The sequence below is a fragment of the Raphanus sativus genome, chromosome 1 (assembly GCF_000801105.2).
Source record: "Raphanus sativus cultivar WK10039 chromosome 1, ASM80110v3, whole genome shotgun sequence".
NCBI classification, from domain to species: domain Eukaryota; kingdom Viridiplantae; phylum Streptophyta; class Magnoliopsida; order Brassicales; family Brassicaceae; genus Raphanus; species Raphanus sativus.
Window position 1 is genome coordinate 12,022,071 of NC_079511.1, and position 134,421 is coordinate 12,156,491.

Here is a 134,421-nt window from a genome sequence, read left to right on the forward strand (position 1 = left end):
AAATAGATCTTTAAAGTAATATATTATTTTCATCTTTATGATTTAGTTTATTAACTAACTAAAAAAAGGGTTTCCTAACATTAAAATAAATATGATAATACTATATACTTTTATTTTACCTATAAAAATTAAACGGAATGAGAATCGTCTAGACAAAGTATTATTCTTTGTGTTTGTATTTGATGTGGTGCTAACTGAAATCACAAAAAAAAGTAGAGAAAATGATTTATATATGAACTACGGATATGGTTCTAAAATTTCGTGTGGCCACTAGCAGCCAGAAATCAATACTTCATAGTAGCAACATTTGGTTGAAACGACCACACGGATATGAGTTATTATTTTCGACTCATTTAAATGCCTAAGAAATGATCTATCCATGGGCTGTACCTCCACCCGGGAGTTAGACTTGTGTCATCATTGACCTGGATTTAACCTCTTTCTCTCCTCACTGTCAACACATCTTCCTCACTCTCATCTTCATCTTCTTTAGCAAAAAAAAAACATTTGGCTGAAAAAAAAAACGTTTGGCTATTATTAGTCTCTTTTTTTTATCTTTTCCCCCTTTATGTGTATTACACGTCCATTTGTTGATTAATGTTGAAGGATGAAGGAAAGTGGGAGGGTACTTTTTGGAAGACAAGGAAGGAACATACAATTATTTTCTTTTCTTTCTTTTTTGTTGTGAATTTCAGAATATATATTTGTTTCTTGAAGGGAAACAAAGTATAGTTTAAAGATTTAGAAAATCTATTTTCTTTTCAAAATATCAATTATAATATTTTATATCCATATTACCACTAACATATTACACTAAAAATGCAAAAAAAAAAGCAGCGTTACATCTTCATTGTTATCCAATTCATCTTTCTTCATTTTTACACTAACCCTCTTTCAGTATCTTTTATTTCTTGTCTAATTACAACTCATAAAATAAGTGTTGCACTACTTAGACAGTTTCGACACTAGTACGAATATCTTACAGTCAAAAACAAAGCTCTCGTCATTTCATAAAATCACCAACTCTCGTAATTGGTATACAAGTTCTTTAGTAAATACAGTGTCTAATCGGGTAATATGAAATCTTTAACAAACTTGTCTAATCTCTCCTTGAATCAAATACAGTGTCTAATCTCTCCTTGAATAAATTCTAACGAGTAGATTTTGTTTAGACCCAAGTAGACCCAACACTATTTTTGAACTCGGGGTAACTCAAAACCAATAATCACAAGTCACAACTGTTAGAATACAAAAGTAGAAAATCCGATAATATATACTTTTATAACTGGATTTTATACTCAGAGTGGATTCATTGAACTTCTACTTCTAAGCATATATGTAAAAGCATATCAATCTAATTTTCATTTCTTATTGCATTAGTCTGGAATTTAACTCATTTTTCTCTTCAAGTTTTGTCTTGTACCTGGAGTAATTAATTCACGCCGTCATGCCCGATTTGATATCAATTTAAATAATAAATATATATTATCTCAGTCTATGAGATATTAAGATGTAACTGTGTTGATGACAGATCCGATGAACTGGCCAACATTCGCGTCGGAATTTTTTTTTTTTTTCAGAATCTACAAAAGACTTTGAAGTTATGAGTCTTACTCATATTTTTGGACCAGAAATATTCTAGTAGACTTATTAGTGAAGGAAACGAAGAACATAAATCACATTTTTTATATAGATCAGATCGAAGATGTTTTCTGGAGAATATGTTCGTCTGACTACAGCTTGGTCTAGTTAAATGAATAGCTGGCAAAAGAAAATGTAATTGTGTTGTGCAAATTGGTTTGAAGTTTGAAGTAGTCCACCTAAAGAGCAATAATTGCAGTGCTCGTAACTTTGACCTATTTTGTCCTATTATTGTGCTTGATTGTATTTTCTTTGTCATGTTTAAATAGGCTATAGACTTATACAAGTTTTCGACAAAAAGATATATTTCAAAATGTATAATAGTATATTTAAGCAAATATTATTATTTGGTTTTAAAGCATTTTCTAATAGTGTCTGGGTTTATTTTTACTTTCTAATCTAAATGTATATATCCTAATTTTTGTCTTTAGAACATCTCCAATCCATAACACTATTTTAGTGTTAAAACCACACTATTTTAATGTACTTTTAACACTAAAAATTAATTATTCTCCAGCCACAACACCAAATTTTACACTAAAAATTATTTTTATAATATTATATATATTTATCTTTTTTATTTAATTAAATGTTTTATTAATAAATAAGTGAATATATTTTAGTAGAGTGAATAGTATCACACCAAATTTAGTGTAAAATTATAGTGTTCCACCAAAATGATGTGATTTTAGTGTTCCACCAAAATGATGTGATTTTGGAGTTTGGTTGGAGATAGTTTTGGTGTAAAAACTACACTAAAATGGTGTTTTTGAATTCCATTGGAGATGGCCTTAAGTATGTTATAAAATATTAACCTTTGATAGATGTAACCTGCAGTGTACAAGATCATTGGATAAGCCAGGACCTTGTTATCCTTGGCATTTACAATTATTCTCCGAAAATTGAACAAAAACCAGCAACTGCAACATTTCTTCACTCTAGGTTTTTTTTTTTGAACTTTGCAGTCTAGGTTTTTGCAAGGAGGTTTGTCTTTGTGATAACCGTACGTACTAAGTAAAATATTTCAACCTAACGTACTATATATTTAGAACTAAGTATTGAACCCCAAGTCTTATTTTATCTACAGCTTTTTAGCTCATCGTTGACTTTCGAACTGATGATATATACTTTTTGAGTGTGTATTGAAGACTTTCGCTACAGCCAACGTTTGATCCTTTAACTTCTACCGTTTCTAATGAAAGTGCTTAGAAATTAGAATCCCGTTGACGTATATCCAAAAAAATACCTTTCATGTTAACAATTTCCGTTACTTGAACAACGAATCCGAATCCGAATATATGTATATATATTCAGAGTTTTCTCATTTTGCTAATAATTTCAAGAGTTTTTTTAATAAATTCGGCGATCAAAATTAACCGACTAATCCTACAAAACTGCATATTCTTATTATTTAAGGCTGTTCGAGTGACCAGCGGAGATCGACCAGGATTCTAAAATAGTAGAATTAGGATGAATAGTAAAGTTAACAAATATTTAATAGCTGATGGTTGCTCTTATATCTTTGGGCATTCTCTGCCTCTCTCCAAAACTTTTTGGACGATCTATATATTTGTGGAAAGAAATATGCCAACTGTGGTTCAGAAAAAAACTTATGCCAACTTTAACTAGTGTCGCTCTTGCATCTTTCATATTTGTACAGCTTTATAGATCAAAGTATTTTAAGTGAAGCTTATTTTAAGTGAAGCTTTACAAAAAACTGTAATGCTTTTTGCGATGAACAAAATCAACATGATTCTTTTTAAACTCCGCGATTTCTAACTTAAAATCAATTGAAAATGAATAAATTACATCGTGTCACATATATATGTAAAGACCATGCTGTGAATTAAAGATCCACATATTTACTTTTCAGATAACAATAGAAAAAGTATGATAAGGAAACTTTTGAAAACATATAAGTTAATAAATAATTGATCTACACTAGCACAAACATATTGGCTGTTAATCGTTGATACGTACACATTATAAAAACCGTTGCCAGTAGTCAGTAGATATTAGATAACATCGATGCATAAAATTAATGAGAAGTGGTAGAGAGAGTATATGCAATATATTGTAGATTTATAAAGAAAGCCTAAATCAAAGGAATTGACGGAACATGCCTAATTGTATGGCATAGCGTATTTGAATGAAATTTGTTTAAGAGAAAATTATCATCTACTCCAACATTTCCCACGCATCTTCTTCTGTTCACATCTGTTTCCTCGTTACCATAAGACTTATTCATTAACCTAATCCATAGCTTCCATGTTATTTATATTTTCTTGACTGAATTAAGTTGATGCATGTTATTTTATGCTGTAATTTTTCATCATAAATTGTTAACTAGTCAATTGATCAATTTATAATTTATACACGTAACGATCTCTCATATGCACTTGGATCTGCATCACCAAGATGATAAATTTTATCATATAGTATATCCGAGAGATTTAACATCCTTCTCTCTCTTAATCTTGATTGCAATAAGTCAAACTTGAGATTACTTTAATTACAATGTGGAGTCCAAGTAACTATCGCACATAAAGAGGTCTCCTAATTAATTGATGAGCATATTATGCATATGAAATTTGAAGAGTTGTGTAATTCATAGCAGTGCTATCGCTCCCAAATGTTAAAAATAACTTGTAAGTGAATTAATGGAAGTAAACGAATTGTTAAACAAATTCCATAGCCGAATAATCTGTTTACTGAAGCTTATATATATATATATGCATGTGAGTTTATAAAGGGATCAACCCGTTCCTAAATAAAATCTAAGAACCAATAATAGCATCAGTTGAGTTTAATAAAGGACAAGTGAGTATATCTTTTGGCAGACATATGCAAATCTTGTGAATATCGTTGGATTAATAATTATTCAACGGATCATAAAGAAAGAGCTTGATTGGTGGACTAAACAACATATAAACAAATGTGATTATAGTAAAATAACATATAAAATATTAGGAAAGCCTGCACAGGTAATATTGACCAACAATAGCTTCATTCTAACTAGACAAGCCCATGTGTGTTGTAGGACCGCCCAAATATATTTTCCAATAAAATTTTCGTCATGTCCTAATTTATTATATAACCATTTCCTCTTCCTTCTCCTCATACCACTGAACCAACCTTCAAGAACAGAGAAGAAGCGATTTCCATCAATAAATAAATAAAAAGTCTCTCTTCATTTTTTTCATTGAACTCATCATTGCAACACAAACATAAGCTTTGTTTGTGTCTGCTTTCAGACAAAAAGAAAGAATGATACCAAGTTACGACCCAAATGATACAGAAGCTGGTCTCAAGCTTCTAGAGGATATAACCACAAATGCTGACGCAATTCAAGAACAAGTTCTCCACCAAATACTCTCTCAAAACTCTGGAACTCAATATCTCCAAGCATTTCTTGATGGAGAATCCGACAAGAATCAACAAAGTTTCAAGAACAAAGTCCCTGTGGTAAATTACGACGACATAAAGCCTTTCATTCAACGAATCGCAGATGGAGAATCCTCTGATATCGTCTCCTCTCAACCCATTACAGAGCTCCTCACTAGGTAAATATTGTTAATATATATATAGCTGATTTGTTTACAAAAAAAAATATATATATAGCTGATTAAAATTCGACCATATATTACAAAAAATATTTTCCTTACGTTTTAGTATATTTTGGGGTCTATATTGGGTGCAGCTCGGGGACTTCTGCAGGAAAGCCGAAGTTGATGCCTTCCACAGCTGAGGAACTTGAAAGGAAGACATTTTTCTACAGCATGCTTGTGCCTGTCATGAACAAGTAATAAATGTGTTACTATTATTTTATATTTTTGGCGTGAAAAGGAATAACTGAGTATTTATACGTTAATTTACATAATTTTTTTAAAAATACATCATACAAAGGTAAATAACTTTTATGATATCGTATATTTTTTAAACAGTATTGTAATCTGGCTAATGTATCGTAAATAATCAACCTTTTTCAATAATCCGTGGAAAATAATATAAACTAGATTTTGACCCGCCCTTAAAAAGGGCGGGTATATTTTTTGTTGAAAAAATTATTTATGTAATAAAAACTATGATTTTTGATAAATTATATATTTTAAAATTTTATGACTTATTTTTGTTATTTTAAATATGACTAAATATTTGAAGACTCTAGATAATTCTAATCAGTAATATGATTTTATTTATTGAACCCGAAGTTCAACTTATTTTACACTGATTTTTTTTAATTTAAATAAAATATTTTATATCTTCCACCCTCTCTGTATTGAAAAATTTATTTGTGCATTTCAAAATATTTTCTTTAATTTCATTAAATTTAGTTTATGTGATTTAGTTTTTATTTTCAATGAAACTATTTTTTAAAAGTTGAGATAATTCAGACCCGTATTATGATTTTGTTGATTTAATCATTTGTTATTTCAACTTGATTTTATTTTGAGGTTTCATTTATTAAATGCTTTCAAATAATTAATAACGTGAAAGATTTTCTAGAAAAATATGGCGTAAATATTTAAGAAACAAAAAATTTTAAAATGGTAAGAACTGAATTATTAAATACTATTTAATATAATTGCAAAATAATGACTTTTTATTGGTTGCAAATACTGACGGAAAAAGTACATACAATATTTGTAATGAATTGGAAAAGTTAAGACCATATTCATAAGAAGTATTATGCTTTAATAGTATAGATGCTCATGCCTAACTGATTTTATAAATTGATAAAAAGACTGTTTATTTTGTAAAATAATTATACTAAATGAAAAATTAAGTGACAATAAATGTAACACATTTCTATTTTTATTTAAGTTATTATTTTATTCATAAAAACATGGCTTTGAATAATTTTTTTTTGATTACGTTATTTTCCACCGGTTGAAACGAAAATAATTTTATTTATTGAACCCGCAGTTAAACTTATTTTACACTGATTTTTTTTAATTTAAATAAAATATTTTATATCTTCAACACTCTCTGTATTGAAAAAAATTATTTGTGCGTTTTAAAACATTTCCTATAATTTTATTAAATTTAGTTTATGTGTTTTAGTTATTATTACAAATTTAACTATTTTTAAGAAGTTGAGATAATCTAGACCCGTATTATGATTTTGTTGATTTAATCATTTGTTATTTCAACTTGATTTTATTTTAAAGTTTCATTTAATAAATGCTTTCAAATAATTAATAACGTGAAAGATTTTTGGAAAGTTTTGGCGTAAATATTTAAGAAACGATTTTTTTAAAAAATGGTAAGAACTGAATTATTAAATACTCTTTAATCTAATTGCAAAATAATGACTTTTTATTGGTTGCAAATACTGCAGGCGAAAAGGTTCATACAATATTGGTAATTAATTGGAAAAGTCAGGACCATATTCATAAGAAGTATTATGCTTTAATAGTATAGATGTTCATGCCTAACTGATTTTATAAACTGATAAAAGACTGTTTATTTAGTAAAATAATTATATTAAATGAAAAATTAAGTGACAATAAATGTAACATATTTTTATTTTTTTTATTTAAGTTATTATTTTATTCATAAAACATGGCTTTGAATAATGTTTTTGATTACGTTATTTTCCACCGTTGAAACTAAAATATTTTTTTTACTAAATCAAACATTTAACCATATATAAAACTTAGTTATTTACATTTTTGATTTTATAATTGGCACAAAATCTATATTGATTAACTAATAAATAAAAATATGCACTATTATTGTTATGGTAATATAATTAATGATGTGTATTAACGCTAAGGTAATATAATTAATAAAATTATTAAGCTAATAAAATATGGAAATACAATTAATGTAATACTACTATTCATGTTTCCAAACAACTTTCATTTAGAATACTATACTTGTTTCCAAACATCTTCAAAATGTACTTCAACTTTAATAATATAGATATATATAATTTTTCTTCTTTAGTCTTCTTTTTTACTTCAAATTTGTCTTCTTTAGTCAAACTAATAAAACAGTAAAAGAGAAATACTTTGTTAATTTATTGTGTTACATATATAACTGCAGATATGTAAATGGCTTAGATGAAGGTAAAGGAATGTATCTTCTATTCATAAAACCAGAGATCAAGACTCCTTCAGGTCTTATGGCTCGTCCTGTGTTGACTAGTTACTATAAAAGTCAACATTTCAGAAACAGACCATTCAACAAGTATAACGTCTATACTAGCCCTGACCAGACGATTCTCTGTCAAGACAGCAAGCAGAGCATGTACTGTCAGCTTCTTTGCGGTTTAGTCCAACGAGCTCATGTCCTAAGAGTTGGAGCCGTCTTTGCCTCTGCCTTTCTTCGAGCGGTCAAGTTCTTGGAAGATCATTACAAGGAGCTTTGCGCAGACATTAGAACCGGTACAGTAACTAACTGGATCACTGAACCAGCATGCAGAGACTCGGTTTTGTCGATCCTTCAAAGACCTAATCAAGAATTGGCTGATGAAATTGAGTCTGAGTGTGCTGAGAAGTCGTGGGAAGGAATCTTGAGGAGACTATGGCCTAAGGCCAAGTATGTTGAGGTGATTGTCACGGGTTCAATGGCTCAGTACATTCCAACACTCGAATTTTATAGCGGTGGTTTACCGTTGGTTTCAACCATGTATGCTTCCTCTGAGTGTTACTTTGGTATCAACCTTAACCCGTTGTGTGATCCTTCGGATGTTTCGTATACGCTTCTACCTAACATGGCCTACTTCGAGTTCTTGCCCGTCGATGACAAATCTCACGAAGAGATTCACTTTGCATCGCATTCTAACACCGACGATGATGATACCCTCAAGGAAGATCTTATTGTCGATCTTGTTAATGTTGAAGTTGACCGATACTACGAAATTGTCATTACTACGTTCACAGGTTAGTTAGTACATTGTTATACATGATCTGAGATGGGTTATAAAGATTTTTAAATTACTAAAGAATATATTTTTTTGACAATTTGGGGGCCATGAGATCTATTTATAATAACTTAAAAAAATTAGTGGCACCTTAAAAATTTTTAGGTCTAATCTTAGAAACTTGTTGCACAAGTAACGTATTGGTTCTGTTTTCTTGATAGGTTTATACAGATACAGAGTAGGAGATATTCTAAAAGTGACAGGTTTCTACAACAAAGCACCTCAGTTCCGTTTTGTGCAGCGAAGAAACGTTGTATTAAGCATCGATACCGACAAAACTAGCGAGGAAGATCTACTAAACGCAGTGACACAAGCTAAACTCAACCATCTTCAAAAACCTTCAAGCCTCTTGCTCACGGAGTACACTAGCTATGCGGATACGTCCTCGATCCCAGGGCATTACGTGCTCTTCTGGGAGCTAAAGCCACGTCACAATAACGAGCCACCAGAGCTAGAGGACAAGACAATGGAGTTATGTTGCTCTGAGGTTGAGGATTGTTTGGATTACGTGTACAGGAGATGCAGGAACAAAGATAAATCGATAGGGCCATTGGAGATAAGGGTTGTAAGTTTGGGGACTTTTGATTTGTTGATGGATTTTTGTGTCTCACAAGGATCTTCCGTAAATCAGTACAAGACTCCAAGATGTGTTAAATCTGGAGGAGCCCTTGAGATTCTTGACTCCAGAGTTATTGGGAGGTTCTTCAGTCAAAGAGTTCCTCGGTGGGAACCACTTGGTTTAGATTCTTAGCTTTTTTCAACTTTTTTTTTTAATATACAACTAAAGTCTTGATTTTAAGATTTTAAGTAAGATCTCGTTTATTAAGTTCCTAGTTGGTGTTTATTTAATTAAACGCTGATGCTCTTTTGTCTCTTTTGTAACAAACTTTCTGCAAAGTCCTCTCATTTTATGAATGGTGTCTCTCTTTTCTAATGATTTATTATTTCCCCTCTCTTAAGTTTCATTTCTTTTATTTTTCAAAGAAAAAAAAAGTTTCATTTCTTTTATGATGTTTTAAATAAAAATATGGATATTGATATGAAAAAATATATTTTACAGTACTAAAGTCGTACCAAACCTTTACATAAAGTCTAATCTTTGGGAGGGAGAGGGGGGAGAGGGAAGAAGTCTCGTCTTTTTTTATTCATCAACCTTTCATAAATTAACGATTACAAGTCGGAAACATAGACATTAGGGCGTACAAAAAAACAAATGTGATTGATGTAGTTGGTGCTATAAAAATGTTCGATGGTAAATGCAAAGATAGTTTGTTTAAATTACAAAGATAACAAATAAAAATGAAAAATCTCAATAATATAAAAGAAATTGACAATAGTTGTCATAGGAATTCAAATTACACTGAACATAAATGAACAAAATCTTTTCTTTTGTCAAACGAACAAAATCTAAAAAAGAAAGGGAAATGAAATGAAATAGCATTTCAAAAAAAAACTTTCGTAATTCTCTTTTAACAACATTTTACTTTTGTCAAAAAAAAGACATTTTACTTTTGTATTGATAACGATGAAAACTAAAATGAGGGAGATTGAAATAATTGGATAGAGAGGTGACGTATGGATGCACATGAAGATAGTGATGGCTTAATTTGCCAGCCAACTCACAGCCGCATCATTATTCATTGAGATCCACATTTCTTTCTTACATCATATATTTTTTGTTCATAATCTCAACTCTCTCGTCAACGGTTTCACCTTCTTTTCCCCTTTCTAAATCTTGAAAACAAGTTATATAAAGCATAGTGTTACAAAAAGAAAGTTATATAGAGCATTGTTGGTTGTACAGATAATAAGTTTTGAAGAAATAAAACCACAAAACGAGTTTTGTTAAAAAAAAACAACTGATTCAATATAAATTGATTTATTCAGAATAGTGGTTTTATATGTAAAACTTTCGGGCCAAATTTCTTTCATGTTGACATTAAAAATACTTGGATATGTTTTTAGCACAAAATAGGTTAAGTGTTATTAGTAAACCATGTGCTTCAATGTTCTAACAACAATAAAAGATGTGTGGTCTTATAAAATTCTTTATTCGAACAATTCACAACCAATAATTTGTTATTCTCAAAATTTAATATCTCAGCGAAATAATTAAATATGCAAACTATCTGACTGAGTTTCAAAAAAAAAAAAATATCTGACTACTTGGTAGGACTCTACTAGTTTAACCCATTACATCAAATGGCTTATTCGTTGTTGCTACCGAACATATATATTCGTAGCATTAGAAATTAGAAAAATACCATGTGATAGCAGTAAGCCAATAACATACTTTTTTGTTCCAAAATAACATATAAATGAAAATTTCATATATAATATTAATTAAAATTTAAAATAAATAAATTTTGTATTTAAGTTTGAGTTTAATGATTGAAGTGTCGGATTTGGTATTTAGGAGATAAAAGTTGAATATGTGTTTAGGATATAATATCATTTTACCTTTTAATTAATGTTTTTACTTTTTAATTAATGCTATTTTGAGGATTTTCGTTATATGCTATTTTCATAATTTAGTTTTATTTTGGAGGAAGTTGACAACATTTCAATTTAGTTTTATTTTGAAAGAAGCTCACAACATTTCAAATTTAAATTTACATTTGAAACATCAATTTGGGTAAAAAAAGATTTGCCAAAAACTGAGGTTAAAATACAAACAGTGAATCTGTTCATGATAGATTATGGTTAAGTATGTTGAGGGGAATGAGTGAGACGAGATCCAATCCAAGGAATAAGAATCGTGTTAACTGTCAAGTCACACAAGGAGTAGAAATAGTCTCAACACTTTCAGAAAATCAACTACAAGATGGAAGTCTAGTGATAAATGGATTTTGAATTGCTAAGAGCATCTCCAACCCATAACACTATTTTTGTGTCAAAACCACACTATTTTAGTGTAATTTTAGCACTAAAAAAGAGTTCTTCTCCAACTAAAACACCAAACTTCATACTAAAAATTATTTTATAATATTATATGTATTTATTTATCATTTTCATTTATTTATTTGTAAGTTTTACTAATAAAATAAGTGAATAGTGTTTTAGTGGAGTGAATAGTGTTTTAGTGTGGTGAATAGTGTCACACCAAATTTGGTGTGAAATTATAGTGTTGCACCCAAATAGTGTAATTTTTGCAGTTTTATTGGAGATGGTTTTGGTGTAAAAACTACACCAAAATAGTGTTTTCCAGTCCTATTGGAGATGGCCTAAGGCCAAGTGCAACGGGACGGGATAACGTTATAATAGCGTGTGATTCGACGTTTTCTCTTTCCAACTGAACGGTAAAAGGAACAGTAAATCTTTTTTTTTTCAAAACTGTTTTTTTTTGTCAAACTAAAACTATTTATTTAAATAATTGTCTACCTAAAATTGATTATATTTGATTTATATTACTATTTCATAAGTGGATCAGATAATATAATAAAAATATATAACAATGATTTATTATAAATGTTACATAATATATATTAATTTGAAATAGAAATATTTTTTTATTATATTTTTAATATTAGTTAATAGCTTTTAGTCATAAAATAATTTGTGTTTATAAAGAAAAAAAAAAAAGAAAAATATTTTTTTTTGAAAAAGGCATAAAACAAAACAAAACAAACAAAAAGATTTTTAATTAATAATAAATATAATAAAAAAATTATTTTAGTGTAAAATTTGATGTTGTGGTTGGAGAGTCAAAAAAAATTTGGTGCTGAAATTATACCAAAATAGTGTAATTTTGACATTAAAATAGTATTATGGGTTGGAGATGCCCTAAGTAATCTAAGTTCAAAAATAGCCCATTACATTTTATTTTGTGGTCATGCAAATATGAATACATCTTACAACTCATTTAAATATTTAGAGTGAAAATTTATCCGTGAGGCATACCACCCTTTTAGAGATTATGCTATGCTATAGATTTGGAATACACTCTACACGTCGCCGTATATATGTACGAAAAGGCTGTTTGTAAACCAGTATTCTTTTTTTTTTTTTTTTTTTTGAAACTGTTGTAAACCAGTAAACCAGTATTCTTCTTTTCACGATATGGTGTAATGCTCGGCCACGGCAGAGTACACGTTTACCAAATATGATATTAGATAGGATTGTTCGAGGAACAATCCTTAGGTTCACCCCTGGGGTGAACTTTTTAATTTCATCTCACATTTATTAACCAATCAAATCACTACGTAGGATTAATGACAAAAAATATTAAATTTATTTTAAAAAACCTAAAAAATCTTTTAAATGTCAATTTTAACAAAATTAATACCACAAACTAAACCTTAAATCCAAACCGTAACCCTAAACCCAAACCATATACTCTAAACCCTTAATCCAAACCCAAGTCCTAAACCCAAACCCTAAGCCCTAAACCCAAACTCTATATTCTAAAATTAAACGCTAAATTCTAAACCCAAACTATAAATTTTAAATCCAAGGGTTTGAGTTTAGGATTTATAGTTTGGTTTTAGGGTATAGAGTTTGATTTTAGGGTATAGAGTTTGAGTTTAGTGTCTGGGTTTAGGATATAGAATTTTATTTTAGGGTATAGAGTCTAGAGTTCAGGATATAGGATCTGAGTTTAGGGTTTAGGATTTAGGTTTAGGGTATAGAGTTTGGATTTATAGTTACGGTTTGGATTTAGAATTTAGTTTGCGGTATTAATTTTAAATTTTTAGCTTTTAAAAAATGTATTTAATATTTTCTGTCATTAATCCTACGTGACGATTTGATTGGTTAATAGATGTGAGGTGAATTTAAAAAGTTTACCCCATGAATGAACTTAAGTATTGTTCTTGTTTCAGCCTCGTCCCTCCACGGCATTTTGAGTTTAACACTAACAATTTTACTAATAACTTTGTGCCTATACAATGACATATAATTTTGTAAGATTATGTGGCTTTAGACAATTCCCACAAGGCCACAATCAAATCCCACTAGTTGCTATTGGCGTAGAGCATTGAACGGATTGCTTCTCTAAAGCGAGGTTTGTTTTCTTTATCGAATATGTATGTCAAACATAACTTAAAGCTATTTCTGCATGTGTCCATTTCATCGTTGAAATAGCCAATATAACACCAAAACTAACACACAATTAAACACCAAAGTACAAGTTATTAATCTAATATATACTTTAAACAAAAATGTAACATTAGTAAAAGTTAAGTTCAAAAAATACATAAGTAAAAGTTCTTGACAATGGTCTACGAAAGAGAATTTAATCTAATTAAAATAAATATGTTTGAACCGAATCGGTTACTCTAACTGAAAAAAAAACAAACACGAGAATCTCTTATCCGTAGCCAATGTTTGTTTGTAACTATCCGTATACATAAATTTTTGAATCCTAAAAAAAAAAAAACATGGATCGAACATCCATATCGAGTTGAAACAGGTAAATAATGTGTAACCTCTCATTCCAATTCATCACCAGAACTGGAAATGATGAATATATTTAATGCATGGTTAATGTAGGATGTGAGTAACCGACACGGCTTGTATCTAACGGATATGTGTTCTGGTTGGTATTTGAGTAAATAGGTAAAAGAGACAGATCAGTGACCCAAAGAATTAAAGCAAAAGAAAAAAGGGAACACACTTTACTGTTCACTTAAGAGAACACGATGAGTTTCCTCTCAACTGTCCTGTCATGTTGCTTTACGTATCGTATCGCCTTCCAGAGAAAGACACTGTCGTTTTCTTCTAGCTACCAACACAGACCCTTCTAACCCCATCTAATCATGTTTGTTTATTATATTTGATTAAACAAACTGTTTATTTTGAAGTAACTCTGGAAAATATATACATGTATTGTCAACTTAATGCATGCATTGATAAGCGAATCTATCCATAATAGTTTTTTTCGTTTAACATCTATCCATAATAGTTTTGATTAGACACAAAGAAAGTAAAAAAAAACGAGTAAAATAGTTTGTGAGATACCGACCTTACTCAGCTTGCACTCCTTGTCTCCTACCATACCTAGATGTTACGCATCTACAGTTGTCTATTTAGAATTAGTTCATAATGTTTACCTCCACATTCCTAACTCGTTTACAGAAAGAAAAAAGAAACATTTACAAGGTAACCAACACTATAGACAATAATTTGGGTATAGTTCACACCGCATATATAGAATCTTACAAATTAGTTTAAGAAGATGAATATGACGTGTTCTTTGGGAAGTGTGATAAATGCTTAATGAGGATCTTATAATTGTAAACAAGCAAAATAAATATAGTGTCATATTCATTAAAGAGCTGAATAACCAAATCCATAAAGAGTGACTAACCAAAACATCAGATCTATTATAGTTCCTAGAAATCAAAGAAAAGTGACTAAATATGAAAGTAGAAGATAAACCAGCGATGCCCAAGAAAGTTTTAAAAAGCTCTGTTGGTCCTCGTTTCCGGTAGATTACTCCGATGAGTACTTGAGAGTCTGAGTGTGTCCAGATGTGAGTGATGTTGAGAGACCCTTAAAAGTGATTTTACAAAGATAAAAAAGTTTTGGTAAGTGTTTTTGAGATCATACTAAGTTAGTGAGTTAGCGTATTAAACGACGAAAAACATAAGTTTGGATAGTGTAAATCTTTTAATAGCAAACTAGACCATTACCCGCACGACCGAGCGGGTATTTATTTTATTTTTATTATTTTGTTTATACTAAATGATACATTTTGAATAGTTAATTGTATTTTTTTGTCACGGATTGTATTACTTTGATTAGTTATTGTGTTAGGGTTAATAATTTATTGTCACGGATATTTGGTATTTATATGAATGGTACACAAATGGGTAGTTATTTGATTTTTTATACATTAATATATGGATGTTGATTCTCACATTTATTTTATTTATATAGTTTTGCGTATATATAGACATTTATAAGTAAAATTTAATAGAAAAAGCGAAAAGTAATAACTTTTATAATATACAAATTGTTATTGAGATTTGTATTAAAAATATACCAATCAAGAGTTTATCATCAAGCTTTCCTTTTGAAAGCTCTGAAAATCAGTTAGAGATAAGAAACTACTTTCATCACGGTGGTCAGAACCCTTGAAAACCGTTTTATCGGTAATATTCATCTTATACTGATGACTACATGGTTTATATTTTCCACCGGATTTGGAAACCTTAAAGTTCTCGATCACAAGCCACTCTCCAATCGGCAGGTTACGTTGTGTCCGAAACATTTGATCTCTTAGGCACGATCTATATATTTTACAACCCTGAAAACAATTTTTTTTATTACAAACTAAGTACATCTTGGGAATGACAATTAGCCGTATGAATTACTTGTTGTTTCATCAACTAAAACCATTTCAAGGGTTTCGTCAGCATATGGGAGGAGTTTGTTTCCACGAGTGTAACACCTTAATTTGCACACGCCAATTGTTTTTAAAAGGTTTGACCTTGGAAAGCAAAGAATTTTTTTGTTTGAAGACATGATTGTGTGGTACTGATGAAAGGTTATTGTGAATAAGGATGTGGGTGAGACAATATATATATAGAAGATATGAAACCTTAAGGAATTTGCACTCGAATTCTTTGTGTATCAAAAATATTCTGATTAGCTAGAATATTGGAAATAAGTTAATAGATGATGATATTATGTTTCCAAATTTCCAAAATCACTGAGTCAGTTATGGCTAGATTTTGTGTGTTTTAAATATTACAGTAAAAGTTGATTGGTCGGCAATCTAAAGAGGCAGTGATTTTATGCTAGAAAGTTTTTTTAATTAAATTTATTTTTGGTAAGTATATAAGGACAAATTTTCCAAATTAATGAGTTAATTTTGATAGATTTTGTGTTTTAAATATCGCAATAAATTTAGTTTGGTCCGCAAGTTAAGGGGCCAGTGATTTTATGGTAACAAATCTTTTCAAATTAACTATAGAGTTGCTGTGTATATAAAGCTAATATTTCGAAATGAATGAGTCAGTTTTTGATAGATTTTTTGTTTTAAATAATCACAGTAATTAAATTTAATCTTGATTGAACCGCAAGTTAAGAGATCATAAATATTCATATAACAAAATTTTATATATGTTGGCAAAATAATATAAAATTTGGAACGAAAATAATAAAAAATATTAATATTGTTGGAGCATAGAATTTGGTAATCTGTAGGGTTTTTTCATCTTGAATGCTAGGTTCGTTGATTCATCCACGATCAATCTAATTATTTCTTGATAGGATGCATCGAAATTACAACTTCCATTTATTTATTTTTACTTATGATCACAGGTTTGGCATGTAATGGGTTCAATAATTAATAAGACAAAGGTATAATAAGCCCAAAACAAACCTACGAATTTAATGTCATGTGATGGAATGGTTGACCGAAAATTTTGGGTGTAAAAATGGCAAGACATCATCCTTAATTATAGCTTTATTTATTACACCAATGACATAACATTGTAAATATAACGAAAAACTCAGGGCAATTTCAATTTTGTACTTCTCTTTTAATAGTATAGATTTATTACACCAATGGCATAACATTGTAAATATAATGAAAAACTCAGGGCAATTTTAATTTTGTACTTCTCTTTTAATAGTATAGATAGATAGATGTTAGAAAATAGCAAATATATAAAATTAATTAATATATGTTTGAATAATTAAAGCAAATGTGCGCTATAAATATCTCAAATATCTATTATTTCTTTATATCTTGTATTTACGTGTGTGATCAATGTAAATAGAGGTCAGAACAAGGCCACGAGTGTAAGAGCGAACAAAGAGGAAAAAAGGAAATTAAAACGTTAGGGGGGGAGACTAAGAAAAGAAAATGAAAAGAAGAGACAAAAGAGAAAGAGACCCACAAAAAGAAAGACACACGATTAGAGAGATGCAGCATTTGACACGAGACCTGCCTTTCTCGTCCGCACGCAATTTGGGGCTCGTCCTCATATTTTTTGTGGTGGGCTCTCTCTTTTAAACACTTGCTCTCCCTCAGTTTTGGTCGGATTCGCTTCATCTATCTCTCTCTTATCCAGCGATTTCTTGTCTCTATTTCCATTTGCAATGAAACAAATCCATCATGTTTTTGTAAACAACAAACAAATCCATCACTGATAAGAGATTTTACAAAGGTCATCTAACATAGATCATTTACTGGTCGTTTTTTGTTTCACTTTGGTTAATTTGTTAGTGAAAGTAGAAAAGGTCGTATGTGTTGTATTTTTTTTTTTTGATCAACTGTCGTATGTGTTATATATAGCTGTATACTAGTCACATTTTTGTCAAACTTAGGAATGTACACACTTTGGTCAAACTTAGACATGATGCATTTTGGGATAATTTGTAGTCATTATTACGAATAAATGTAAAAACGCCTAGAAGATTGCGACAGAAAGCAACAAGACTGAGAGAGAGAGAGAGTGTATGTGGCACCACATTATAGTAGTCTTAAGAGTGGACCATATTTAGTCTTACTCTGTACACAGCTTTTAACACCCCACTCGTGTGTCCTGTCTTTTAATCGCTTGTCTCCGAATCAATTTCAACGACAAAACCTTTGTTCCCTTCCCTAATTTCACGCTGTTTGTATAGCTAAACTTAACATCTCATTGTTTGGTATTTTCATTTCTTTAATCCGAAAACCCTAAAAAAATGGCAATCATTGTAGGCCATCATCAAAGTGCATTAATACATATGTCTGGACTACCAACATATATTAGTTTTATGGCACGATCATGCGGCTTAACTAAGATATGTCTCGACCATGGTCCTCTTCCTCCAATAGCATGGCCACCTCACTACCGCAGTGAAAATGCAAAGTTACAAGTATGGATATCGCGGTCGAAAGCTCATGGAAAGCCTGACACGGTTCTGACTGGATGGCAGGCTATATAGGTCCTATGTTTTGCAAAATCAGGATTGAACTCCGTTTAGGTCTTAAATACCCACTTTTCTTTCTTTGTAAATTGTAATTTTCGAGAAAGCCACGGCCGAATAGTGCCCGGGCGACCAAGAACAGGACCACCATACCACATCCTCAAAATCAAGGCTTAGTCAGGACCAGCCAATCAATGCCAGGTCAAAAAGGGCTGGCGAGGTTATCAGGCCCATAGAAATAGGCCCATGGACAGAATGACATATCTCAACAAAGGGACGACAAGACCTTAATATTGATAATGAAATAAAGGCCAAGTCAGAGTCCGACTGGGCTGGACAGGTCCATTACAACAGCCCATGTCAAGCAGGAAATCTATCAATGCTCATAAGATGTACACTGTTTATATTTTCTAATAAGTCTTACCCAGAGTTATCTTGCTTGAGTTTTGCAACTACAGCTTTTTTCTCATCTTCCGGAAGAGCCATGAACATGAAAACAGATTTATCCCCAATATCATCCTTCAACAGCCAACAAACCAGACCACAGATGATTAGTGATAAAGCATTATGATACTTGAAGGAGATTAGCTAGACCTCTTTTTTCGAAGCTTGTAATATTCAAATTTTTAGTGAACATTAATTGTACCTTAATAGGCTGAGTGAATTTCCTTCCAGCAAATACTACAAAGAGTGCCATCCATGTTCCTAGCAACACCAGTTTCGCCTCATCATTCATCAGGCCACTCTGCAAAATAAACGTACCAGATTATAAGCTAAGTTGGCCTTATAAATATTTCTTATTTCGTCTCAGACAGAACATGGCCTAACCAAGATTCAAGGATATGATAGTAAGGTATTTAAAACAGGAAAGATACTTTACCAAATGCCCGAGAAGCACTGAGGGTATGATGAATGTAAGAAGACCAGCTTCTAGCTTACCGTAACAGAGCCCTGCAGCAAATCAAGAACATTAGCATAACTACAAATATTAAACCTTATACATCGAGCATCATCCTCAACTACCTTCTTTGAAAACGAGCCCAGTGAGGGAAGCGAAAAGAGGACCAACAAACCAAACAGCAGTTGGATGATCAACGACATAATGAACCAAGCTATCACTGGCTGGTATAGCAAGGGCAGCGTAAGTGGCAAAGGAACCAACAACACCAAGTGCCCATAAAGCCTGAAGAGTCCTCTTGATCTCCGTTACATATATATGAATAAGAAACAGAGAAAGCCCCAAACCACCAGCACCAACAAGGTAGAACAAGTCCTGGTTTTGCTTGATTGTTTCACTCAGCCATGAGTTCTCCGGTAGAAAGGCTGCAGAAGAAGCGGCTACAAAGGAAGCAGCAGCAGTTACAAGTCCTGATCTGTACAGAACAACCTGAAGAGAAACAGAATTGGTCTTTAAAACTACCATAAAGGATTCAACTTGCCATGTTGCAATCATCAAATATTAAAGTCAAAGTTGAGAAGAACCGAACCTCTTTGACATCGGACTGTTCGACGGTCCAGGGACCGTAAACGCCTTTGTAAACGGTTCCTCCTTGAGAGCTGTTGCTCACTGCCCTGATACTAAGCTTTTCTTTTCTCAGCTTCACGATCGTTGTTAGATTCGCCGATGATTTGTTGAAATTAGGCGGTGGTGTTATGAGTGTGGTTGATAACAAACGCGAGGCCATAGTGTCTCAGCGAATTGATTATAGAAGAGACGGAACTCACTTCTGTCGTAAGTAAGTGCGCAGATTCATCAGATGACGCAGAAAACGTTGTCGTTTGGGCTGTGACGTGGCTCAGTTGTTCTGGACCGAAGTAGTATCTGTGGTTAATAATCGTTTCATCTACTACTTTAACTATACTGTGATAGATTGACCAAGCGTAACAAAAAGAATTTCGTCCATGATACATTTTCTTAGACGTCACAGATTCGATCTTCGTAAATCTCTCAATAGATCTCATGATTTACTTCTCTCTCAACAAAAATTTTTTTGTCCATGATATTCATTATGACATTCAAAATCGCCTTCGATTGAAAAATCAAAGAAACGCGGTTCAAATACCAAATGATGGAACGAAAAACAACGATAAACAACTTGAGGCATGCCAGCTCAACCAAAAAATTCTAGGAAATATTTGCCTGAATCAAAGCAATACAAGTATAGAAAATAATATTCTCCCAAAAACAAAAGCCTTTTTATTAATCAATTCAAGTCTAAATATAACTTTAGAATCTAAAAGACTATATATAAGAAAACCATAAAAACTTTAAAACATTAAAAATAATTATCTAAATAATTAATAAAGTAAATAATAAGAAATTTGGAATATTTTCAAATATTTATATGCATCATCTAATATGATTAACATATATATATGATAATTAATAGTTTTGAATAATAAATATTTGGTAATAATTTTTCTATCATTCATCAATTTTGTTTAATCTATATTATTAAAAACTTAAAAAAATATTATAGAATAAAAATAGATTTTTATATGTTATATTTTGAATTTTTAAAACGACTATAAACTAATAAAACTGTTAAAAGTATTACAATGAAAATTTTGTGAACAATTGTTTTACTTTTTGTTATAAAAAGATACAAATGATCATAAAAACATATAAAAACATATGAATATGAAGTATTATTTAAGATATATTCATATGATTATATTTTATTATATCGTTTAAATTAAACTATGTGAAATATAATTTTTATATTTTATATTTCACATAGTTTAATTTAAACATCAAATATTAAAACCCAAGATTGTATAACTTAGAAAGAGTATTTATGGTTTCAAATGAGTAAGTAAAAAAACATGTATCTCCAAATTTTGCATCTCTCTAGTTGCTCCATGTTCTCTCTATAAGTATTCACTAATTAAAGAAACAGTTATGTAGCCGGTGATTTTTATTTTACAAAGTTTCAAACTCACGGTTGATTTTCACTTCTGCTTTGTCGGACACTCGGCAATCTTTTGCTGTATTTTCCCTAAACTAAAATCAAGAGAGCTCTTCATGTTTCATCTATCTTTTTCAAATTTTAATTTCGGTTTTAATTAAGTTTTTATTCTAGACCGGATTTGTCCTTTGGAATCTATTTCTTGTTTCATGTCAGACACCGATTGTTGATGATTGGTTAACCTTTGCTTAAGGTTATGCTCAGAATCCTTTTAGAAGGAAATCGGTGAATCATATCTATAGGTTAAAGCTTCCAAATTGGAACGAAAATGAAGATGATGGATTTTTTTCAACGATGTTAGGGGAAATTCAGCAGAGTTTGGCATTCTATGAACGGTCCAACAAAGGATCGAAGTTTTTTTCGCTTAAGCAATCCCAAAATAAACAAGCAGAGGTAAGGTTTCCAAAACGTCAACATCCTCGAAAGATGAAAGAGTCATGTAGCGGGGGCAAATTAAAGAAGATGGAGGTACTGCAGAAAAGGATGAAAATTTTGTTGAAGGTTTCATCGGAATCTTGGCCGGAGAAAGAGTTGAAGAATCATCTGATTAACCAAAAATCTAAACGAAAATATATTGTTCATTTTTATTAGTTATTTTGTTCATCTTATCTTTTTTATAAAAGAATATGTTAGTTAAATCGTCATTTGGAAACATTTCAAAAAAAACCAAAACTTTATATTTTTTTTATCTTAACTTTTAGGAGGTGTAATCAATATATTATTTGAGATGTTTAAAACAATATGATTTTTAATGAGATTTATATGATTTTGGGTGAATTATGAAAGTTACTGTGGTTTTAGTCAGACTACTTCAAAATTTTATCTAAAATATAAGATTTTTTATTTTGATATTTTAAATAATAAATTCCATCAAAACATTTTCAAATCACTACAATTTCTTAAAAATACACTGGTTTAAACTCTTCTATTATTAGTAGATTTTAAAGTACATTTCAAATCACAAGTTCAACATACTATGTTTAAAGTATATTTTTAAAATAATGAATTTATTATTTTAATATAACCACTTTAAATACCACTTTCAATATATCCCTAAATATACGTTGATAATTTTTTTTTTATATGATAGCGTGGATAAAGTCACTTGAGAATAATAATACGCCCATTGTTGAATCTATGCTAGTATAGACCCGTTTAGCTCAAAAATGTATAGATATTTAGATTTTAATCGTGCGAGGACTTAGCCAAACTTTAAAAAAAATCCTCAATTTTTAAAGTTTTATCAAAGTATAAAAAGAAGAGAGCACTGACAACAATAATTAATGACCTTAGATTTTAAAATCAACTGAGCCATAACCAAACCTAAACGTAATTAAATTTAACTATTGTGGTGGGTTTGATTTCTTCAATTTTTTTTGAATGAACAATAACGTGACCACACATCAGATATTAAACTGATAAGAACATGTTATTACACTTGATCTTAGCCACAAGGCCGTGAAAGGTATAATTTTCATGGATCGCCTTCTTCTTATTTCATTTCCCTTGATTTGATTTCGGTACATATTACTCAAACATCAAACCTAAACTTGAGTTTATGCATTTATAAACCTATTCATATATATATGTCGTTTACTAGATGTCCTAATTAAGCTTTATCAACTGTTGACGTTCAAGTAACACTCTTAAACTCTTCTTTGTTGTAAAATCGATCGTACGTATAAACGAAATAATAATAGACGAAATATCATACGCTGCATCTGTAGTTTACTTTCTTTCGTTGATAAAGAGCATGCTCAAGTTCATGCTACTAATCATAAAAGCATTGCGATGGTCATATGAAAACGCCAAAATAAAATAAAGAAAACAAGAACAACTAGTTTTCTAAAGCAAAGTTTCTATCATATTTGTATAAATTGCTTCCTTTTTAGTCCTCGTGAAATCATGTAAATAATTAAATATCGAATAAAGCATGATGAAAATACATGAAAATAATCATTAGGATCGGAAGGCTTGCAATCATGAGTATTGCAAAGCATGTGATTAGCCCATCATTAGATCAAGTGGTACATACATTCATAAGACAACTCGATCTATTGGAACTAAATTCTAGATCTGAAATCTTAAACTCTAACTTCCATTTTCAACCAGTTAGATGATATACCATCTGTTAACCACGTTTTAGTCAAAGAAGGTAAATATAACCCAAAAACTTAGCCGGGAAACTCACCAGGGAGAAAAGAACAGTTTACGTTGGTGACCATCGCTTGTATGCAAGGTGGACTGGTTGTCATGATGAATTTAATTCAGTTTGATGGAATTATGATTTTACGTGTGTAGATGTAACACATCTATGATACTAAATAGTCTTAGTGCAAGTGATATGCATGTAGAACTGAAATCCCATAGTTACATAGAGAAAGATAATCCAATTTAGGATGCAAACCCAAAAAAAAAAGAACAGAAACGATTTAGGATGATAAGTTAACGAGCTTTCTGACTATGAGTTGATTGGAAAAAAGTTCTACTATCAGTCTATAATTGAAAACCAAAACATGGTACACAAGTGATCATAAGTAGGCGCAAAGAATCTCACGTTACCAAAAAATAATAGCATGCTTAAAGGTGAAGAGAAAAATGAGAAAAAAAAAGAAGATCAAAAAACAAAGAGAAAAAGAAATCTTCATTGCAGATTGGCTCATAATCTTACATGATTTACATGGGCCAATCCTAAAAGCCACAAACTCATTTCACTTTTAATCATATGATTAGATGGTGATGATATCTGATTTTGCACTTCCATGTGACCAACTTTTTCTATCTTAAAATAAACTAGAGGATCCACATAGTGATAGTGACCTCATCTATTTAAACACACATTTTTATTGCTCCATATATATGACCAAACACAACACTTCAAATTATCTCCTAGTCTCCCTATCATTTCACATTTTGAGCGTAAGCAAAATATACAACTTAAATATGGATGTCAATGGTAATTTAAATGTGAGTTCTTCCTTTAGATCAAAAAAGAGTCATAGGAAAAATCAGCAACAACCGCAGCCGCAACCACACCAACAGAATGAAGAAATAAAGTATGTAGGAGTGAGGCGGAGGCCGTGGGGAAGATATGCAGCTGAAATAAGAAACCCTACAACAAAAGAGAGGTATTGGCTAGGTACTTTTGACACGGCCGAGGAGGCTGCATTGGCCTATGATAGAGCCGCACGGTCCATAAGAGGCTTGACTGCTCGGACCAACTTTGTCTACTCCGATATGCCTCATGGCTCTTCAGTAACTTCCTTCATCTCTCCTGATGAATCCCAACGTTTCATTTCCGAGTTATTCAACCCTCCGTGTCAGCCAGAAGCTCCTGACTATAGCGCGAACAACAATCTTTATTCATTAACCAACAACCAAAACCAAAACTCTAATGAGTTCTCATACAATGGGTGGCCACATGAGTCTGAGTGTGGTTATCAATCTATAAACACTAATGATGAGCGTTGTGATCATGAGCTTCCACCTCTTCCTCCAAGTTCTTGTTTTGGAGCTGAACTTATAATTCCAGAGACCGATAGTTATTGGAATGTGGCAAATGCTAGCATGGATTATTCCTTTGAACTTGATGCCTTTTTGGATCAAAACAGTCTTGTTGAGAGTGGAACTGAAGGGTTTGACTCTTCAGCCTCCAAATTATTCTACCAATAATAGCGAGATGTCGAAGTTTGTGACTGTCTTGGTTGATCCCCTTTTGTTTTCTTTACGATCCATTTTGCCTCCATTATGGACTGGACTGAAAGATTTCAAGTCTTTCTCTCTCTCTCTATTGTTGTGTTTTTTTTTAATAAATAAAAAATCAGAGACTGTTTTTTTTTGGTAATTGTGGCTTATCAAATGCAAGATTTTCTTGATCGCTTGTTAATTCAAGTTCGTGACTGCGAGGAAAATAGCATTATTACTTCAAAGGCTCTTTTCCATTTCGGTCTATACCTTTATTTAACTGTGGCAGTGAATTGATGGTAAAGAGTAAAGAGCGTAGTTCCAGTATGTGTATTATTCACATTTCGAACTTGCAACCTTTGAGAAATACTTTGTGGAGAAGAACATGCACTAACTAACCTTAACTTTCAACTTTAATGATTACATCACACCTTTAATGACAATGGCTCAATTCAAATTTAATGACTTAATGATTTTGCCATTTAGAGCTACTCTTCATGAAATCAGTGGTTTCTTTCATCAGTTATCGATCACTAATTTTATCTGAAAATACACGTCTACTTTCTTTTTGTTTTTTTTTGAGCAATCACACTTCTATTTATATTTGGTCGTTTGGTATGCAATTGCTATTTCACTTGATGACACACATTTTTCGGAGCATCCCTATTAGTGAATTTCATGGGAAGGTTCACAAAACAAATTTTTTTTTTTTTACTGTTTGATTTTTTTAATAAAAAAATTAATAATAGAATCAACCGCGGGCCGTCACGAATCATGGAATCCGTGGAATAGTGATGATACAGGATCAGTGGGAAGAACTCGCGAGAAAGATTCAACAAAGACAGCTTATTTTAATATTTTTTTGGGAATTATGTGATTTCCACTTAACATCCCTTAATGGAGATGCTCTCAGGTACCACGCCTAATTAATGAAATGTCATATATTGGTGCATCCTGCTAAATAAGTAAATATAGATATTCTTCCCATTTTTACAGATTTAGTTCATACATATGATGAATTGCCAGAGAAATGGCCTCAGTTTTCATAATAAGTGGCCCTACTATAAGTCTTAATTTTCATATGTACTCTATTTTACTCCGTACATTGGTTAGCTAGCTATTGTCTGAAAGCTTGTCCGACTAATCAATAACAAAAATGTGTTTATTGGCCAAAAAAAATCTAAACTACAACAAAAAAAAAATACTAGAGTTGGATTGCGCAGGTTTTTCTCCGTTAATTTCATGTACACTATTTTTTCCTCTTTTATTTATATATTATGTAGTAATTCAGGTCTTGCGCGGAATGAAATAACTGATAAGATTATTTATTTTAAATTATAATAAGAGATATGTCATATATTTTTTTCAATGGATGAGCATTCAAATATATATTCGGATTTTGTTGATACAATTTAAAAATAAATATTTCAAACTCAAATGATAATATTCTAAAGTCTACAAAAGATAAAATCATAGATGCTAAAATATAACTTTTTGAAATGTAACACGAGAAAATATGTTGTAAAAATAAAATTGGAATAACATTTTAAAGTTTAACTTAGTAACAAAAATATAAAAAATTGATATCACATCCTCCAAAATATCATATATCAATAAAATATACTAGAATAATATGATAGATGTTTTATATTTAAAATCTACTAAAAATAGAGCTAAATTACTTAAACTAAATAACATATCTACTTACAAAATTTTGCAATATACTAAAATAAAATATATATTTAAACACAATATGGAAATATAAATAACTAAATATATTTTTTAAAATTTATGGTATGTAAACTGTAAAATATATATATATATTTTATTGAAAAATATTCTCTATATAAATATTTCATACTATGAATTTATTATATCGAACTTAAAATATATTAGTATATAATAATACATGAAAATTTATAAAATAATTTTTCTTTTGAAACACTATAAAATAAATTATTATATATTAATAGTATCGAATAAAAAACATAATTGATAAAATTACAGAGTTACATATAACAGTAAAATATAAATTATATTTTAAATTTTGCAATAATAATTATATATTTGTAAAATGAAAAGTTATCCACTGTAAACGAATACTCTTTTATTCTCTGACTGATTAAACTCTAGTTGTAGATAGTATCTGATCGAAAGAAACTGAAAGCATTAAAGAAGCAAAGTTTCACCGCTAAAGCCTACTATCATGTTTAATAAAATATTTTTGACTTATCGTTTGTTTTTTTTTTGACTACTGACTATCATATTTTTTTTATAACCCAAAAGGATTAAATCCGGATTTATTAAAGACACAGACTTAATCCCTAGGTAGAGATACAGCCAAGGACGGATCCATGTGTAGTGTTGTGGGGTCACTTGACACCAAAAAACAATATAAACTAGAATTTTAAACTATGTACAATAGTTGCTTCTGGCATTTTTGGTTAAAACAAATAGTACATGAACTTCCAAACCCGTGTTCAATCTCCCCCAATGACCTTTATTTTTATTATTTTTATATTTATGAACCTACATAGAAAACTTTCTGGGTTCGCCGTTGGATACAGCCTACGGATAGATCTTTTTCTAGATATTCAAATGAACCGAAAGCAATAACTCATATCCGTGTGGCCGGTGGAGTTTGAACCCAAATTTGCCGTATTGAATTTTTAATTTCTTCAAGCGCCACTAGACCACCACCACCAGTAAATAACTATCATGTTTAATAATTGTTTTACGTCATTACTATCCTTCATAATATTAATGTTCAAACATTTGGTTTTGTGTTTTCAAATTATTTTTGGTATTCTTCATGCATTTATTGGTTTTAATAAAGTGGTAAAAATTGTTAAAAGAGATGAAGATCACCTTCTTACTTTACTTCGTGACGCAGAATTTTGAAATGTAGCTACAATCTCATGGTATTATAGATTTTCCTGATGTTTCAATGGATGAAAATAAAACAAAAAAAACAGAAAAATAAAAATGATTAATAACATTAAAATAAAATATTAATATTTTAAATATTAAATTTTATATACTAATAAGTATTCATAAAATAATTATATTTGTAAGTGAAATTAAACACCTAGTAAACAACTAAACATAATCAAGCCAGAAAATGAGAAAATTATAAATCATGTGCATATTATACTGATATTTTTTAACCTGTTATTTATAAACCTTTTTAGTAATTTATGTCAAATTATCAATAGTTGTCTTTGCTGTGAATACATATATCAAGGAATAATAGGTAAAACAAATTCGAAAATAGTTTTTTTTTAATAATACCATAAGCATATCTCTCAAAACAATTTTATTTTTTACGATGAAATTTTATAAACTTTAAATTTAAATATGTGTTTGTAAATGAAGAATTTCAATTTTAGCTTTATTTTTTCATTTACACTAGATTCCTTATTATTATAAAATATAATTCTTGTTATTATAAAATTTAATATGAACTAAAATATATAACAACAGAACATAAAATTGAAATATTAGATAATATTTATTAATAAAATATTACATTATAATATAAAATTACATAAAATACATTTTTTTGAAACACACATAAAATACATAGTTGTTCATTACATTACTTCATAATGTTTTCATAGAAAATTTTAAATAAAATATAGTATTATTCATTGTGAAATGTTGTTTTGCATAATAGTTTTCTTCAGTGTTATAAATATATTTTGTATAAGATACAAGTTTATAAGGACTAAGATGGATAACTATAAAAGCTAACAATATTCTTTTGAAATAGAAATAATTAAAACAACTTAAAAATATAAAACTTAAATATGAAGTTTAAACCATAGAGCTTTTAAATGATTTTTTAAAAAAAACTTTTAATAGTATATAAAAGTTCGTATTCGAATTTATGGAATTATTTTTGAAATGCTCTAAGATTTGTTTTTAGGTTCCTAATTTTAATTTTCTTTAAAGAAAATATGATCTGAAATAACATTTCGTACTAGATTAATTTGAATATTAGATATAAAAAGTAAAAACCAACTATTTTACGTTATCATTAGGCTAGTAACGCTTTTTAATTTATAAAATAGTAAAAAAAACTGTAAAAATGGTAAATCTTTGCGAAAGTTTACTTGGAATAAAGAAAGTATCTCGCTGACAGAAAAAAAAGTATTTCACTATTATTAGCTAGAGAAAAGTTCACCAGTAGCGTTTCAGTATCACTTTACAACAAACTTTATGATTTGCAATGAATAAAAGCATATCATTACCCAACGAAATATTACGTATGTAATGAGTGTTAATGTGTTATATTAATGAGTTTTTTTAGAAACAAACAAAAAAATGGAGATCACAATTTTTAGAATTCCAAAGAAAAAGAAGAAAAGTCTTTATGAAGATAGGCAGGATCATGGAGTCAATGCATCTCAATCCTCCCCCATCTCTTCTTCTTCACACATTCTAGAATATAATCGGTGGTATTATCCTATTCCTTTCTTGATATATGTTTTTGATACAGTAAACCTAATACATTCACCATTGCGCAGGGTCAGACTACCAACGGGCTTGGGAGAAGGTAAGAAAGATTCATTCTTTACCTCTTATTGGGCTTGAGGCAGAGACTCTCGCGTCTTGGATCCTGTGGAGCATCTAGATCGCAAGAAATCAATTTAGATTCCAAAACAGAGACTTTTCATCGGAAGAGACAATATCAAAAGCCCTCACTGAGGCACGCGAATGAAAGTTTGCTCAATTGGCACCGGAACCCTCAATAGCGAAGCCCTTGATCAGATCGGAACCAAGTCCTAACCGTGATGGTTTAACCAGAATCTTCACAGATGCAGCGTGGAACTCTACGACTGGACATGCAGGACTTGGTTGGATTTTTGATGATCTGGTTTCCTCACCACAACAATCGACGACAGCGGACAACGTTGCGTCTCCTTTCTTGGCGGAAGCATTAGCAGTTCAAGCTGCTATAACCTCTGCTCTCTCTCGCGGCATCGAAACTATTCATATTCTCTCGGACTCTCAGACTTTGATCTCCACAATCAACCTTCGATCCATGAACCTAGAGATATTTGGCGTTCTTCAAGACATCTACTACCTATCTTCCACATTTAAGACCATTAAGTTCTCTTTTGTTTCTCGTTCAAAAAATTCCAGGGCTGATACTCTAGCAAAACAGGCCCTTTGGACTAGAACCTCTTTTATTATTTAAGCTAATGAAAAACCCAGTTTGAACAAAAAAAAAAACCTAATAAACTATTTGAACATGTTAGGGATGTCATCGTTGCAAACTTGAAGGCTACATAACATTACATTTTCACTATTATAATATTATTAGCTAAGAGTTGATAAAAAAAAAAATATATTATTAGCTAAGAGAAAAGAGAAATTGTCTTTGGGTGACTTTCTTTGACTCCTCTTTTGTCTCTTTTTCACACTTTTTCTTCGCGAAATCAGAAAACGAGACTGACACAAAACTCCTCGTGCTTCTCTATACATCTCACCCTTTTCCCCATATATTTCTCATTCAAATATACTGTATTTCTCATACAAAGGTTGATCACAATAGTAACTATGACCACGATTTTTTTTTCTGTTTCGCTTTTCCCTTTTCTTAACTTTCTCCATTTCTTCGTGACAAAAAAAAAATAGGGATTCTTTTGTTTCTAAGGATATTTTTCCAAAAAGGAATCGTATAAAAACAATTGATTTACATAACAAAATGTAAACTTAGTAAAAAAATCAATAAACCAAGTTGACAAAAAAGGAGTTTTCAATAAACCAAGTTGCAAAGAAAAAAAGAGAGAGAAAACTCCTTGTTTTACTGTCTGGCAAAACAGAATTCAGAAAGTTTATCCATCGGATATTCGAACTTGATTATTTGAATGGCTCTTCAACATTACTAACGTTTGTGCAAAAAGAAAAAAAAATCTTAAAAGTATTTGGCCTTTAGTGGCAATTTAGTAGTTATAAACAGATTGTTTAGAATCTTAATTTTTTTGGCAGTGGCAATTTAGTAGTTATAAACAGATTGTTTAGAATCTTAATTTTTTTGGCAACAGTGTTTAGATATTGATTAGTTGATTCAATTATAATAAGAAAACTGCAGAATTCCACAATTTTGGAATCAATATATATCATTTGGTTAATTTTCTTTCTCATATTCTTTACATAATTTCAAACAATTTTTTTCTATGTATCAACACAATCAGCTAATTTCTCTAATAAAACAAAATTCAATCAGCTAATTTCTCTAATAAAACAAAATTAAGCTAATTTCCTCAGAATAGATTTTTTGGTTTTGGACTTGAATTTGGATTGAAGCTTACGCTTGGCACATGAATTATCAGTTTGAGAAGAATCTTTACATGATCTCTTCTTCATAACAGGAAACTTCCTTCTCCTCTTCTTCTTCTCCACCGTCGCCTTCGCCTCTGTTATCGTCTCTAGCTTTGGCTTCCATTTTCTCAGACTAACCAACTGAATATAATCTTTCTTCAGTTTCACCGTCGTGCAAACTCTCCCTTCTCCTTCCCCTTCCTCATCCTTTTCTTGTTCTCTGTTTTTTCTACCTTCCATCATCAACTCCGACATGAACTCTTCAGACACACGTATCCTCAGCTTCTCTCCCGTTCCTCCCTTCTGTATAAGAAACGGCTGCTGCTGAGTCCCGGCTGATTTTCTGACCAACCCGACTCCGTTTTGAGAAGATTTCAAGGCGGCGATGGTGAGGAACGAGAGGCTGTTCATAAAGAAATCAGACGGAAGGAGGAAGTAGTTGAGCCCGAGCTTGAGCGTGTCGGTTTCGGACAGAACAGGTGTCCTCTGTCCGATGTAGAGCGAGTCCGATCTGCAGATTTTGTGCTTTGGGAAGTCTCTTGTGAGCTCTGAGACCACCACTGGACGGTCGTAGACTTGTAAAGAACCGTCGGATCTCACGAGCTTGATCTTTCGTTGGTTTCCTCCTTCGCCGCGGTCGCTGATGGATCGGTTTGGTCGGGGATGGAGACAGAGCCACCCTGATGGAGCTCTGTGTAGCTTTACGAGTAGACTCGCGAGCTTCGCGATATTATCATGACCCATTTAGTAATTAACTGAGTGTTGTTTTTTTTTTGTAAACAAGAAAAGGAGAACTCTTCCCTTCTCTGTTACGAGAAAAAGGTTGTGAAGAACGTTGCTGCGGAGGAGAGAGAGAGAGAAAGAATCTTTGTAGTTTCGGTGTGAACAAATGAGACGAAGTTTTGCTTTGTATATTTATACACTATTTTACATTACGGGACATATTGTTTATACAGATAATATTTACATACAAAATGATTAGAATATATAAATGCTATATAAGTTCCTTTCAATTGATTTAGTTTATAAAACATGTTATTCTTATATACTTCATTTTCAACTTACCCTTTTTAATATATTTTCATTTCTTTACACCAAAAAAATATATTTTCATTTCAATGTTATTTTTATTTTAAAGGGTTTTCAATTAAATTTAAATGCTTACTAAAAATGTTCCTTATTCCGAAAATATTCTTTCAAAGAATAAATTATAGTAAATGATAAATATATACCTAGCATTGTAAACCAATAATGTGAATAATTGGACACATGTGCTTAACGTACGTACCTTTATGTTTCCTTTTTTTGTTTAAAAATCCAAGTTGTGATAATTAGATTTAAGGATGTCTTATGTTTGGTCTGAGTTGTAGTGTTAAATGTGTTTAAGAAGCGATTAGTTTAATGATTAAATATGAGTCTATGACCATGTTGAACATGCGTGACGGCATCATGTAAAACTCTATAATACAAATATATAAAATTAATTGGGTGAGAAAGAAGACTTGGACCGGTGGAAGAGCAAGCATCGACTGTTCTTTTTAGACATTTCAATCTTGGTTTTAAGGTGTACTTCAACTTCAATGGATTATGGATTATATGACATTATGATATTCTTCATAAGTATTTTATAGTTACACATTTCAGAAAATTAAACAATAGTCATTTAATCAACTTCTTAACTTATGTTTTACCGGTTCTCTACTTTGCTACCTAGTTGAGAAATGACTATCGATGGATTTACAAGATACAAATCCTTATTTTTTGGCTGTCCAAATTAGTCTTGGAGATATTATTGATAAGAAAAATTGTATATTGACCTCATGTTTAGAGATAGATCATTTACATCCGCAAAACTGATTATTAATGATATTTGACTAACTGGTACAAGTCTGAAAAAGACATGAAACTATTCAAGAAACCAAAGGTATATGATAGATTGATATATTTGATTGATCGTGCTACATATACAAATTTCAGCGAATAAATGTTATATCATTATTTTCTTTAGAAAATGTGAAGTTACACAACCGCTATCTCTTTCTTGACCATATTTTAAAACTCGTTTAACGTCTAAGTAGCAACTCGTAACTCGTAAGTGAAGTAGCCACCTCTCGTTTGGGTCTAACTTTGACCCACCAATCGGTGCACGTAACCACGTTGCCTTACTTTGACTCGATTCTTCCTTACTTTATTTAGTTTGAATACTCCCGCCTTCCTTTTCACCCTCTTTTTGTTTTGCATGCTTTCCTCATTTTGCCTTTTATTTCGAAATTCATGATGAACTTTTGTAGTAGTAATATAAAACACTATAGACTTTGATTAGCGTGAGAAAAAAGTGTTTCAAAAAATAGACTTTGATTAGCGTTACTTGTATATTTTCACCGGATATCATTTCCACGGGTGGATATTTTATCCGTTAAATTTTATTTGCTTCGTTGTTTGTCTTGTTTTGATTCGGAAAATCTGGATATTCATAAATATTTAAAGCAAATCAAATGCTACAAATCAATATCCGTTAATGAAACAAATCATAAATACTAAAAAATTTAGAGACGGATAACTTTTATACAAATTAAATATAAAGTTTTAAATGTTTGATATTATATAATTATTATTTGACATATAATTTATTAAATTTTACTTTAAAATCACTTTGGTTAGTCACTAAATGTACTTTAGTTTAGGCATTTGTCACTAAGTTGTATAACTTGGTCACTAATTCAGATTAGTCACCAAATTTACTTAACTTAAGCCATTGTCACCAAATAGACTTAGCTTTGTCATCAGCTTAGTAAAAGGCTTTCTCCATCATTTTACTCAGCCCATGAGCTTGCAAATATGATGGATTTTTTCGAAATAAAGTACAACATTTACTTCAGACTAGATTATATTTTTTACTTACTCCAATAGGCTTGTAAAATTCTATTCACATATACTCGTTTTTTGCTCAGCCCAATTGGCTTGTAAAAAAATAGTTCCAATAATCTCTCATATGAATAGAAATAATCTAAACTCATGTAGATTCGACTGACTCGACTGCTAGACCTAAACTATAACTAGACAGACGAACTTTTCGAGAGTATAAAAGAAAAAATTAATTGTATATGATGTAGTAGCATTTTGCAACCTTGAACTACTCACTGTTAGTATCTGTTAGATTTACTTTTCAGGTGGTGAATATGATGTCTTGAACCCCCCGAAAGGTAAAGCCGACATATACTAACAATGAGTAATTTAAGGTTGGAAAATGCTACTACATCATAAACAGTTAGTTTTTCGCTTATACTCTCGTAAAGTCCGTCTGTCTAGTCTCTAGTTAAGTTTAGTCAGTCGAGTCAAGTCAAGTCTGTATAAGTTTTTTCGAGTCTTACATATGTTTAAATATTTCTATTATTGTGGGGGATTGTAGGAGCTAATTTTACAAGCTTTTTGGTCCGAGGAAAAATTAAGTATGTGAATAGAATTTTACAAATCTATTGAACTGAGTAAAAAAAATCTAATATAATATGAAATAAATGTTTCACTTTATACGGAGAAAGTCTATCATATTTGCAAGTCCATGGGCTGAATAAAATTATGGAAAAGCTTTTTATGAAGTTGATGACTAAGCTATAAGTCTATTTGGTGATAAATGACTTAAGGTAAGTAAACTTGGTGACTAATCAAATTTAGTGATCAATCTATGCAACTTAGTGACAAGTGGCTATTACTAAAGTTCACTTAGTGTCTAACTATGATGACTTAGTAACAAATGTCAAAAGCTTAAGAAAACTTAATAACACATGTCAAGTTGCGTTATGACTAAATTTTGAGAATCTCTCTTATAATAGATATTTTACCTCTCTATTAAGAACACACACTCATACACTTGAGAACTCAGAAATTCATACATAAGCTTCCAATACAAAGTTTCAGCAATATCTCAAGGCTTTCAAAGTAAGTTTCGAGAGTATAGCGTGGTAGTTAATTCACAGATTTCGAGTGAAACAAAACAGTCTCACGTGGTTTTATCTTAAGATTCAAAATCGTAGAAAAACCATTTCACCTACGGCGATTTATTGAATTAAAAAAAGTGATCAAATCACCTACGACTGTTCTCAAATGTTTTTTTTTGTTTCTGTACTCTCTCTTTTATCAGTGACTAATTCAAAAATTAATAAAGCTCCTCAAAAGTAATCCTGTGTCGGCCAGTAGATATAACCCATCAAATATCCAGATATTGCAAAACTGACTATGTTCATTCAATTAATAGAACAATCAAAATGCTAAACCTTAAATTTTGGGGACTAGTCATAGTTTATATGCTAACAACTTTGATAAGAAATCCAGACGACGTACGTAGTTTGTTGGTCAGCAAATAATAAGACGACAAGTAGATATGGCTTTGAGTAAGTTTAATTAATCTTGATGTCCATTTGCTAACTTCTAAAAAGTTGGTCGCTTCTTAAAAATGTACTACAATTTAATATAGGATCTTGTAGATGTATTGGATACACCTAACGCAAGTTAACAAACCGCACAACCCCACCATTTAGATTTGATTTCATGAAGTAAATGTCACTAAACTCCAAATCTCGTACCAAACGACACGTTTGATTATAATTCTCAATACACTGAACCTCTATGATAAGAGTTTAAATGAAACACTTAACTGATTCATCAATTTGCAGTTCAAGTGAGGTTTATATATCATGGCGAATCTTAAAGCACATATGCTCTTGAACGAAGATTCTTCACCGTCCTCCAAAACAACAGAGACATTTTCAAGCGAACAACAACGATTATCTTTTTCTTTTTGAACAAATACAACGATTATCATACAAGACGAAGCCCCAATGATTTTGGCCCAAAAACAAAGATCGACCAAACCCAGCTAATATCACTATCCACCTGTTTGGCTCATCAACGTGAGGAAACGGTGCCATAACCGTATATTTTGCGGAAGAGCTTTTTAAAACTTCAAATATAGAATTTATGAAACTTTAAAATAGAAAGTGTTTTTGAAAATGCTCTAAGTAAACAGTTTTGCTAAAACTGAGTGCAGTCCGTAGAGTAATCGTTTTTAACATTTCTTTTCCTTTTCTTATGTCAAGTAATGAGGAAAAGGGGTTCAAAACTCACAGAAACTAGGGCTGAGATAGATCGAATATCCGGGGTATTTTGTATTTAGATCCGAATTTTTTCCGGCGGATCCATATTTTTACTATCTTTATTTAGATCTGGAGTACTCCAATATCCGGGTGTCGGATATCTTTTTAAAATTGTAATATCCGGCGGATATCAAGATCCAGACTTACTTGTATCCTTAAAACAAATAAAAAATAATATTAAAATATATAAAATATTAAAATAATTAAAAAAAAAATTATATATAATATTTTTAGTTATATATATGTTTACTATTACAAAATTATTATATATTAGTATAAAATAAAAATATAATAGATAAAATTAGTTTCTTATATATATATTCCTATTTCTGAAATAATTATCAATAAAAATTACGGATCCGGATATCCGGATTAAAAATCACGATATATGATATATGGATTCGGATTCAGTTTGGACGGATTCAACATTTTACTATCCGAATTCGGATCCAACCCCTCCGGATATCCAGATTTTCGGAACAGATTCGGACCGGATCTCGGATCGAATCCGAATCTCGGATAATAAGTCTCAGGCCTAACGGAAACCCATAGAATAAATTAGAGAGTTTGTATCATAATTATTTGTGGTCTCTTTTCCGGTTTTTCCAAGTCGGTCTATTATATCGTGCGAACTACGGAATTATATATATATATATACACACAAACACATATATGTATGTATATATATATATATATATTTATATCGAACCCTAAGTAGAAGCGATTCAAGTGAAAAGGAAAATATAATCGTGAAGAAAGAATGATTAAAAAGAGAAGACTACTAGAGCGACCCAGAGAGGACGAATCACAACCAAGCGATATTCCTCATGAGCTAACCATGGAGATACTCTCAAGGTTTTCTGTGAAATCAATCGTGAGATTTGGATGTGTCTCGAAGCTATGGTCCTCTCTAACCAGACTTCCCGGTTTTAATAACTTGTTCATGTCTTCAAGGAAGCCGCGTCTTCTGGTCACCTTCTCAACAGGATTGAAGCAATATGGTATATTGTTTCCTCAACACCAGAACCCTGACGGGTCTTATCCTCCGTTCTACAGTTTTCATATTAACAACATTAATGAGCCGACATATGCTCTTTCCAAGAGCGTTTGGGGATTGATTTTACTACCCGGATTCAAAATTTGGAACCCAACCGTGAGGAGGTTTTCAGCCTTACCACATCCCAATGAACACATCCCGACTGAAAATTGTAAGTCTTTTTTAGGATACGATCCGTTGGAGGGTAAACACAAAGTTCTCTGTATATTACATTCCGAGGACGTAAGGGTCCTTACCCTGGGAGCTCAAGAATCATGGAGAATATTAACCAAAGGTATCCCTAAGCATCATCCGAGAGGATATGGCCGATGCTTCAATGGAATTTTGTATTATAAAGCTTGTCTTCTTGATGATGATAAGAATATTATAATGAGCTTTGATGTCAAGTCCGAAAGTTTCAGTCCGATAAAACATCCTAAGGATCTTTCTTTTGATATGATACCTTATAAGGGAAGGCTAGCCTTGGTTACTTATGAATATAACTTAAGTAAAGTTGATATCTACATTTTGGAGGATGCAGATGGACACGAATGGACACGTCAAAGCTTTCTTAACATAATTTGTAAAAGCAAATTAAGGGGGAATCCTGTGGTTTTCAAGGGTATTACTGATGATGGTGAGCTTGTTTTTACACCATCTACGTTGTCGGAATCGTACTGTATTCTATATTTCGATCCTAGTAAAAATAGTACTAGAGAAGCCTTGTTTGAAGGAGTTATGGGTGAGACTAGGCGTTGTTGTGGAATTGCTACCAAATATATGCACATTATCGATGTTTTCCCAAATCACATCGATAGTCTTGTATCTTTGTAAAGCAGTTTATTCTATCGCTTAATGCTATGTATATTTCATTGGGTTCCCTTTCATTGACGATGATTTTTTATCAACATTATATTATGGGCTTATTTGTTTTCTTATGATTTTTGTTTGATCATTCCTTCCTACTCACTAATGTACCCTACTAAAAGGAGCCAAACTCTTAGCTTTGAAAAAGAGAACATCACTAGGAAACACATGGAAAAAATCATATATGAACGACAGAACCATGTGGAATTCTATTTTTAAACATCACAAGTTTATTTGTAAATCTTACATTGGGAGCTCAAGAATCATGAAGAGTAATAACCAAAGGTAGCCTCAGGCATTGCTCGTGTCCATCATGAGAATTGATGCCCGACTGAAGGCTAACCTTAGTTGTTACTTATTATAAATCAATTTTAATTAAATTTTTATTAAAAACAAAATAAGAAAATTATATGCTAATTTTATAAGTATAGTATAGTCTATACTATATTAAAATAGAAGTAATAAATGAATTACATATTAAAATTATACTAGATTTTGATCCGCGCTTCGAAAGCGCGGATTTCGTTTGGTTATAAACAGAGTTTGATATGAATTAATATTCTAGAGTTTTATATATTATTATGTTATAAAGTCGTATTAAATCGAATAAGGATTTTTTAAAAAATATTATATAATATATGAATTATTTTATTTGAATTTTGTATGTACACTCTTATGTAATTTTCACTTAGGCATATGCATTTTCTTGTATCCAAAAAACTGAACCGAAATCAACATGAAAATATAGGTTCAGGTCGAAATCGAGTAAACTATATACTGGTTTTGGTTTTATAATTATATTATATTTTTCTCACTAAATAAAAATAAAAATTTTATATAGTTTTCGAATTATACATTTTGAATACAAACTTTTTATAAAAAAAATCAAAATTTCTTTTTTCGAACATTTGTGAAATTTTCAAATTTTTAAAAAACTTATTTGAAATTTGACATTCTTTTTAAAGTATTTTTAAAAATTTTATTTTCAATTTAAGTATTTATTTATTTATTATTAAATTCCTAAACAACATATTTTAAACTTCTCAACTATATATTTAATTTACAAATGAATGATAGAAAATAAATAATATAAGTAGAAATCTAGAAAATTATGATCAAATTTTATAAGTTAATGTATATGTTTTCTTAATCCATATAACTTTTTAAATCTATAAACTTTTAAAATTTATAAACTCTACACAAATTTATCTTCCAATAATCATCCCTAAGTTTACGAGTACGTGGTCATCTGGCACGAGATCATAATTTATTTATCTTCCAATAATCATCCCTATTTCTTTGTAACTTTTTCTGTATTTTTTTCTTATATGTTAAAAAAATCTAATTTATATGTTTGTGTATAATATTTTAAAAATTATTAGTAAGAGGTTTTGAGAATTTTATTGAATTTTTGATGTTGCATAACTATACACTTGTGTCATAGCCATTTCACACATTAATTTTGTATTTTATTCCTAAACAGCAATTTTTAAAAAATAACAAAGTATAGTATAATTTTTTTTACTAATAAAATTGTAATTAAATAGATAAAATTATATTTTCACTAAATTTTCATGATTTAATTTCATATATAATAAAATATATAATGTTATTATTACACATAATAATTCGTCATGCAATTAGAAGTGAGTTTTGTAAATTTTGACCCAATGTAAGAGGTGGATAATTAATAAATTTATTTGATATAAATTTTAATTTTTTTCTTGTGTATCTACATTTAAATGTTACAAAGATATTTGTAAAATTATTGTAAACATAAGTTTCTAATGGAAATAATTTTGATTACTGATGATATGCACTCTATTTGATAGAAATTTAAAATATGTAATCAAATATGAACAAACTAAAGCTACATTTTTCTTGCATTTATTAACATTTTGAGTTATTAACGTAATTAGTAAAAAATATTTGTACCCACAAAATGGTTCGAAATTGACCCGAAAATCAGGATTGTGGATCTAAGTAGTCATGTCTTATATTTTCAATGAGTTATAAAGTGCTATATCCGAAAAACTAATATCAAATCAGACCCGCATCAAAAACCGAATAAGTATACAAACATATAAATTTATATTAGTTATAAGTATACTTATAATAATATTAATATTGAAATTAAAATTACAAAATCAAATATATTAGTTATTTGGGTCTCTGAAATATTCTTAAAATCATTAAGTATTTAAATCAGTGCATAGCTATTCTATTAAAACAACAACATAACGTACTGATTTATGTGTAGTCCAACTATTTTAATACAATTATTAAAGCTCTTTATTAATCATTAAAATAATATTATACAAAGAAAATACAAATATGATTAAAAACACAAATATAAAATTAAATTTCTAAAAAAAAAGATAGAACAAAAAATATATCCATCTTTTTAAAGACAGATCAGTAACCATTTAAAATATATATATCAAACATATTTGATCTAGACAAGTTTATTAAAACCTATTAAGAAATTAAATAATACTGGACTTTTTTAATTGAACATATGGATGAACTATAAGGAACGTATCATATCACATTCTTTGTAAAGTATATACACGTTGTATTGTAGTTTAACATTTTGTTTTTGGCGAAATATGTTACAGTTTATAGTCCAACATGTCTTATATTTTTTACATGGTCAAATGTATTATATAAACGTGGATTTTGATTAGTTAAGATAGGAGTAGTGGATCCTACAATATAGAAATAAAAGTAAAAGTTATGGTTGGTTTAAATAATACGGACATAACATCTATTAATTGGATATAGTTATGTAAAAATCAGTTTTTTTTTTAAATTGGACATAACCCCATATCAATTGGACATGTCGAAGAATTAATAGTATTGATGATTTCCATTTGTTATAAAGCACTCGGCACTATTTTGGTTCACGGTCTATCGTATATCCTGAAGTCTACGGTATTATTATTATATATAATATATAATTATATATACTGAACCCTAAGTAGAAACGATTCAAGTCATAGGGGAGCATAGTTGGAATTGAAGAATGAGGGTTTTCAAGAAAAAAGCATTGTTGAGCAATCATCAGCCATGGATAAACAAGAGAAAACGAAAGAGATCATCCAGACATGACAGATCACAAACAAAACATATTCCTATTGATCTAGCCTTGGATATACTCTCAAGACTCCCTGCTGAATCAGTCGTGAGATTTGGATGTGTCTCGAGGCTATGGTCTTCTTTAACCAAACTTCCAAGTTTTATCAACTCGTTCGCGTCTAGGTCATCTTCAAGGCGGCCGCGTCTTCTGGTCACCTTCTCAGTAGATTCCAAGCAATATGGTATATGGTTTCCTCAACACCAAAATCCTGATCACGGGTCTTATCCTCCGTTCTACACTTTTCATATTACAGAACCTTATTTTTTGAGGAGCTGTGCTATATCCAAGAGCGTTGAGGGATTGATTTTAATATCAGGTCTTGATGGATTAGTAATTTGGAATCCTACCTTGAGACGGTTTTCAACCTTACCACGTCCCAACGTTGGGACGATCAACAAACAAAAATTTTACATCTCTTATTTAGGATATGATCCGTTGGAGTGTAAACACAAAGTTCTCAGCACAGAATATGACGAATATTCCGAGGAGGTGCGAGAGCTCAAGAATCATGGAGAATAGTAACCAATGGTATCCCTATGCATCGTCCGATACCCATAGGCGTTGGGCGATGTTTCAATGGAGTTTTGTATTATGAAGCTCGTCTTCTTGGTGATGATCAGAATATAGTAATGAGCTTTGATGTTAAATCTGAAAGTTTCAGACCGATAAAGTATCCGGATGCTTTTATTGGTTTGCGGTTATCTATAATACCTTGTGAGGGAAGGCTAGCCTTGGTTACTTATAGCATAGGCTTAAGTAATGTTAATCTCTACATTTTGAAGGATGTAGATGGACATGAATGGACGCATCAAAACTTTCCTCACATACGTTGTAAAAGCAAATGGAGGAACCTTTTGAGTTTCCAGGGTACTACTGATGATGGTGAGCTTATTTTTGCACCAAATACACTGTCAGACTCGTATTATATTCTATATTTCGATCCGAGGAGAAATAGTATTAGAGAAGCCGTGTTTGAAGGAATTGTGGGCGAGATTAGACGACGTTTTGGAATTGCTACCAGGGTTTTGTACGTTAATGATGTTTTCCCAAATCACATAGAGAGTCTCGTGTCTTTGTAAAGCAGTGCATTCACTCGCTCAATGCTCTTCCTATTTTTTTGTTATGTTCCCTTTTGATTGACAATTATTTATTATGATAGTATATAGATACTTTGAATGTGGATCGAGTTCTAATTCTTCATGGTTCATTATGTTTGTGCTTTTGTTCAAAATGGTAAAACAAAAAAACTCCTAAAGATGAATAGTCTTTAGTAATGATATTTTGCTTGTGAGTCCCATGAACCGGCTTATCAGTTCTGGTATGCATTCTCAATGCCGCAGCTCCAACAGTCAACAAAACAACAGCATTGATGGTCAAAAGAGTGAACTTGTGGTAACCATGAAATATGAGAAGATGGCTATGAAAGCTAACTGCGAAACAATGATGATAGCAGCTGTTGAAACTACGAGATAAGCTATACGTATGCAAGTAGTTATCAAAGCCAAATAGAATTCCTATCTGAATAGCCGCCATAAATTTTGCACAAAAAAAAAAGAATAGCCACCACAATTAAGACACACGTGTTATATATTGGCTTAGCACAAAGCCCATGAATAAGTTAGGACCAACTATCCCATTGTACTCAATCGTCTAGAAACGCACCTTCACAAAATACGATCATCCTTACTTAGAGATCTTCACCATAAATCATCACCGTAGATCGCCTTAGACAACATACTCTCTTCAGAAGAGATCCCTTCTAGATGACCTCAAATCCTGCTAAAGAGACCTCGTTTGGACGATCCTGTTTAGATGACATATTTAGTTCTTGTAATCCAGAGTTACTTTGTATACTTGATTATCAATACGAAAATCTCCAAACCATTTAGATATTAAATACTCTATTTCTTGCTGATTAACTATGTGATCAACAACGCGGTCTAATGCGAAAGAAATGTGTTTCTCGCTTCCATTGTTACTTATGTGCCGGTTAAGGTAAATAGAAGAAGAGAGGAAAATAGACAATTGAAAAGTAGAGTGCCAAATCATGTTGCCACCATTGTTGAAGTAAAGACGCAAGATGATATTGATAACAGTTTCCTATGGCTAGGATTGTGCAGTTTATGATCACAAGAGCCTAGACATCCTTGTCTTCTTGATTCTTCGAAACAAAATGGATGGTTCTGGTTTATGTGAGTTCGAAGCTTTATGTATGTAACATATTACACATGACGTACAAAAGCAATTTTTGAATAAATTTAACATTATATTCAAAAAATGAAAAGAAGCTTTATGTATTGATTTATTTTACACTAGTGTTAACCCCGTGCTTTGCACGGATCAAAATGACTGTTTTAAAACTATAGATATATTATTGAAATTATTTTATGTTTAAAATTTGATATATATACCAACACATAAAAATATAGTTAAAAGTACTATATTTTCTTCATAATTTTTATTTGCATTTTCTTGTAAATAAATCTATTCTATTAATTCTTCGGCATGACCAGTTGATATCATGTTGAGTCCAACAATTATTTTTAACCATAACTACCTTTTGATATGATAACTGCATCAATATAACGAAAATACATACCATTCAAATATAACTACCGTTTGTAAGCGAACTTTATAACCATCAAATTCGCCTAATAACCACCACGTGATCTGTGTTCAAAAAAAACAAAAAAAAACCACCACGTGATCAAACTATTTTAATACAATGATTAAAACCTCCTATTAATTATTTAAGAGAAATGTTATACAATGAAAAACACAAATATGACTAAAACATATAAATATAAAAATTAAATTTCTAAAAGAATATAAAACAAAAAAAATATAAAAGGGCGGGTCCAAATGTAGAAATCTATTTAAAACCCGTTAAACTAAAATCTGTAGAATATCGGATCATGATCATAATTTTAATTTTAATTTTAGTTGTTTAGTTTTAGTTTTAACTTTATTTTTTAAAGAAACATAATTTTTATGTTTGTGTGTTTGTATAATCATATTCTGTATGATATGAATTTAATAGAATAGATAAGTTTGGTAAGTATGTACATGTATCATATGGTAAGGCTTGGTCTTTTTGTCAATATTCGGTCCAAATTATTTGTTTTTTTATTTGAACATAAAAACAGGAACATAGGGAAGTTACGAACGGTTAACAATATTCGAAGCCCAAATTATCGTTTCATATGCCGAGGGAAGTTATGAACGGTTAACAATGCTCTAGATATAATTATATTATATTTTATGCAGTTATTTTTTTAAGTTAGACCCAACCTTTTTGTAATGCCCCGACTGCCCACGGCTAATGGGCCACCCACACTTGCTCTCTCGGCCCGTGGGCCCCATCTCATCCGAAGGTCGGTCGTTAATTTTCCAAGGCTCGAAATTACTGTTTACTGACCCTGCAATCACCACCCGACCTTTCCCCGTGTTTTGGCCTCACTTACACGGTATCGCGAATCACTTCCCGATAGGTCACCCATCCTTTCACTACTCCAGCCCAAGCACGCTTAACTCTGGAGTTCTAAACGGATGTGTGACGGAAAAGGTAAGTCAACTTTGGTGATATAGGTAGCCAAATCAATTCTCTTAAGCCTTTTCACATATCACAACTCGGGATGTTACAATTCACCCCCTCTCAAAGAACACAACGTCCTCGTTGCGCCCCACGACAGGTCTCAAGACGCCTCTCAGGTCAGAACTGAGACGGCTAACCAGCTCTGATACCACTTGTAATGCCCCGACTGCCCACGGCTAATGGGCCACCCACACTTGCTCTCTCGGCCCGTGGGCCCCATCCCATCCGAAGGTCGGTCGTTAATTTTCCAAGGCTCGAAATTACTGTTTACTGACCCTGCAATCACCACCCGACCTTTCCCCGTGTTTTGGCCTCACTTACACGGTATCGCGAATCACTTCCCGATAGGTCACCCATCCTTTCACTACTCCAGCCCAAGCACGCTTAACTCTGGAGTTCTAAACGGATGTGTGATGGAAAAGGTAAGTCAACTTTGGTGATATAGGTAGCCAAATCAATTATCTTAAGCCTTTTCACATATCACAACTCGGGATGTTACACTTTTATTAATTGGTCATAGAGGAGAATTAATAGAATAGATACATTTAAAATATACTTTTGAATCGAATAACCTATTTAAAACCCGTTAAACTAAATGAGGTTTAAAATTTTATAAAATTGAAAATAAAAATTTTCAAATAGTTTCAAAAAGTATTTTCAAATTTCAAAAAAAAAACAATTCGAAAAAGTTTGAAATTTTCTTTTTAATAAGTTTGAATTTGAGAACATATAATCTGAAACTATAAAAAATAATTTTTAATTTATTATTTGTATTTATATATTTAGGGTATAAGAGGCTTTTACCTATTAAATAAAATATTTTGGCCATTTTTATGATCTTTTTGTAACAAAAACTTAAAAATGTTATATTTAGGAAAATTGCCCAATTTAAAATTATCTAAATTATTTGATATTTTATTCAAACAGTCCGATTTAAAAAGTTGGTATAGTTATTTATTTATTTATTTGTAAACATAGTTATTAATACTACGTGATATTTTTTTACTTTTATGCATCCCGAAATTATAGGAAGTAAAGGGGAAGGGAGGTTACAAATATCCTTATGCATTCCGATATTTGTTAATTAGTGGCAGTTAATTATTTGAAAATGTGGGCTATAAATAAGTGGACACAACTTTTATCAATTGGTCATGCTGAAAAATTAATAGAATATATATGATTACAAAGAAAATACAAATATAGTCACAAAAAAAACAAATATGAGAATTAAATTAAAACAAAAATACACCCGCCCTTTAAAGGGCGGATCAAAATCTAGTCTTCCATTAAGTTATTAATTTTTTATTTGTATTTTAAAGGGATAATACTTTGCAAAAATAATACTGATATTCTGTTGTTTTAAAATATTTCTGCAAACTTTTTCTTATCATATATTTCTGCAAACTCACGAGTGTACTCCCAATTTCTTTTTTGTAACAATTGAAATAGTAAATAGATAACATAAATTTCCTAAAGAGAAGTAACAAAACAGATATTAAAATCAATTTATAAGCACAAAGAAGTAGAGAAATACCTTGTTTTCTTCGTTGTTGATAAACTTTTATACCCCCATTCTGTTTGGAGCTATGAAACAGAAGTACTCAAGGGTCATTTTAAATCTGAATTATTTTACTGTTTGGGCTCTATACATATGGTAAGTATGGTGGAGTTTGAGCCTTTGAGGAGACTGAGAGAAATTGACAAAAAGGAAGACCAATAAAAGTTAGAAGTTCTTTACTGTTTTGAACTTTTGATCGTTATAAAAGGATTCACAGCCACAATATTGAAACTGTGGAAAGTTAGAGAAGAAGTTATATTTAGAGGAAAACAGTTAGATAAGAAAACGTGGAATGAAAATTTTGAGAAAATTTAGGGTCTAAGTTTTATTGGTCATGTGACTTGAGCTTTAGTATATAGGGGATATCAAATATTTTTTTACATTTACACTGTAAAACTATTGGTTTAATCATACATAATAAAAACGTACACGACCTTCAAGCAATAACGGAGACACTAACTGGAAGTGGATGCAGTTCTGTCTCCTGCAACTGAGCCTTATCGATAATTCTCTTGCCAGATTTAAACTCGCCGTAAAAGTAAGAGACAAACCCCCACAGAGAGAGAAGGAGAGCAACACCTTTCTCAGCTTGAAACTTCTCTTGAAAACACACGACGGCCAAAACTTCCGTGACCGGAAGAAGAGCACTGATGAGAACACCAGAAGCTAGAGAAGACGCACAGAACACAACCCCTATGGCTCCTAAGAATAATCCTTGATATACTATCCCTGTCATCACAACCAACGTGTAGTAAAACGCAGATCCTCCTATCTTGAACTCTCTTGCTTCTCTTGGTATAACCTACGAAACATACATATCAAAAAAGTGTTGCACGATGATTAATTTGAATATATAGCTTTTTGACACTATGTTTCCGGCTAATGCTAGGATAGCCGAATCACTTGTTATCAGACTATCAGGTAAACTATTTGGGCTGAATATCAGATGACTTCCCACATAACTATTTTAATTGTTATTTTAGATTTATACACATATTAAAAAATATTTAATTTTATATATTTTATATAAAAACATCATTATCTATACAAATAAATACATTTCAATTAATAAAAAAATAAACCGGAGAATATAAAAATAAATTTACTCTACAATTAAAATGAAACCTGAGTGAGTATTATTTTGTTTTAAATGAGGCTTGAACGCTGGAAAAGTGTTTTAGCACATTCTCATGCACTTACCACTTGACCATAGCCATGCGGGCTTGAATATATAGTTTAGCAACAACAAAAGAAACATATAAATTTTTTACAAAGAAAAAAAGAAACATATAAATCAGATTCTATGTTTACCTTGAAGTCGCCTTCTACAAGCATCCCAACGATACAGAAGCAAGAAGCAGCGACGCACATGACCAACTGCATCTCCAACACAAGTGTGAAAGTGATTTCTTGTCGAACTTTCTTGTAAGTAAGCTCAACGAACGGTAATATAAAAGCGTAAAGAACAGCTGCAGTGAGAGTCACCAAGAACCCAACCACATACTCCTCGTGGCTCACGTCAGCCGGCCTGTCTCCGTCGCCGCCACGTAAGGCCAGGATTCCCGTCCCGGCCGTTAACAAAACGACGGCGTTTATGGAGAAAGGAGTGAACGTTTGCTTGACCATGAAGAAAGAGAAGATCGCATTGAACCCTAACTGAGTTCCGACAATGAGTGATGTTGTGGAAACTGGCAGATAAGCTAGCCCATACGCGAAACAGTAGTTGTCAAGTCCTACGAGCAACCCTATGACGATAGATGCGATGAACATTGGAGTTTCCATGAGGACAATCTCTGTTTTTTCTATGTTTCCAGAGTTGTTGCGGTTTCTGCGGCGGAGGAAGGAGATAACGAGAGGGATGAGGATGACTGGGAAACCTGCCGTTGAGAGAAAGCTCATGAACCAGATTCGTTCTCCGCCATTGTTGTAGTAGAGACGAGTTAACAAAGGACCTCCACATGTTCCAATAGCCAAGATCATGCAGACTAAGACAAGCAGACCGTTCTTCATCTTCTTGCTAACTTTTCTTGTCTCAAAAGTTAATGGTCAAAGAGACATTACATGTGTTTTATGTGATTTGTTTGCTTTTAGTTTTGAATCGGGTGAAGCATTGTTGTGATTTGTTTGCTTTTAGTTTTGAATCGGGTGAAGCATTGTTACATAGAAGCGCCTTTGCGGCTTCAAAACGCTATATGCATGGTCCTTCATCGTGATAAAAACAAGACGTGTTCAACACGTTTTTCTCTACACACATTAAGTATGACAAAAAAAAATTTCTATAACACTGAAAACTAAACTCGGATGGTCTCTGAGACAATTTTTAACTTTCTTCAAAAATTGGGAAACTATAATTTATAATCCAAGTACAAAATGTCCGTGTAAATATTATATACATTAAAAATTGATTTTTTTTTTAATCCTTATAATCAATAAAGAAACAACAAAAAAAAAGGGAACATTACTGTGTGGTAAAATTTGAACGTGTAAAGTTGGTGATGAGAGGAGGCTTTTTGTTTTCTTTCAGTCTTTATCTAAATCTGGTCATAGTGCAGGCAGGTTAGCTTTCCTGTTACCTCTTGAACTAGACCGTCTGCCTCTTCCACGCCTTCTAGGCGGCCTTGTGCTGCCCCCTCTTCCACTTGAGACTTTTTTAGGCAAGTCGCTGCTTATTAAAACAGGTGTAGCTGGCAGTGGAGGCGGCGGCGATGGTGGTGATGGTGGTGGAGGAGAAAGATTAGGCGCTGGAGGTTTTCGCCTTGCGATTCTCTCTTGTTCTGCTCGATGATATTTCTGAATTTTGATTGTTATATAAAAGTCAAGATTGTTTTTATTACTTATATAAAAAAAAAAAGAAAGAAGAGATCAATCACCTGAACTACAAAGTTGCGTCGCTCGCAGTCAAGGAACATGCTTACTGTCCAGTTTGTTTTAGCTGCAATCTTGTCTCTCACAGTTGAGAAACTGATTTGATCTCTAGAAGTGAATCGGTCTACTTCGTTGAACCAAAGACAAGTGAAGAGGTTGCTGATGGGGACATGCTCTCTTAAAATGACACAGCCCTCAGGGACGTCTGTATACCAAAAAGTGTGTATACATTAAACTTTGAAAAAATTCAGATTCTTAGAAAAAGTGAGAGCCAAAGAGAGACGTACCGCTTGTGATTGGGAGCTTTGCAACGGAGTAAGGGGTTAACCCTTCATTCTTGTAGAACTCCACCTGAAAGTCTATAGAGGCGTTGTCATATTTACCAGCTGCTTTATTTGCTTCAGCCTCCACGAAGACATCAAACCGTCTATAATGTTTAGAGATTGCAAATGTAGCATTTTTTCTCCACAAGAACCTAATGCAAAAGAGAGGTTAGTCTCAGATTTCTGCGGGCGGGCCAGCTATAAAATCACCAGACCTAAGGTCTTCTAGAGTCAAAAGTGTGAACTTTTAAAACAACTGAACATGTTAATACTGGAATACTAAGCACAACATGCTACCTGCTTCACGAAAATCTATCTTAAAAAGGGTAAACAAGCAGATTTCTACCATAAGTACTCTCACTACTATGTCTAAAGGAATACTGTTATTTGTAACTGCAGGAAGCTGCATAGCCAGCCATAAATAGAATAGTGGAAACACTATATACATCATATTACTAAGGATTTGATCTCAAAAGGAAAAAAAAAAATATGATAGGCCTTACCTCTCAAGAATTTGATATGGATCAACGACAAGCTCAAGTTTTCCATCAATCCATAAAGAATAGCGAGCATTTGGAAACATCCTATGGACAAGAAGCTTCGGCACCTACAAAGATAACAAGGTATCAGCATATATGTCGCTTTTATAAGTTGGTGTATTAGTTTCGAGCAACTTAATGTATACTTTGGTCCATCAAAAGACAAGAGATGTGATGTACCTTTCCATTGCGCCTTCCATCTAAATAAGGGAGATTATGCACAACAACAACTCTCCATATCCCTACTGTCTTGTTGCCGTTAAGGCCACGTTCTCTCTTCAAAATTGATTCAGTTCCTTCATCAACAAACATGTAGAAGCAAACTGTTTCCTCCGAATGTTTACTGATATTTTTGGGGGCTTTTACATCATCAAAAGCATCTGGAAAGAGAAAACATTCTTCTTCATCAGAAACACACACAAAAATCGGCAACACCACAAGGGCGACTGATTAACAAATAAGAAGGAAGCAGTACCAAACACAGCTGAGGCAACAACAATCCCACGGCACTGCCTCATTTCAAGAAGATCAGCCTCATCAATGTCAAAACCTGTATTCCGACCAGGTTGAGGTCCTTTAACAAACCTGATAGACAAATCATAGTTGATTTACTAAGATGATGAGACCCCCAAAAAAAAAAACCAGAAAGATAACAAACTTACCCACAATGAACGCTCATTGTTTCTTTAACATCAAAAGAATGATTCCTCTGTTTCAAAGTAGGATAACCACCAAAATCAGACCCTCCAAACTCTGTCTCTCTACTTAGCTGTTCTTCATGTATATACGTTAAGTTGTTAAGAAGAGGGGAAAAGGAGGGAGCACTTGGCATCAAGGCAACTGCTTCTTCGACTGGAAGGTAACATACCGGGCATGCTGAAAAAAACAAAAACCAAAAACGGTGTTTACAAAACTGTCTCTAGCATGGTAAAAAAAAAAAAAGAGAAGAGAAAAGAAGACATACGGCGAGGTCCAGTTCGTTTTCTGTCGGAAGGAGGGGGAGGTAAGGTGAAAGTGTGACAAGGATGTCCTTGAGGAAGCGTATAGCCAAGAAAATGTATAGGAGGCGGAGGAGGAGGAGGAGGAGGAGGAGAGAGTATAACATTTGTGTCTATAGAAGAAGATATATTCTGAATTTGATCTTCATTAGTAGGTAACAAGATTGAATGATTTACAACGGAAGTGCCATTGAAGTGAAGACTCGGAGGAACTTGAACTTCCCGACCATCTTCACCTGATCCACAATTAACCTTAAAATCAATATCCCACCTAACTACATTCCTCAACTAAACACCACTTGTCAATTCTTAAGGCAAAAACATACTCGGTCTTGTCTCTAAGATTCCGACCAAACACAGAATCAAAACACACCTTTGCCGGCGTAAAGGACGCGGAGAAAGACGACGGCGGAGATCAAGAAGAGGAGCAACATGCCGACCTTCTTACGACCAGCGAATTTGCAGATCCAATGTACCCTCTCCTTGTGCATCATCATCTTATTAGATGCCTTGGTACGAGTCGTCGTCGTAGGCAAAACGACGGCGTAGAGACTCGTCTTGTCCATCAAGGAACCATAGCTACTCGATCGAACCCCCAATCCACTCATCTCTTCCTCCTTAACTCATTCTATCGAAAACTCTCAATTCGTATGTATGGTTTCAGATCAAGAGAGCTCAGCTTTTTTACTCTTAAAGTTTTGCAATCTGATCTAACCCAAAAAAAAAAAAAAAATTCCAGCTCAGACAGATTCGAATCCAACTGTGCGAAGGTGTGACACGGATGGATCAATGAGAGTTACTGTCGGAGGATTTAAATCAAAACAATCGGGAAGGGTTTGTGATTGGTGGATAGGGTTTTGATTCCTTAATAAGTTTGTTTTTTCCAAAATCAGGATCCCAGCAACACACAAAGGCCTATACACACACACACAAACAAAAATCAATACATTATTCCGCGTCAAATTAATAAAAAAAAGGCATATTGATAATTCTTCTTCTTTTATCCAAGTTTTGTCTTAATTATGCTTATAATTTTTTTTGTCGGAATTATGTTTAATGCATTAAGATAATGATCCCTTATAACTTTATCTTAAAACAACAATTAAAAAATAAGATTGTATTTCATCTATTTCAAATTTTCAATAGACGATGGTTAAAGTTTTTCACACACCATTAAAGATTAATATCTTTTATTATTTTCTTATAAAAAATATTAATATCTTTTATTCTGTTTCTCACGTTTTATATAAAATAAAATTAACCACAGTTAACTCAACCAATGCAAATTATACTGCATACTATAAATAGTCATGAACACTTTTAAACTTTTACATAAAACTTTGAAATTTTACTTATTTCAAAAAATAAATTCTTAAAACATCACTTAAAGTAAAACGAAAAATTATATTTGTACTACAATATATAGGAAAGATTTTGATTATAAAAAAAAAGTTTACTATAAGTCTTTATTTGAAATCTAAACTATATTGAACAAAATAGAGGACTTTTTTTTGGTCAAAGAACAATAGAGGACTTAGGGGGAATTGTTATTGCTAGGTGGGCGTGGAAATAACATCTGATATAAAGTATTTATTTGGGTATTATTATAATGATCATCCAAACACTCATGTAAGCGTCATTGCAGAGTTGTGACAACTAAGTTTTTAAATAAAGTTTGAAATATTTATTTAAACACTCACATTAGCCATCCATGAATCTTGTCATTATTAGTATCACCCAATCTTTTAAATCCGACAAAAACATTAAACCGGACAATTTATCAGGTCATCATATTATTAGATCAACGACCACAAATTAATAAAAATATTTAGTTTTAATATATGAATATATATTAACTTTAAAAATATAATAGAAAAATCACATTTCTTACAAAATATAGAAATATTTAAATTTGGTTTCTTTATTTTTATTTTGTTTTATATATAAATAATTTAACATTTTGTAAAAAATTATGAGTTAGGCATATAATAAACATAGCAAAACTTAAATATCTAATGAGAATAATCTGTTCAATAACCATAACTGATAAAGTAACAATGATGTTCCCGCGAGTGGTTTTCCATGCTTCTGGTGAACAAACTCAAGAGATGATTGGAAATATTGTGGTACTAATGAAAGATCAACTTGCTTCGTCTCTGAAAGATTTTCAAATTCCTGATAAGAATACAACCGAGAGAGGTTTGAGTTTTCTTTATCATAAATCCCAGTATGATATGAATGAGAGCATTAGCAAACGAGAGATGCACCAGGACGACAGAGTGTAGATTTGGACAGCTCTCAAGAAAGTTTGGTAACATATCAAACGAAGTGTTTCGGAAGCAAGCATGCAAGCGAGATTAGAACTGTGGTAGCTGTTCCATCTCGCAGTAAACACAAATAACCTGAGCAACAAGAAATAAAAAGAAAACATGGGTTCACTGAGAAATGTGACAAAAGAAACTATACAAAAGCTTAATGCTATTGAATCAGCCTTGTATATACCTCTAGAGTCTCTGCATAGATTGTCATATCGCCGACTGTAGATAACCCGGTGAAAAATTTACAAGCATTGTTATCTTGGAAGAATCATCTGGTTCCAACGACTCGCCATATTCAACATTAAGGTTAACGTCAATTATCTACCTTTGCAGAGAGACCAATAACTATGGTATTATGAAGCTGTCAGATCGGTAATCACTGAAATTCATGCAGTCAAGTTTTGGAACATCGATTGCCAAAGCATCATTTATATCATCATCGATACATTCGCAAGGGTCGGCCTCTATTTTGAACCTTTTCAATGACTTGGAAAGCACACACACAGCTGTTAGACCATCACTAGGCTCACAGATTATGTTTAACTCTTCAAGAAAGGACAGCTTGATACTAAAGTCTTGAGAGTTGGATCACCATGGAACTTGACCATCTCAAGACGCATAATCTTGACACAAGGCAACGAAACAGATTCAGGATGATCCATGAATACAGAGACAGAGGCATCTCAACCAAGTAGTCCTGATAGTCCTCCTCGTTACCAACTCTACGTTGCAGCATCTATCCAAGTCTTGAAACGAGGTAGCTCCAGCTCGTATACCTCATGGATCAACTTGAGTCTATTCAAATGCTGCTCGTTTTCAGAACCTAGAAACCTATCCACGAAACTCACAAAGTCATCATCCTCTCGGAAGTCGTTGGAATCTAAATCCAACGCATGGACTTGTAACCACAGGTTTCTCGAACGCTTTGATAATATGCTTGTGCAAACCGATTGCTTCATAGAAAGTTCATAGAGTATCTAACATAGGAATGAATCGGGCAAGTTGCTTATTAAATCTGAGCTCCTTCGTTTCTTTTTAACAGAGGTTTTTTCCTGAATTTTAGAGAGAATAAGTTTGAGATTTTGCATGTAATTTTTTTTAAAAAAATCTCATAAATCTACAACCTAAATCGGAGATTGGAGAGTTAGTAGAAAGACGATTCAAAGTTCGTAGAAGAAGTTTGATTTTCATCGACGCACGCGACAAATAAAAACCGGTTCGATTTTAAAAACTTTTAGGCCATGTTCGTTTAGCTATCGCGCGACCTGGGATTTGCGACATGCGACCAGTCGCAGGTCGTAGACTGTTATTCGTTTTACTGTCACGTAACATGCGACATGCGATTGGTCGCAGGTTGTTGTTCGTTTTGATGTCGTGCCAGTAGTAGGTTTCGATTCAAGTCGCCCGAAAAACAGCGACTAAAAAATTAAGAAAATTTTGATCGCGCACATAAACAAACATAATTTTCGTCGCAGGTCACGGGTCGCAGATTGCACGACGTATAAACGAAAATAATCTTACTGGTAAGCCGCAGGTCGCGCGACACGTAAACGAACATGGCCTTAATCTATTTGCGAGTTTGATTTTCGGTTTGGTTTAACATGATGATGACAGAAACCGTTTCGGTTTAGCATGATCTCGGGTTCTAATTGTCTCTTTCCTTCGGAAATAAACCAGATTTCTTTGTTTCTGTGGAAGGAAGAAAGAAAAAGATGGAGGAGAAGAAGAAGCAAAAATCAGAGATTTCGTCAACGGAAGCTGTTCTTCTCGGAGCTCTAGCTCCAGGCGTCAATGTCTGTACTTGCCCCTTTTTGTGTAGATGCTCTGTTTCTTTTTTTATAAAAACCCTAGTTGGATCTGATCTGTTTTATTACAGGCTCCAACATGGAACACTCTGAGATTCGCGTTTCTTCTGCTGGGTCTCTGTCTCACTTTCATGCTCTCCATAGCTTTCACCAGTGGCCAATCCATGTTACTTGTTCACGTTGGCTTCCTCATTCTAATCGCATCTTCTCTCTTTGTCCTCCTCAATTGGTATGTCAATGATCCCAATACTTTCTCATTTGTCTCTGTGTCTATCTTATCAACCCTTTTGACTTGTTTTTATTTTAGGATTCAAACATTGGTCTGTGTGTTGACAGCTTAAGTTGTTCTGTTTCTTGGTTTCTAGTAACTACTTGTGCAACTTGGTCGGGTTTTCAGTTGTCTAGTTTTGTATGTGCTTTGAAAAGATCATTATCTTTTGTTGTGTACCAAGTTGTTCCTCTGAGGGTTTATGAGATTCTAGAGAATGATGTAGTGCCCCTTCTGTTCTGCAGGTTTCTTGCTCAGACAGGGTTAGTACCAGTTGAGACACAGATGCAGGAGTTGAACTTGGCACCTACCACTGATAAAAGCAATTGATCAAGGACGACGCTATGTTTTTTAGTTGCTCAGGCCTAGTAGACACAAAGTATCAGTTCCAATACCAAGGATTTGATTTGGTGCAACCAGAAAAATCCTGTTTCTGTTAATAGTATACAATCAGCTTTTGCTTTCCTCAAACTCTTTTCTTAGTTCCCCTCTTCTTGTTTCATTTTCTTTCTTTGGCTTGATGGAGGATGCAGAAGAAGCACAAACAGCAAGGGTTTGGTTTGATCAATTCTCCAACATTAGCTCCTTTTCTTTGTTTTTTTAATTCCCATACTAAGTTTGTTCCTCCCATGTAAGAAGATTATTATTTACAATGCATTCAAGGGTAATTTAACTCAGATTCATCCCTCAGTTAAGAAACCAATGAACTTGAAAAAACTTTTGATGTTCACTTTGTTTGTTACTTTATGTACAACCAAACTTTTTTGTTGATGTGTTTTCATTCTCTTGCAAAATTGAACAACAAATACAAGGAAATAAGAACGATATCTATAGGTTGTTACTACTTGTAACAGTTTCCTTTTAACTCACTTGTGCATCTCTAGTTGTTCATATATGCAGGAGAAGGTTCTCTTAACCTCTGACCATTCTCATTGAGCTCTTTCTCTCTCAGGTACCTAAGAAACGGTCCAGGGTCATCACTGAAGCCATAACCCTCTTTTGTGCTTTCTTGACCGTTGCGCAACTTCTGTCCTCTAGGTTCATGGTCCTCCATGTAGAGCTGAGGATAAACCATTGAGTTTTCTGAAGAGGTCATTGATTGATCATTTGGTGTCCCGTACCTAGCTAAGAGACTGAACTTGGGTGATCCATGATCCAAGAAGTTTCTCAAATTGTTTGTCCCCTGAGCCTGGTAAGAATTGGCTGGTCTAAGATTCTGACTTTCTCTGTATCGACGTAACCATTCAGAAGAAGAAACCCCAACAAATGGTGGGTTTGTGAATGACTTCATGAAACCAGGGGGTTCCATATATCTTGTCTGGTCATAGAAGCTCTCTGCTTTGTTATGAAACCAAGAAGCGTCTTCAGGTAGTAATGGAGCAGACGGAATAGGAGGTGAATACGAAGAAGCAGGATGCTCAGTGATGCTGCTACTAACTGAGAGACTATCAAAGGATGTCACAGGACCTGTTTCATCAATAGGGCTCAAACCATTTGGTTTACTTTTCTCTTTACTCTTGTCAACTACCCACGCGCTCAGCGATGGAGGTCTTTCTGAGACTGTGCCTTCTTCTATGTGAGGATCTGTATTCTTAAGACCTTGCATGAAGCTGAAACTTCCAGAGTTAGTATCCTCTGGGCTATGGTTCACAATGAGTGATGAGGTACGTCTTAGGCTTTCATCAGGTGAAGTTGTTGTTTGATTTCCTGAACTTGTGTCATCAGAGCTGAGTGGCTTCGCAGCAATGCCAGAAGAAGAGATTGGAGCAGATTGACACCTTACGAGCGGCTTGAGAAGAATGACTTCTTCCTCTTCTGCAGGCACAGATCTTTCGTTCCCACAAGGGATGATCTCAACCTTTCCTATAGTAACACGTTTTCTGTGAGAGAGCTCTTCTTTGCATTGTCTTTCACCTGAAGTTGTGTAGAAACGAGTGCCTTGCTTGTCAAAGTATAACCACCTCTGTCTATTTGTGATCTCAATAGTGGAATTGACAATCCGTTGAAGACGAAGCTCTTTCCCTCTTTCAAAACTCTCTCTTAGTTCCTTATGAGTTGAGAAATCTAGAAGTAGATGTATATGAGCCAGAGGAGACAAGGACCTCAGTTCATGATCTTCCCAAAGAGCTACCATCACTTCAGCAGAACAGTTTTGTCCTTTCACCTTTAAACGGTTCAAGAAATCAACAAGTTTGCTAAAGAAGTAAGATATAGCAATCTCGCTCTTCTCCTCAAGTCTGCAACCTTCTTCTTCTGCCTTGTGAAGCAGAAACGGCAAGTAGTCTAGAAATACAAGTAGAGAAGGTAAGAGAGTGCAAGAATCCAAGGGACTAGTCTTCAAACACCTCTCAACAACTCGCCCCATGATGATGAACACCATTGTTAATGCTAAGTTTGTTAGCTTTACTTCCTCTTCCGCCTTGTCTGGTTCATTAAACTCGGCTAAGTTGTGGAAGATGTAGACGAAAACCGCAACAAGTTGGAGGATTCTATAAGGTCCCTTTCTAGCCGAGTCCATAACTTGATAAGACTCCAACATGGCTTCTAGGTTTCTATCATCTGCTGCAAACGCTTCATCCAACTCTCTCATAGTTGATGCAAATGTGCAACCAAACTCATCGAAACTGAAACAAGCCGTACAGAGAGTCATCAAGATCTTGAGTTGAAAGAACAGTGAATGTAGAACACTTCACTGAAACGTTAAACTGACCTGGATTTAAGGACGAAGAAGCTTATTGTTCGAACAACAAGTGGCCATAAGTCAGTTCCAGACTCTGACTCTCCTTTTACTTTTGAGAAATCAAAGTTTTTTACAGTGACATTTCTCTCTGATGGGTTTAAGAAGTTAAACTCTGCATCAGTAGATAGAGACTGCAAAGGAGAAGACCTGTTCTGCAGTAGTTAAAAACATGTATTTTGAGCAACAGCAGGCAAACACAATCTCTGGTTGCAACTAGTAGAGAGAGAGTATGAGTGAATCAATTACCTTCTCAAACAACAAAATAAAATTGTTGGAAGCACCAGGAAAAGGTTCTTTCACAGCTAAGCTTCTCACACAGTGGTAAAGAGCCAAGAACTCATCACCAACATAAGTGGCCAATACAGCTAGCTACACAACAAATGCAAGAAGAAAACAATCTCTTAACAAAATGGGGCTAATAAAGAGTAATGGAAGAAGAGTAAAGTTACCTGGTTATGAGGATTGCCACTATCAGGCCAAGACTTTGCAGCTTCAAGATAGTATGTAGCTGCAGTTGACCAATCGCAATGTCCATGTGCTTTCAGATACTGTTCTTTATACCTTTCGAGATCTCCAAGACAGATATAGAAACGATGGCATAAGAATCTGCTTTTTCCTCTAGATTCCTCAGAGAGTCCCTTGTAGTCATATCCTCTGACTTTTGAAATCAGATTCCTGTAAAACTCTGCAGCTCTCAACAGAAACAGCTTGAATGCTTTGATATGAGTGTTTGACTTGGCAGGATCATCTGCTTTGAGGCCTTTTCGAAACTCATCTATGTGTTTGTAGTGAAGCTTCCAAAGACAGAACTCTGCTTCTTGAAGCTCTTCTTGCTGGAGATTGCTTTTGAAGATGTGCTCGTAGGTCGAACCTGCTTTCGTGTATAGCTCTGAAACATCTGGATGCAGTATACCTTTTGTATGGATTAATGTCCATAGCTGTTTCTCAATGTTGTTCACCTGAGAAAGACATCATTAGTAAGATTCTTTCAAGCAAAAGAAAAGCATCAAGATAGTTTTTTTTTTTTGAGCTTTACCTCTACAAGAAAACTACTTTTGGAGGCTTCCATCTTCTTTGGAATCAGACAAAGATCTCAGAGATGTGTTTGACAAGTGACAAGAGAGCACAAAAGCATCCTGAGAAAGATTAAGAAAAAATTACAAAGATTAAGAATCAGACAGTATGGAGATTACAAAGCAAACTTCATATAAGAGTGTTTGGTCTGCAAGAAAACACTTTTAATCAAACAACCTCAACTGGGTAAGCTCAAAGTCACAAGCTTTGAGAGAGTCTTAATGAAACACAGAAGATAAAGATCTCATAAAACAGTTATAGTGACAAAAGCATCAAGAGAGAAGAACACACATCAGATGTTGTTTAAGAGATATCAACATCAGAAAAGCAGAGTAGAGTAGAGAGGGGAAGAAGAAAATCGGTGGAGAGACTGAATCTTTAGATGGAAAACGATGACACTAAGAAGAAGAGGTTACCAGAACAAACTTGAACGTACGGACGTTTAGACAGGAACAGCTTAAAGGCAGAAGAAGCCAAGCTAAGAGAGAGAGAGAAAGGATTTTTGGCAAGATAGATTGGTCAGTTGTGAAACGGACAAAGTAGAAAGGTAGCTGATGATGATAATGATGATGCTGCTGAATTGATGATGATGATGAGGATGATGGAAATGCAGAGGTGGATACATATCTAATCCATTAGTCTACTTGTTCTTCTAAGTGCCCCCCCCCCTAACATTTTTTTAGTCTACTTGTTCTCCTACTAAAAGATTTTTCTTGAATTATTTTCTTAACCATGCTAATTAATTTTCAATTGATTAGGTTAACAGGAGTTACGGAACAAATCAAAGTTACACACTTTTGTAGATTCCTTGACGTTAAAGCCAAACTTTCTTGTATTTTTAATATATGTTGTCATGACTTTAGTTAAAAACTTAAGATGAGACTCGATCTACAGGATAAGCGACTAAGGTAAAAATGGGACCACCAAATATTTTAGACCATCAATTTTTATTTTGTTATGATAATATTACTAATTGTACAATCTTTTATACAGAAATTATTTCATACAAAAAATATTGCTTATAGACGGTTTATTTTTGTCATAATTTATAAAACGTTTTAGCTTAAAGTACAAAACCTAAAAAATATTAATTATATTTTTACATTGGAAACACTATTTGGAATTTATAAAAACAATTCAAATATTTTTTATAATACTGCAGAATGGAAATGATTATAAATATCAAAATAATTATTTTTGCATAGAAGTTGTAAACAATTTAATAAATTAAGACAAAATATCTTAAACATCTACTATTATACAATAAAACTTTAACTAGTTATTTATAAGCATTACTAAAAATATTATTCAAGATTTTTAATTAATAAAACTAGGAAATGAATCCACGCGATATCGATAGGAGTTTATTTTTTATAACAAATATCACTTTATAATTCATACTTTTATATCACTAAATTCTTAATTTTATTTTTGAAAAAATTTCTCATGTAAATTCGTAGAATATATATAATAAGAAATATATATTTTATAATTTTAAATTACAACTAAAATACACATACATCAGTACCAACTAAAGTATACTAAGTTATTATAAAATTTTAAATGATATTTTAAATTTTTGAATTAAATTTCTTTGATTTTGTCTGTTTTTTATCCATCTGGAATTTTTTTTCTTCTAGATCCCATTTCAAAAATTAATTACTTCAACAAAAAAATATTTATATCCACTACATACAGCCAATAAATATGATTAATTAACGTTCATAACATATTCAAGAATTTAAGTCCCAAAGACCAGTTAAAAGAAACATATCTATAATATATGCAATTAAATAAGTGAATTTTTTAACATGGACAACTAATTTGGTTCAGGGATTGACATATAACTAACGACATTCAAAGATTCATAAAATCTGGAAATCAAACTCTTTAATATTAGTTTTCTAGCTAAAATGATTATAGGAATTATAAAAAAAAAAAATCAATTAGCGATTCAATGAAATATGTACTTTTTAAGTTTTGTCAAATGAGAGGAGTGGATGATTTTTAAATGAGAAATCTGAAGACAAATAATTTATGGATGTGGAAAAACAGACAAAATCAAAGAAACATTGAGAAAATGATATATTTCTGATTTAAAGAATACTTTTATATTGACCAAAAAATGATGTTCTTAGATCACCAATACTATGGTTGACCTTTATCACTCTCTCGGTGATATTTCGTTCGCACCTTTTCAGTCACGATCCATTCTTACCTCTTCGGCATAATCCATTGCATCTATTTGGTTACGACTCATTTGCACCCTTTCAGTTACAACTCATTCATACTATTTCGGTTATAACTCGTTTACACTCTTTTGGACACGATCCATATATATACTTTTCGGTCATAACCCATTCGCAGCCTTTCGGTCATAACCCATTCGCAGCCTTTCGGACACGACTATTTGCTCCTTTTGGTCACATTTCGTTTGCATTTTATTGGTCACTATCCATTCGCAATATTTCGGTCACAACCGTTTAACATTTTTTTTTGTTATGACCCATTTGCATCATTTGGTCACATTCACGACACTTTCTCATCCATTTGATCAAGATCCATTTGCATCCTTTCGGCTGCGACCTGTTCGTAGACCCATTTACATATTTTCGGTCATGACATATTTGCATCCTTTCATTTACGACACTTTCGCGCCCCTCGGACCATGACACGTTTATACCTCTTGAATCAAAACACGTTTGTATCTCTTAGATCAAAGCACATTTGTACCTCTTCGTTGATGACACCGTATACATATTCATAATTGTTTAATCAATATTAAAATGAAAAGTTGCATCTTTTGTATTTTTATATGAAAAGTATTTATTAGTATTGTGAGATGAAAATTTATGTTTATTTGTTTTTACTTTGTTTATATCTATATATTCATTTATACTTCATAAATATTTGCAATTTTTTGTATTTAAAAGTCAATGTATTAATATGAAAATTTGAATCTCTTAAGTTTTATACATGAAAGTTGCATCTTTTCACTTTTATTTTGCTCATGTCTATTTATTATTATTTTATATAAATGTTTACAATTGTTTTATATCTAAAATCAGTATATCAATATAAAAATTGAATCTATACGAAAAGTTGTATTTATTAATTTTTAAAATGAAATATTGCATCTATTGCTTATAAAAAGACACAACTTTTAAAACTAATACATTCTAAAAATAAAAGAATGAAAACATACGACATTTGACACTAATAATGAAAAGACACAAAACTATAGATAAATACATAATGTCATAATTTGACAATTTTTCAAAACTCATTTTAGTTTTTTAATGAAAAAACACAAATTATAGATAAACACATCATTTCATATTTGACAACTTTTCAAAATTCATTTCAGTTTTTATGAAAAGAAACAACTTTTCAACATTAACTAAATTTCTAAATTTTGAGATGAAAAATTGTGTTTTTCACTTCTTTCGGATATTTAAATGGTTTATAAGTAATGTGTTCATTGGTATTAGAAAGAAATCGACTCGTGACGTGGACCAATATGACAACTCTTTCTCTTATGGAAAATATTATATCAACGATGTGGTTAGATTATATAGATTTTTTTAAAGGTTATATAGATTTTTAGTCGAAAGCTTTTGCAAATCACTTTATATTCTAATAAAAAAATCACTTTATATTCTAATTTTTAAAGATATCTCACAAGCTTACTATAGTGAGTTTCGACAATGAAACACCTGCGGATTTTTATAAGTAATGTGTTTTTCACTTCTTTCTAAATTTTTGAGATGAAAATTTGTGTTTTCACTTCTTTCGGATATTTAAATGGTTTATAAGTAATGTGTTCATTGGTATTAGAAAGAAATCGACTCGTGACGTGGACCAATATGACAACTCTTTCTCTTATGGAAAATATTATATCAACGATGTGGTTAGATTATATAGATTTTTTTAAAGGTTATATAGATTTTTAGTCGAAAGCTTTTGCAAATAACTTTATATTCTAATAAAAAAATCACTTTATATTCTAATTTTTTTTTTCTAAGTTCAAAAAAAAAACACCTGCGGACCTTGGCATGGGCACTAACCCAAATGTGGTTAAGACTGTTTTTTGTTTTTTAGACTTCAATCCGGATATCATTACGAATGGGTGAAATTATTTTCCGTTAAGCCTAAATAAATGTTAATAAATGATAATAAATCATTTCCTTTTATCAGATATATTTCTAAAAAATAAAATAAGAACAAAAACAGTATTTTGACAGATCCCATGTAACAGAGACGTCCAACATATAAATCAATAAATTGTCTTACTATTTTGAAAAATACGATAAATTTTCTTATCCTTGCAGTCCATTGATTTGCCTCTTTCAAAATCAATACCATTAAAAGAGGATCATTCCCTTTTTATGTTTTTAATAAAATATTTAAGTTTTCCAAAATTTTCTTTAATTTTATGGACAAGTTAAAATTTTCATTAATGACATTATTGTCTTTCGATTTTTGGACCTATAATACGTTTTAATAGATTATATTTATATATTTCATAGTCCATAAACGTTTTTGATAATAAAAATAAATTAAAATCGGTCATAATTTTAAAAGTAATATTAGATAATAAAAATTTTAACTAATTATTCTACGACTTTATCACAAAAGTAAAAATATTTGGGAACCTTTATATGTTTTGAAATATTTTATGGAAAATATAAAATATTTTTCAAGTAAAAGTTCCAGACACAACCATTGTTTCTTATTTAGAAACAAAAAATGATTATGTTAGACATTGTAAAATAATATTATTTCCATATTGTACCCACTATAAAAAAATTATTCTATATAATTTAATCATATGACTTATGTTTAACTTATAGAAATAATCAACAATTCATATACTTGCACTTTTTATATAACTAAATAACAAATAATAGATCCGCATAATTGAAATTTGATCATGTAACATTTTATATAGTTAAAACAAAAGATTTATCGATTCATTTGTAAATAAAACAATAAAATAATATCCGCATTTTTTAAACACGGATCAAAAATCTAGTACATAATTGACGAACTCCTTTCTTCTTTATCTTTTTTCTTCTTCTGTTTCCAAGTCGAAACTCTGGACTTTGATTGTGTGTACTCGTGATTTAGATTCTAATTTTAATACTAGCTTTCTTGATATTTACACTGGGAATCGCGGAAATGAAATAAGATGACGTTAATATAGATGTTCTTATAATAAATTACTATAAAATAGATGTCAAAAAAACTTACTATAAATACTATGCAATAATAGACTGAAAAAATCTTCAATGAATATACTCTCGATCAATCTCATATGCTACTTTGTATATAGTAAGTCTCATATTATAGATTAATGGGTAGTGGGCATTGCATGTATTTTTTTCGGGTCAGATTTCCACGACCCTGACTCCGTCAACTAAACCATGAACCTTAAACTTAAATTTTAGATCTATACTCTAGAAACCTAAACCTAAACGTAAACCTAGATTGTAAACCCAAACAATATATCATAAACTTAAATCATAAACCTTAAACCCAAATCATAACATTGAATCCAAACTATACATCCAAAACCCAATGCTTAGATCTTAAATCCAAAATATATATCCTAAAACTCAAATCTTAAACTCTAAATTTAAAATGTAAACCCTAAACTCAAACTCTATAACGTCTAAATTTAAGGTTTGAGTTTAAGGTATACAGTTTAGGTTTATGATATAGGATTTGGTTTAGGATTTACGGTTTGGATTTATGGTTTAAGATTTGGTTTTAAGGTATACAGTTTGGGTTTAGAATCTAGGATTAGGCTCATGATATAGGGTTTGGATTTAGAATCTAGAATTTGGATTTAGAATTTAAGGTTTAAGGTTTAAGATTTATGATTTAGGGTTTAGAATTTAGATGGTTGTGTTAGCGTCGTTAAAATTGACTTCATTAGTTTTTCAGCTTTTTTAATTTAATTATTTTTATTAAAAAAAATTATGTGGTATTTTTAGTTTAGCCGTAAACTCTAAATCTTAAACTTAAACTATATAGAGTTTGAGTTTAGGATTTACGGTTGGGTTTAGGATATGATTTAGATTTAAAATATAGGATTTATGATTTGGGTTTAAGATATAAGATTTGAGTTTGAAATCTAAAATTTGGGTTTAGGATATATGGTTTGGATTTAGGGTTTAAAATTTGAGTTTAAGATATATGGTTTGAGTTTAGAATCTACCATTTGGGTTTATATTATAGGGTTTGGATTTGGATTTAGGATCTAAAGTTTGCGTCTAATATTTAATGTTTAAGATTTAGGGTTTACCTATCAGCATTAACGTTGTTAAAATTAACATTATTTTCAGCTATTAAAAGAAAAGTTAACATCTCTTATTAAAATAGAAATATTACAACTTCTTCTAGGTAGATTTTAAAGTTGGACCTTATGTAATTAATACTATATTAATCTACTTATTATTAGACATACCTTTTTATAAATAATTAATATCAACCATTATTATGATAGTTTTTCACTTCTTACCTTATTATTATATCCACTATGCATGTTTCCTTATATTGCATATATTTTACTATATTATATGTATTCATTAACTTGCATCTATCAATATTAGCAATACTATGAAGACGACTAACTCTATACTTTGAACCTATAAACAATGATATACTAATTTATAACAAAATGATATTACTGTTACAAATTAGTTTTTATAAAAATTATTTATAACAGCAATTTGTTATATAAGATAAATTTAATCAAGACCCAAATCTTTTTTTTTCTATTCAGAAAAAAAGAAACCTACGAATATATACCATTAAATTAGCCAAAAATCTTCCGAATAAATAGTAAATCTCACTAACCCAAAAAATGAATTAAAAATATAACAAAAGATATTATGTTTAAAATTTAGCTCACTGGATCGGGTATAAATCTGTTCATTTCAGGTATGAGTTCTTCGAGTTTTCAACATTTGGATCTAAGTAGGTATTTGACTTTTTTGTCCGGATCGATTTTTTTTGGTTCCGGATCATTCTAACTTTTTATATTATAAATCTTAAATAATATACAACATCTATAACATCATTCTAACTTTTTTGCGCGATCATGATCTAGTTAGTAGTATTATTTAGTTATCTACGTGCCACTTTGATTGGTACTAGAAGATGAAATGAATTTAAAGGTTTATTCTATTACAATATTTTCACTAGATATAATCTCAAAAATGACGCGTCACTTTATTATTAGATGGACCCGTTCGTATTAAAAACAAAGACAAACTGTGCACGCAATTGAATGGAAATGTACCAGCGCAGCTTCTCTTTGTGTTTTTAATTAAAATAAATAAAGAGAGGAAATATCTTTGATGATTGATGTCGATATTCGAAGATAGATACATTTCCATTATTTTGTGAAAAAGGTTACTTGTTGGGAGTTATATTCAAAAGCACCCCATGATGGTGTCTACGTACATCCTACAAATTATGTAAGCCTTCGAAAACTACCAAGAACATAGACTAATTTTCAAATGGAAATGAAAGCCAGAAATAAATCGCTTTTGTGGATAAAATCTGATATTTGGCACATTTCTTTATTTTCACAACTCTACTTTTTTTACTAAACTTCGTAACTCTGTTACATTATATGTCATTAGCTTTTCATTCCATTTCATATATATAGTTTGCAGAAAAACATGCGGTTACGTCCATCTTACACAAATGTAATCTCATCGACTCGTAGACTAGAAGTCCAGAACTGTAGACAAGTGGCAAGAAATTGTACGTCGCAGGAGTTGAAAACTCGATTTGCCTTGTAATACTTTGTAGCAGATTTCTTTAGTAGGATTAAGATTATTAATTCTCTTGTTTTCGGTAATACGAATTACCACCGAATTTCGTCCCAAGATGGCAACAAAAATGCAAAACCACAACTCTATTCCACTAGAAATACAAAACAATGTATTGTTATTAGAGCTAATAGGCACATTCCTCGAGACATTTCATGATTACAACTTACACCTTGCCTCCTTGTCTTGCACTGTCGTTCAAGTGTGGTACGTTTTGTATTTTATGTCACTTAAGTTTTGAGTTATACTACTTTATGGCTTCATCTTGTATTCTTGCAAGTCTCCAGACATATATATCCATATTAAGTTCCCAAAAAAAAAATCGGCTTAGATTAAGTTTAAGTATTTGACCAAACAAAAAAAAGAGATTAAGTTTCAGTACATTGTTTTGAGATGTCAGTCACGAAAAAAGGTTTAAATCAATGGAAGCCGATGAACAAAATCGACAAACTAAAATGGACGAATTAGATTCATACGAATAAATGAAGTTGTTAGAGATGAATTGATGAAGATTTGTTTACAATTTTACATGCATAGAAGCTTGAATACCGACGAGGAGTGTTGCATCTGACAGAACAAATAATCCTATTATCCGTACACCTTCTGGAACCAAGATTCAATAGCTACTTGTTATGCAACTCGGTCTTAAGCCTTTCGAAATTGGTTACAAAACTGATGATAAACGTTTACATGCTAATTTGAGCATATGATTACCTTAACATAACATAATAAAATTAGTTAGCCGATCAAAGAGGAGAGCCAAATATAAACACAATAAATATAGATCTAACCACCGAGCGGAAATGATGGGCAAAATTAGACCTGAAAAAGAGGTTAAAACCCTAATTTCAAAGTAACATAATTAACGACCACAAAATAATTAAAAAACTACTCTATCTGTCTAACCCTTTTTTATCCTCAACAGAACCAATCGTCCATTTGTTCTTCTGCACAATCTCTCACACTTCTATTTCTCCCTCTCTTTTCACAAGGGAAGGGTGTAGAAGAAACCAAAAAAAAACTTAAACAAAAGAGTAATAATATAACTCAAAAAACCAAAAAAAAAATAATAATAATACAGAATGGGTGGTGTCAAGTTGTTATTCATCTTTGGTCTCTTGATCTTAGCTATGGTAGCTAAATCCGTCAAAGCGACCTACCCATTGACTAAATCTTGCATCAATGGACAAGGTTGCATCGGAGATGATGATGAACTTGAATCTCTAATGGATTCAGAGACAAACCGTCGTCAGCTCGCTAGAGGACGTCGTTACATTGGCTATGATGCTCTCAAAAAGAACAATGTGCCTTGCAATAGACGTGGCCGGTCTTACTACGATTGCAAGAAGAGGAGAAGGAACAATCCTTACAGACGTGGATGCAGTGCGATCACGCATTGTTATAGGTACGCTAAGTGAGAACAAAATGATAGAGAGAGGATGATTTGATTCAACAACGTTCTATCTTTATTCTTCATTCTTGATCGTTAATGATTTCCTTTCTTAACGTACCCTATGTTATACGTATGATTTCTTATGTCTTTTTTTATTTAATCATCATCATGATGCATATAAGCTTTTGATACGTTGATATATCGCCTATTTTCCTTTGTTGTTGTCTTTCCATTTCGTTTCGTTCATATATTAAGTTCCGTTTGTCTATTATATACATCATGATGTTTTTGTATTTCTACAATTAAGCATTTGTTTATATACTACGCCTTAATTGGACCTCTCTTCTTCTTTTTATTTATCCTTTTTGTAATTTATCTCCATACAAATGCGCCAAAGCTTATTTAATGGATCAAATTCTATCGGATAGTAATTAGTAAATGGAAACCTTATTTCTTATCATCAACAAAATGACTTTTGGTTGATGAGAAACTATACGAGGGCTTCATGCTTAAGTTTCTGAACGGAGAGCATATATTTGGGGTTCAATTCTGAGGATCTCAATATCAAAGTTCGTTTTGGATAGATAAAAAGCCCAAACTAAACTGTACTTTTCATGTTTGGAGAAATAATCTGGGCTTCAGTTTAATATCTTCAATTGAACCTCCTCAAGTTTAGAATTGATTTTGTCAGTGGATTGGTTAGGAGTATACTATATATAAATGATTAGTTACATGCAGATTTATTGAGCCCTTGAAAACGTATAACGTTAGGCCCATCCTGTGTCCTGCTGACTCATTTGCTAGCTATTTTCTTTTTTTTCTTTCCTTTTTTGTTTGTTTGTCTGAGGAAATGCGTAGTTTCATGGGCACAAGGCGTCAAAATCCACCTGCATTGCTACTATATTCAGCACTGTATGGTCTTTTTCCAAAGTCATTCATTAATTTATAATAAAATAAGAACAGAGCCAAAGAAGGCTTTGAAGTTATAAGAGCAACCCAACATTATTGCTGTTCACACCCACATCTCCATTACTTTTTTTTTATTTTCTTGCATCACTAAAATTTCTAAACCGTAAAAAGGTTTAATCTTTTCAACACTAGTAAATGATATTTTACACTCTCTTTATAGAGGTTTTCTCTTCCTTGTATAATGTATTCGTGTAACATCTAAGAATTTATGTATAACATCATCACAAAAAAACGGATTGGAGTGGGTAACACTACCGATATAATATTTTACTAAAGTTGTTCACTAAACGAGTGAAAAAGGAAAAAAAATATTTTAATAAGGAAAGAACATTTGAAAATGGGTCAACCGCAATCGCTCTCAATGGCACCACTAATAGTGGAAGCGAGGCCCACAACATCAACTCTCTTCACATGAGAATTTCAACCCCTTAGAGGGAGAGAGATATAGAGTCCACCAATGACATAATTGAACAAAAACTTAAGAAATAATACATGTGGCATTTTTTAGCATATGCCCATTACCTTTCAATTATATTTGAAAATGAAATTTAAACATGACTTTTGACCCAAGATATTATTATATCCAAACAGTGACCAAAATTGAATTGTACTCTTATCAAACTATAACCAAGCTGTACAAACCTATAATCCAATAATTAACACCATACAAGACGGTTAATAATAAAAGTTGTTATTATTATGCTAAAATATAGGTAAAGGAGTCATATCTCAAAACCCAATCAAATTATGAAAATGAAATCAAAGGAGAAGAAAAATATTAGTCAAAAGATTCCTTACTACTTAATCTAATACTCTCTTTCCTATACAGCTAAGCCCCACTCTTTCTCTTCCAATTTACTCTTTTCTTGCTTTCTCAATTGTATTCTCCCTTTTTCTTAAAGAGAAAATAAAATAACCTTTTCACATTTCAAATTCTTGGTAAAAGAAGGGTTAGACCAATTTGTTGTTGTTGTTTTTTTCTTTCCTTTTTGAACATAATCCAATTTAGGTTATCTATAAAGCCAATCTCTTTATCACTTGTTTACTGGAGAAAAAAATGGAGTATGCAACGGGTTGTGTGGTTAGTGATTAGTGAAGTTAACATATGATGAATAAATAAATTTCACCATAGAGAGTAAAAAATTTAAAATCTCACTACAATTTTTTCAAACACGAACAAATTCTTCCTAAGTATAGTATTCCATATTTTAATCCACTCATCCATATCTACTAATCTTTCATTTTCTTTAGTAATTGTAAAGGTTGGTGAATAAACTCATCACAAAATGAAGTAATTAAACAAGAAACCAAAATCAAAGAGATTAATAATAGGACAATTGAAGCCGAATCATTTGGATTGGCAAAGCATCTCGGTATTACAATTACTCTCGTATTATATAATTCTCATCAGAATTCATTTCAAATTTTCCACTATAGTAACTATAATTAAAATCACAAAGGGAAAAAGAAAAATTATATTAAAAACAATTAAAAGAGAAAAAATTATTATCAAGTAGAAGCAGAAGCAGAAGCAGTGATGGAAGAAGCTGAGAGTCGAGGAGAAGACAGTGGAAAGAGAGGAAGAAGACAAGGCTCCTGATCCATCGGAGTCGTCGCCGGAGATGGATGCAAGTAAAAGCCTTTCTCTTTCATCGCTTTCTCTTCCGGGCTCTGACTCGACGATCCGGATCGATCAAACGGGTCGGATACAAGAGGCGTGACCGGGCTTAGAACGAGGGAAGGGAAATCGAGGATGCTCGGAGAGAGGAGGATCTCGGGTTTCCGGGGCGAGAAAGCCGAGTTAACCGGGTTTAACGGGTTGATTTTGAGGTTCTTCATGGAGTTACGACGCTCGTAGAGACGGAACCCTGAGGAAGAGTGTTTCTTGTTTGGCACGGCTTTGATTCGAGGGATTGAGAATTGAGACGGAGAGGATCTCGGGTCGGGATGTTGGGTCGGGTTTGGTTTGAGAGACGAGGTGGGTCTGTCTGAGGATCCGGTTAGCATCTGGACGACTTGCTTGAAGGAAGATGTGTCGGCTTGGACGAAGGTTGTCGGGTACGGGGTTCCCGGTTCGGATCTAGTGGTTACGTGTCGTGTCGGAGTTGTGGGTGGTTTGTTGTTGCTCTCAGTGGTGCTGCTGTTTTGGCATCTCGGAGATTGGATTAGATTCGTTGATGCATCTCTATATCTCGGCGAATCCTCCATTAAGATGATAGACAGAAAGAGGAGAGAGTGTGTGTGTGTTTGCTAAATAAGCTTTTGTTTTAGTTCGGTGAGAAAAAATGTTTCGGTGGGCACTATTGGCTCATTGAGTTGAGGCTCTTTTTCACTGTATTTAATCTCTTTTGCAAAAATTGGAGAGATTAACAAGTAATATTCGGTTTATATCTTTAGTAATGATTAATATTGGTTTACACACAAAGTTTGACTAATTAATTTGCTTTGATTAATTTAAAATACCACCCAAACATTAAAATTTGGATCTGTTTATATATTTGGTCAAATGTATTACATGACTTAAGTTATAAAATTGGTGGACTTCTGTTGTATTGCATGTTATGTTTCGTAGACCATTTTTTTCTACACTTGTTTGTGACTCATCATTTGGCTATGGTTCTAATCTCATAATAAATGATACATGTAGCGACTAAGTCTTAAGACCATGATTAACTCGAGGTTTTTAGGATGAAGTTCTTAACTTAATTGTTTCTTAATTTCTGATAAGATCCTCAACTTAAGAATAGGTCTGGGCGTTCGGGTACCCGTTGGCGTTCGGGTCAGATTTTTCGGATTTTTAGATTTTCGGGTTTATATTCCTAGATCCCATAGTAAAATTTCATTAGTATGGGTCGGGTTCGGATAATAACACTTCGGGTTCGGTTAAAAATTATATTGCGTCCTAAAACCCATAAAATAACCATATATCATTCGGGTTCGAGTTATATCGGTTCAGTTTTTGGATATAACCAAAGTAAAAGATAAAAACTTAAAGAAAAATATAAAGAAAAACAACTAAATTAATAAAAATTAATCTATCATTGTTAAAATAACAATAAAATGTTAAATCAAGCATGAAACAAACATTATTTGTAAACAATATACACTATATTATAGAGAGTAGACTTGTTATTCCAATGAATAAATTATAAATTACTTATTTATAACTAATTGTGTACTTAAAGCATTTTTAAAATTGTTAATATTTATTATTATATATCATATTACCACGAAATATTAAATTTAATTACTAAAATACTTATATATATATATATATCAAAATATTTATATTAACTATTAGTTTCGGGTTTTTCGGGTTACCCGTTAGGGTTCAGTTAATAATACTTCGGGTTCAGATATTTTTTTATACCACCCTACAAGACCCGTTCGGTATTTTTACATTTCGGGTCGGGTTTTTTGGTTTGGGTTCGGTTCGGATTTCGGGTTCCGGATTTTATGCCCAGACCTACTTAAGAACCTCTGGGCTAATCTGATAAGTTTCTTGGGCTTACAACTTAAAATCAGTTGGCAATTAGTGGAGTGACTCAAGTCCCTTATATATTATTATTGTTCCTTTTTATATTTCCAATGTGAGATCTTTATCCCAACACCCTTCTTCGAGATAATGGTATGTATAACCATTAATCTCGCGAATCCATCATACTTTTCTAAGACAATGTTTTTTATTCTCTAGCGATCTCGGAGAACTGAACCTTCTCTGGAGCATCAGCTAATGGGTTGATCATGCCACTGTTCGGACCGGATTAAAGGGTTAGGATATAGTCCGCTCTTATACCATGATACGTTTTTTAGACTTCCAACTTAAAATTAATTGGTAATTAGTGGAATGTCTCAAGTTCCTTATATATTACTATTGTCCCTTTTCATATCTCCAATCTCGGATCTTTATCCCAACGTAATCATGCTTTAACAACGATATAATTTCCCAAAAAACATTTAATTTCCTCAAAAGAAAATGTTGAACTCTATAACCAATTACTCCATCTGTTTCATAATAAGTGTCACTCTGAGCTCATTTTCTTGTTACACAAAGAGTGTCACTTTACAATTCCAATGTAAATTATACTAACTTTCAGCTGAAAATTAATTGCAAACTACATTGATTTTATAAATAATTTTATTTATTTAAAATACTATTGGTCAAAGAGGTATAATTAATTATAACTTACATATATTTCAATAATTTTTTTAATCTGTATGAAAAATGTCACAATGACATTCTTTAAGAAACAGAGGGAGTATATTTTACATGACTGGGACATAGTGTGGGTCACCTTTTGGTCAATATAATAAGTACTACTCGAAGTGATTGTAAACTAAATTTATCTAATATCTACGTGTCGAGAATCGAGATATATATCAACAACGAAATCTTATCTTAGAAATAGTCTAATCATTGGTTGACTAAGAAAAAAAGATCTATGAAAAATAGTCCAAAGTCTCGTTATTTTACGGAGAAAAACATTGGGCTCAAATCATTGGGCTTTAATAAGATCAATATTAAAGCCCATGTATTTAATTTATTATGAAAGCCCATGTATTTAATTTATTACGGTTTGTTGTGTGAGTTAAGAAACCCAGCCCGCTAGTGTGCACTGATTTGAATTAGGTCATTCTACATTTCCAAATGCAAATTTTTATATTAAACATATTTCTTACCCTTTTAAATAATCAATAGATATTTAGTTAAATCATTTTCATTTAATTAATTTTATAATAAATAAGAGTATATTAGTATATTTTTATTTTCTTAAACTACGTGAAATATGTCTAAGTAATACTCTTTATGAATGAAGGTATATTATTTAAAAACTGATTTGTCAAGTGTAACTACCACATTAATTTTAAAAGATAAATAATAACACGACATATTAAAAATAATGATATGTTTAAAATTAATTGTGATATGAATATTTACATTTAGTGTCGATTTATATTTTTGGTAATTTTTAAGAATATAATAATAACACATAAATCATCATTAGTATAATAATAAATAATACAATGGTAGAAATGAAAATATAATAATATTTCAATTTTTTAAAATATTATTTAATTCTATTTTGTAATTATATAAACTTTTTATTAAAATTTCTTTCTAATATTATGCATATTTTTAAAAATTATAATTTTCCAACTTTTTCAAAAATTGTAATTTTCTAATTTTAATAGCAGTGGTTTCTTTTAGTATCTAAAAATTTTAGAAATATTATTTAGTTTTACGTTTTGCAAGTTTTATACCCTAAATAATTTCTCTTAATTTTTTAGTATTTGATTTAATATATTTTAACCAAATAAATAGATGAACAAATATTTCCAATATATTGTTCAATATTTTATATATATATATATATATATATATATATATTATATATTATTTAGTTTCATATATAATTAAATTAAATTTAAAATTAAACATTGTAACAAAATAATAAAATCTAAAATTAGAGTAGAAAGCTCATTAACCATATATCATGTACGTGGAATTTATAAGCTATATTAGATCTATGATTGACTTGGATGGCACACTCCTTATTGAGAAATATTCCATTATCCGGATACTATTATAGAGAAAAGGATGACATTTTACATAATCGACACGATATATAACTAAATCAGAATATAGGTGGAGCGATATATCTTGAAAGGGAATTCATGAAAAATCAAATGTTCACCAAAGCTCAGATATTTTCTATGGCAAATTATGTCTGGATGTTTATATGTAAGGAAAATTTTAAATAGTCGAGGAATAACTGTAATAGTTTGATTAATTATGTATTTTTCAAGTGTCCTCCATCTATACATGTATGAATTTTTTTGAGAGTTCCTACAAATCCAAACAGTTTTTCTATTCAATTAATCTTTGTGAATATAGATTCCTTGTTCTGAAGAAATAGTGAATATGTAGAGATGATCACTCTGCATAGATCCTTTGGTATATATGAAAAGGCTGAAATGATAATATCTTTAGTGGATTGGAGAGATCTCCTACAAACACATTGAGATTTTGCGGAAACAGAAACAAAATTATGGCTTGATTCCCAGCTTTACCGACACAAAATCCATTGATTAAAGAACACAGGAGCAGTGAGGAAATACTGACATCCCCTAAAGACTTGAGAAACTGTGTTTTTCAGATGGATACTGGAGGGATAGTTGCACGACGTGAACGCAATCTGTAAGACCCGAACATGGATTCCATGATCCAACCAGTCCAAGTACTTACCTAGATGTCTAAGTGTAGTTAAGCCGGTTTAGGTCCAATAGTTTCTAAGTCATTTTCTTTTCATTTGAGGTTCATAAACAACAAGTACATTGCGGAAGCATAAAAGAAAGATCATTTCATATATATAAGTCAATGTGATCCATACAAATCATTCATATCACACAAGTTGCACAATAGGCTATCATAAGTTCAATTCTAACTAGACACACATCACACATCCATCCACGACCAAGTCTTCAAGACTCCTTAGTTTTACCACGATCACTGCTTGTTCCTGAAAACAAACCCACAACACATGAATACATTTATGAACCGATATCCTAACATCAGTACTAACAATACATGGTTCCGGACCCTAAATCACATCTCAGTCCCAAATCTGACCACTCTAAATACTCGACCAAAAACTAAATAAAATTCATGATAAATCCTGATAATTCTAAACTAAGAGAATGGTCCAATTGGATCCCTCAGAACCGGCCTCAATCATATCGATCTTGACCATGAACCGCCAAATCGGCCACATTGAACCATCTCCAAAACAATGATATAAATTGAATCTATCACTTTGATAATTCATTATAAATCCCAACTAAGAGATTACAATCGCCAAACCCCAATAGTTCCCTTGGGAACCATGAGATCGGTTCACACATGCCCAACCAAGGCCATGGAGAGATTACTCTGATCTAACCAAGGCTTGGGGGTCTGTACGCGGGTTTAAAACCTCAGACTACATCAGAATATGATAGGGAAGGGATTGATAAAGAGAAAGATGAGAATAGATGCCACCAACACATCATGGTTCAATCGGCCAGACCATATAAACCCATGGTCTTGGGCGATAACCATCCGGAGTGCATCACTAACCTTAGGCGTGCGTTCCTCTGTGCCCCCATCCTTCTCTGATTCCTTCCTCTTATCCTTATCACTTTGCCCGCCTGCCATAACCTTGCCTGAATCTTCCCACTGCCTGAATCTCACCGGAATGACCACACGGTCCGTTTGCCTTACCGCCGGTTCTTCTTTCTTTCTTTTCTGGTGTGATTTTGGCAGAGGTTTTCCTAGTAATTTTCGTGCTTCAAATCGATGTGCAGAGACTCCTATTTATAGGAAATGCCATCGACAACAGTTTGGACCGAACGGTTGCACGGTTTTGGGCGAACGGACACATGCGGTTTCATTCGCATCCTTTCGGTCAAACCGCCTCCAACTGCTGCCAACCGCTCCCCTTGATCGATCTTCAGCTGCCAGTACCTCACCAAGTACCTAGCTCACTTGTCAAGTTCCATGGTCACACCAGACCATGTCACCACCGAGCCGGACCCATAACCGCTCATGGTCCGGTCCAACCGCCCAAGAGCCAAACACTTCACCTAGCTGAGGTGAGCTGGTCACTAGCTTCCCCAGCTGAGTGAGCTGACACTCCAGCTACTGGAGCTGTCCCAAACTTGTCTGAGCTTCAGTGAGCTTGCCTCACTTCTTTCCTAGCTGCCCGAGCTTCCGAACCTCAACGACCAGCTACCAAAACACTTGTCCAGCTCCTTTGAGCTTACCTTTCCTCCATTCTGGTTAAGTCTCATCTTCCTGATGCACTTAACCCCATTTCTGGACCATGATACGCTTGCCTTTAGGTCTCACGACCTGGCTGGTGCTTGTCCTCGCACCATGGTCCGTTCTGATGGCACTATCTAGAACTTGGGACATGACATCAATTGGTGACAGCTTGTCCTGTGGGAATGCTGTTAAAAGGTGAGGACATGGGTTTGAGTCTCACCAACAACCTAATTATGGAGATAGTGAGATCTCATAATGGAGGGTTGGGGTCGGTGCGCTGCAGCGCTGTGAGCTTGGGTCTATGGGCAGGTGGTTCCACGGGACGGGTTGTCACACAATCATTCGTCTACTTTTTTTTAATTGATTTAGAGCCACCGGATTGGTTATCAGAGTCTGTATAAAGTTTGTTTAAGCTGATGTAAAAAAATATAAAAAATAGAAAAATATTTCTAAATATAATTCAAAATTTTAAAACTTTTATTTATGCATATAATACAGGAAAACACCTATTTGATTTGAAAACAAGGACACAAAACATGAAATACCTTGAACATGAATCTTATAGCCTAACCAAGTAACCAGAACATAACAACCCAACTATCTTCTTCAAAAGAGTTACATGTCGATGACACGAGAAGCTCAAGCCATAAGCTATAGAAACTCTTTGAAAACTTTTTTCTTTTCTTTTCTTTTATTTTTTACAGAAGAATATAATTTATATACATTTATAAATCAAAGGGCTATAATGTCAATATACAAGCTTGAATCCATCAAAATGGTTTTAAAAGTATTACATCATTTACTCCATATCAAACAACCTATATGGTGCATTCTGCAAATTCTCTCTATCATCTCTAGAATTTTATTGACAGTTTCAACCAATACCGTTAACCATTGGAAAGTGGAATTTGACCTTGTTACCTCGGATGTCGGATTTCGCATGACGCCATATGTTATAGCTGACGCTCAAGGATATCATCAAAACTTGCACTCTTCATTATCAATTGAGTACTAGAACAAAATAAGGAAAAAGTCAAGGAACTGTACCGTTCAGCTCGCTTCATCGCTAAAGTTGGGTTTGTCCTGATGCCACACCCTAATTAGATAAACTTAGAAAACTGAACAAAAACCGGCTAGGATACTACCAATAACAGAACAAAGTTTTCCACTAATAGTACTGGGATATGCGTTTAAGCCAAACATAATATCGCTACAACCAAAGTGATCAAATTCGAATGTTGCAGTGTCGTTTGCCACCTTCAAAAACCAAGAGCAGTTGTCTGTGAGCTGAAAAAATCGCTGGTGTATAAGAATCAGACCCAATTAAAAATGCGAGAGACCAGAACCACTAACAAGAAGTTGTCACCTCTTGTTGAAGGAAAGTAAACAGCAACAAGAAGAAAGAATCAGAAGGTAGGATGCTTACTGAGAAACCAACTGTCAGCCATGGACGACCACGTACCAGAGAATTTAGCATGTGTCTGTGGTAGTATATTATAAGGAAAAGGCTTATAAAAATTGATTTGATTACCTATGACACAAAGTGAACTTACCTTTTTAGTTAACCATCTGGAGAGAACTCAAGATTTAAGGTCACTCGAGCTGGAGCAATCAAAGGATGGGTGATCTATAAGGAAGCTAGTGAAAGTTGTTCAATCATGATACTGTGTGAGTGAGAACATGCACGGGAACGGTCACGTCGTGTTTGCAGATTCAGTATATCAAATCTATCAAGTTTTTCTGATAATGCACCAGACGTCGAATGAGGATGAGATTCACGGGCTGAAAGTGGACATTGGGGCTCGTGAACATTGGTAAGTTTGGCATTAAATAACAAAACCTCACGAATCGGAATATAGTTGGGTACCATCACAACTTACATACCACCACTCTCGACTCACCTTTGAAGCATAACCACTAGAGCACACTTGACTTCAGAGAAGAGGAGACACACCATCACGAAACTATAACAGATTGCTAATTCAAAATCGAAAGCTCTGTGTCATCTCCAAATCAAACATGGGACTCACTGCAAGGTCAGAAACAAGAAACGTTATGTCACCACCGCTTGAGCTCCAAAATAAAGAGAGTGAAATTTGAGGGAAAACGATAAGCTCTCCAAACCCTAAAACGCCAAATCCACCATACCATCGAACCGAACCACCGCGCCGCACCTCTAGAGCAACCAGATCCACCGCCGATCTCTACACGCCTCATGGACAGATGTTTTGAACGAAAGCAATCGTCAAACCAGAACCGAGGAACAAGACAATAAAGGAGGAATAAAGCCACGACACCGGCATGCATGCTTATGCGTCATCTGAATTTTACTGAAAACAGTTTGATCGGTGTCAACAAACTAAATCAATTTATTTGTGTGAGAATTTTTCAGTTTAATTAGGAATCTAGGATGTTCCTTGTTTCATCTATAAATCGTACGAGAGAAAATCCTTTTTGTTATTATCACTTTGATTTTAACGAGTCGACAAACCAAAACAGTCTTGTTGTTTCACAAAGAGTGTGTTTTCAAATTTCTTTTTTGTTTTAAAAGTTTGTCATTCTACAATTTTAATATAATTTTTATATATTAAATTTATTTTTATCATTTTAATTAATCAATAAATTTTTATTTAAATTATTTTGATATAATTAATTATACATTAAATAATACATATTAGTGTATTATATATTAAAAAAATATTTCGGTGGAAAATATCAAAGTAAATATTTTTATAAAATAGACGAAGTATTTCTTAGACCATGAGCAATAGACCTGTTGAATTGAAAATTCAACTATTGAATTGAAGCAATGAACCTTTTGAAAAAAGATGAGAATACAAGTGAATTATTTGTTTGTTGAAAGTTTTCAACGGGTTGAAACGCAATTGAATGGACCGTACATTACCTCTTTCTTCTTCTTATTGATTACTCATATTTTTGTACTTTTTTAATTCCTCTCATTTATTCAAATACAATTATTTTATAGTTAATTTTTTTAAAAAATTACTAAAGATTTTAGTCTCATTTTCAAAGAAAAGATATTAGTCTCACTTTATTTGGACATAAAATAAAAATGCTTTTTAAATATATTGATTAAAAAGAAAATAAGCTTTTTAATTGTGATGTGGAAAGGTAGAAGGTAAAATAGAAAAAAGGGTGTTAGAATAGAAAAACAAATGTAAATAGTCTTAGCATCTTTCAAGTTTCAATTAAACATTGTCCTTTTTTACTTTCAGATGTGATGAGAAATTATGTCAGACACGTGGCCGACAATTGCACAGCTGATTTTTCTCCGAATCCAAGAACCGACTGGAAAGCAGAAACTAGAAACCCTATTCGATGATTCTCTTTCTTTTTCTTGTTTTTTTGGGGCAAACGACTATTCCCTCTCTTTATCGACATAATCACTTTCTTTGTAATCATATTTTTTTTGTCTGCAACGTAATTATATTTTATCATTTAAATTGGATCAAATAATAGGAAATACAAGTCGAAAATACTACAAAATTTAACTAGCACCTAGATCTTGTATTTCACTTTCGAATGAATATCAAAATCTTTGAGGGAAAAAAAAAACTAGCACCTAGATTTATAGTACTATAAATTATGCCTTCGTTAGTATAGGTTTCGAAATACACATGGATTCCTAAAACAATTTGTTTTGTTCATTTATCATTAAATGATATCATCCCATTTCAGTGATCTTAAACATTTTATTTTGTTTCGCTGAATATTATCATAAAATGAATATCATCCCATTTCAGTGATGATATTCACAGCCTTCGATAAAAACGATGATCTTCTTGAAGCTGACGACTTTTTTATTCAAACGAAATCCAAACGAGGCCACTTAAGGACACACTCATAAATAAAACACACAAGCATTTAGCTTAAAACTATAGCTAACATTACAATTCGAACGCATAAACACATAACTCTCTCCCTTGAACTCTTTCGAGAATGACATAATCAAGAAAGTAACAGAGCATCAGCATCTTCATTTGGGGCAGACCGGGTCGAACGCAAACGGTCCAACGTTAAAGATACCGTAGATGAGCTGGTTGATGACCACCGCAGATTTCCCCTTCCTTTTCTCCGGCTTGAGTACGGCACCGACATCTCCACCGAAAAGCTTTGACACTTTGTTGCATTTGTAGTCCTTTGATTTCACAAGATACACACGACATCCCCTGAACCCGTAATTCGTCACCGTCTTCGGACCCAACAACAAGAAGTATCCGTTCTTGTCCGTTTTGGTCTCTGCGACTATGTTCTTCTTGCTCTTACACAGTAGTCTCACAACAGCACCTAAATAATTAGTTAAAAGATAGCATCGTTAGATTTGTTTTTGGATTAATGGAAATAGTTATTACGTGCTTTTTAACTATTTTCTTTGGGCTTCACGAAATTTCTGGGACAGACAAAAACAGTGACTGATGAGTGCAGAAGTAAATACTTACGAAACAATAATATTACAGCTTCTGTACCGATGGTCCTACTTTATGATGTGTTGAAATTTGAATTATTTTTCGAAGTTTGCGTCATGATTGATATCAAGTACGTATTGTTATCAAGTAGGTATTTTTTAAAAAATACACGAGTACGGTTTTGAATAAATGCGCATGCAGAGCAGCACGTTGAGTTGTTTCAGATACGATAAATTTAATGTGTATTTATTTGTAAATGTGCAAACTAAAGAATGTATAAGTAAAACACTAATAATTACTAAAATATTCTAACCTTCAACGGGTTTGGCGCCAATGAGTGAATCGGAAGAAGCGTATTGGCAGCTTTTGCAGAAAACCGTACCCTGAACGGCAACTAGGCTTCTGTTGAATTTTGGTGGTAAACGGTGGCCTCACCGGTGGCTTAGCTGGAGGGGAGACCGGTGGCTTGGCTGGAGGGAGACCGGAGGCTTAACGGGGCTTTGGTTGGGGGCTTAACAGGGGCTTTTGTCGGCGGGTACACTGGAGGCTTAACTGGAGGTTTGGCCGGTGGTGAAACTGGTGGCTTAACCGGAGGTTTGACTGGGGGGCTTAACAGGGGCTTTGGTCGGAGGTAAACCGGGGGCTAACCGGAGGTTTGGCTGGGGGTGAAACTGGTGGCTTAACCGGAGGTTTGACTGGGGGCTTAACTGGAGCTTTGGTCGGAGGGTAAACCGGAGGTTTAACTGGAGGTTTGGCTGGTGGAGAAACTGGTGGCTTAACCGGAGGTTTAGTTGGGGGCTTAACCGGGGATTTGGTGGAGGGTAAACTGGAGGCTTAACCGGAGGTTTAGAAGGTGGAGAAACTGGCGGCTTGACAGGGGCTTTTGCCGGTGGATGTGGGTGAGGGTGGTGGTGATGGGGAGGATGTGGGTGGTGGTGGCCGTGGTGGTAAGGAGATGGAGCAGGAGCAGAGGAAGGCGTTTGGGTCACATGGTTCACTTCTTCAGTGAAAGCACAAGAAGTGAAGCACCAAAGTGCAAGGAGACTCAACAATACACTCTTACCCAAGAACCCCATGTTTCTCTTGTATTTTGGTTTAGGAATACAAGTTCAGAGGAGGAAATGGTGTATTTATAGGACAAGTCTTGGTGACATTAAATAACTCAATTTGTAAATAATAAATGAAATTCTATAGAAATCTATTATACAACTGCATTTTAGTTATATCACTCGTTAAGAAATTATCTTAAAGTTTTCACACGAATTAAAAAGAACATTTTACAGTTGTAGTTATAAATGTATTATTTTGTAGTCAACTATTTTCTACTATTTTTAGTCAAACAAATTAAGATTTGATAGATACAATTAATTTTTAAAAGTTTACAATTTATCATTATTATCTACCAAAATTTTTATTGAAATTTAAAAAAAAAAGAAAAAAATTGAAGCAAATTTTGTAAAACATGGATCATTTTGAAACATGAAGAATATTGTTTTTGTTAATTTACCACTAAATTTGTTACTAATTTATTACCATCTACAGAAATCAAAGCTCTTTGATACTATAAAGAAGTTGACATTGACTATATCCTTCATTCATAGATTCTTTTATAAAACAGTTTTATAATTTACAAAAGCCCTTTGTAAAAGAAAAAGCTGTTTATAATTTATTTTATTTCCATTAGCTAAATATATACAACACAAAAATTCAGTCTAAAGCTACACTTTTTTGTTGACAAAAAAAGCTACACGTTTTTCCTTTGTTTTTGCTACGAAGCTACATTTTTTTCCTTTACCCTAAACATCCTACACAACTCATCTACAATTAACTGCTGATACTATCATAACACATTGAGCAATAGGCCGGATATTTATTATCCAGGATTCGGATCCAATCTGATATCCGTTCCAGATCCACTCTGAAAATAGAATATTGTGGTGTCTGGATCTGAATCCGGATAGTGAAATCTCGGATCCGTCACAACTAAATTTGGATTCGAATATCTTGATTTTTTGGGTTCGGATATACGGATTCAGATCCGTGTTTTTAAAATATATTAAATTTTTAAATTTATTAATAATTATATTTGATATATTAATATTTATAAATAAAATTATTTTATATTTTGATATTAATATTATGCAAAAAATATCACAAATTCTGTAAAAATATTTTTATTTTTTAAATTATATTTGCGGATCCGGATATTCACGGGTATCATAATTTCTATCTGGATATTCAGAAGGCTTGGATCCGAATTTTAATACCAAAATCACTGATCCGACATGTACGGATCCGAATCCGGATACCCCAAATAAACTGGATATCCGGATCTGTCCCATGCCTATTAAGCATTGTGTGCTTGATTGGTAAAACATTATTAGCATAAATATTATGCTCGTTTTTATTCAATCATTATTTATAACAAAAACATTTAGAAACATATTTATAACATGCTAACACTCTCCAAATACTATATACTCAATATTCTCATATGAACTTTTAATAGAAGCATATGCAGTTAGAATATATAAAAATTTAAGAATAATTATATAATTTATTTATTTTTATTTAATAATATAAAAAGCTATATTCATAAACAGAAAATAAACTTATATTTTAAAACAAAAGTTATGATTAAATATTTTTAGATTTTTTTAAAGAACAATATTTCACATTTAAAATATAGTATAGTTTATATAGTTACATATATCATTCACTATTTTTAATAAAAACAGAAAAAATATATATTTATGTATTTTTATATTTATATTATAAATTAAAAATATCTATATTTAGAAATAAATAAATTATATGTCGTATATTAATTTTTGTGATAATATTATATATGAATCATTTATTGTTCTACCAATAAATAAAAATGAAAATTTATATATATATATATATATATAATGTATATATATATATAATGTATATATATTATTATTAATTTATTTTATTTAATAATATCAAAAAAATATTTTTCGTATCCAAAAATAAATTTTATCTTTTAAAATAAATTTTAAGTTATTTTTTATAAATAATATTAATATTTCACATTTAAATTTAATTTTATTTATATAACTAAATCAGAGTCATTATTTTTAATAAAATATATTATTAACATGTATTATAATTTAATATATATATTTTAAAATAAATATATTATATATTAACTTTTATGGTAGTTATAAAATGATATACTACTCTACCAATCACTTTATTAAAAATATATTTTTAAAACTGTATATATTATTTTAAAAAAATATATTACATACTAGTTTTTATAATAAATTTAAAATTGTATACTGCTAATGCTCTATCAGTTATTTTATTTAAAAATGAAAATATACTGCTTTTATAACATATTTTACATTATATTGCCACTAGTGGCGGAACTAGTTAACGTCCATGTGGGGGTCAATTGACCTCAATTTTGAAAATGAACCAAATTTAGGCATAAATTTGTAATATACCTTGATTAATTGGTTGAGTTTCAGTAGTTTTACCCCCATAATATCTTAGCCAATCTCATATATAAATTTTTTGACCCTATTGATTTTTTTTTCCTAGCTCCGCCACTAATTGCCACCGCTTTATCTATACCAGTGGAGGCTTTCGTAATTACAAAAGTCATTCATGTCCTAGTAAGCTAGATATTCAAATTTGAATCTGTCATGATTGATGATAACAGTTTTTCTCTAAACAGCTAAACAAATAACGCTGGACTCTTTTTCTCTGCCGGTTGTCTGTATTGTTTTTCTTTTCTCTCCGTCCAGTATAATTTAGTTTCAAACATCTAATCGATTCACGAGTAGGTAAACTAAATTGTTACCGTTGGGGAAAAATATTTTTGTCCGGAAAGAGACATGCCACGTTACATGTTCGTGTTACCTGCAAAACGTATGGGAAACATGACAGACTCGATATCGGTGGAACCCCTATCAATAATTGAAAATTTCGAGTTAAACCTATCTTTGGATGCTTTGGTCTAACGTCTCCCTATATTTTTTTGGTCTAACGTCTCCCTATATACAACAAAATTATAGCCATAATTGTTAAAGATGTTCAGATTGGATAACGCGAGTATGTTATCATCACATTTACAAAGTCGAGTAATCACTGGTGTTGTTGGAATGATTCTCTTTGCTTTTTATAGATAATGTAAAATAAAAATACGCTTGAAATAAATACGATCGTGGAAAAAAAGTAATGGTAATTGAAAAATCATTTTCCGTAATGAAATTTTGAGGCCCTCTTGAAGAGAGAGAAGAGAGAAAGAGAGAATCCGGTGAGAAAATCGTCACCGGCCGACGGCGTGGCTTCCACAGCCTCCGTCGGTCTGGCCTAATATGTTGTGCTTTTTGGTTTTCGTTCCCGAGTCTGTAAAAAGTTAGAATCCTTTAGCTTTCGACATCGCTCCTTTCCTGCGGTGGACGTTCGGTTCTGACCGCCGGCATTTGCATCTTTCCGTCAAGGGTGAATGGTTGGCTCAAGCTTCCGCGTCGTCTAGTTTTTGTAGTCGACGGCGGCTCAGTTAGGGTTTGTTTTTTTTTCTCTCCTTTAGTATAGATCTGTGGTTTGGGGCTTTGCTTCAAGATGAACTCTCGATGATCGAGTAAAGCTATCTGTGGAAGAAAGCGTTTGGTGGTGAGGTTGAAGCGGTTGATTTCGATGGCTTGGATGAGATCTCGGTTTGATCCGATGAAGCTCTCTGCTGGTAGAGCCAGTTGAAGGTTACGAGGTGGTGGGGCAGATTCCAGCGTGCCGTGGTTTTAATTTCTGGCGGCCCTGACGAATCGAGGTTCCCGGTCGTGTTTGATGGCGTTGATGCAGAGCGGTGACGGTCGATTGGTCGTGGGTTTGACGCGTGGACTTTGGGCGCAGAGGATGAAAACACGTGGAGTGGTGTCGGTCGCGGGTTTTTGGGTCTCGGCCGTATGGGCTTTAGGCCTTTTAGTGGGCTTTAGTCAGTTTGTGGGCTGTGATCGGATTTTGTGCTTATGGGCCTGATTGTATTGGGTATAAGCTGTAATATTTGGCATTGGGCTTTAATGAATACTAGATCTTGATCCGCGCTTTGAAAGCGCATAATATTTTACGATTAAAAGTTTCACTAATAACTTAACAAATATTTTGGTAATTTTTAAAAGTGTATATTTAAAATATTTTTGCATTTAAATCAGTGTTTTTAAATTCAACCCGATTGTGATTATATCGGTTAATTCGGAGATCTGACAATTCAATTTAGGTTTTTAAAATATTCATATTAAAAAAATTACTAAAACCCGAGATTAACCGATTAAACTGTTGGATGACCGATATGTAATCTAATTTGGTTTAAATTGTAACAATTTCATAATTTGTAATCTTATACTCCAAATTTTAAAGTTCATTATTTTAAAATTTATGAAATTATGACGTTTCTACAAAATTTTAAAAAGAAAATGATAGATATAACATAACTAAGATTAATTATTGTATTGTTTGGAAACATTGATAGTAGTATAAAAATATATTGTTTGGAAACATTGATGGTAGTATATAGAAATAAATATATTGTTTGGAAACATAGATAGTAATATAAAGAAAGAAACATTAATGATTTAATGTAAGTTTAACTATAAAGTATAAATGTGTATTTAATTTAAAAACTTATAAAATAAATGTTAGGTCCAACAGAATGTTTCTGTTTTAATAAGATAGATGAATTTCAATTTGTGTAAAAAAAAAATACGATCGTGAACTCACCACGTTTTCCTCCTAGATTTATGGCAACTTTGATGTTCGACTGTTCTGTCTTTGGCCTTATATTTTGTTTTTATGTACGTAATAATCAATTTCACTAACATATAGTATACTCCTATTTGACGAAGATATGAATACGAAAAGCATCTCCAACTTTATTTTATATTTTACTGTAAAATATAGTAGGAAAGAATAATAAAAAATGATTGTTCTAAGGATATATAATCCCTATTTCATTTTCTACTCTAAACTCCAATCCTAACATTTCTAACTCTAAAATGGAATAATCATACTCATTACTTCATTTTAGAGTTAAACATTTTTATTTATATCATGGGTTCTTTAAATTTTGAATATTTTTATTTTATACGTAAATGGTATCTAAAAATAATATAATAACATGAAAATAAATATGATATTCCATAAGAAATTATTTAATAACTTTACATAAAAGTTCACAAAATAATAAAAAACTAAACATAAAATATAAAATAAATATAACATAAAATAGAGAAATTGTCATTAATACCACTTTCATGATACCACTTTTCAAAAATACACTAATCAACTTTACCCTTAAAAATTTATAAGATAAAATACTATTCTACCCCTGATTAATTAAATCAAACCTATCCTCATCATCATCATCGACGAACTAACGTCCGACGAGATCTGGTGCTTATCGCCACTCCGAAATCGTCTCGTTTAAGCTTCACTACACCTGAAAAGAGAACCTCGTCGTGAAATCAACCGTCGGGGAGGTCTCCTTTCGCGAACCGGAGACATCGGGAGATAACGAAGGAATCAAATCGCTGAATGTCAAGTTACTGGTGAGTGAGGCTGATTCAATTAAAATTAGAAGAATCTCTTTTGTGATTATGATGTTGTGAGGGTTGCAGAGTGTGGTTTCGGGAATAAACAGAGGACTCGTAGCGAGTGTAAATGACCTACAAAGAGCTGAGACTGCTGCTAAACAGCTCGAATCCGCTGGTGGACCTGTGGATCTTACTGAGGGTCTTGACAAGCTCTAAGGCAAATTGAGGCTCTTGTATAGCAGCGCTTTCTCTTTAGGTGGTAGCCGTCTTGGTCTTCCCACCGGACGCTTGCTTTCTGTCACTCTTGGCCAAGTATGCTCTCTGTAGTTCTTGAGTCTGTCTCTTAGTAGTTTGTGTGCATGCCCTGGTCCATCACCATGAGCCAAGACTCTAGCTTTTTGTTTATGTCACATGCCTCGAGTAGAAAGCCGTGTGTATTTTTTACATGTGGCTTTGATTGTTGGGTAGGCAATTTAATGAATCGATGGATTATGCATTGATATGTTCCTGGAAGTGTATATGGGTTTATACTTTGTTTGTGTTTTATACTTTTATACAATTGTGTAATGTTTGTTTTCAGGTGCATGTGGATTTGGTTGGTGAATCTGGCAACTTTGCTTCGTGGCTGTACATTGCAGCTGTAAAAATGAACTCCTTGGAAAAGATTGAGTCTGATCTTTCTGAGCTGGTTGAGGCTATGAAGACTAGCCCTACGTTTTCACAGTTTACTGATTAAATAGTTCATAAATGGTTTTATAAGCTTTTATAAAATTTATAAATGGTTCATAAATGGTTTTATAAGCATTTATAAATAGTGATATAAATATTTAAATGGTTTAGAAACATTTATATTTTTATATAAACTTTATATAAACTCTTCAAACCCCTTAAAACCTTTTATAAACACTTATAAATCTTATATAAACTTATTTAAACCTTTTATAAACCCTTATAAATTCGATATAAAATCTTTATAAACATCTTTAAACCCTTTCGGCTTAAAGCCCAACACTTTGATACACAATATTAAATTTATAAATCTAAAAAAACACGTGCAGGCGTTGTAAAGAGATGATGATACATGACAGATTCTGAGGCACATGCGGAAAGCAAGCAAGACTCTACCACTTCAGAAATTTTACATACTTTTATAAATTATTTTATAATCCCTTGTAATGGTGTATAACCTTTATAAATTATGTTTATAAACCCTTATAAATTAAATTTTGTTATCACAGAAAGAAAATATGTTAATCCATTTTTCCTTTGGCCCCTTCTTGTCAAAATAAAAAGAACATCAGAACTGAGAATTTATAAATGATCTATAAACTCTTCTAACTGATTTATAAATTTATCTATAAACCCTTATAAATAATTTTAAATATTCTTATAAATGATTTATAGACCATTATAAAAAGATTATATATATTCATAAACACCAAATACACAATATTGAAACCATAAAACTAAAGAACACGTGCAGGCTTTGTAAATAGATTTATAAATCTTGGAAATTAATTTATAAACACTTATAAATAAACGTATAAACTCTTATAAATAGTTTATATGTTCTTGTAAATAGTTTTATACACCCTTTTAAATAGTTTTATAAACCTTTATAAATAGTTATATACTTTTGCAAAGAGATGATGATACGTGGCAGATTGTGAGGCACATGCGGACAGCAAGCAAGGCTCTACCGCTTCAGAAATTTTACATACTCTTATAATTTTTTTTATAGTCTTCTATAATGGTGTATAAAATTTATAAATTATTTTTATAAACTCTTATAAATTAATTACATACTCTTATAAACCCTTATATATTATTATACAAACCATTATAAACTTTTTTATAAAGCTTTTCGTAAAGTTTTTATAAACCCTTATTAATAGTATACATACCCCTTATAAATTATTTATAAATTTTCATAACTTTCTTATAAACATTTATAAATGGTTTATATATTTTATAACTTGTTTTATATGTCTTTATTAATGGTATATACTCTTACAAATAATTTTACATACCCTTATAAGACTTTGTAAAGAGATGATGATACGTGGCAGATCTGAGGTACATGTGGACAGCAAGCAATGCTCCACCGCTTCAGAAATTTTACATACCCTTATAAATTTGTTTATTATAATTTTTTATAATGGTGTATAAACTTTATAAATTATTTTCATAAACTCTTATAAATTATTATAAACTTTGTAAAATGCTAAACAAAGAAACATGCTTTTGATCATCAATCAAAAATCTTCCAAGGAAGAAACAAAAGAAATTTAAAGAAGAAGAAAAAGATAGTGATTGAAATCACCCAGTTTCTGCATCACTTTAACCCCTCGGAATATATTTTCACATAATCAATAACAACCATGAAATTGATTGTAACTGACTGTAAAATCGAATCAATTTTCCAGTAGAGGAGGATCACCATCATCGCCGCATCAGGAAAATTTTGAAATTGTCTTCTTCATGTTGCGGCTGCTCCTGTGTTCCAAAAAAACTAGTATATCTGAGTTTTATAAAAGTTTATAAAGGGTTATTAGTTATATAATCTCTTCATGAAACTAGTAAATCTAAGTTTTATAAAGGTTTATAAGGGGTTATAAGCTACGTAATACTTTATAAACTATTAAATGTGAGTTTTATAAAGGTTTATAAAGAGTTATAAGCTACATAATACTTTATAATTATATCTGAGTTTTATAAGGGTTTATAAATGATTTTTTAATAAGTTATAAGATACTTTATAAAGAGTTATAAGTTATATAATCTCTTCATGAAACTAGTATATCTGAGATATATGAGACAACTATTATTTATCAGCATTTTCATCTATGAATTTATATAATAGTTTATAAATTAGTATATCTGAGCTTTATAAAGGTTTATAAGGGGTTATAAGTTATATAAACTCTTCATAAAACTAGTATACTCTTTCACAACTAACAGATACATAAAAACAGATAAATAAAAACCTGTTCATGAGTAAGGTTGTCGGGTGTTTGCTCGTCATAATAGTCGTCGTCGTCAGGGGAGCAATAGAAAGGTCTTCTTTTTGATGATTCTTCTATGTTCATTATCGATCCTGATCTATTCCAAATCAGAGACCAAGTTAATACTAACTTCTTGGCATGTATTTAAAATTTACATACAAAAGCCAAAAGTCAAAGTTCCATAAAAAAACAGAGAATTGAGTGAAAAACAGAGAAAATAATAACCTTTAAGCTTCGTCGCTGGAGGTTCCAGTCTTGAAGACGATGACAACAGATTCTCCAAAGGAATCGAATCATCAGGAACTGTACGATCCTCCTCTGAATCAACGGTAGTAGAGTTTTCCGGGGGAGAGACGAATCGAACTGCGTGGCTCTCCACCAATTCGTCTCCGTATCCCGAATTGATGCGGTGGCGTTGTCGCCGTCGGAGTAGAAGTACGAGTGGCAAGCACGGCGAGATTCGCGAGTCCTCCCGAGTCGGTGGATTTCGACTGTAGCGATGGAGAAGAAACTAAGGAAAGGGCAGTATTGTCTTTTGTGCATTAATGAACAAGGTATTTGTGAAAATGTCTCTAAAGTGGTGGTAAAAGTGAAAAGTGGTACCTAACAAAGTGTAATTGTGAAATTTCCCCAAAACCTTTATAAGTATTTTTATCGGTTGTTTCCGAAGGTGGAGAGCTCAACCGGATGTTTAACTTTTAACAATAGATAAAATGATAACTATATTACAAAATAAGTATTTTTATCGGTTGTTTCCGAAGGTGGAGAGCTCAACCGGATGTGTTTAGAACCTGAAGTTCAATCCTGTGTCTGTCAGAGGATATGCCACCCATCTCACCTTTGAGAAAGGGATTTTTTTTAAGTATTCTTATTAACATATACATTTTTGCCTTTTTATATTTCAAAATTCATAGTTTCTGGAAGTTGGAATGCAGTAGTACAATTTATCAAAATAGTTGAACACATTTTTCTTTTATCAAAGCTATATATGAGTATTAATTTACAGTGCTAGGTAAATCTAGTTTGGAAAAAAACATTTCCACCAGCAGACAATTAGCTATCTATAAAGATTCATTCACTATTATGGCTAAAAGCATCTCCAATAATACTTTAAAACGGAAAACATAAAAAAAAATAAAGAACTTTTTTCCAATAATACATCATTTTGAGGGAAGAAATAATTTTGTGAGTAATATACCCTATATTTGAGAGAATATTATTCACAAACTCATTTTGATATTTAACTTTTGTATTTGCTTAATAATTCCTCAATTTGATAAAAATTTATTTTATACGTAATCAAAATACTTAGAAAAAATATTACTTTTAATTTTTTTGTCTAAATACCTTATTTAAAAGAAAAAGGGGCAATTTGCAAAATACCTTATTTAAGATTTGGAATTTGACGATTACATTGTATATAAATAAATTTGAAATATATACTTGTACATATATGATAAGACTATTTTAACCCACATTTTAATATACAAATAAAATCTAATATTATTAATATTCTAATTAATTTATTTGAGATAATAATAATTATTAAATTTATAGTTTCATAACTTCGAAGATTATCTTCTGAAAAAATCGGTTAAAAATATACACATATATATATAAGGTAAAACAAAATTTGGTTATAATCCGTTAATTCTAGACATTGTTTCATAGTGCATTCATCTGCTGGAAGCCTAGAACATTAACACCACAGCTGAGGGAGGCTGTTATTTTCAGCTATTGGCCCATTTGCTTCATCTATTTTTTTTTGGAGATTCATCATGATCTTAAACGAAAGCAAGGAACTTGTTAGTGCTAATGACTCCTTTGTTTCCGATCTCAAAGACTCGTTTCTCTTATTCAATGTTTTGGTTAATCCTTGTGATAGACATGTTTGTTTCTTGTTCACTTTCGATAAGTATATGTTGTCACTTGCCACACATGGAAGATTATATCATGTCTGCAACACGACTATAGAAACTGTACTTAGTAACAAGATAGATAAACATGTCCACGGCAAATCAATTAGAACTTATAGATTCAAGGAGAAATGGACATCTAAACTTCTCTAAATTGGGGAAGAGAGAGATAGAATTTTGTAATAAATTTCAGTTTGGAGGATACACGTGAATATATATATAAGCAATTTATTTATAATTAAATATCATTTATATGTGGTTTTATTTATTTAATTGTAGTTTAAATATTAATTTCGATATTGATATTAAAATTAGTATAAATTGTTAGTTAGGTTAGTTTAGTCATTTTGCTTACAAATAAGTTTAGTTTTCAAAAATAAGAATAAACTAGATTCTCACCCGCCCTTTTTTTGTTGTTTTTTCAATATAAAGATTGATAATTCTCCGTTTTAATTATATAAACTATGACATGATCAAGTTTCAATTATGCGGGTTTGTTATAATGTGTACAGTATGACGAAATTTAAAATGCGTCATAACCGTTTTATGTTTGTAAATAAGTTAAACAATGGTTTTATCCAGTGTTTTGAAATCCGACCCGGACCCGCGGTTGAACCGGAAAACCCGGTGATCCAAAATAAATTCGGGTTGGGTTTTGTAAAAAAAACAAAATTTAAAAACCCGCAAAAACCCGCTCAAACTCGCTCAAACCCACTAAAACTCAAAACCCGGTACCGGTTGAACCAGTAGATATTTTTTTTTAGTTGTATATCAAATGAAAATAAAATTATAAAAAGTTAAGTTAAGTATTCTAAATGTTTATTAAACATAAAATATATACATATCCAAACTATTATTTTATGTTTTAAAGATATTTAGAAAGTAGTAACTTTAGTTTTATATATTTTTATTTTTTTAATTTTATTAGCTAATATATTATTATATAATAAAATTAGTTCATTTATTAATATGCGGTTTACCCGCGGTTTACCTGCGGTCTACTCAATGACCCAGTAACCCGGTAAATCGTCCGGTTCAGTGTCCGGGTCGGTTTTCAAAACATTGTTATCCGAAATTCTTACTTGGGCTATTATATAATTTTAAAGAGTTATAATTTATATAAAATATTGCTAAACATATAAACTGGCCAATAATATTTTTGATTAAGTTTTATCCTCATGTAGTTACAAAATTTCAATCTCTAATATCAACTTATTAAAACTATTGCAGACTTTAATTTGTGGTATTGATATTAAAAAGTTTATGGAATTTGAATTTGATTATATAAAAACATAACTCATTTAATTAGTTAATAAGTCTATGTAAATATTGAAATAGGCCCAAAACCAAATGACAGTAATGCCATTAATGAATTTTTAAGTTTGTTTATATCATTAAGGATAATTTTGAAAAACTTTAAAACATTCATTAACGGTATAATTCAGGAATGGTCATATTTTAATGGTATTTATGATGTAGTTTTTAAAATATAATCTTATTGGAATGTATTTTTCAAAATTTTCTCAAGAAAAAATGATGTAAACTATCGAAGATTGTGTAACGCTAGAAGATATTATTGTGGCAAAGTAGCTAAAGACTCAAGCCTCACGTTTTAAGAAATGCACTTATATCGGCTTTCAGATGCAAAATAGTGTAGGATAATTATTTATAATAAGATCTGCGTAGATCTAGATGTAAACTAGTATCATAATGTTTAACTTTAGTCAACTGGCTTTAATCACTAGAAGTTTCAAGGCTGTATTCATAGTTGTGCTAATTTGATCTAGATCTATTCTTGTAAGAGACAGTATTTTGGAGCTGAGTCCCTGCCGATTAATGAAACACCACGTGAAATTCTGCGATCAATCCGTCGGAGTAAAGGCAGGAGCGTATCCTGGAGACCATTATCCACTGTATGAAATATTTTGCTTTGAAAAAAATAAAAATAAAAATTATGTCTGCATATACTATAGAAGTTGGTTAGATAGATATCATAGAATTTCAATATATTAAGATCCACATTCAGAACCATCAGTTCAGTATAACTATTATTCGAATTCTCTAATTTGTTATAAATCAAGTTAAGTTTTAACAGTGAAAAAATAATATGACAAAATATTAATTTGTTAAAATGATGTTTAACTAAAATATTAATGAAACACAAATATTAAGCACGTCTGTGGGTTGAATTCGTGTGAAGTTCTATGATTGTGAAAACAAATTAAACACAATATAATTCTATGCGAAGTTCCACGATTGTGGGCTGAATTCATGTCCTCTCGACTAGTTTAAATACATCGGTTACGTTTACAGGTGCGGAAATCTGTGGATGCACGTGGTTACGATTTCAAGCGTTATTTAGCGTTTTGTATGATTGACACAACGTTTAAAAGTTGTTGCGTTTGTAGTGTGACTGATTGATTATGAAATATTGAAACGGTTTAATAATAAATTAGCAATATAAACATATTATAATATTATAAAAATATAAAACATATTATTGTGACAAAATATAATAATTATCAGTATAATATGATTAATAATAATATTTTTATTTATTCAGTTTTTTTAATTAGTTGAAAAGTTATAAATTATAAATTAATAATTATTTGAAAAAATTATAGTAAAACTTAAAAATATTTTTTCTCGTTATATATACATATGTATGTATATTAATTTTTAAAAAAGTTCTTATGAAAAGCTAGTTTAATTTTTTTATAAAACAAATTATGATACTGTTTATTAATTTAAATAATATATAAAATGTGTATATATATATTATAATATTTCCATTTTTAATTTTTAATTTTAATTTTAAAATATTTTATAAAATTAATTTTATATTTATTTATCTACCCGCAACTGCAAACGCAAACTGGAACCATCTTTTGATTTTAAGAGGTTCTAGCTGTTTGAAGCGATTTATAGCGGTTTGTACGATTTTTTTAAACGCTGTCAACCGCTACCAACAGCAAAAATTGCGTTTACGGGTGGTGGCGGGGAAACCTATCAGACCCTTAGTCGAGCCAAGGGTAAAATTATAGGTTACATTTTTCTCATGTACTAGTAATTTATGCATGAATTTGCTTAATGATAAAATGCAAAATCAATGGTTGATTATTGTTTTTTTTACACTACATTCATTCCATTAAAAACCAAAGGAAATACATTGTTGGAATACTTTGATAGAAGATTCTAAATCTTCAAAGCCAAAATCTCCATTACAGGAGAAATAAGCTCAACATTTGGGAGCCAAAACATAGACTAAGTTTTAACAAACTAGAAACCAACAAAAGCAGAGATCACATTTAAAATTCAAGGCAACTGAAAAGAAGAATCATCCAAGGAGGGAGGAAGGAGATGGAGGATAGCACATTACGCTGACTTTATTGGAGTGATCCAGGCCGAAACTCACTATACTTCTCTGAAACATACCTAGAGCTACGAGTACAGCCGCAAAGAATCAGCAAAGGGAGACGAGGAACCAACGCTTTAACCATCAAAACCCACAGCAAAGTACAAGAGAGTCGAAGCTCCTGTTGCTTGAGAATGAGCCGGAGATCCGTAACCCGAGAGGCACAAAGGAGAGGTCGTCTCAGGATCTATATCGAAGCAAACTAAGCCAAGGAAAAGCAAATCCTCCAACCAGAGAACAATCAACACCAGAAGTCTAACCAATAACCTCGGCCAAATCGAAGAGGCCTAGAGTCAACAACAACAATCAAAAAGGAGAAAACTTTGGACCTACAAAAGGACCGAAGGTGACCCTTGGATCTGACATCGGGACCCTTCAAGGCGAGATCTCTAGCAACGAAGAACAGCCACAGAACCACCATTCTAGCACCGCCTTTGATTCACCATCACCACCTTAAGATCTGAGAACTGAAATCTAGATCTGCTTTTATAAAAATCAAGTTTGTAACTGGAGAAAACACCACAAACTACAAGAAAATGAAACACGAACAAAGGAAAGAAAAGGATAGGACCGACGGCGTGGCTATGGAAGCCCACCCACCGTCTGTCAATCAGCGAAGATGGACAAGCGACGGAGGAAGTTAGAGAGAAGGGAGAGGATGACAAAAATATGTTTCTCCTCAGCTGAAATGGTTGATTATTGTTATAGAGGTTTTTCGTATATATGAGAGGGATTTTATTATGTGTACGGATGGAGTATATTTTATTATATAATATGGTTTGAGTTTAGAAGGATTACGAGTTTCAGGCATATACTTCTTGGTAAGAAAAAAAACTTTTAAACTATTGCTTCGGCTAATTATATGGGCTCCGTTTTGGGGTTGTTAGACTAATACTCTGAAGTTAAAAGTCTTGGGTTAGGAGTACAGTCTGTTATAGGGTAAAAAGGTTGGGTTGGGTTTAGATAGTGTCTTCGATTGGTGACCACTAAATAAATGAAAAAATGAACAAAATGAAAATAAAATTTCATTTGAGAAAATGAAAAAAAAAATATGTAAAAATAGGAATTTTTGATTATTTTGTTCCTCATCAAAATTGCAGATTTTCTTTATAAATTCAGTCATCCATAAAAAAATTAGGAAAAAAATGTGGAACCTAGCTATAACCAATTTGATAAAAAATTTAACCTAACTGGTATAAATTTTAAGAAACAGAGAATCACTATAATTTTTTTTTAAACATGGTCACCAATTGAAGCCAGTATATGGCTTAGGATATGGATTAGAGATTTAGACGTGCTTATCCAATTATGCAGAAAAACACATTTTATAGATACTTTATTTGACAAATCAATACTAATATTTACAAAATAATTTTTGCAATTCGAGTTCTCATACTGAAAATTAGAGCGGTATAAAGTGTATGTTATCCTTAATGAATAATTAAATTATTTAGCATGTTAGACAACTGATTATTAATTCATATAAGAAAAATTGGGAAAAAAATAAAAGCATATTTAAAAAATAAAAAGATTTTATATATATGCTGTGTTAATATTCAGTTTTTTCCAAATATAAAAATAGAAATTAAGATATAAATATATATTAAATTGAATTTAGTGTATAGTGTATACAAGTATTTTCAATATATTATAATAGTGAAGTTTCTAAAAACTTTAAAAAATTACGAAAAATTTAAAATGCTTATAATATATGAAAGTTTCCAGAAAAAATATCTTCAGAATATTTGCATTACATGAGTATACAAAATTTTAAACAAATATATATATATATATTATATATAATATAAGTAATGTGATGTTCTGTTTAAACTATTTGAAAGCATAAACAATAACTTATAATGATGGCCTAGAAATTAACTGTAGTGATATTAATAAGTAATTTAAAATGATTTTATCTGTATGTGGGGCCTAAACATCTATTAACTAAATATGTAGTTACAAGAATTAGCATTCCTTAATTTTCCTCCCTCCTTCTCATGATTGCCGGTAATTTCATTCAAATTCCAATTATAAACCATGGTTCCGATCTCGCCAAACCGTACCGTGTCAATCTCTCCCACACCTGCTCCCTTAATTTATGTACCGGATCACCATATACAAAAGTTAAAAAAACTTTTTTACCAAGAGTGACGGCTTCCACATCTATCATCCTATTGCTCGTATATAGAATATGTGGTTGAAATTCATTATTATATAAAAGTGCCAATCCTCTACTTCTCCCATTTGGATCCACCGTAACCAAATTATCATACCCAAAATGTGCTTGCAATCCTTGTATAAATACTGCATCTTGTTTTGTTTCCGAGAGAAATAAAAAATCTGGTTTATATTTTTGCCATATTTCCCGAAGATAACTCATAGTCCACTTGCTTCCCACACCTCGACAATTCCAACTTAAAATTTTCATAATAAAAACTTAAACGAAGCTCTATTGAGCGAAGAGATACAGATTTGATGATATCTTGATCTCTCATAGAAGCCGAAAAAACCTATCATCCATTTTCCCATTGGCCAAAAAAATGCCTTACGAATACATCCAAAATCCCAACTAGGATCCAAACATCCATGACATCCCTTAATATCGAACATTCTTTAATGACATGATAAGGAATAGTGGTCTCTTAGAGTTTCCGGCCAAGGGAAATAAAATGTCGTGGCAAGGTAGACGGGGAAAGGGCAAGGGGGCAGTTACAATCAGATGCAGATTGGATCGTGCATTAGCCAATGAGGAATGGCATACTCTTTTTCCCGTTTCTTATACAAAATATTTAGGAATGGTAGGTTCAGACCATCGACCGTTAGTTGCATTTATTGAGGATAAAGTTCGTAAAAGAAAAGGACAATTTCGATTTGATAAAAGATGGATTGGACAGGAGGGTCTTTTGGAATCGATTACTTCGGGATGGAAGGAATCTGGCCCCGGAATCTCGGAGGATATAGTTTCAAAAATTAGTAATTATATGCATGAGATTGCGGCTTGGAGGAAAAATAATCCACCGTATGGGAAGGACAAAATTGCGGAACTTCAAAAAGCGTTAGAAGAAGTACAAACTGATGATTCAAAGTCACAGGAGGAGATTATAGAGGTGTTTAAGAAGTTGCAGGAGGCATATAAGGATTGAAGAGGAGTATTGGCATCAGAAAAGCCGAAATATGTGGTATTCATCGGGGGATCTTAATACTAATTTCTATCATGCCCTAACAAGGCAAAGACGGATCCGTAATAGGATTGTGGGACTCTATGATGAGGCAAGTAATTGGATAACGGATGCAGATGGAGTGGAAAAGGTGGCGGTGGATTACTTCGGGAATCTCTTTACCTCTACTGATCCTTCTAACTTTGATCATTTCTTGGAGGAGGTAGTCCCATCTATTTCACTTCAGATGAATCAACGGCTTCTCCGAGCTGCAACGGAGGATGAAGTAAAACAAGCTTTATTTATGATGCATCCTAAAAAGGCATTAGGGCCGGATGGAATGACTGCTTTATTTTTTCAAGTATCCTGGCATATTATTAAGGATGATCTGGTGGAGTTGGTGAACCATTTTCTAACCACAGGAGAATTGGATCCAAGGTTAAATCTTACTAATATTTGTATGATTCCAAAAACGGAAAGGCCTACACGTATGACAGAACTGAGACCCATCAGTCTTTGTAATGTAGGATATAAGATTATTTCAAAGGTACTTTGTGAGAGATTGAAAATATGTCTTCCAAGGCTTATCTCGGAAACACAATCGGCTTTCGTTCCTGGGAGGTTAATTTCAGATAATATTCTTATTGCTCAAGAGATGTTCCATGGGTTGCGGAGTAACAAATCTTGTCAAAATAAGTATATGGCGATAAAAACGGATATGAGTAAAGCATATGATAGGGTGGAATGAGATTTTATTCAAGCACTACTAAATAAACTAGGTTTTGATACACATTGGACGAAATTAATAATGGAATGTATTTCTTTGGTTCAGTATCGGGTTTTACTAAATGGGCAGCCAAAGGGACTTATAACCCCACAGAGGAGTCTTAGGCAGGGGGATCCCCTATCTCCATATCTCTTTATATTGTGTACGGAGGCGTTGATTGCAAATATTAAGAAAGCGGAACAAGGAAAAAAATTAACGGGAATAAAAGTAGCGAGAGCTTGTCCATCAATATCTCATTTGCTATTTGCAGATGACAGTATTTTCTTTTCTAAAGCGCAGAAGGATGAATGTGAGACTATCCTTAGGGTTTTAAAGGAGTACGAGGCTGTATCGGGCTAACTGATAAATTTTCAAAAATCATCGATCTAATTTGGGCACAAGATTGACGAGTCTCGGAGGCAAGAGATGGGGGATATACTGGGTATACAGAATATAGGAGGTATGGGGTCCTATTTGGGATTACCGGAAAATATAAGTGGTTCTAAGGTACAAGTATTTGGGTTTGTACAGGATCGGTTAGACACCAGAATTAATGGGTGGACATTTCGATTTTTTACAAAAGGAGGGAAGGAAGTTGTTATTAAATCAGTGGTTACGGCTCTACCAAACCATGTAATGTCATGTTATAGATTACCACAAACTACTATAAAGAAGCTAACGAGCACGGTCGCTAAATTTTGGTGGAGTCCTGGAGGAAGTACGAAAGGTATGCATTGGAAATCTTGGGATAAAGTGTGTCTCCCTAAGGAAGAAGGTGGACTGGGATTTAAAGATATTATGAATTTTAATACGGAGATGCTAGGAAAGCAACTTTGGCGCCTAATAAATAAACCAAACACTCTATTTTCTCGAGTGTTTAAAGGACGGTATTTCAGGAATGCTTCACCCCCGGAACCGATACGTTCTTACTCCCCATCATATGGCTGGAGGAGTATTGTATCTGCTAGATCTCTGGTTAGCAAAAGACTAATTAAAAGGGTGGGAACAAGTTCATCTATATTAGTATGGAATGATCCTTGGATCCCAGCCACTCGCCCGAGACCAGCCAACAAAAATCAACACAATCTGTTTCCGGAACTTACAGTTGACGCTCTTATTAATCCAGGTTCTAGGACTTGGAATTCACAAGCAATTCGGGCTGTAGTGGACCCTTTGGATGCAAAGATTATTGAAAGTATACCTCTTAGTAGATTTTGCATGGACGACAAGGACGGTTGGCATTTTACGAATAATGGAAAATATACGGTTAAATCAGGATATGAGGTGGAAAGGGTTTACCCGGATAAAGAAAAACAACCAGCTTTCTATGGTCCGACGGTGGATGCATTGAAGGCTTTTTGTTGGCAGGTTAAGTGTCCACCAAAGATGAAACACTTTCTATGGCAGCTTGTATCAGGGTGTGTTGCAGTTAAAAAAAGTTTGAAAACACGAGGAATGAAAGGAGAAATTAGCTGTGATAGATGTGGGCACATTGAGGAATCCTTGAATCATGTGTTCTTTGAGTGTCCTCCAGCGAGGCAAGTTTGAGCGTTATCAACAATTCCAACAAATCCAGACGTTTTTCCTACGGAATCATTGTTCACAAATATGGATCACTTATTCTGGAGAGTCTTACCCAAGATGAATGATTGTCAGTTTGCGTGGATACTATGGTATATTTGGAAAGCAAGGAACAGTAAAGTTTTTAGTAATCTGGATATTGATGCTAGGGATACACTAAAACTGGCTGAAACAGAATCGACTATGTGGGCCGCGGCTCAAGATTTGATGATACGACAATCTATACCACCACAAGTACCTTCACCTGTCACTATCCCAGGGCGGTGGTGTTTTACAGATGGTTCGTGGAAGGATAATGAAGTTTTCTCGGGACAAGGTTGGTTTAGTACCCTGGAAGGCTATGAGGGTTTAATGGGGGCGAGAAATGTTTGGGCTAGTATGTCTCCCCTTCATTCGGAGGTGGAGGCACTGATTTGGGCAATGGAATGTATGAAAAAATTACGACAGTTTCAGGTTACGTTTGCAACGGATTGTTCTCAGTTGGTGAAGATGGTTTCAGAACCAGAGGAGTGGCCAGCGTTTGCAAGTTATCTGCAGGATATCAAGAGTCTACAAAGTAGTTTCCATATCTCACAGCTCATTCATGTACCACGAACGGCAAATTCAAGGGCGGATCGTCGTGCCAGACAACAATCGTCTTTTGTCGTTCACATGGATGCAGAGCTACCAGTTTTGTGTGCAGAGTCTATATGAGTCTGTATGTTTGATGACAAAAAAGTAGTTACATTGTTATAAATATTGCAAATATAAATATTTATCTATTAAGGGTTTGACTGTTTGAAAAGCAGCGGTTACAGGAGTTTACGGATATTGATAGTTGTGGTTTTTAGCGTTTACAACTGTTACAATGGTTAGAAATTGGTGTATTTACGGGATATTTGTGCCTGGTTGATTATGAGATATTGCAGCGGTTTAATAATAAAACTATCAATATTAACATATTATAACATAATAAGAAATAAAAACATATTATTGTGATAAATATAATAATATTAATATAATATGATAAATAATACTATTATGTTTATTTATTTAATTTATTAAATTAGTTGAAAGTTATAATTTTAATAAAATTTGTTTTGAAGATTTATATTAAAACTTTTAAAAGAATTTTTTTTTTTATATATGTATATATCTTTATGTACGTATATTAATTTTTAGTTTAATTTTTTTATAAAATAAATTTTGATATTGTTTCTAAATTTTAACTAAAATATAAAATATTTATATATATATTTATATTTATATTATTTCCATTTTTAATTTTTAATTTAAAATTATACAATATTTTAGAAAATAATTTATATTTATTTATCCACCCGCAACCACAAACGATAGTTAGAAACCAACTTTTGATTTTAAGAGGTTTAGAGCGGTTTATAACGTATTACGTGATTATTTTAAACCGCCGACAACTGCTATCAGCTGCAAAAACTGTGTTTGCATGTGGTAGCGGAAAAACTTGTTAGACTTTTAGTCGAGTAGCGATGCAGATTTTCTTTTTTTAATTGTTGAATTATATTTTTGCCTATTTTCTCTTATGCGTTATAAAACCCAAATGAAATTTATATATAAATAAAACTGAACGCAAATCTTATCTATTTATATAAAGTATGGTATACTTTCTCCCGGTGAAGCCACCTCAGCATTTTCGAACACTGATAGCGTGACACGTGTCCCATTTTATTTATGCACTGCGTTTCATTTATTTCAATCGTATCTAATATTTGTGCTTTCTCTTGAGTTTTTTTGTTTTCGTGTGTATGGGCTGGGAAAGTGGTGGGCTGCGGTTGATTAAATACAGGCCCTAACCTGAATAGAAAACCCTTGGCTTCTGGCGTTGTCGTTTTTTCTTTTTGATCAAAGCCTTGTCGTCTCTTTCTTCGTTGTTCAGAGACGTTTCATCTTTGTCTGAATCATATGTGGCATCGAAACGCGCTTCTTCGTGATTAATGTCCATTACTTCAGTCACCACGATGTAGCCTTGAATGCATGCTTTGATTAGGAGTCGGTGAACTTGAGCGTATAAATATTAGATCTACTAAACGGTCAGTCTTCATCCAATTCCTATTCTTCGCAATTCCTAATAACACTAGAAACTTAGTTTTAGTATAGTGGCTAGCTTATTATAATTTCAAGGTTTGTATCTGATACAATAGCTAAGTGAGCCTCTTAGATCTTGATTTATCATGCTGTTTAATCCAATATTAGGATTTTTTTTCTTTTGTTTGGTCTAGCAGAAAAAGCTATCCAAGTAATATGAAAGATCGCCGGTGAAACATAATGATCCTGGAGGTGGATTTATATGATGTGAACCAGAGGTGCTGAACTCAAGAAGAACCTTGCTCTCTCTCGCTAAAAAGCAAAGAAGAAAACTTGAAAGTAATTTTTAAACTAATCTCATCATCATATATTACCAAACAAAAACATGAATTGGACTGGTGTTTGCTCATTGTGATTAAAACAGATGCGATAAGCACATTAGATCTGAATAATCCAAGGTTCATGTAGATATCAACACAAGAGTCAGGGTCAGAGAAAAAAAGAGAATCAACAGTGAAGCAAATAAGGTGTTCCAAAAGAAAAGTGAAAGAAAAAGCTAAGAAGATCAAGAACAATCCTACCAAACTTGGCCATGGTCATTACAACGATCGTGATGTGTACGAAGAAGAATATGGCAAGCAAGAATCAGAGCGGCACGGTGAGCCAGATTTGTTATTTACCTTTGAAAAAGACTTGCGCGTTCTGTTTTTTGCGACATTAATGGGTTCTCTGTTTTATGTCGGAATGGCACAATGTATAATCATGGCGGTGTATCTGTTCAAGCTGTGTCACTGTGTCATCTCGGGGAAGCTAATTTCCAGGCACCGCCGAAGATCGTTCCACCAGGGATAAAAGTTTCTCATTGGTGTTTTTGGATACTTTTTATGGACACGAGAGGATATATACTCTGGAGAGGGACGTGAGAAGAGAGGCACCGTCTCATCCTCCTAAACTGCATGACATGTCGTAGAGAGAATAAATGATCTAGGCTCATCAGATGGCAATAAAACACGCATGTGTCTTTGTTATCCGCAACAAAGATGTAATGAGGACGTGATGTTTTTTTAAATATTGGTTGAAGTTGCAGGCAAACCTTTGTCAAAAGTCTACAGCCATCTGTGAATTGGCTTGAAGAGGCTGAGGAACAAAAAATTACGATGTTTCTTTTTCATTTTGTTCTGTAATTATCTTTTTTTTATAAACATATAATTTTAGAGTGTATATGTCTTTTAACTCTTTTGATTTCTGATATTCTTTTGCTGCATTTGACCTTTTAGTGGCAAGAAGCTTACTTTTCAGATGATTGTACTTTTCAGGCAAACCTTTTTGTTTCATGGGACATCTTCAACTATTGTATCTAATATGATTTTCACATACGCATTCTGGTCATGCCATATATATGTGTATATTTATATTTAAAATGCAAAAAAGTTGATTGAGTACTGATAAAACAGGTCTGATTTGAGAAAGTTAGATGTATATGGCAGATGAAGGAAAGCTAAAGTGAGAAGAGACGAGAGAGTCACGAATGTGTTGAATTTATAGCTGCTGTCTTTTCAGATTTCACCAGAAGAATAGTGTAAGCATCAATGAGAAATCTTATTCTTTGGCAAAGAAGCTTAGAAAGAAATTCCACTCCCGACACGTGGTCGTGTTTTAAATTTACAGCCATGCCTGATTAATATATTTTAGATGTAAATTAACCTATGGTAGTTTATTTTAAAAGTTTGTCATTTAGTTTGGTTGTCTTATTATTCTATTCATTTGTAAATGTTTTCCCACATATTGGTGTTGTGGACTTAGCACTTTGTTCTTTTGGTAAATTTTCAGTAAATTTACTCTTTCTCATGATTTGTATTTACTATTTTGGATTGGCAAACATAACTTATTTGTCTTTTAGTTTTGATCAAGAGAATGTGTATTCAATATATGTTTTTTGAATATTTGATGTTAGTGAGTTTGTAGATGATTTTGAATGAATTATAAAAGTATTGATTTAGTGAAAATACTATAACAAAATCATCTGATTTCAAAGTTGTACCAAAATACTTTAAAATCTTCACGAATCTCTAAAATCCATGAGTTAAACTATTTTTAATAATATAATTTAAGATTAATTTTAAATTTTAAATTTTAATTTTAATAACACAATTTGTATAAAGAGATAAAACCTATGTTAGTAGAAAATATAAACATTTTATCTTAATAAAATATATTTGAAATACACTATTTGTAAATAGTAACTATCTATATTAAATTTTTAAGATAATTAAATGGCAAATAGAAGAAGCAAATACCAGTGAATTTAAGAAACAAGCGTACAAGAAAAAAGTTTAATTCATAATTTGTGTGTTATAGAAATTTCACTCTTCTTATTATCATAATAAAGGTAGAACCAACTTTTTTAAAGGTAAAACAATTACATGACAATCTTTTAAATGGTAAGATGAATCATATGATTTTTTATTTAAAAATATAAATAGTGAAAGGTAATATTTATTTTAAAATGAACAAAAAAATAAAATTATTAGATGGGAACTAAAAATCAAAATATCTTATATTAATTATTGTATACGCATAACCGATAACATTCAACCAAGAAACCCACAGAAACAACACCAAAATTATATATAGTATTCTATATGTTCCGCACTCTTAAAACAATACACAAGCACCCTTATACAACGTACATGGTCTATAAAATAATAAACTACCTATGTCTTAACATACATAAAAACATCAAAGTAATTATAATCCTACTTTCAAATCTTAAGTTAAAAAATATAGTTCAAATAATAAAATCCACAACAAACTATAAATTCTAGCATTTCAAATTTAATAAAAAAGTAACAAAATGGTTTCAAAATCAATATAATCAATTGTATATATGTGTATTGAAATAAAATGCAAAGAATTAGATTAAAAATTTGAACAAAATCCCGCGCATAAAATACAAAAATTGGTTACAAACCATAATATTTTCTTCCTACAATGGACTCTATAATACTCAATTAAAATATAATTATTAGCAAACATGAATAAATATATATACAAAAAACTACAAGCCTAATATTTAAAGCATGACTTATTTAGTCCGCTATTACAAAAACATGTATGAATCTAACTGATATGTATATTTTTATATAAGAGAAATGTATATATAGACTATAACTGTTTCAATTATTATTAAATAAACATCCCGCCCGTAGGACGGGTCGACCCTAGTATTTCATAAATAATAGATTGACAACAAAAATACTTTATCAAATAGATAGTTATACCAATATGATAAACGATACTCTTTTCTTTTTATACCACTTGTTTACAGTTATATCAACTTCAATCACATTACCATACAAAGTCGTTAAAGCTCATGTGATCATTGGAGGAACCACCATGCTGAGGATTGGTCATGTAATCCACATGTGGCAACGAGGAGGTGGCTTGTTGATGGTGATGAAGATCGATTGGGAGGTCCATAAGATTGTTTGGGTTGGGATAGTGATCGTTTAGATTTCCGATGAGCATTGCAATAGAATCTTCTTCTTCATCTTTTGGTATGAAATCAAACTCAATATCTTCGTAGAAGTTCATGTCGTTGGCTTCCATCCACTCATCTTCTCTTCCTTCATTTGGTTTGTCTGCGTACTTTCTTATGGAGAAGTACTAGTAAGACCAAACAAACAAAAGATCCATATAAAAGGTGTTTTGGCAATTGACTGAATTTATAAATAACTAACAACTGAAGAAGTTACGAGAGTTAAATGTTAGAAATATTAGATTATTTGATATCCAGAGGAAAATTAAATAATCTATGAAAACTGTAGTAAATATGTTCCATTTTTTCCATGTTTTTGAACCTTTTTTTTGTTCCATGTAAATAAGTTCCATGTTTTTTGAACCAAAACACTAGTCGGTTAAATTCCAAGAAGTCATTTACAGGTTTCTAATTACAAATTAATTTTGTTCTTGATATAAAATTTAATTATGTGTGAACTAAAATTTCGCACATTATATTATGCTAATAAAAAATGTTTTGTGAGGATAACTAGAAAATAGTATACTACTCCCTCCGTTTCATATTATTTGTCGTTCTAAGTCTTTGCATACAGATTAAGAAAACATTTAATTTTACATATTTCCAAAATAAAAATACTATTACCAATGCACATCAACCAATATGAAAATAGAATAGAAAATATTTTCAATAAATTTTGCATTGAAAACCGAAAACGACACTTATTTTGAAACAAAAATTTTGCTCTACAACGACATATAATTTGAAACGGAGGGAGTACATATCTTTATTAAATGTTAACTTAATAGAAAATAATAGGGAATAAATTATCTTCAAATTGACAAAATTTAAATAAATAAAAATAATATTTTAATAGTAGCAATTATTTTTGATATAAAACCAAATCCTAGAAACGCTTTCTTAATTTGATTGAGTTTATGTAGTCTTTTTTATCAACATAAGAGTATCTCGGACTATATTTTAGAGTTTGCAAAACTCTAAATTTGAAGTTTTAATGTGTTTTTCTTCAAAAATAAAACTTCAAACTCAACTTCAAAATTATTTGTATTTTACACTATGGTCCCTATATTTATTATAATTAATATAAATCCATAAAACTTATAAATAACAAGCACATATATAAAAATATCACATTAATATTAATTTAATAAAATCTTACAGTAAATATATAAATTATAGATATAAATACATAACTAAATATTAAACTACAAGAAAATGACACTATACTTTGAAACTTGCAAAACTTCATATTTGAAGTTTAAAGATGCTTTTAAAGTTCATAATTGAAGTCTAAAGATGTTTTTAAACCTTAAAATTTCTTATTTTTTATGTCTAAAACTAAAATTTATGAAAACAAATATGTAATTGTAAGGACTAAAATACAATTAAAAATGTGAAACTTCAAATTTAAAATTTTGAATAGTAATACTCTATATTTGAAGTTTCATTACTAAAAATTTCAAATTTTAAATTTTAAATTTTTGTTTGAAGAACAAAAAACTTCAAAGATAAAGTTTTAGAATGTCTTTTGGAGATGCTCTAAGACTTTATGTAGTCACACCAAACAAATTGGCTATTCAAAAGAACAAATTTTCTAGAGAAAAACATATTGCGCCTCTCCCTACTTAGCAAAATAGTAGAATAATAAAATAATTAAATAGAAGAAGCATTTTATTAAACATAAAATTTAAATTAATAGTCACCTCCATATATTTCATGTTTTAAGAATCATTTTTCAGTAGTAATAATATATTAAAACTAGGGTTTGGAATTCGTATAGTACCTTCCTTATACGGACAGCTATCATCGACAGAAAAGGTCAAAAAGGCAATAAATTTTTGTCTGGATGCTTAACGAACACAGTTTAATGACTCACTTTTTAAATTTCCAACTAGATCTTGACCCGTGCGACCGCACGGATATTAATTTTCACTTTTAGTTTTTATTTATTTATACAAAATAATATATTTATAATATTTGATCTATTTATATTGACTAAATTAGGGGTGGATATTTGGGTATCCACTCGAATTCAGTTAAAATCTATTCGGGTTTGAGATTTTCGAGTTTAAAGATTCTAGCTTTATTCGTGTATTTATAAATTTTGGTTCCGGTTTGATTCGGATTTTTGCGGGTTTGATAACCCGTTTAAACTATTTTTAAATTTTCAAAATTTATATATCTTTAAATATCTCTAAATCTAAAAATAAAAATAATATAACATGTAAATATGAGTAATGTAATTTGAGTAATGTAAGCCAAAGTACCTAAATTAAAAATTAAAAATATGTTTAACTTGAATATTTGGATGAGAATAAATATATATTTTAAGTATTTTTGGTGTTTTGATTATTGTTTATCTATTTTAGATGTTTACTTTTGACTATTTTTTATATTTCAAATATTTTAAACAACTTTAAAATAGCTTATATCTTTGATATTAACTCTAAAAATAGTTAACATATTAAGTATATAAATATGATTTAAATACATTCGAATATCCAAAATATTTCGTTCAGATCAGGTTTGGTTATGGTTTTCTAGATACCAAAATGGTAAAAATCCGTTTAGATATTATCTAGTTTCGGTTCAAATTTGATAATATTTTTCGTTCAGATTCGTTAAATGAAAAGTTGATATTATAATTTCTATGAATTGTTTGTCCAATAAAAATGTAATTTTTTTAATTTGAAATTGATTTAATGGAGAAATTAATGAAGTGTATTTAATTCAAATTTAATTTTGGAAAACACATTAATCTAAGTGAAAAAGACAAAATATTAAAATAGAAAGTATTGTTTAATTGTGTATTTAATTTTGGAAAACACATTAACTAAAGTGAAAAAGACAAGCATAAAAATAGGAAACTTAATTAATATTACAGTGGCATAAAGTGTAAATAAAAGTGAAAACTAAGGGGTATTTTTAAATGGGTACTTCTCTTTTAATAAGATAGATTTCCGACTGCTAATCAATCATTATTTATTTATTTAAGAGTTTTGTCTTTTTCAAAATAAGAAAAAAAAAAGAGAGTTAATAAGAGAGCTCACGAGATTCTTGCTTTCGTCCTCGTAGATTGTTAAAAAATCTCCAATCTCTACTCTTTTTCTCGTCACAAATTCTCCTTAAATTTTTAAGACAAAAGGAAAAGCATACTGTATTATAATAAAATAGTTTAAATATACTAGTATACTTTTAAAGGAATATACTAGATCCTTAATTACCTGTGTTTTCGAGGACATACATTCTGCTCTTGTTATTGGACCAGAACCTATGTTCGCAGTAATGCATGTTCTTTTTAAGTATAACGTTAAATTGACATTGATAAAAATTCTAACTTGAAATCATCACAAATTGAGCTTAAAAGATTGGTATAACTCATTGGTAAAATAAAATGGATAAGAAATCGCTTTTGTGTATAATTGAGTTCATTTTTAAAACGAGACTTAACTTGTATTTGAAAGACCAATTCTGCATAGAGTCAGCATCTCTCATCTCTACTATCATTCCTTCTTTAGTAGATAGCTCCGGAAGATTTCTTTCAGCTTCTCTCTGCGTTCCAAAGCCAAGACTTATTTAATGACTTTTCTTATCTCCAAATGACTTTCTTACTGTTTTAATTAAGACATATAATGTAAGAGACATAAGAGACAACTAATTAGGAAAGGAAAATAGACGACTTTATTTTTCTTCAGCCCCATTTTGGAATAAATTCATTTAAACACTTTCACTTTAATTAGTAGAAATAAAATTGATTACCTCTCATGTTCTTTCATTACTAGTTACTTGAAGGAAACTATATTGAGAATCTATTTAGATTTTTTTCCCTTACTTAATTTCATCATTGGGACTCATTCCAAAACTTGAAGAATTTTTAATCCTTCAAACTGAAGATATCTTTAAATAAATCAATTTAGTTTGAATTTAAAAACAATCCATATTCTTTCTAAACTAAAAGTATATAAAAATGTCATCAAAATTCGTACTGGAACAAACACAAATACTATAAACTTTACTACATTCTACATTTTGTTGTCATGTTTTATATTCCCCTTGTTTTCCGTGTTTTTTTAGAAACTGAACTTGTAATTGGTTAAACAACGAAATCGCTAAATACACTATATTTTTTAAAAAGATGGAATGAAATGTGAGAAATAAATCTCAGTGAATTTCTTAATGAGAGTATGTGGCCGCAATGACTTATGTAGTTTTGTTCAACAAACCTTCTTTGAAAAAAGGTGGCAGCCGAATCCTGAAACCATTTTACTTTTCTAAAACTTGTTCCATGGAATTGAGGTTTAAAATTTCGTGGTTACGTGATTGATAACTATTTCATATTAATGTTTTACCTATAAAAATTATTTTATCTTTATACATACCTTAACGAAAACGATGAATTAAAGAACTGTAAGAATTTACATACCTTTGGTAGAACGATCCTCCCAAGTGATCCAACATCGCTGTTCTTCAAGTGTTTCACCAGCAAAACCCTAAGCTTCTACAATCAACCACAATATCCAAAACGTTTGATCAAGTTTTACATATATAAAATCTAAAGAAACAAACCTTGTTATCGAATGAGGAAAATCGATAGAGATCTTTCCTTGCGGCAATCTCGGCACTATTTTTCATGCTAAGAACCACTTGTCTCCTTGAATCAACCATCTCATTCGTGCTAGAGTTAGGGCTAGAGTTGTTTCTTGATCTTATCATCGCCTTCTTCCTGTTGATCCTGGCCATCTTAGCCGTGTGTGGATCAAGGAATCCACCTCTTGCTTGTCTAAAACCGGGATTATAAACCAGAGAACCGTACTCACTTCCGGTTTGTATAACCGGGATCTGAGGTTTCATAGCCGCCGTCTGATCCACAGGAGATGCAACGTATGAGTAAGGTGGCAACAAGGGGTGAGGCTGCGCCTGATGATGATGATCAGAAGTAGGGAGCGTTGAGAAGCGTGAGGGATTGTTGTTAAGATCCATTGAGAGTTCTTCGACAGAGTTTGCGTTAGAAGAGGAAAAGGGCAAGAAGTTATCCATTTTTTCGAAGAGAGAGAAAGAGTTATGAATGGAAGAGGGGGTCGTTGCGGAGATTGAAAAAGGAAAGAGCGAGTGAACAAGAGACAGTTGTTGGAAAAACACAAAAGAAAACGAGTCAAAATGTTGCAGATGGTTCGATGCTGCACCTTATAGGGATAACCATCTCACCACTCATACAAGGAGAGAGAGGAAGAGATATATAAATACTACTATATACTGTATGTGTGTGTGGCGCCAGATTGGTGTTTGAACGTATATAATGATTTTTGTGGCACAGAAGACCACGAGAAGGTCATTGGCTGTGTTTTTATGAGAGAAAGAGAGAGACAGTACTGAATGCTTTTTTTTTTGGAGTTACTTCACTATCTTCCTTATGTATACAGTGTTTTTTTCACTTTATGTATACTGTTAAAAATAAATATAGTTTTAAAAATGATCAATATTTGAACAAGTATTAAATTTTGCAAAATTTTAATTGATCGTAATTCATACTTGCAGAAACTCAGTTAATGCCATTAATGTTAAATTTGTCGTTTTTGCATATCTTTAAAATAAGGCTTTGTTAGAACCAAAATTAAATGAGAAAAATGTTATTTAAATCATCAAATTTCAAATTTAGTTGAAATAAATCAAACTTTTCGGTAATAAAAAAAATAACTACCTGTTGACTATATCATTTTATGTATATCGTTAGTCAACAGTTATTTTTGACTAACAGTATGCCTAAAATATTTTTTAAAGTTAATGCATTTTTTGGCACAAATATAAATCAATAATTTTTTTCAAAAAATGAAAATTAACTTTTAGAATAAATTATTTAGTAACAATATAATATTATACATAAAATATTAAATATTAAATAATAAAATAATTTGTTTTCATCATTTTCTTCAAAATAAAAATGTAAAAACAAATTTTTTTTATAACATCTTAATTTTATTGATATCAAATCAATGTAACATATTACATGAATCAGAAATTACATTAAACATGTTGTTAATAAAAAATTTAAACAAAGACAACAATAACACGATGCTTCCTAACGCATTCGTAGGATATGCTGACTCGCTAGTTTGCCTCCACTTTGTTCTTGGTCTTATAAGATCTATCTTGTGGCTCTCAATTTTTTGAGTAGATGCTTTTTTTCTCTAAGAAGATCATCGGACGCGATCCATCTGCTACATCGCAATCCATCTCAAACACTCCCGCTGCAGGAAATAACATGCTTTTTTGTAACCATCCATGGCGTTGAAATTCTTTTGCTTTGAGACCAATAAAACCCTAGCTTCAATTTATTATGTTGGAGAAACAACACTCTTTGTCTCCTTTCCGCTTTAGAATCATCGCTCCCCTGTATCTTTCCCTTATATTTTGGATCCAACAATACCATTACTCAACCATTCCTCAACATCCTAACTTCTTTTTGTTGAAAAATTTGAACGTCAAAGTAATAACCAGTACCATCAAAATACACCATCTCTTACTGGATTGTTCACCTATGAATAGCAAACCTGGTGGTGGCCATGGAGGTTTAAGGGCTCGCTTTGTTGATTGAATACGGAAAAAACCGTTCAGCCATAAGATTAATAGATAAGGCCTGAGAGGTTGAAGATAATCTGGTTGGATATCTGCCTCCTGGAATACAACACGAAACCCAAAAGGTGATAGACAAACGTCGGCACTGAATCGAAAAAAATAAAATAATAGATTGGATATGTATATATTTTATGTTTAAAAAAATATTTAGAAAATACTTAACTTTACTTTTTATATTTTCATTTTCATTTGAATACAAACTATCAAAAAAATAGCTTAGACTATTTAAATTAGAAACATGTAAAACAAAAAAAAAATCATTTGTTAATTGGCAAAGAATAGAGTTGTAAAACTTAGAACTTAGAATATATTTTACTACAGATTTATAATAAATAAAATAATCAAAAAGCAAAAAAAGAAGGAAAAAAAAGATACATAGTCAGTAGAAGCTAGCAGAAGAAGAAAACCTAATTTTTAATTGGAAATTTAGAATATAAAAGAGAATTTAAAAAATAATTAAAAATTTTAGAAAATGTAAATGTTATCTATTGGTTCAACCAGTGGTTCAACCGGTACCGGGTTTCGGGTTTTAATGGGTTTTTGCGGGTTTCTGCGGGTTTTTAAATTTTGGGTTTTTCATAAAACCCAAATCGGATTTATCTCAGATCACCGGGTTTACTGGTTCAACCGCGGGTCCGGGTCGGGTTTCAAAACACTGCCGTCAGTACAAAGAGTCGTCTTTATTGTCGCTCAGAGAGAATTTCTTCGGAATTTTTTGGTTTATAAATAAAATATTTATATTCTAAAATAGTTAGTTAACATATCGTTAGTTTAATACTTATTTTATTAAATAATTATAAAGAAATTTTTAATTATTTATTATATTTATATCAATTTGTAACTATTTAGATAGTCCTAACTGAATTATGATTCATAAATTTTTATTGTCTGTAAAATATTAATATATTTTTATTCTCACAATAATAATAAATAATATGTTGATTCCATACTACCGGCTTGACTCTCCGATCCACTGGAATCTTAGTAGAGTAGTTTCCTTTGTTGTCAAAAATAATAATAAAAAAAATTAATGGTATTATAATTATGTAGCTATATTTTGGATCTTATTAGTTTTTGGTGGAGTTTATTTATAATTAAAATGCAGAAGTAATCTTGTAAAACATTTATAGGAATTATAATTTTTTTTTTGGATATTTATTTTTGTTTGAGAATAAAAAGTTGAACTAGCACTCCATTAAAAAAATTTTGAAGTCAATATTATAAACATAACCCCAATAAGATTATATAAACAGTTACAAAAATTGATCGTAGATAATTATTAAATTTCTTGATAATTATTTTAAAATTAAATTATTAATGACTCATAAGTTGACTAATATTTTAAGATATAAATGAAAATATATAAAGTTTTACTTTGATAAAATGAAAAAAAATATATTTTTGGTTTGAATTATTTCTTATTTTTATTAGTATTATAGTTATTAAATATATATTTTCAATATTTAAAATTTAAGATTTTGAAAAATAATTGTTGATTTATTTTTGTGCCAAAAAATGCATCAACTTTAAAAGTCATTTTAGGCATACCGTTAGTCAGCTTTAACTGTTGACTAACGATGTGCCTAAAATGATATGATAAACGAAAGTTTATGATTAAAATAGCTCATTAATAAAAATTGAGTGTTTTTCTTTTGGCTTACCAAAAATTGATGCTTTATTTCAACCAAATTTGAAAGTTGATGATTTAAATGACATTTTTTCCAAAATGAAATACAACAATATTTCAAAATAAAAATTTATTTAGCATTTAAATTTTGTGAAGTAACAAAATTATAATTATATCAAATAAAACATTTTGTGAGAGACAAAACACACAAAAGTAAGAAAATACAGAAAGTTCCAAATAGTATTGAGAAGACATAATCAACTGTTTACTGAACAAACACTCCCAAACCAATTTTAAATTGGCTCTCAAACTCTAAATAATAAGTAAAAATTCCGGATAATTAACCATGTATACAAAAGTGTAAATTAGTTTTTTTTTTATAGACAAAAGTTATCTCTCTGAAATTGATCTTACAAGTCAATATTATATATAAATTTTTAACTGTAGAATACATATGCTTTCTTTTCCAAGTGGATATCACTCTTACACGGTTGCTATGTGTGCATCAACACTTTTATTTTGGGGAAAACTGCCATTTAAATCCTGAACTTATCAAAATAAGCCAAAAAAGGTCTCGACTCTTATGTAAACCAAGAAAATCTCCAACTTTCAAACATTGTCCAAAATAATCTCAAACTTATGTTGACTTGGCTCTTTTAAACATCAAAAAGTCAACCGTTAATTTCTCTTAAACGTCTGTTAGTTAGTAAAATTATGCGTTTTGCTCTGTCACTAAAAACATAAATTCGTGGTCTTCTCTTCTTCTCCATCGACTGCAAATCCTTAATTTACAAAAAAAAATTGTCCTCTTCACCATGGAATCAACTTCAGAGGCTCGTCGAGTGTGTATGTGGTGAGCTTGTGATTGTGAAGATGTACACGTCTAGGATGCAAGAGCATCTGGGTTGACCATTTTTTAGATGCGTGAGCAATAGATTTGTTCTTTGAGGATGGAGGTTAACACATTCTATTGTTCTTTTCTTTTATTCACTTTTAAACTGAAAAGTTTGAACACACAGCAAGGAATATTTTCATTGGGTTGTTTATGCCCATCTCTCATCCTTCTTTTTGCTGAGTGGAAATGTACAGATGTCAAATTCGAAGCCTGCTTTGGCTCTATATCGAAATTAATACAGTTAGTAATTAAAATGCGTGATTGCTTATTGACAACTATACAATGACGTCTTTCAATTTTTTGTTTCAAGGTTCACTCTTAATTTAGTTATAAAGAAAATGAGAACTGAACAAGAACACAAAACACATCGAAGAGAGTAGAAATCCAGGGCGAAAAGAAGAGGATAAAGTCATTCAAAAACATATAATGAAGATGTCAAAGTCTAGACTGAGGATATTAAATAACAAAAGTATGATCATCTATTCCTAGAAGAGAGATGAGATATAGGTTCTAATTTAATATCGTTCGAAAGAAACATGTAAATGGACTAATCACTAATCTATAAACTTAGATGTACACAGAGCTTGGAACATAATTGGTCACAAGATTGTAAAGCTGTGAGTGTGGAGATTCAAGGAGATCCACTTTTCTGCAATCAGTCTCCCATCAATAATATATGAATTTGTATTGTAACATATGTCTTAATCATCAAAAGCCATCAATGATATGTGCATTTGTATTGATCAACCTTACAATCTTCACCTGCTTCGTGTCCCTCTTCAATTCTTTCACTTGATGCATCCTCCTTCTTGCGTCAATGAGCAAATTTATTCGGCCTCTCCATATAAATTCTTCAAATCATCAAGAGTTTCACTTCTTCTTTTGTGCAATCAATGGAGAAATTTAGGGATTTAGATAAATGATTTTGGGAATTAAGGTTCACGATCACGACTCAACCAATTTTATGTTTTTAATGACAAAGCAAAACACGCTAGTTAACAGACGTTTAAGAGAAATTAACAGTTGACTTCGTGATGCTTAAAAAAGCCGAGTCAACATAAGTTTGGAATATTTTTGGAGTTTTTTTGAAAGTTTGAGCTTATTTTGGCTTACTCAGAAGTTGAGGAGTTTTTTGGCTTATTTTGATAAGTTCAGGATTTAAATGGTGTTTTTCCCTTTTATTTTGTAATGAATTAAACAATCTCTCGGATATGGGTCTATCATGCAACCATTTGTGCTAAAAACGGATTAAATGCAACTGAAAACACTAATATTGCAATTACATACTTAAGCTATTTCAAACAGAACCATATATCTGGATTAATTGTGCTTCCACCGCCATGATACATTAGAGTTGCTCCCAAAATAGTATTCTTTGGAATTTCTACCTTTAATTTATATATATATATATATATGTCTTCAAAGAATTTCATCAATCATTTTTTTTGTAGACAAATTTCATTTCCTCCCACCCAATATTGATATCTAAATCCATTATTTCTATCTTTTTCTTGCATTAACATTCTCTTGCCCAGTTTGAGATGATGTGGCATTTTATTGAGATTTTGTCCCAGCATTTCCCATATTTGTTGATACAACTAATGTTATATTCTTCAACCAAATGTTTTAGGAAGTCAAACACTATCTTTTTATATTCTACACTACCCTTACAACAAATGCTCTCAAATAAATAAAAAAGCAAAACATCTTGTTCATTTGTTCTAAAACACCACTTAACAAATGTTTTTTTAATGTTCAATTTATTCATCCCAAAAAAGTTTTTTACAACACATGTGCCTTTGTTCTATGAGTTTGTCATATGTTCATCGGATTGAAATTTGTTATAAACTGTGTGAAATGTGGAGAGTGAATTGTGAGGAATGTTGTGTGTATTTCTCATTAGCCAATACCACTTTATATAGTGGTTTGTACAAGGGTTTACAAATGCTTTACAAGGAATAAAATCTACACATTGATTACTCTTGACTACATTGATGTCATACATGAAGACTTGGTCAAGGTGATGATAACGAGGTTGACTGAGTCTTCTCTTCTCGGACCGGTTTGTAGATGAACCGATGTAGACCGGATGTAAACCTCCTTGCACTTCCTCCTGTACTTTTTGGACTTGTCTAGTACTTGATTAAGTACTTGGTTATGGTCCATCCACACAATAGATTTCATAACACTCCCCCTTGGATGCCATAACCATATGAGTTCGTAATATGCTTAATGTTGCCTCATTAAAACCTTACTAGGAAAACCCATTGGGATAAAACCATAGTTAAGGAAAAAGAGTACAACACATATTACTCCCCCTGAATAGATGTTCAGGGATTCTTACTTGAACAATCTTGTATTGTTCGGACATATCATGTCTCTTAGAATCCTGATGGTACTTTAGAAAATGTACCACTTAGATATCGACCACTTTAGTACTTTAGATAAAATGTACTATTTTATACTCTGGTCGTTTGATTATGGTCTTTGATCAAATCACTCTTATATGCCTATCCATAATATTGGTCGGCTAGTACTTTAGATCCTCTATATAATATGGATCATCATTATATCAAGTATGAGCTACTTAGCTCTTTAGGACTTATGGACATGCCTTAGCTTTATGAGTATAATATTATTTGTCATAGACAACTTTATACATAGGTCATGTTGGTTAGATCATGATCCTTATTTACATATGTCCATAGATGATCTATAATTGATCTGAGACATTGGCAATCTTAGTGTGCCGGCAATTCGTACACATATATATATATATATGGACGATTGGACTGATCTAGGCCGGACACGGTCATGACATAGAATTGATCTAATTGATCCTCAAATTTATGTCTAATGACATCCATGATCTACAGCTTTATCATGGACCAAATCTTATAATATGGTTGGACCCGTTTGGTCGCATATGGACGCATACTGCGGTCCTACATCTTTTTGTTCAAAGATGAACTTTGATCTTATAGCTTATCTTTATGATAGCTTATTCATTCATACCACAGCTTGGTTGGTTCATGCTGAGAATTTTGACCAACCATAAGTATTACCAAAATTTGGCTAATTTGTGGTGATGGTTTATAACCTTTTTAAGGTTTGATGAATAACCATTTAACCTATCTTAGGCTGGTTAGTATAACACAAGGAATTTAAAATTCCTCTATGGACTGATTTGAATTGTTCTTATAGAACTCTTCATTTGCTTATATGTAGCAATTTAATTCATTCCCGGGACAGCTTTAGGAAAATGCTGTTCATGAGAACTTCTTTTCTCATCTTATGATTCTGAGCTCAGTATATTTTTGGTAAACATTTTAGGTACCAATAATATTATTATCATCCAGTGATTCATATATAGCATACTACATCTTTTGAATTTCTTCCAGACATTATATGTAGTGACATATGTAGTATTATCCACCACTTTGGATTATATAGACCTCCCTTGGTCTGTCTCGCGATTTTATCCTTCTTTCAGGATTTATATATTCACTGGGCATCATATGGCGTTTATATATTCATGGCTAATTCAATACGCCTTTATCTGTCACTTTTAGAAACCCCACGTTTCTTTTTTTTATTCATTATTTATGAGTACTCTTGCGTGGGTTCATGATCCTCGATTCATTATTCATGTGCTACATGTTTGCGCTTTTCTTATGAATGTATGTGTCGACACATTTATATATATATGGTTTCCTTCCAGACATCAAATAATTCATTGAGATCTCATCATTATCAATGTCTTCAGTACCATGAGGCCCGGCGTCCCGAACCCCAAGTGTTGATACTGACGGCATAGCCATTTCGGCCTTGTCTGGACAATCTATGACCTCGGTTTCTTTTTGCACCTTTCTTTAATTTCCGAGGTTCCTTTTGGAACATATATTCGGTCTTATATTAGACTCTGTAGCAACTTGGTTGTGTCTTTAAGACATCAAAACTGTGTGGTGCTAAGCTGGGATGACATAGTCATTCTTTCTCGGGTCAATGTGTCTGGCATTTTATTTTGCTATCATTGTAGCATATGGACGTCTATAAATCTTTTCTAGTCCGAGGATCTTTGCCAAGACAATGATGGTTGATACCATTCTTTACCAGCTTACTACTTCTCCTTTCAAATATTGGATATTGGGATTCATAAACCCTATGTAATCCTTGTTCCTTGGCCTATGATTAAATCACCCATTTTGGCTCAAGGTTTCTTTTAAACTTATGGAGAAAGTATATTCATAATATATATCCAACATATATTCCCAATCCTCCTTATGAGATTCTAAGATCATATGATCTTTAGATGGCACATATATTTGTGGTGGATTCATTCATAATATCTTAAGATGATATATGTCTGGACTCATGACCCGTATTAGTATGAGGTGGGAATATTTATTATCACTTATATGGTCTGATATAATATATATGGCCTGATGCAAGTTAATCTTTTATAACTCATGATGTCCCCAAGCATATGGACTTTTAGATTTTGAACCTTATAGGTAATGGTCATAATATCATAAATTCAACCAATATGTAATATGGTTGTGGACCATGTTTCACGGATTTTAGTATGGTCATGTATCATGGGATTTGTCCTCACTCCCCATCATGAACATACTCTAATTCGTGGTGCCTTGGACAATAAATTCCCTTGTGCATAGATATATATTGCACAAACGTGAGATCTTATGGGATAGCTTTTGTGCCCTTTTAAATCTTTGCATCATAATTCAGATGGCTAAGTATGGTAATGCCATCTAAGTGATAATTTCGTGGGTCAATCAAACATGATTATGATTGCCCTGGCTATTTGCCTAATATCATATTGATCTCTAGATCAATAGAGAATGTAGTCTCGACCACTTAGGCTATTTTAATTTAGGTACTTTTATTCCTTTTTTGCCCATTGTTGGAAACCATATTTTCTTCTTAATTCAATGGGTCTTACATGGTGAATATAATGCCTTTTAGGCAAAGCCTTGGTCGGACTTCTTTTCCTTTCTTTCAAGGAATGTCCAAATGAGTTCAAGAGTATTTTATGCATCATAATAGAGCCTGGATGGCCGAGCATGTCGTGCCATATGTTAAAGGCTTCTCTGAACTCTTTGGAAAGTGATTTGGGGTATTAACCCACAATCATATTTATTTTGGTTCAAAGAAGGCCTATAGATATAGTAGGTAGTCTCTAGGACTTTCCTTTGGCCTTGGGCATTTTAATAAATCATAAGGAATTCTTTCTTTCCTTTGCCCATAGTTTCAATATGTAGAACATTCATATAAATGTCTTTGAAACTTTGATAAATTCCACTTTGATTTATGTGGAATGTAATACATCAGAGATTTTTTTTTTTAGTTGTGTGCCTTTAAGCATCATGAGGTTGGACTAGCCATGACCTTGAAAAATATCTTTTGTCTCTTAATATAATGTGGCTTGGTCCACTATAGAGAACAAAGACAAAGTAAAATGATGTCGAAATCTAATTGGCCTCTTTAAGGCAATATGAAGTCTCGTATTCAAGATGATCATCATTATTATGGTCGAAATTATTCGCACCATCTAGATGGACCCAATGGGCCATAGGGTTCTATCCCTTTATGATCTCCTGGTAGAGTTCAATAAGGTGTTTGGGAGTTCTACATCGGTTGCCCCAATGATTATTCATCCCACACCGATGGCAAGCAAATTTTGTCGTGGCATGGGTATTAAAATCGGACTTATACCCACGGCTAGTTGATAACCTTGGCCTCGGCCTCGACTATGGAGTGACTGTGGGTGATATCCACGCACACTCTTGCCATCTTCCATGGCCTTTCACATGGCCATGGTTTGACTCTTTCATATGGCTTTGTGGCCGTATATGCCTTAGGCAATGCCTTAAAATCCAGGAGGCCTCATCTCACTATTCCTCATGAGTAACTCATTGTTTTGCTTAGCAAGCAACAAACAAGAGATTAAATTTGCATATGTGGAGGAATCCTTTTCTCGGTATTATTGCTGAAGCAAAACATTGCTTGTGGAATGTAAAGAATTTCTTCTCTAACATGTCAGCATATGTGATAGTCTCTCCACACAGTTTCAACTTTGAGACTATCATGAATAGAGCCGAGTTATACTCATCCACAGACTTATAGTCTTGGATCTTTAGGTCCCTCAAGTCATATAGGGCATTTGGTAATAGCACCGTACAATGGTGATCATATATGGATTTCAATTTTTATCCAAAGGTCCAGAGGATTCTCAATAGTGAGATATTGATCATTGAGACTTTCAGTAAGGTGATGGCGTATGATTAAGAAAATCGCCTTGTATCTATCTCAAAAGTGAGAAATTTAGATTCAATCACCAAGATTTAGATTTCAAGATGATTTTCAACATCTGAATATTTAACATTGCTTTCAAGCATCAAGCCATAATTTATATGATTTAATTTATATGATTTAATAATAATTTAGTAAGGCTTCCCCCAAATCATATAATATATTTGCTTTAAGCATTTCTAGTATGACAATGATCAATTGATCACTGCATCTAGTGATCCTTTTAATTATAGTTCATATTTGGATTGATTATATATATGTATATAATTTCATATAGGGTTTCCAAGCCCTTTAGAATTTTGAATAAGGATCAATCATAATTTTAAATGAGATCAAGCAATATGGATGAAAATCAATCACAATGGTCGAATGATAAATGCATGGCTCAAGAACTAATCGGAGGTTCTGTCCTAAGCATTGGACCAAAATAATATAAATGTGATTCTTAATGCATGAGGATATTTGGTTTTCAAAGATCATAAAATAATAACCGATTCCTTCCCCCCTTTACCGGGTAAACCAAGACAAGAAATTTTATAATTTTCAGCAAATGTCTAAACTAAATTCAATTAGATTTTCTATCAATTGGTTTCAAAGCTGGTTATATTTTAATAAAGACAAGCATGCTTAGTTCTTAATGAAACTACATGACAAGAAGATGCATGGAAATGATCAGTTCATGATATGTGAATGATCTAACAATTTACTTATCCATGTTTGATCGGTTTAAACAGGTTTATAATTTCAATCAAAGCAAACATGCTAAGTTTAAATGAAAACCGATTTGGTCTAATTATATGCAAGCAGTGAGAATCATTTAGATGCAAGCAATATGAACCATTTTAATTTATATGAACTATTATCAGGATTGTCAATGATATGCAAACATAAAATCAGTCTTAGCAATACGACAATTATGCATGGTCAGATTTTAAACAATATGACAATTGCATTCAAAGTTGGTTCAAGATGATTCAAGATGATTCAAATTTTTACTAAACTGATATATGCTTATGCAACATGATCAGTATACAATTCAATCATCAGTTTCAAGCACGGTAAAAGATCAAGATTAACTATCAACTTATGTGATCAATATTCAGTATGATATGAAATCTATTCAAGGTTGGTTCAATTATTTAGCTATCAACCTATATGATCAAATGATTTCAAGACGGATTTTATTTTATGACATATATCAATATAAACAAGACTATATGTTATTTTCAGTCAAAGATATGCATTCATTAAAATCAAATATGCATTATAAAAATCAAAGCAAAGCAAGCAATGACAGTCAAAGATATGCAATCAATTGGTTTTAATATCAATTGTATTTTTGGTTGACTGGATTTTATGGAGGCTGGCCGAAAAAGACACAGCAAGAGATTCATGGTTTTGATCTTTGGATTTTCGATTTTGCTGGTTGAAAAACCAAGCAAGAGGTTTAAGGGTTTTGATGGTATTGATAAACGACTTATACAACCTGCTGGAACAGCTGGTGATGCGAATGAACAAAGGTTTGATTATTGGTTTCAATCTTTTAGACAAATCCAGATTTAAGGCCGGATCATATAGGAGAAAGGTAGAGCCGATTTATGGCTTACAAACCAAGAAGGGGATTTAGGATTTCACATTTTATTTTATAAGAATTTTATAATCAAGATTCATATAGATCTTTAGGTATTTTAATCTTGTTTTTGAGATACTTAGAACCTTCAGAGAAATATAACTTTTATGGATTCAAAATAATCAGAATCAAGTTTCTTATGGATCAATGGATCATAGAAACAAGATTAATATTATGGATTCATATAGATCCTTAGATTTCTTTTTAGATATAATGGTGTTCTTAGATTTTATGGATAGATTAGTTTACCATTTTACACCACAAGAATCTGAATGGACCACCATGAGAGAGAGTTGATCCACAGATGAGCTGGTTGAGAGAGAGGTGGAGGAGCTGGCCGGAAAAATCATGAGTCGGCGGCGCGGATTGTATATGCTATTCACGACGCGTCAGAGATCGGATCGACAAGCCGTCTTCGGCAACGGATTCCTCTCGTCTTGGGCTTCAGATTGATAGGTGGATCGTCGTCTGGTTCCACAGGGTTCGAGAGATACGGCGGTTTAAAGTTACGCCTGAATTTAAGATTTTCTGGCCGGAAAAGATGGCCGGAAAAGAGAGCTCAGGTGGAGAGAGACTTCTCAGGTGGAGAGCACTATCGTGCTGATAACGTGTTATAAACTGTGTGAAATGTGGAGAGTAAATTGTGAGGAATGTTGTGTGTATTTCTCATTAGCCAATACCACTTTATATAGTGGTTTGTACAAGGGTTTACAAATGTTTTACAAGGAATAAAATCTACACATTGATTACTCTTGACTACATTGATGTCATACATGAAGACTTGGTCAAGGTGATGATAACGAGGTTGACTGAGTCTTCTCTTCTCGGACCGGTTTGTAGATGAACCGATGTAGACCGGATGTAAACCTCCTTGCACTTCCTCCTGTACTTTTTGGACTTGTCTAGTACTTGATTAAGTACTTGGTTATGGTCCATCCACACAATAGATTTCATAACAAAATTATAAATATCGAACATATTTTTTCTTTCAGACAAGGAACATAGGTTTTATGGCTTAACTTTCACGAAAATCAAACCGTGCCACCATATCCTTGTCAACCGTCGTGTTTCAAATTGTCTTATCGATGAATATGATAAGCTTTCAGATGTTTTATGCACTTCCCCATGTATTGTGTTTACATTGTGTAGGTATATTATTCTTTATTTAAGCAAATAAATTGATATTGATTGTTTTGAAAACTGGACCAGTTCAATTGTAGCTCCTTTATTTAGCAGAATCGAGATTGTTTTTAATGAAATTAATATTAATAAAACAAAGTTTACTATTTAATATAAAATAACATTTTAGTGAAATTATTATTTGAATATTTCTATGAAACTGGTTCATGAAACGATGCTAACTTAGTTTAAAAGAAAATAACAAATTTATTTGGCGGCTTAAATATTTTACTGATGTAGTATTCAATTCAAACCTACTATCAAACCAAAACTCGGTGACCCGTAAGTGATCGAGTTCATTAAAAAAAACTAACTAATTAAGAAATTATAAAATCTGTAAAAATTCAAAAACTTGCATCAACTTTACCGACACCAGTTAACCCGGTAAAACCTATAAAAATTGATAATATTCCTAAAACAAATTGATTAAAATTTTTATACAATGTTTAGTATTACACAAAATAAAATATGTATTTAACATTACTCATTTTATAAAATTTAAATAATTTTTAATAGTATGTATACTTAGAAAAAAAATTTATATATATATATATTTATAAGAAAACATGATTATATCTTTACGTAGGCTACTCTTGTTAATTTTATTTTTAGTTATTTACATTAAATAGTATAGATAATTAAATAAGACATCATTGAGAATCTATCTTTTATGATAATTATAGTTATTTAAGGTAATTAGTATATATAAGTGTTTAATGTCAAAACAATTTTTCAGTTTAATAATAACTATATCTATTTTTATTAGTTTAAAATAGATTTAAGAAATACATTTATTAATCCACAAAAGACAAAAAAAATTTAAAAAATAGGTTCATTAATTATATCAGTGGCATGTGAGTGTAAATAAGTTGAAAAATAGAGATATCCTAAACTACACGTTTGGTTTTTGAAAAGACCCAACATGGGCTTCTATGAGAATAATCAGACCCGCAATATGTCCCAAAAAACCAAAATTTCCAAAAATATTCTTGAGTTTAAAACTTCGCATACTCTCGAAGAAACATTTCATAACCTTTTACTAGATTTTGATCCGTACTTTCAAAGCACTAAACTAATTTCTGAATAAATTAAATTTATATAATATAAATTTTTGTTTTTGATTGTGTATCTATAGTTAAATTTTATACATGAATCATTATATTCAGTGTTCTGAAATCTGGCCTGGACCCGCATTTTTACTGACAACACCGGTAAATTTATATATAATCCGGTTTATTTTTTTAAAAAATCGTTATTTAAAAATTACTTGAATTTAACCCGCATCTCCGTGCATGTATTTATTTTCTTTAATATACATTAATATTTGTTTTACATTAATCTGGTAAATAAAATAATAATAATCATACTAAAATTGTAAACTCAGTTATTTTCAAAAATAATAATTGTATTATTTGCATTTTCAAATATATATAACTTATTTGTTTTAAATTTTCATTTAGTATTTCTCGTTTTTTATAAATATGACTTTTAGTATACTTGTATAATAAAAATAAAAATCTAAAAATAATATGCTATGTTTTTCATTTTTAGGTGAGTAAAATTTTGTTTCATTTGTAAATAACTAAATCTACAATATTTTTATATGATTGTAGTATATAGTGTTAGTAAGTTAACTATCTGAAATAATCAAATAAATAAATTATGATAAAATGAAATCAACGAATAAAAGAATAAATTATGTCTGGATTTATCAATTTCACGTACAAAAAGCCATAGCAATCATAACCTTTGCTCAAATACTTTAATGAAATGGTATGGTGAAAATATTATATATATATATATATATCTAGCATATTTTGCCTCTAATCGAGTATTTAGGATTTTCCGTTTATGTTTTAGATTTTCTTTTAGGAAATAAACCTAATGATTGCAATCTTTTAAGTTGATGTAATTGCTCAAAATTAGGTAATCTCACTTGCGACTTTTTAATTTCTATATTTATACTCGGATTAAACCCGCTCTACCAAACAAATTTACAAATTTTTTAAATATATTTAAAATGTTTAATTCATTTTAAATAAAAATTAAATTAAGTTTTATATTTTTATTACCTAAAATTTGTCTATTTATTTTATAAATCATAAACTTAGATAATATAACCTAATTATTTTACAAATCAAACTACAAATCATAAAATATTTTTTTAAATTTGTTTTAATTTAGCTTTTAATAATATGTCACTTCGATTATTTTTAACAAATAAATATATTGCTAATAGTTGTAGGCTTGTAGCATTAATCTAAATTTAATGTTATTGAAAATTGACATTCACTTTTATACACGGTCACACACAAAAAGTAAAAGACTTTTATCGTAAACTAAGCTTGTCATCATTTGTTATGGAAACTCATCATCTAGCGACTTGAAAAAAACGTTTTTCGCTAAGAACAAATCATTTTCTCTTCTTTTATGTGTTTGCCTCTTGAAATTTTCTGCGGAGAATCTCTAATTTTACACAATCAAATTTTGAATTGTGAGTTGTGTCAAAAAGGGTATTGGGTGCAAACTACAAAAATTGGAACTTTCCATGTTTAGTGATGTCTAAAGTATACGCCTTTATTATCCTTTGATTGTTCTTTTTTGCAGATTTATATTTACACATTTGTGGCTGTTTCGTGCTATGATTTCTCGTGGTAGATTTCACTGCGTACTCCATCTGTGACATCTTTTGTGTTTATTACATTTTCTCTTTGTTAGCATCATGTTATTTTGTAGTTTTTAAAGTTTGGTTTGTGGTAGTGGGCTACTTTTTATAATGTGATGGCAACGCCACTGCTTGTTGTTTTTGAAATTCTGCTCTATGTACATTTTGAAGATCAGATATACTCTTTAACCTATAATATTAATCTATGGCTGGTGTATTTGTTTATGATAGATCTAGACTTGGTTTTTTAGTTATTGTTCAATACTATTTACCATCATATGAGTGATGAGGAAACACTTCCTGTAAATTAGTTCTTCACTATCTACATGTGAACTTGTCCAAGCATATTTTCCTATATAAAAGAGGATTTCTTTCATCTTCTTTCATCTCTGCATTTTGTCTTTGTCTCATTTTTTCTTTGTTGGTGTCATTTTCCCTTTTACTCTTCAGATTTAGGAACATGTATAGTGAATAGAAAGATATAGTGTTTTTATGTATATATATAAATATTTTTGTTAATTATTTGCAGACCTTACTACTACGGATGCTATTGAAGATTTCTTTGTAGACAATGTTATTCACTCCAGGGGCTGAATCTTTTTCTTCTTGTAAAATGCTTAAACCTTCACATGATGTTATTTTTGAGAGAGCAATATATAGCTGGCTATGACTGAAAACTGGCTTAGGCAAATATAGAATAATTAATTTCAAGCTTTGTCCTTGACTTTTGTTTATGGTCACTGCATAACATATCCTTATTGGAAATTGTCTTCTCTTGAATACGAATGGATGGTTTGACATTATTAGAAATAAAATGATTTTTTGGAGTGGGACTCTTTTACAAACATTTGTACATGTGGCTGTTTCATATACGATAGCTCTTTTTGTCATATGAGTGACAGAGACATTTATAACGATGTGGTTGAGAGCGAGATAAGCGGTCCCTTCACATGAAATACTTGCAAAAATAAAAATGTAAAAACTATACATTTTTGAGATATATGTTTAATGTAGTATTTTTATTTTATATATTGTCTATTTACTTAAAAATGTAAAACTATATATTTTCAGATAGATGTTTGATATAGTATTTCAATTTATTATATTGTATATTTAGTTATTATTTAGTTACTCTTATATTGTATATTTATTTATTCTAACTTTCTTGCTATTATATCAAATGGTAACATTGCGATAGATGTTTAATGTAATACTTATATTTATTATATTGTATATTTACTTATTATTTATTTTACTATATATTTCTTAAATAGATGTTTAATGTATTTTTCTATTCTTATATTGTATATATACTTATTGTTTTTCTTATATTGTATATTTACTTATCTAATATTATGATAGATGTTTAGTGTAATATTTTATATTTCTTATATTATATATTTACTTATTATTTATTTTACTATGTATTTTGAGATAGATGTTTAATTTAGTTTTTTTCATTTTACATTGTATTTTTACTTATAGTTTATTTTTTTATTTTGTATATTTACTTATTCTAAATTTTTTGATTTTAATATTCTATATTTACTTATTATTTATTTTATTATACATTTTTCAGATAAATTTTTAATCTAGTTTTTCTATTTCTTATATAGTATATTTGGTTATTATTTATATTTCTTATATTTTATATTTACTTATTCTAATATTATATAATAGATATTTAATGTAAAAACTTTATTTCTTATATTGTATATTTAATTAATATTTATTTTTCTATACATTTTTAAATAGATGCATAATTTAATCTTTTATTTCTTATATTGTATATTTAATTATTTTTATTTTTTCTATATAGTATAATTACTTATTCTAATTTGTTTGCTTTTATATCAAATTATAATATTACGATAAATGTTAAATGTAATATTTCTATTTAATGTAATTATTTATTTTTATATCATATATTTACTTATTTTTATTTTTTCTTATATAATATAGTTACATTTTATTTATTTTCATTTTTAATAATAATGTCACGTGGTAACTTTCGAAAGAAGTTTTTTCGCTGATGTGGACGCGTTATAGAGCCTCAAAAGGTCTCTTTAATTAGTATAGATTTTCAGATAAATTTTTAATCTAGTTTTTCAATTTCTTATATAGTATATTTTCTTATTATTTATTTGTCTTATATTTTATATTTACTTATTCTAATATTATAATAGATATTTAATGTAATATTTTTATTTCTTATATTGTATATTTAATTAATAGTTATTTTACTATACATGTTTCAAATAGATGTATAATTTAATTTTTATTTCTTATATTGTATATTTACTTATTTTTATTTTTTTCTATATCGTATAATTACTTCCAATTTGTTTGTTTTTATATCAAATTATAATATTACGATAAATGTTAAATGTAATATTTCTGTTTAATGTAATATTTTTATTTTTATATTGTATATTTAGTTATTATTTATTTTTTCCTATATAGTATATTTACATTTTTTATTATTTTTTAACAATAATGTTACGTGGCAACTTTTGAGATAAGTTTTTTGCTGATGAGGACGTTTTATAGAGCCTCAAAATGTCACTTTTACTAGTATAGATTTTTGTCAATTTAGTTTTTAATTTAAAATAGAGTGGCATTCACTTATAATTATAAAAGTGAACTAGATCTTGACCCGTCTAACCGGGCGGGTATTTATTTTATGTCTTTATTTTTTTTATTTATAAATTATATATTTGTAATATTTAAACATAAATTTAGATTGAAAATTAACATTTGTAGTTATAATAAAAATTAAAAGTTTAAAAAAATATTTTGATATAAATTTTAAATTCCTAATTAAAATAATATAGAGATGAGTCATAGTTTTTTTCAATTCCAAAATCTTAGCATTCTTGATAACAAATAAATAATTTATAAATACATAAAATATATAAACATAATTGAAATTAAAATAAATTTGTTAAAAAAAATCTTACGCCATTATTGTTTATTTCTATAGTTTGACCCGTGGCCATAAATATTTGCTTTCACTTCAATTTTTTCTTTGTTCTAATGATAATATCTATATATATGTACATTATTGTTAGTATAACATTTTAAAACAAATTTTTATATATTACTTTAAATAATTATATTATGTGATTTTAGTCATCTATTATATCACAGTGTATCATATAAAAATCTAATATTTATAACTAATTGGACTTATATTATAAAAGTGTTATACTAACAATTTATAAATAAAATATTTATATTTTATTTATATAATATATAAATTGATTTTGATATGTGATTTTTATTTTATTATTTTTATTAATAAATATTGAAAATATTAAATGTTAACAAAAAATCTATTAGGAAATTTATTTTGGTTAAGATTCATTCTATCAAAGAAATCTATTATTTAAATTAGGAAGATACATTAAATACTTAAATCTATCATTTAAATAAGGAAAAGACAAAATTCTCTACTATCTTTGTTACCAAACAAAATTTAATTTTTTTAAAATACTTCTATCCCTGTTACCAAACATAAATTTTTTTTAAGTACTTCTATCCATGTTACCAAACAAAAGCTTAAAGTACTTCTACTTAAATAAGATAGATAACTAATTGGACTTATATTATAAAAGTGTTATACTAACAATTTATAAATAAAATATTTATATTTTATTTATATAATATATAAATTGATTTTGATGTGTGATTTTTATTTTATTATTTTTATTAATAAATATTGAAAATATTAAATGTTAACAAAAAATCTATTAGGAAATTTATTTTGGTTAAGATTCATTCTATCAAAGAAATCTATTATTTAAATTAAGAAAATACATTAAATACTTAAATCTATTATTTAAATAAGGAAAATACAAAATTCTCTACTATCTTTGTTACCAAACAAAATTTAATTTTTTTAAATACTTCTATCCTTGTTACCAAACATAAATGTTTTTTAAATACTTCTACCCCTTTTACCAAACAAAAGCTTAAAATACTTCTACTTTAATAAGATAGATTAAGATAGATTAAGAGTTAATTCCAAATTGTACTTTAGTTTTAATAGTTTAGATAAAACCTTTAAAAAAAACCAAAAACCTAAAACCTATGATCTAGCTACCGATTGAACCAATGGATGACCAATTATGTAATACATTGTGGACTTAAAAATTGTCATTGTTTTTTATTTATTTTAAATTTTAAATTTAATTATTCATATTACACATTTAAATATTTCTTAATTTTATTTTTGTTATATATTTCTTTATATATCTAAAAATAATTTTTATTATTAAATTTTGACTTGTGCTTTAAACTGCGGGATTAATTTTTATTCAAAACTTTATATACTAAAATTAGAAATCTTATACATATGTATTTTCACAAAAACATTTTAAAGTATATGTAATTAATTAATATTTTACATGAATATAATTTTATGAAAATAAGATAATTCTATAACCCTCCTAATATCAATTTACTTATATTTTAAAACTTTAAGTTTTTAGCAAAAAAAATATCTTTAATTGTTTTATATGGGTAAAATTTTATTTTATTATTATATTTTTGTCAGGATTATTATATATATTGTCATTCAACCCGTTATAATTTATATATATGTATTAAAATATAAAATTATTTATTAGTTTATGTATCTTACTTAAATAATTTTTAATAAGTTAAAGTATATTGTAAAATTGATGACTATATTTTATTCTGTTATTTTAAAATTTATAAAAATATTTAATAAATGGATTAAGTTACTTTATATATATTTAATAAATGGATTAAGTTCTGTTTTGTTTTAATAGTATTGATTTTTACATCGAAACAGACATTATCCGAGAGAAGGGTCGATGGCTATGGCAGAGTACCAAACATCTGTTATCACGAACAAGCCAATGATGCACACCATATATATCTTTGTACAATCGTGTGCAATCTTCAACACATGATCCATAATTACAAAGATTAAGATGCCACAACCATTAACCGGGGTAGATACATTCAAAATAGCCCACACTTCTCAGCATAGGACATTCAAATCAGATCTCTTGTAAAATCATGACATTTTGTGTAATCGTCTGATAGTTGAATTTTTATCTGTAGATTGATAAAAACTCTACGTGTCCAACAGTACCGACCCAAATGTTTAAGAATAAATTAATCTCCAACTCTTGCACGAAAATCATTGCTGAGAAAATGACATGAAGACACCTCACTTTACAAAGACACCTCACTAAACTCCAGGTCTGGACCAAATTTGTGCTCATATATATAACTCGGTTGTAACATACATGGAACCATGAATTGTAAGGCTTGCTTGTATCGAAAATGCTAGAGAACAAAATTATC

General features: G+C 31.4%; 13 protein-coding genes, 1 long non-coding RNA gene and 4 pseudogenes across 17 annotated transcripts; 8 read left to right on the forward strand and 10 right to left on the reverse strand.

Moving 5' to 3' along the window:
- Positions 1 to 4,758: 4,758 nt before the first annotated feature.
- Positions 4,759 to 9,509, forward strand: LOC108853590 (indole-3-acetic acid-amido synthetase GH3.17). The gene is made up of 4 exons (XM_057011217.1): positions 4,759 to 5,204; positions 5,342 to 5,443; positions 7,693 to 8,531; positions 8,734 to 9,509. Exons 1-4 carry the CDS (start codon positions 4,909 to 4,911, stop codon positions 9,321 to 9,323), a joined length of 1,827 nt encoding a protein of 608 aa, XP_056867197.1. The 5' UTR covers positions 4,759 to 4,908; the 3' UTR covers positions 9,324 to 9,509.
- Positions 9,510 to 18,709: 9,200 nt separating this feature from the next.
- LOC108845504 (uncharacterized) lies at positions 18,710 to 20,165 on the reverse strand. Its single transcript, XM_057011226.1, has 5 exons — positions 19,924 to 20,165; positions 19,460 to 19,823; positions 19,317 to 19,387; positions 19,083 to 19,181; positions 18,710 to 18,955 (listed from the first exon to the last, which is right to left on the reverse strand). The coding sequence occupies exons 1-5, from the start codon at positions 20,119 to 20,121 to the stop codon at positions 18,857 to 18,859; spliced, it is 831 nt and encodes a 276-aa protein (XP_056867206.1). The 5' UTR covers positions 20,122 to 20,165; the 3' UTR covers positions 18,710 to 18,856.
- A 2,497-nt stretch (positions 20,166 to 22,662) lies between these two features.
- Positions 22,663 to 22,874, reverse strand: LOC130497948 (U2 spliceosomal RNA; annotated as a pseudogene).
- Positions 22,875 to 24,348: 1,474 nt separating this feature from the next.
- LOC108860100 (ethylene-responsive transcription factor ERF087-like) lies at positions 24,349 to 25,077 on the forward strand. The gene has a single exon (XM_018634014.2). The coding sequence runs from the start codon at positions 24,349 to 24,351 to the stop codon at positions 25,075 to 25,077; it is 729 nt and encodes a 242-aa protein (XP_018489516.2).
- Positions 25,078 to 31,175: 6,098 nt separating this feature from the next.
- LOC108861026 (uncharacterized) lies at positions 31,176 to 32,313 on the reverse strand. The gene has a single exon (XM_018634863.2). It carries the CDS (start codon positions 32,161 to 32,163, stop codon positions 31,348 to 31,350), a length of 816 nt encoding a protein of 271 aa, XP_018490365.1. The 5' UTR covers positions 32,164 to 32,313; the 3' UTR covers positions 31,176 to 31,347.
- Positions 32,314 to 37,284: 4,971 nt separating this feature from the next.
- On the forward strand, positions 37,285 to 38,469 carry LOC108845519 (putative F-box protein At1g47730). Its single transcript, XM_018618720.2, has one exon. The coding sequence runs from the start codon at positions 37,330 to 37,332 to the stop codon at positions 38,437 to 38,439; it is 1,110 nt and encodes a 369-aa protein (XP_018474222.2). The 5' UTR covers positions 37,285 to 37,329; the 3' UTR covers positions 38,440 to 38,469.
- A 3,006-nt stretch (positions 38,470 to 41,475) lies between these two features.
- On the forward strand, positions 41,476 to 42,766 carry LOC108845530 (putative F-box protein At1g47730; annotated as a pseudogene).
- Positions 42,767 to 47,105: 4,339 nt separating this feature from the next.
- On the reverse strand, positions 47,106 to 48,884 carry LOC108856466 (purine permease 1). The gene is made up of 2 exons (XM_018630275.2): positions 48,076 to 48,884; positions 47,106 to 47,566 (listed from the first exon to the last, which is right to left on the reverse strand). The coding sequence occupies exons 1-2, from the start codon at positions 48,772 to 48,774 to the stop codon at positions 47,201 to 47,203; spliced, it is 1,065 nt and encodes a 354-aa protein (XP_018485777.2). The 5' UTR covers positions 48,775 to 48,884; the 3' UTR covers positions 47,106 to 47,200.
- A 199-nt stretch (positions 48,885 to 49,083) lies between these two features.
- On the reverse strand, positions 49,084 to 52,413 carry LOC108841780 (probable hexosyltransferase MUCI70). Its single transcript, XM_018614545.2, has 9 exons — positions 51,863 to 52,413; positions 51,456 to 51,725; positions 51,154 to 51,367; positions 50,967 to 51,076; positions 50,672 to 50,871; positions 50,456 to 50,559; positions 49,917 to 50,104; positions 49,635 to 49,834; positions 49,084 to 49,554 (listed from the first exon to the last, which is right to left on the reverse strand). The coding sequence occupies exons 1-9, from the start codon at positions 52,095 to 52,097 to the stop codon at positions 49,306 to 49,308; spliced, it is 1,770 nt and encodes a 589-aa protein (XP_018470047.2). The 5' UTR covers positions 52,098 to 52,413; the 3' UTR covers positions 49,084 to 49,305.
- Positions 52,414 to 53,493: 1,080 nt separating this feature from the next.
- Positions 53,494 to 54,895, reverse strand: LOC108832905 (F-box/FBD/LRR-repeat protein At1g16930-like; annotated as a pseudogene).
- Positions 54,896 to 55,441: 546 nt separating this feature from the next.
- On the forward strand, positions 55,442 to 56,448 carry LOC108809683 (uncharacterized). Its single transcript, XM_018581845.2, has 3 exons — positions 55,442 to 55,600; positions 55,684 to 55,841; positions 56,126 to 56,448. Exons 1-3 carry the CDS (start codon positions 55,520 to 55,522, stop codon positions 56,208 to 56,210), a joined length of 324 nt encoding a protein of 107 aa, XP_018437347.1. The 5' UTR covers positions 55,442 to 55,519; the 3' UTR covers positions 56,211 to 56,448.
- Positions 56,449 to 56,583: 135 nt separating this feature from the next.
- On the reverse strand, positions 56,584 to 60,354 carry LOC108832906 (nonsense-mediated mRNA decay factor SMG7-like). Of its 3 annotated transcripts, none has more exons than XM_057011237.1 (6): positions 60,111 to 60,354; positions 59,657 to 59,756; positions 59,070 to 59,579; positions 58,867 to 58,989; positions 58,591 to 58,772; positions 56,584 to 58,504 (listed from the first exon to the last, which is right to left on the reverse strand). In XM_057011237.1, exons 2-6 carry the CDS (start codon positions 59,687 to 59,689, stop codon positions 56,761 to 56,763), a joined length of 2,592 nt encoding a protein of 863 aa, XP_056867217.1. In that variant the 5' UTR covers positions 59,690 to 59,756; positions 60,111 to 60,354; the 3' UTR covers positions 56,584 to 56,760. The 3 variants fall into 3 exon arrangements, with proteins under 3 accessions (XP_056867217.1, XP_056867219.1, XP_056867220.1); XM_057011239.1 differs by having other exon boundaries at positions 59,986 to 60,125; XM_057011240.1 differs by lacking the exon at positions 60,111 to 60,354 and adding an exon at positions 59,872 to 60,012.
- Positions 60,355 to 68,452: 8,098 nt separating this feature from the next.
- On the forward strand, positions 68,453 to 69,273 carry LOC108856837 (protein RALF-like 4). Its single transcript, XM_018630733.2, has one exon. The coding sequence runs from the start codon at positions 68,624 to 68,626 to the stop codon at positions 68,957 to 68,959; it is 336 nt and encodes a 111-aa protein (XP_018486235.1). The 5' UTR covers positions 68,453 to 68,623; the 3' UTR covers positions 68,960 to 69,273.
- Positions 69,274 to 71,207: 1,934 nt separating this feature from the next.
- Positions 71,208 to 72,248, reverse strand: LOC108834076 (VQ motif-containing protein 4). Its single transcript, XM_018607468.2, has one exon. The coding sequence runs from the start codon at positions 72,109 to 72,111 to the stop codon at positions 71,413 to 71,415; it is 699 nt and encodes a 232-aa protein (XP_018462970.2). The 5' UTR covers positions 72,112 to 72,248; the 3' UTR covers positions 71,208 to 71,412.
- A 9,259-nt stretch (positions 72,249 to 81,507) lies between these two features.
- On the reverse strand, positions 81,508 to 83,210 carry LOC108811227 (non-classical arabinogalactan protein 31). Its single transcript, XM_018583275.2, is given in 6 exon segments — positions 81,508 to 82,015; positions 82,448 to 82,557; positions 82,559 to 82,621; positions 82,623 to 82,779; positions 82,782 to 82,949; positions 82,952 to 83,210. Coding segments are annotated over 6 exon segments (1,068 nt in total). The 3' UTR covers positions 81,508 to 81,704.
- Positions 83,211 to 86,955: 3,745 nt separating this feature from the next.
- On the forward strand, positions 86,956 to 89,433 carry LOC130496945 (plastid-lipid-associated protein 6, chloroplastic-like; annotated as a pseudogene).
- A 14,877-nt stretch (positions 89,434 to 104,310) lies between these two features.
- On the forward strand, positions 104,311 to 105,884 carry LOC108854376 (uncharacterized). 2 transcript variants are annotated; one of them, XR_001949908.2, is made up of 3 exons: positions 104,311 to 104,586; positions 104,776 to 104,920; positions 105,006 to 105,884. It is a non-coding gene; the product is annotated as an uncharacterized LOC108854376 (long non-coding RNA). The 2 variants fall into 2 exon arrangements; XR_001949902.2 differs by having other exon boundaries at positions 104,324 to 104,586; positions 104,779 to 104,920.
- A 2,045-nt stretch (positions 105,885 to 107,929) lies between these two features.
- Positions 107,930 to 113,156, reverse strand: LOC108859789 (B3 domain-containing transcription factor LEC2). The gene is made up of 6 exons (XM_018633702.1): positions 112,686 to 113,156; positions 112,543 to 112,617; positions 111,571 to 111,671; positions 111,344 to 111,390; positions 111,170 to 111,243; positions 107,930 to 108,247 (listed from the first exon to the last, which is right to left on the reverse strand). The coding sequence occupies exons 1-6, from the start codon at positions 113,154 to 113,156 to the stop codon at positions 107,930 to 107,932; spliced, it is 1,086 nt and encodes a 361-aa protein (XP_018489204.1).
- Between the last annotated feature and the right edge of the window lie 21,265 nt (positions 113,157 to 134,421).

What these genes read in the sequence shown, in the direction of transcription:
- LOC108853590 (XM_057011217.1), top strand. Translation starts at nt 4,909, where the DNA reads ATGATACCAAGTTACGACCCAAATGATACAGAAGCTGGTCTCAAGCTT. An exon ending in ATTACAGAGCTCCTCACTAG is followed by an intron (nt 5,205 to 5,341) that starts GTAAATATTGTT and finishes TATTGGGTGCAG; the next exon opens with CTCGGGGACTTCTGCAGGAA. An exon ending in CTTGTGCCTGTCATGAACAA is followed by an intron (nt 5,444 to 7,692) that starts GTAATAAATGTG and finishes ATATAACTGCAG; the next exon opens with ATATGTAAATGGCTTAGATG.
- LOC108845504 (XM_057011226.1), bottom strand. Translation starts at nt 20,121, where the DNA reads ATGGCCTCGCGTTTGTTATCAACCACACTCATAACACCACCGCCTAAT. An exon ending in AACAGTCCGATGTCAAAGAG is followed by an intron (nt 19,824 to 19,923) that starts GTTCGGTTCTTC and finishes GTTTCTCTTCAG; the next exon opens with GTTGTTCTGTACAGATCAGG. An exon ending in CAGTGCTTCTCGGGCATTTG is followed by an intron (nt 19,182 to 19,316) that starts GTAAAGTATCTT and finishes TTTATTTTGCAG; the next exon opens with AGTGGCCTGATGAATGATGA.
- LOC108860100 (XM_018634014.2), top strand. Translation starts at nt 24,349, where the DNA reads ATGGATGTCAATGGTAATTTAAATGTGAGTTCTTCCTTTAGATCAAAA.
- LOC108861026 (XM_018634863.2), bottom strand. Translation starts at nt 32,163, where the DNA reads ATGGGTCATGATAATATCGCGAAGCTCGCGAGTCTACTCGTAAAGCTA.
- LOC108845519 (XM_018618720.2), top strand. Translation starts at nt 37,330, where the DNA reads ATGATTAAAAAGAGAAGACTACTAGAGCGACCCAGAGAGGACGAATCA.
- LOC108856466 (XM_018630275.2), bottom strand. Translation starts at nt 48,774, where the DNA reads ATGAAGAACGGTCTGCTTGTCTTAGTCTGCATGATCTTGGCTATTGGA. An exon ending in TTGTAGAAGGCGACTTCAAG is followed by an intron (nt 47,567 to 48,075) that starts GTAAACATAGAA and finishes TATGTTTCGTAG; the next exon opens with GTTATACCAAGAGAAGCAAG.
- LOC108841780 (XM_018614545.2), bottom strand. Translation starts at nt 52,097, where the DNA reads ATGAGTGGATTGGGGGTTCGATCGAGTAGCTATGGTTCCTTGATGGAC. An exon ending in AAAACGAACTGGACCTCGCC is followed by an intron (nt 51,368 to 51,455) that starts GTATGTCTTCTT and finishes TGTTTTTTTCAG; the next exon opens with CATGCCCGGTATGTTACCTT. An exon ending in CCATATCAAATTCTTGAGAG is followed by an intron (nt 50,105 to 50,455) that starts GTAAGGCCTATC and finishes CTTTTGCATTAG; the next exon opens with GTTCTTGTGGAGAAAAAATG.
- LOC108809683 (XM_018581845.2), top strand. Translation starts at nt 55,520, where the DNA reads ATGGAGGAGAAGAAGAAGCAAAAATCAGAGATTTCGTCAACGGAAGCT. An exon ending in CTCTAGCTCCAGGCGTCAAT is followed by an intron (nt 55,601 to 55,683) that starts GTCTGTACTTGC and finishes GTTTTATTACAG; the next exon opens with GCTCCAACATGGAACACTCT. An exon ending in CTCTTTGTCCTCCTCAATTG is followed by an intron (nt 55,842 to 56,125) that starts GTATGTCAATGA and finishes TCTGTTCTGCAG; the next exon opens with GTTTCTTGCTCAGACAGGGT.
- LOC108832906 (XM_057011237.1), bottom strand. Translation starts at nt 59,689, where the DNA reads ATGGAAGCCTCCAAAAGTAGTTTTCTTGTAGAG. An exon ending in TTATTTTGTTGTTTGAGAAG is followed by an intron (nt 58,773 to 58,866) that starts GTAATTGATTCA and finishes TAACTACTGCAG; the next exon opens with AACAGGTCTTCTCCTTTGCA. An exon ending in TTCTTCGTCCTTAAATCCAG is followed by an intron (nt 58,505 to 58,590) that starts GTCAGTTTAACG and finishes GGCTTGTTTCAG; the next exon opens with TTTCGATGAGTTTGGTTGCA.
- LOC108856837 (XM_018630733.2), top strand. Translation starts at nt 68,624, where the DNA reads ATGGGTGGTGTCAAGTTGTTATTCATCTTTGGTCTCTTGATCTTAGCT.
- LOC108834076 (XM_018607468.2), bottom strand. Translation starts at nt 72,111, where the DNA reads ATGGAGGATTCGCCGAGATATAGAGATGCATCAACGAATCTAATCCAA.
- LOC108859789 (XM_018633702.1), bottom strand. Translation starts at nt 113,156, where the DNA reads ATGGATAACTTCTTGCCCTTTTCCTCTTCTAACGCAAACTCTGTCGAA. An exon ending in TTTCCTCATTCGATAACAAG is followed by an intron (nt 112,618 to 112,685) that starts GTTTGTTTCTTT and finishes GGTTGATTGTAG; the next exon opens with AAGCTTAGGGTTTTGCTGGT. An exon ending in AATTGGTCTTTCAAATACAA is followed by an intron (nt 111,391 to 111,570) that starts GTTAAGTCTCGT and finishes CTGCGAACATAG; the next exon opens with GTTCTGGTCCAATAACAAGA.